Source organism: Chlorocebus sabaeus, chromosome 11, assembly GCF_047675955.1.
Source record: "Chlorocebus sabaeus isolate Y175 chromosome 11, mChlSab1.0.hap1, whole genome shotgun sequence".
In the NCBI taxonomy this organism is placed as follows: Eukaryota; Metazoa; Chordata; class Mammalia; order Primates; family Cercopithecidae; genus Chlorocebus; species Chlorocebus sabaeus.
In genome coordinates, this window is record NC_132914.1 from 92,792,607 (window position 1) to 92,905,920 (window position 113,314).

Here is a 113,314-nt window from a genome sequence, read left to right on the forward strand (position 1 = left end):
GTGTAAGACTGCGGCCTCCTTGGGTTTTTGCACTGTGTGCAATAACTCTATGATTCTCTTGTGGTATTTAATGGGGGTTCCCCCATATATTAGGAGCTCCCTTTCTTTCCATATTGCAGCATGGGCATGTAGGATTAGATAAGCATACTTGATATCTGTATACACATTTATTCTTTTTTCCTTTCCCAGTTCTAAGACTCGGGTAAGTGCACTAGTTCTGCTAACTGGGTGCTGGTCCCTGGGGGAAGAGGCTTACTTTCAAGTACAGTTACATCACTAACTATGGCATAACCTGCCTTTCATATCCCATTCTCCACAAATGAACTTCCATAGGTATATAGGTTAAGGTCAGGATTAGCTAAAGGGACTTCTAAGAGATCCTCTCGGGTGGCATAAGTCTGGGCTACGATTTGTTGGCAGTCATGATCGATTGGTTCCCCATCCTCTGGGAGAAAAGTAGCAGGGTTGAGGGCCACACACGTGCGTATTTGAAGCACTGGTTCCTCAAGGAATAGCACCTGGTATCTAAGCAGGCAGTTGTCTGACAGTCATAAATTTCCTTTGGCACCTAGTATGCCATTTACATTATGAGTAGTCCAGATGGTGAGATCCTTTCCTTGTATTATTTTGATAGCCTCTGATACTAAGCTGGCCACTGCCACAACTACCTGTAAAAAGTGAAGCCAGCCTTTTGCTGCTACATCAGTTTCCTTACTTAGGTAGTCCACTGGTTATGGTGTTGTGCCACGAGTCTGAGTAAGGACTCCGAGAGCCATTCCCGCTCTCTCTGTAACGTATAAAGAGAAGATTTGTCCTGTGGGAAGGCTTAAGGCTGGAGCTTGTACTAGGGCCTGCTTTAAGGTTTTGAAGGCTGTTTCTGCCTCTGGTTCCCATTCTACTAGATGAGTACTTGCCCTCTGAGTCTCCTTAATTAGAGTATAGAGTAGCCTGGCCATCTCACTGTATCCAGCCCATAGTCGGCAAAAGCTGGTGATCCCAAGGAACCCCCACAACTCTTTTAATGTCTTAGGGCAAGGACAAGCCAGTATAGGCTGTATTTGTTCTTTGCTGAGGGCCTTGGTTCCTCTGGCTAAATTTAGGCCTAGATATTTGACTTATTGTAGGCATATCTGGGTCTTCAATTTAGATGCCATGTACTCTTGCTTAGCTAGAAAGTTCAAGAGATCTAGAGTAGCCTGCTAGCATGAGGATTCCAAACTGGTAGCCAAAAGTAAATCATCCACATACTGAAGGACCAGAGTGCCTGGACTTGAGAAGTGGCCTAGATCTTGGGCCAGTGCCTGACCAAACAGATGAGGGCTATCCATAAACCCTTGAGGTAAGACTGTCCACGTAAGTTGGGACGTGTGGTCTATGGGATCCTCAAAGGCAAAAAGAAACTGGGAGTTAGAATGCAGGGAAATGCAGAAGGTAGCATTTCCAGAACAGTGAACCATTCTGCTTCCTCTGGTATTTGAGAGAGCAGGGCATAAGGGCTGGATACAACTGGATATAGAGGAATTACTGCCTCATTGATGAGTCTAAGATCTTGCACTAGTCTCCACTGACCATTCAGTTTTTATACTCCTAGAATTGAGGTGTTGCAGGGACTGCTACATTTTCTCACTAAGTCTTGAACTTTTAAATGTCTAACAATGTCCTGTAATCCTTTATGAGCTTCAGGCCTTAAGGGATATTGCCTTTGATAAGGAAAAGTGATAGGGTCTGTTAGCCTGATTTGGACTGGGCGGACATTTTTTTGCCCTTCCGAATTGTCCTTCCAATGCCCAGACTTCAGGTTGATTCCGTCCTCAAGTAGGGGACAGCAAATGGGTAACTTGTTCCCCCATATTCATATAGATAATAGCTCCAGCTTTGGCAAATATGTCCCTCCCTAATAAGGGTGTGGGACTTTAAGGCATAATAAGAAAGGCATGTGAAAAGAGCAAAGTCTCCCAATTACAACTAAAGAGGTGGGAGAAATACCTGGTTACAGGCTGTCCCAGGATTCCTCGGATAGTAACAGACCTTGGGATCACCGTCTGGGGCAGAAGATTAACACTGAGAAGGTCATGCTAGTGTCCAGGGGGAAGTCAATTTCCTGGCCCTCAGTGGTTAAACTTAGCCAGGGCTCAGTGAGGGTGATGGCATGAGCTGGCGCTTGCCCCAGCTCATCTGGTTGGGGACTTCTGGCCCAGGGAACCTTTGTCCTCTGGGGCAGTGTGCCTTCTAGTGATTGCCTTGGCATAGTGGACATGGGCGAGGGGGCAGCTTGTTTCTCGTTGGACAATCTTTTTTAAAGTCTCCTTGCAAACCACACTAATAACAAGCCCTACCAGGTGATTGGCCTGCTCTGTTTTCTGGCCTCTCTGAACCACCAAAGTTTGTCTGTGGGCCATGACTAAGGCTGCGGCCTTTCTCTGATCTCGCTTTTCCTTTTCAGCCTGTTCCTCTTGGTTCCTATTATAGAACATCGAGGTTGCCAGGTTTAATAATGCCTCCAAATTTTGTTCAGGGCCCAGGGCTAGCTTTTGGAGCTTTCTCCTGATATCTGTGACTGATTGGGTAATAAACTTATCTTTTAGGATCAATTGACCCTCAGGGGAGTTGGGTGACAGGGGAGTGTATTTTCTTAAGGCCTCCTGTAGTCACTCGAAGGCAAAAGGATTTTCTTCCTTTCCCTGAGTTATGGTGGACATCATTGAATAATTCATGGGCTTTTCCCTAATTTTCCTTAGTCCTTCTAGAACACAAGTAAACAGATGTTTATGACTCCAGTCCCCATGATCTGAGTCTAGGTCCCAGTGGGGTTCCATACTGTGGACGGCTTGCTGACCGGTAGGGAATTTGTCCCTTTCTTTAGCTGTCATTCTATAATTTACTTGACTAAGATACCAGGTATCTCCAAACTCTCAGGCTGCAGCCAAAGCCACATTCTTTTCATTAAAGGCCAGGGTTTGATCTAACAATAGCATGACATCTCTCCAAGTGAGGTCGAAGGTTTGCCCTAGACCCTGTAGGACATCTATATACCTATCAGGATCATCTGAAAACTTCCCCAGGTCTACCTTGATCTGCTTTAAATCAGAGAGGGAGAAGAAGACGTGTACCTGGATTGGGCCAAATTCCCCTCCCACTACAGCTTGAAGGGGACATAACCAATAGCCCGAGGGGTTTTGTGGTCCCCTGGAGATTTCTTTGATTGTTTCCTTCTGGGTGGGGGAAATTAGAGGAGGCTTATCATTAATAGGAAGGGGAGCTGTAGGGAGGCTAGGATATGGAGGTAAGCTGAGAGGCCCTCCTGTGGAATATAAATCACAAGCTTTGCATAGTTGTGGATTATCCTTCAGTGAAAAGAAAGCTTGGACATAAGTTATTTCACTCCATTTGCCTTCCTTCTTATAGAAAAGGTCAAGCTGCCGGAAAGCATTGTAATTTATACTTCCCTCAGGTGGCCATTTTTTCCCATCAGAGAGAGAATATTGGGGCCAGACTGTAGTGCAGAAAAAAAGAAGCCCTTCTTTTTCAGGGTTTGCAGGTCAAATTGGTCCCAATGGCTTAGGATGCATTTCAAGGGTGAGCTTGTTGATGCCTGAATGTTTCCCATCTGAAAGAAAAAACCACCCCTGGTTTTGATCTGCTTTTTGTCCCCCCGCCCAAGAACCCACAACGGTCCCTGGACCTTGCTGTTCAGAATGGTTGTGCTCACCGAAGCAACAGTGAAAACACTAGGTTTCCTCCTAGACCACAAAGAGGACCGAGGAAGGTCGGATTTAGTGGCCCTGACCGATGCATTCTCAAAAACCTGTTAGTTAAAGTCCTAAGTATTTTCTCCTGTTGGTATTGACCTTACCCTTGTGCTATAAAGATGGTATGCCTCAAAATGAAGTGGAGGGCCATACCCTGAGGGAGGGAAGGGATCTCCAGGGTTGGAAGAATGACACCTTTTGTCCTCAGTTCTCATCATATGAATAGGAGTACATCCCCACAATTTTGGAGTCTATAATTTCTGAGACTCCTCATATCCTAGCTTCGGGAATAACCTTTGTTAGGCCTGCTAGAATGATAAGAGATCCTAAAATTCCAGATAGTACCCCTCCTTCGGGCAAAAATTATGTCTTTCTGATTGGTGAGCCCAGGTGCCTAAAAAAGGGAGCAGAGTCCCGAAATTTATATTAGAAATCATCCTTATAGGAGAAACTAGAGGAACACCAGGGACAGGGAGTGTTTTTTAGAATCAGGACTAGCCTCGGAAAAGAGAGGCAGGAGGAAGTTTGTCTGACAGGCATTAGGACCCAGGAGGCAAGGGTCAGGATAGATAGGATAGATAGGTGATAGATGGGTGAGTCTCGCTTGGGTGACATAACTTGGAGAGTTCCGCTCATGGCTACAGGATCAACCAACTTTTTGTCCAGACCCCGGAGCTGAATGGCTTTCCTCTCTGTCAACCCTCAGCTCAGCCCAGAAGTGCAGGAAAAGCAGAAGCTGGTTGCAGGCAAACCAATACTCCCGACTCCAAAGAGTCAGGGGTTGTTAGAGAGCCCTTTCCCAGAAAGCCTAACACCCATGTCTTAAGTCCAGCAGCCAAGCTAGTTGCTTTTAACTGGCTGACAGATGCCCAGTGTTTAGTCCCTGATTTCTAAGGAAAAGTAGGACAGAATAGCAAGCGAAAGGGGTCTGATGGTACTCACCGCATGGCAATATCTCCGATGGGCCCACAAGATGTGTCTGGAGTTGGTTCCTGCCAGTGGGTTCGTGGTCTTGCTGACTTCAAGAATGAAGCTGCAGACTTTTGCCCTGAGTGTTACCGCTCTTAAAGACGGCAAGGACCCAAAGAGTGAGCGGTAGCAAGATTTATTGTGAAGAGCAAAAAGACAAAGCTCGCACAGCATGAATGGGGAACTGAGCAGATTGCCACTGCTGGCTGGGGTGGCTGGCTTTTATTCCTTTATTTGTCCCCTCCCATGTTCCGTTTCTGTCCTATTAGAGTGCCCTTTTTTCAATCCTCCTCATAATTGGCCTCTTTTAAACTCCTGCTGATTGGTGCATTTTACAGAGTGCTGATTGGTGCATTTTAGAGAGCACTGATTGGTGCATTTTACAAACCTGTTGTAAGACAGGAAAGTTCCTGATTGGTGCATTTTACAAACCTCTTGTAAGACAGGAAACTTCCCCAAGTCCCCACTTGGCCCAGGAAGTCCAGCTGGCCTCACCTCTCGCCAGGACCTTATTAAAATGATACTAAAGGAATTAAAAAAAAAAAAAAAATCAATCCACAATACATAAGATAGGAGCAGGGCTTCCGGGGACAAGAGTTATAAAAGTTCTGACTGAAATTTGATGAAGGAGAGAAAAGTCATGAAACAGCGTGGAGAAAGCACAGCCAAGAAGTCAGCAGAATAAGATGCTTTGAAAAGGGACCCAATTAGCCCTGCAAAACCTCTTGAGAAATTTAGGACTTGGAAACACTAAGCAAGCAAGAGAGTGGGACCTGGGGCTTAAAAAGGAAGAATTAACTTAAAGTTCGTATCAAGAATTAAGTCAACAAGTCTACTCTTACAAGCATAATGTCTGTAGTTTTGGTGTTTCTCCATCTTCTAGGAAAAAATACAACAACAAAAAACTAAAAAAATAGAGTTATCTTCTAAGAAATTGAACACATGATCTGAAAGCATTATGGAAATTAGAAAGGAAGTTCACATTTAAGCACCAAGTCCTGTGTATTCTGGAGTTTGTATCACTTAGGATGACTTTATTTATAGGTATCAGAAATCTCTAATTCTAAAAATGTGGAGATGTGATACCTTACATGTTTGAATGTGTAGAGTGACTAGGATTTTCTAATTCAATGGCTGAATGACACCATCAAGGGCCCAGCATCATGCCACCTCTCTGTCCTGTGCTCTTCATATCCCCAGGGATTATTCGTAGACTTGAAAACATCTACAGAAGAAAAGAAACTATATTTTCTTTTGTCTTTTTTTTTTTTTTTTTAATTTAAGAACCTTTTTCCAGAAGTTCCCAATGGTTTTACTCCCTGTTTTTGTTTTTGTGTTTTGAGACAGGGCGTCTCGCTTTGTCACCCAGGCTGGAGTGCAGTGGTGCAATCTCAGCTCACTGAAACCTCTACCTCCCGAGTTCAAGTGATCGTCCCATCTCAGCCTCCTGAGTAGCTGGGATTACAGGTTTGTGCCACTACCCAGCTAATGTTTTAAGAATTTTTTGCAGAGCCTGTGTCTCGCTATATTGCCCAGGCTGGTCTCGAATGCCTGAGCTCAAGAGATCCTCCCACCTCAGCCTCCCAAAGCGCTGGGATTACAGGTGTAAGTCACCATACCTGGCCCTCCATGTTTCATTGACCAAAATTGCCACACAAGCTGATGCCTAAACAAACCACTGGCAAGAGGAATTGGAATTCTCGTGTATTAGTTTAGCCAAATCAGGATTTACCCTTGAGTTAAGAACAGGTTCACCTAGCTAGGCAGAAAAGCGGGAACACCTGAACCCAAAGAAGGATTATGTTAGCAAAGGAAAAACTAAAAATGAATTCTGGGTAAGTATCCAACAATGTCTATTTTCCAAAGTATATGGTCTACTTATCATCCATTCACACTAAAGCAAACCTCCTAATTGACAAAGCTCTGCCTACAAATACTGAGTTCCCAGTCAGGTTTCTATTGCATCATTTAAAAATAAAAAACTGGGCTGGGCACAGTGACTCATGCTTGTAATCCCAGCACTTTGGGAGGCTGAAGGGGGGCGGATCACTAAGGTCAGGAGTTCGAGACCAGCCTGGCCAAGATGATGAAACCCTGTCTCTACTAAAAATACAAAAATTAGCCAGGCATGGTGGTGAGCACTGGTAATCCCAGCTACTCAGGAGGCTGAGGTGGGAGAAACACTTGAACCCGGGAGGCAGAGGTTGAAGTGAGCCGAGATCATGCCATTGCACTCCAGCCTGGGTGACAGAGTGAGACTTCATCTCAATAAATAAATAAATACAAATAAAAACTGACAAGCAAAGCTCATCAGATGTTGACAGAAAGCCTGCAATGTGGAAGTACTTCCACTTTCAGCCTTGATGTAGGAAAAGGACTGATACTGGACAAGACTTCCCATTACATGCAGCTGTCAAACTTGGAAAAAGAAATAAGTCCTTTTAGACATCGGTCAATAGGAAGCACAGAACTGTGATACCAGATGACAGGGAAATGATGCAAGATTCACAATCACTTCAGCACTTTGTGTGGAAACACTTTCCTGCATGGTGATATCTCTGAGCTGAGGAGACGTATCAGAGAGAAAGAAACTGCACAGAAAAGAAACTCCAGGCCAGGTGCAGTGGCTCAGACCTGTAATCCCAGCACTTTCTCAGGTCAAGGCAGGCACATTGCTTGAGGTCAGGAGTTTGAGACCAGCCTGACCAACATGGTAAAATCCCATCTCTACTAAAAATAGGAAAATTAGCCAGGTGTGGTAGCGTACACCTCTAATCCCAGCTACTCAGGAGGCTGAGGCAGAGAATTGCTTGAACCTGGGAGGTGGAGGTTGCAGTGAGCCATGGAGGTTGCAGTGTCACTACTGTACTCCAGTCTGGGTGACAGAATGAGACTCTGTCTCAAAAAAAAAAAAAAAAAAAAAAAAATTAGCTGATTGCAGTGGCATGCGCCTATAATCCCAGCTACCCGGGAGGCCGAGGTGGGAGGATTGCTTTAGCCCAGGAGGCTTAGGCTGCAGTGAGCCAAGATTGTGCCATTGCACTACAATGACAGAGTGAGTGATAGAGTGAGATTCTGTCTCAAAAAAAAAAAGAGAGAGAGAGAGAGAAGGAACTCCAGAAATATGCTCAGGGAAAGACTCCATGAGTCTAGGCAAAGTATTTTATCTAGCTCTAAGCTTTCTTTCGTGAACACTTGATATTAAATCCTACATGGCCCTGACCAATAAGCTCTTGAAAATTTGCAGAGGGCTGGGTGTGGTGACTCATGCCTGTAATCCCAGCACTTTGGGAGGCTGAGGCAGGAAGATCGCTTCAGGTCAGCAGTTAGAGACTAGCCTGGCCAACATGGTGAAACCCTGTCTCTACTAAAAAATACTAAAATTAACTGGGTGTGGTGGCATGTGCCTGTAATCCTAGCTGCTTGGGAGGCTGAGGCATGAGGATTGCTTGAAACCAAGAGGTGGAGGCTACAGTGAGCCAAGATTGTGCCACTGTACTTCAGCCTGGGTAACAGAACAAGAGCTTGTCTCAAAAAAAAAAAAAAAAAAAAAGAAAGAAAACTTTCATGTGGGTAATGATACTCCTGACATCTTAGGCATAAGAATATTGCTTTGAACCATATATGTTTTCCCCAAAGCCTAAACCTCAATACATGGACACCATAAAAAGGTTACAGGGAAGGTAAATTTCTACTATTAGGTATCTAACTTTATTCCAACTACAAAAGGAGATAAATTATAAGATTAATAAGTAATGTAGTTCTACTTCTGCCACTTTGAATGGAAAAGAAAAAAATAAGTAATTTAGGATGTTATTGGATACAACTATGATTGAGAAAGAAAGTGTATTTCAAGGAAGTAAAGGGAGACAAGCTTTGTATTTATTATTATTATTTGAGATGGAGTCTTGCTCTGTCGCCCAGGCTAGAAGGCAATGGCACGATCTCAGCTCACTGCAACCTTCACCTTCCAGGTTCCAGCAAATCTCCCGCCTCAGCCTCCTGAGAATCTGGGATTACAGGTGCACACCACCACACTCAGATAGTTTTTGTATTTTTAGTAGAGACGGGGTTTCACCATGTTGGCCTGGCTGGTCTCGAACTCCTAACCTCAGGTGATCCACCCGCCTTGGCCTCTCGAAGTGCTGGGATTATAGGCGTGAGCCACTGTGCCAAGCCTAGGAAGAGAAGTTTTTTAAAGGAAAAATGAGGAGTATCACTGACTAAAAGGATCAATAACGAGGGTGAAGCCAGTCAGAGTTTGGACAAGCAGTTGCTGGACAGGTGTCCCCACAGAAATGTTTTGTTTTGCAAGATTGCTATGGCCTTTGTGCAAGGTTGTCATTTCTGCAGTCTCTTACTGTAATTCTTGTTTCAGACATTTGTGCATGAGAATCCTGCCTTCATGGCTTTCTGAGGCTCTATTTGTCAGGGTTTTGTTGTTTGGCCTTTTTTTTTTTTTTTTTTTGAGACAAAGTCTTACTTTGTCACCAAGGCTGGAGTGCAGTGGCATAATCATAGCTCATTGAGCTTTCACTTCCTAGGCTCAAGCCATTCTCCTCAGCCTCCCAAGTAGCTGGGACTACAGGCATGCGCCACCATGCCGGCTAATTTTTCTGTTTTGTATAGATAGGGTTTTACCATGCTCCCAGGTCTTAAATCCTGGACTCAAACGATATGCCCGCCTTGGCCTCCCAAAGTGCTGGGATTACAGATGTGCACCACTATCCCCGGCCTTGTCAGGGTTTTTAACACGAGTGACTCCATTATGATTCTGACAACTTTCACACTTTGTCCCTTGAGTTGGTGTCCGGGAAAGTGCATCACAATCTCTCCTATGTAGTCTGTTTTGATGCCCCCTAAAAAAATTGCTCCATCTGAAGTCAACAGTCTGTTGTGAGACTTTGTACTACTTGATCTTTCTACAACAGTTGACATAGCTGATCAGACTATCTCATGAAGCATTTTATCTCCTAACCTTCATGTGATTATTCTCTAAAGCATTTTCTCCTTCTTGTCTTACCATTCCTTTGTCATGTCCTTAACAGAAATTCCCACTCTCCCCACAAACAAAAAAAATCCCCAAAACATGAGTGTCCTTGTGGGTTGTGTTTTGTTTTTTGGTCCCTTTCCTGTCTTCCTGAATGACCTCGTTCATAGCCTCTGCCACATGGAGGGCCTAATTACTCCCGGGTCTGTATCTCTAGATGCATATTTCTAACTGACTACCCGATATCTTTGCCTGGGTGCCCTGCAGGCATCTCAAATTTAGAATGCCCAAAGCTTATCTTCCATTCCACTTCTTCCAAAACCTACCCCTCCCCCTTCATTCTCTATCTCAGGCAGTGGTATCCTTCTCCACCCAGGAACCCAAGCCAGAAACCTGGGTCTCATCCTCAACTCCTCTCTCTCTCTGCTCAATGCACTGTTAAGTTCTCTTAATACTACTTTAGAAATGGTTCTATGGAGGCCGGGTGCGGTGGCTCACGCCTGTAATCCCAGCACTTTGGGAGGCCAAGGCAAGTGGATCACTTGAAGTCAGGAATTCCAGACCAGCCTGGCCAACATGGTGAAACCCCATCTCTAGTAAAAATACAAAAATTAGCCAGGCGTGGTGGTGGGTGCCTGTAATCCCAGCTACTCGGGAGGCTGAGGCAGGAGAATCACTTGAACCTGGGAGGCGGAGGTTGTAGTGAGCCGAGATCGCAGCACTGCACTGCACGCTGGCCTGGGCAACAGAGTGAGACTCCATCTCAAAAAAAAAAAAAAAGGTTTCTTGCCTGTAGTTCCAGCTACTCAGGAGGCTGAGGCAGGGGAATTGCTTGAACCCGGGAGGCGGAGGTTGCAGTGAGCTGAGATTGTGCCACTGCACTCGAGCCTGGGTGACAGAGCAAGACTCTGTCTCAAAAAAAAAAAAAAAAAAAAGAAAACAGTTTCTGTGATGCAACCTCTCCTCTTAGACCCCTAACCACAGCTTTTGCATAAGTTCCCATCAATATTGTTATCAGCAATAATTTGGCAGTTCTCTCGTAACACTAGGCTCTCCCATCTCCAATTATTTATTTAGAATAGAGACCATCAGACTTAGGGATGTCACTATTAAGAAAGGTTTAAAAAGTGGTTTTGAGAACTAACACAGTGTTGCCTTTTAAAAAATGTTGTCAAGGCACTGAAAAACGGTGTCTATTCTCCCTGTCGTTTTATAATAATAATGTAAAATGACTGTTTAACTTCAAAAAATAAAAAGTACCATAATCGCAGAAGACAGTTCTTTAAATATATTTGGCTTTTTATTTTCTTTCTTTTATTTTTGAGACAGATTGCCTAGGCTGGAGTGTAATGGCACGATCACAGCTCACTGCAGCCTCTATCTCCCAGGCTCAAGTCATTCTCCTGGTTCAGCCTCCAGAGTAGCTGGGACTACAGGCACTCACCACTATGCCTAGTTAATTTCTTCTTCCCCTTCCCCTTCCCCTTCTCCTCCTCCTCCTCTTCTTTTTTTTTTTTTTTTTAGTAGAGATTAGGTCTCGCTATGTTGCCCAGGCTGGGTTGGAACTCCTGAACTCAAGTGATCCTCCTGCCTCAGCCCCCCCAAAGTTTTGACATTTGTCCTGAGGTTGACCAGCCACATCCTTGCCCTGAGTCTGAAGATCTTTTAGAACCCTTGAGAAATTCCTCAGCTGTCCAGGCACGATGGCTCACATCTGTAATCCCAGCTACTTGCGAGGCTGAGGCATGAGAATTGCTTGAACCTGGGAGGCAGAGGTTGTAGTTGAGTGAGATTGCACCACTGCACTCCAGCCTGGGTGACAGTGTGAGACGCTGTCTCAAAAAAAAAAAAGAAAAAAGAAAAATCCCTCATCTTTGTGATAGACTATTTTAGAATAGAAAAGAATTAATAAATGAGGAAAGTGTTAGCATCTTATTTTATTTATTTACACATCTGTCTCATTGAATTCTAAACTTTCTTGAGGGTACAGACTTCTATCTTATTCAGTTTTGTGTTTTTCACCAAGTGAAATTACTCCCAGTCTGCAATTCTCCTGCTTCAGCCTCCTGAGTATTTGGGACTACAGGCAAAAAATGGTTTTTTTTTTTTGTTTTTTTTGGTTTTTTTTTTTTTTGAGATAGAGTCTCTGTCGCCCAGGCTGGAATGCAGTGGTGTGATGTCGGCTCACTGCAGCCTCAATAAATGTTTACTGAATTGATTTGAAATTTCAACCAGGACAGTATAATTCAAAATCATTAAACTTTTGGTATCTGATAACCTGGTTTTGGATTCTGACTCCACTATTCACTTGCTGTATGACCTGGGGCAAGTTACCTAAACTCTCTCTGTAATTTCCTCAACTCAAAAATGGATTAAACGAGATAATGAATATAATATGCTGGGTGCTTAAGTGCTATTTATATAGTGAGTATTTACTGAGCTCCTACTATGCCTTAGATTTTAGGCAGGTGCTGGTGATAGTGAAGAAAATATGCAGGAGCTGGGTGCAGTGACTTATGCCTGTAATCTCAGTACTTGGAGGCCAAGGTGGGCAGATTGCTTGAGTTCAGGGGTTCAATACCAGCCTGGGCAAAGTGTTGAAACATCATCTCAAATACAGAAAAAAAAAAAAAATTAGCCAGGTGCGGTGTCATGTACCTACAGTCCTAGTACTCAGGAGGCTGAGGTGGAAATCACTTGAGCCTAGGAGGTTGAGGCTGCAGTGAGCTGGATTGTACCACTACGCTGCAGCCTGGATGGCAGAGTGAGACCCCCTGTCTCAAGAAAAAAAAAAAAGAAAGAAAGAAAAGGAAAGGGAAATGTAATATGCAGGGCTCCTGGGGAGACAGCCATAAAACAAATAACCACATAAATAAATTCATTACACATTGTGATAAGTACTGTGAAAAAAAGTTAAGCATTCAATGAAAGGTTGTGAGAGGAGGACCTGATTTAGAAAATTATGGAAGGATTCCCTGAAAAGGGGGCACTTAAGCTGAAACTTAAAGGATGGGGAGGTTCTCTATTTCCCCACTCCCCAACTCATTCCTCAACATCTTTTTTTTTTTTTTTTTTTTTGTGACAGAGTTTTCCTCTGTTGCCTAGGCTAGAGTGCTATGGCACGATCCCCGCTCACTGCAACCTCCGCCTCCTGGGTTCAAGCAAATCTGTGCCTTAGCCTCCCGAAGCTGAGATTACAGGCGCCCACCACCATGCCTGGCTAATTTTTGTATTTTTAGTAGAGGCGGGGTTTCACCATGTTGGCCAGGCTGGTCTTGAACTCCTGACCTTGTGATCCACCTGCCTTGGCCTCCCAAAGTGCTGGGATTACAGGCGTGAGCCACCGTGCCCACCCTCCTCAACACTCTTTAGTCTGGTTTCCATCTCTCTATCTAAATAGCTCTTGCTAAGGTCACCAATGGCATCCAAATTACTATGTACAACAGTCCTCTATGTGACCTCTTAGCTGTGCTTAACACAGTTAATCATGCCCTCCTTCTTGAGAAGGTCTTCCCTTGGCTTCTCTAATAATAAATGCCTCCTGATCTCTTCCTTCCTCTCTGGTTACTTCGTCAGTCGTCTTTGTTTTTTTTTTTTTGTTTTTTTTTTTTTGAGACGGAGTCTCGCTCTGTCGCCCAGGCTGGAGTGCAGAGGCCGGATCTCAGCTCACTGCAAGCTCCGCCTCCTGGGTTCACGCCATTCTCCTGCCTCAGCCTCCCGAGTAGCTGGGACTACAGGTGCCCGCCACCTCGCCTGGCTAGTTTTTTGTATTTTTTTAGTAGAGATGGGGTTTCACCGTGTTAGCCAGGATGGTCTCGATCTCCTGACCTCGTGATCCGCCCGTCTTGGCCTCCCAAAGTGCTGGGATTACAGGCTTGAGCCACCGCGCCCGGCCCCTCAGTCGTCTTTGAAGGTTCATCTGCCCCAACTCATTCATTAAATGTTCCCCAAGGCTTGGTCTCAGGTTCACTTTTTTTCTGTCAATCTAAATAACAGAGAGAGTCTCTGTAAGAGAAAAACATATGTGGTAAATTATGTGCATATCCAGGGAGGTTTGAAGAAAGATAAAGATATTTAAAGGAAAAATGAGAAGGATAATTGTTTTGAGATAATTATCCTTGGCTACAAAGATCAACAACAAAAGTGATGCCAGTCCAAAGTCATACAGGCAGTTGCTGGGTAGATGTCCTTGTAGAAGTATCTTTTGTGTACAGTTGGGAGGACCTTTATGCAAGGTTGTGGTGTTTGCAAAGTCTTTTGTGATAGTTTTCGTTACTAGGCATACAAGTGTGAGAACCCTTTCTATAGCCTTCCTCGGCCTTTTTTGTCTGAGTTTTTTTTTTTTTTTTAACACTAGTGACTCCATTTTGATTTTGACAACTTCCATACTTCTTACTCTCGACTTTGTGAAGGTTGCAGATGCCAAAATGAAATCGCTTTTGTCAGACACAGACAAAATAGGGCCAGGAAGGTTGAAAGGAGAGGAGGCCTATGCTTACATGTCTAAGAATTGTTTCCAAGGAAACAATTTCATTCTGGCCACCCTCAACTCTACTCTGTACACCGCAGTCATGGTGATCTTTTTTTTTTTTTTTTTTTTTTTTGGAGACGGAGTCTCGCTGTCACCCAGGCTGGAGGCAGTGGTGTGATCTCGGCTCACTGCAAGCTCTGCCTCCCGGGTTCACGCCATTCTCCTGCCTCAGCCTCCTGAGTAGCTGGGACTACAGGCGCCCGCAACCATGTCCGGCTAATTTTTTTTATTTTTAGTAGAGACGGGATTTCACCGTGTTAGCCAGGATGGTCTCGATTTCCTAACCTCGTGATCCGCCCACCTCGGCCTCCCAAAGTGCTGGGATTACAGGCATGAGCCGCCGCGCCCGGCCCATCGTGATCTTTTCAAAATCTAATCATGTTAATTGCAAATCTCATCAGATCAGGTTAACTGTCTCCTCACTATCAAAATACTTAAGGGACCTGGACACGGTGGCTCATCCCTGTAATCCCAGCACTTTGGGAGGCTGAGGAGGGTGGATCACCTGAGGCCACGAGTTTGAGACCAGCCTGGCCAACATAATGAAACCCCCTCTCTACTAAAGATACAAAAATGAGCTGGGCCTGGTGGCGCGTGCCTGTAGACCCAACTACTCAGGAGGCTGAGGCGGGAGAATTGCTTGAATCCAGGAGGTGGAAGTTGCGGTGAGCGGAGATTGCACCACTGCACTCCAGCCTGGGTGACAGAGCAAGACTCCATCTCAGAAAATATAAAAATAAAAATAAAATACTTAAGAGAGGTAGGTGGATCACCTGAGGTCAGGAGTTTGAGACCAGCCTGACCAACATGGTGAAACCCTGTCTCTACCAAAAAATACAAAAATTAACTGGGTGTGGTGGCATGTGCCTGTAGTCCCAGCTACTTGGGAGACTGAGGTGGGATAACTGCTTGAACCCAGGAGGTAGAGGTTGCAGTGAGCCGACATCATGCCACTGCATTCCAGCCTGAGCAACAGAATGAGACCCTGTCTCAAAAATAAATAAAAAAGTAAAATAAAATACTTAAGAGATTTATATTGTTCTTAGGACAAAGTATAAAGCCCTTAGTATGATCTAAAAGGCTCTGTCAGCTCTCCTACCCTTTCCTTCCTCCAAGGCTCTTACCTTTCTAATCTCATCTCATCACACTCACTCCCTTCTCCACCTTTTTGCATTCCAGCCATACTAAATGTTTTTAGTTCTTTTTTTTTTTTTTTTTTTTTTGAGACGGAGTCTCGCTCTGTCTCCCAGGCTGAAGTGCAGTGGTCGGATCTCGGCTCACTGCAAGCTCCGCCTCCCGGGTTTACGCCATTCTCCTGCCTCAGACTCCCGAGGAGCTGGGACTACAGGCGCCCGCCACCTCGCCCGGCTAGTTTTTTTGTATTTTTTAGTAGAGACGGGGTTTCACCGTGTTAGCCAGGATGGTCTCGATCTCCTGACCTCGTGATCCGCCCGTCTCGGCCTCCCAAAGTGCTGGGATTACAGGCTTGAGCCACCGCGCCCGGCCTGTTTTTTAGTTCTTTAAATGTGTTATACTCCTTAGTGTTTTACAGACGAGAAAACCAAGGTTCAAAGAGATGTGAGCTGTCAAGAGTCACAAAATTATAGCCAAAGGGCCATTCTAATATTAGAATCCATGTCTCCTCTTTAAATACAATTATTTTTTCTTTACCTTCCCTTTGCCAAGAATACTCTGCCAGGTGCAATGGCTCATGCCTGTAATCCCAACACTTTGGGAGGTTGAGGCAGGTGGATCACCTGAGATCAGGCATTTGAGACCAGCCTGGCCAACATGGTGAAACCCTGTCTCTACAAAAATTAGCTGGGCGTGGTGGTGGGCACCTGTAATCCCAGCTATTCGGGAGGCTGAGGTAGGAGAATCTTGAACCTGGGAGGCGGAGGTTGCAGTGAGCTGAGATCAAGCCACTGTACTCCAGCCTGGCTGATAGAGTGAGACTCCTGTCTCAAAAAAAAAAAAAAAAAAAAAAATTGTCTCTAAACTTTTCCTCCCCCTTTGCCTATTTATCCTTCAGATCTCAGCCTAATTGCTACTTCCTCAGGAAACCCCACCTGGCCATCCTACCTAGGCAAGTCCCTTTGTAATATGCTCTCATAGCAGCAGTTGTAAATTTGCTTTTATTAGCATCATTGCTTGATGTCTATTTTTGTTAACTGGCTTTATGATGACAAGAATCATCTCTGTTTTTCTAAATATTGCCAGATCTAGATTTATAATAGGCATTCAATGAATGGATGGATGAGAGAATGAGTGAATATGTCAGCCAAGCAAAGAGCAGCCCAGACAAAAGTAACAGTGAGTTTGAAATGCTCCAAGGTCAGAAAGAGCTTTGAGAGCTGGAGCTATAATAGTAAGAGAGTGGAGACACTGGATAAGTAGGTATCGCTGGATCTTGCTGGGCATTTTAAAGGATTTTGGACACATGGCAGCTACTTCTATTTTTATTTTTGTGGTATTATGTTTGGTTTACCAACTTTTTATTTTTATTTTATTTTATTATTTTTTTTGAGACGGAGTCTTGCTTTGCTGCCTAGGCTGGAGTGCAGTGGCACAATCTTGGCTCACTGCAACCTCTCCCCGGGTTCAGGCGATTCTCCTGCCTCAGCCTCCCTAGTAGCTGGGACTACAGGCGCTTGCCACCACGCCTGCCTAATTTTTGTATTTTTAGTAGAGACGGGGTTTCACCATATTGGCCAGACTGGTCTCGAACTCCTGACCGCCTCGGCCTACCAAAGTGCTGGGATTACAGGCGTGAGCCACAGCGCCCGGCCGGTTTACCAACTTTTACATTGCTAGCAATCAACTAGGGAAAACAATTTAAAATTTAAATAGGGATAGATTTAGAGAGATAGATAAAGGTATGCACAAGAATAAGAGAAGCAGTTTTTATTAGTATTATTGGATAGGTGCTGCCTGAACCTTTAAGACAGAGAATGTAAATTTATGCAGCTGCGGTCAGAGCCTGTGTGAGGTTTACTGTAAACCCATTGGCAAGAAGGCTCTTAAAGACATTTTTGATGCCCATGAAGCTTGGTGCCTAGTTTAAAACTAATGAAAACACCTAAACTCTCTAGGTGGACAAAGCTATATTCAGGAGAAATTGAGAAGGAGTTGGTGCAGGCAGCCAATCACAGTCCACTTACGCCACAAACTAAATCTCAAACTGCGGTTTGAACATGAGGCTCAAAACAAGAACTAAAGAAATGGGCAAAATTCAATTAGTTTCTGGTGTAAACGTCCTAAATCCAAAAGAAAGGTGACCGGAAACAGAGAAAATGGAGTGTGATCTTTTGCATTAACGAGAGATACCGTGTCCCCGTGTGTCAGAACCTATCATTCTTGCCCTGAATTGGAAAGTGAGCGGAGTGTGACGGGATCCCATCCATCTTGAACCGTCCGGGGTTGAGTAGTACAAGAAACTAACACGGAACTCCAGCTTCCAAAATTCTGTCCAGTGCTTACAGAGCCTCGCGGAGAGCTGTGATTGTGAATGTCAACGCAGATTTGATTAAATCTTAGATTTAAGAGATATGTGGAGTGAAGACAATAGGAAAGTGTACAAGTGAACACATTTCTTAGCTCGTTTCCCCACTGCCTGTGTGATTTATAAAAACGCAAATGTAAAATATTTCCGTTCCAGCAGAGACGCCGCTTGCTCCTGCGGGTTGCCCCCCTCCACAGGCATCTCCAGCTGACTCTAGAGCTCAAGCTCCCCTTTAAACTTCACCCTGCGCAAGCGGATTTGCACCGGGAATGCCCGAGGCACCGGACGAAGCAGTCTGGTCTGGCCCCAGTCGACTCCCGCCAGGAGGGGCTCCAAGCCGAGACTCCGGCACGCCCTGCCCGAAGCTAGCGCGACACCCTCAGCTGAGTCGTCCGCCGTCCCAGCATTCCCTGCGACCTTACCATCGAGAGCCGCTTCCGGCGTGGTTGGTGTAGGCGGGTGGAGAAGGAGCGGGCCCTCGCCGCTCTGTCTCATTTCCTCGCGCTCACTCAGGCAACATGGCGGGTGTGGAGGAGACAGCGGCCTCCGGGAGCCACCTGAATGGCGACCTGGATCCAGACGACAGGGAAGAAGGAGCTGCCTCTACGGCTGAGGAAGCAGCCAAGAAAAAAAGACGAAAGAAGAAGAAGAGCAAAGGGGCTTCTGCAGGTAAAGAGAGTTTTATGTTTTCCCAGTCCCCTCCGGGAATGGCTGAACGGTTTGGCTCAGGCCCGTTGAGGGGGCCTGGACGGGGGCTCCGGAGCCCTAGACTAGACTGATTCTTAGGCCTGACAGGGTGGCAAAGCCGGGCTGTAGATTCCCAGTCTGAGAAGAGGCGTCATCTCCTCCTGTGGGACTAGAGGGCTGGTGGGGGAGAAAAGAGTGCCTGAGGTTGGCGTGTGGTACCTCTGGGGTCGCTGGGCCTGAGCCCCTGTATTACCAGAACTCAGCTCCCACGCATATCGTGGCACGGTCTTGAGATTGTGCACAGAGCACAGCCCTACCATTTTTTGCGCGATTTGGCCGCCGCCTCAAAAATCCAATTCTGACCCGTATTGCCGCGTCTTTGCTGGTTTGCTGGAGCAAGCTAGGACATATTTTCTTTGGGGGTGGGGGTGGGGTGGGCAAATAAAATGGAGAGCACACCTCCCCCCACTATCCCGGTTCACGTTAAGGTTGTTGTTGCAGCCTGCACTTTTGGGGTGTGTGTACATCTGTGTATGCCTGCGCACTCGTGTCATTAATTGCAGAATTTGTGGTGGTGATACGAATTTTCACCTGCCTAATCCCATGGCATCGCCAAGCTTTAGGGCCTTTAGACCTGAATTTAGATGCCACTTGCAGGCAGTGCAGATAGGATATTCTGTGGCTCAGAATGGAACTTCTCAAGTCTTAACCTCTAAATCCACTGGTAAGGCAAGGAGAACTGCTGAGAGTTTACAGTTGGATATTATGAGCTAGGAAGTTAAATGTTTTCAGAAGTCTGTTTTTGCTGCACAAGTTCCTTCACCTTAAGAAAAATTATTTTTACTTGTTTCTAATTAAAATCCCCAGAGAAACAGAAAAATGGAGAAGTCGGAGGCGATTAAGATGGAATTGAGAGAGGTCAAAGAGAGCTAATCTTCATCTTTCTGAAATTTTGATTAGATGGGAATGGAAGGAGAGTTGTAGCGTTGCTGGAACTCTTCCAGAGCAAAATTTATTACTCTGGTGGCTATTCCTGGATTTCGAGTGAAATTCAAACACTGCTGTTCGTCTCGTAAGGTGTTCAGCTGACTGATCCTAATGTATTTTTAACAGTCGTATTTCTTAATATGAATTCTCTCCAATAGCCAGAATGTCACTTCATTTCGTGCTATCTGATGCTATTACTGTTAATACATGTAACATATTGCTCCTGTAGGTAGGTTATAATCACTTCCAGAGCAGGGGCCTGGTCTTGTGCTTAGATATTTGAGCATTTTACTTTTTTAGTAATGGACTATCTTTGCCTATTTATTTTGACTTCACCCAGCCCATCGTGATATCCTTCTTCATGAAACCAGGCTGCTATTACCTATCTGGTATTTAAGTATTTGTTGAGTCTAATAGCTGACCACTATTACAAGTTAAACTACTTGAGGATAGAGATCAGTTCACACTTTTATTTATCTTTTAGCTGCTAGTGTGTTTAATGGATATTTTGTTGAGTAAATTAATGAATGGATAGTACTGTGTACGTATGGAAGATTTTTTGTCATTAAACGAATTCTGTTATGTTCACAATAATGTTTCTGTTTTTGTTTCCTGAGGAAAGGATTTGTAAGTTTTCCAAGATCATTGGAGCATATTCTGGTGGGAAAGTGTCTGTATTAGATTCGATTTCTGCTATTTTATTTTCAGCAGGGGAACAGGAACCTGATAAAGAATCAGGAGCCTCAGTGGATGAAGTAGCAAGACAGTTGGAAAGACAAGCATTGGAAGATAAAGAAAGAGATGAAGATGATGACGGTAAATGGTTAATTTGATCTTTGTGGTTAGAAAAGCTAGAAAATGTAGCTGGACGTGGTGGTTGACATCTATAATCCCAGCACTTTGGGAGGTCGAGGCGGGCGGATTACCTGAGGTCAGTAGTTCAAGACCAGCCTGGCCAACATGGTGAAAACCCCGTCTCTTCTAAAAATACAAAAAAAAATTTAGCCAGGCGTGGTGACACACACCTGTAATCCCAGCTACTTGGGAAGCTGAGGGAGGAGAATTGCTTGAGCCCGGGAGATGGAGGTTGCAGTGAGCTGAGATTGCACCACTGCACTCCAGCCTGGCCAGCAGAGTGAGACTGTCTCAAAAAAAGAAAAGAAAAGAAAAGCTAGAAAATGTGATATTCCTTCATCAAAATTTACCCATATAGTCTTTTCTCTATATCACTTGTTACAGCCTCAATTAATGTCACAGATTAAAAAGGAAAAGGTGTTTATTAATAAGTCTTGAAAAAGTTCAGTGTGTTAATTAGCTATTCAGATAGGACAGATCTCAAGTTTTAAAAATATACTTGGTAGAAGGCAAAGTAGTGAGTATTAGTAAGATTGAGGGATTAATTAACTACTAGTTATTGAAGAATTACTATGTACTAAATACTTTCCTAGGTTATATTCACATACATTCACATTTTAGCCTCACAAAATCAAGCAGAGTAACCTACTTGTGCTTATATATTCATTTTGTTTTTTAGTAATGGACTATCTTTTCCTATTTGTTTTGACTTTACCCAGCCTCTCATGGCTTTACCCAGCCATCTCATTTTACAGATAGGGAAGGGGTAGTTACATGATTTACCCAAAGTGACACAGCTACTATGTGTAGAATAGAGCCAGAATTTCAAACCTAGTACCTGACTGCACGTTTGTTCCTTTTACTCTCTCTCTCTTTTTTTTTTTCTTTTTGAGACCTAGTCTCGCTCTGTCACACAGGCTGGAGCGCAGTGGTGTAATCTCGGATCACTGCAACCTCCCAGGCTCAGCCTGCCTCAGCCTCCCAAGTAGCTGGGATTACAGATGCCTGCCACCATGCCCAGCTAATTTTTTTGTATCTTTAGCAGAAATGGGGTTTTACCATGTTGGCCAGGTTGGTCTCGAACTCCTGACCTCAAGTAATCTGCCCACCTCGGCCTCCCAAAGTGCTGGGATTACAGGCCTAAGCCACGGTGTTCAGCCTGTTCCTTTTACTCTCTATACCAAAATTACCTCTTTTCATTTGCAAAGGATCATATAGGAGTGCACTAAGTTTTATTGTAAATTCCTTGACCCTAACTCCTTGTGGGTGTTTGGGTACAATAAAATTTTTTTTTAAGACAGCAACTGCTAATTGATGTTATCAGTAAAATAGTGGAGGAAGAGACAGGTAAGAAAACTTACTTTTTTCCATCCTCTTTTGGCAGAGAAAAAATGGGACTTTCCCATTCTTTTTATTTGTAGTTGCCTACTGCTGAGAACATCTGCTCCACCTCAAGCACCACCAGCCTGGGATTAGGTCTTTAACCGTTAGTTGGGGCTGTACTTTAATTATTGTGTTAGGGTAATGTAGAGTAGTTTTCCTTTAGAGTGATATGTTCTCTGCCTTCAAGAAGCTTATAGTGAACATTTGGTGGAAAAAAGTGCCAAGATTCAAGGGAATTATTAGTTTTTCCTCTTCCTTAAACCTCCATTCTACATTGGCTTATGCTTTAGATTATGAACTTATTTTGAGCTCTTCACAAGAAAATGTTTTGTAAATTCAAGGCAATATAATAGGTTGCTATAGACACACTATGTATACAATATCATAATGCTTCCTGGGCCTATCAGGCTAGTTAAAAAATACTAGCTGGGTGTGATGGTTTATGCCTGTAATCCAGACAAGCCTGGGCAACATAGTGATACCGCATTTCTTACCACCCCCCACCCCACCCCCCCCCCCCAAAAAAAAATCACAGTGCTAATCTTGAAGTGTATCTTGTTCTGTTACATCTCTACAAAGTTGCCCGTCAAGTTGGAAATCTTCAATGTGTTAAAGAGGATTTTAGGAGTATTTGTAGTTATTTCAGTAATCAGAGTCAGTCTATACTACTTACCTGTTGTTAGGTCTTTGAGAGAATTGAAAGGTAGTGTTTCAAAGTCTTTCTCCTAATGGAAAACAAGACCGAGTGCATTAGCTCTCGCTTGTAATCCCAGCACTTTGGGAGGCCAAGGTGGGTGGGTCACCTGAGGTCAGGAATTCAAGACCAGCCTTACCAACGTGGTGAAACCCTGTCTCTACTAAAAATACAAAAAATTAGCCGGGTGTGGGGGTGGGTGCCTGTAATCCCAGCTAGTTGGGAGGCTGAGGCGGGAGAATCACTTGAACCTGGGAGGTGGAGGTTGCTGCCAGTGGAGATTGCGCCATTGCACTTCAGCCTGGGCAACAAGAATGAAACTGTGTCTCAAAAAATAAGAAAAAAAGAAAACTAAGGATATGGTAGACAGACAAAACCTAGAGGTGAGACGGTATTTGGGTACCTGTAATAAAATTTATTGAAATTTGGTGGTATAATTGTGGGCTGAATGCTGAAGGAAGGCTCATTGGAAGGAATAAAACTTGAGTAAAACCAAATAAAAAACTCTTTTGGGTTGGGGTAATGTTAAGAAAGCATTTGAAGCATTGTGATAATACAAGCTTGCCATATGAGGTGATTGACTGAGGGAGCCCTGGAGGTTTTTTGTTTTGTTTTGTTTTTTGAGACGGAGTCTTGCTCTGTTGCCCAGGCTGGAGGGCAGTGTCGCAGTCTCGGCTCACTGCAAGCTCCGCCTCCCGGGGTCACCCCATTCTCCTGCCTCAGCCTCCCGAGTAGCTGGGACTACAGCCATCCGCCACCACACCCGGCTAATTTTTGTATTTTTAGTAGAGATGGGGTTTCACTGTGTTAGCCAGGATGGATGGTCTCGATCTCCTGACCTCATGATCTGCCCACCTCGGCCTCCCAAAGTGCTGGGATTACAGGCGAGAACCACCGCGCCCGGCCACGTTGGAGGATTTTTAAGAAATATTATGAGCCAAGCACAGTGGCTGGTGCCTATAATCCCAGCTACTGGGAGGTTGGGATGGGAGGATCTTTGAGTATGGGGGCTTCAATGTGCTACGAAAACACCTGTGACTGGCCACTGCACTCCAACCTGGGTAACATAGTGAGACCCTGTCTCTTAACAAAAAAGGAATGTTGTGAAATAATAATTTAGGCTTTATCGATATACAGGGTTGTTTAGGAGAAGGAAGTGTGTAGGAAAGGCAAGGAGGAGATCATTTTGGAGGCCTCTTAGAAATAGCCCAGGCATATGGTAATGAAGATATAAACTGGTAGTCATAAATAGGCATGGAGAGGATGGATCCATTGAACCGTCCTGTGGAAGCAGAATTCAAAAGACTTGGAGACTTGCATTCTGGGAGCAGGAGTAAGGCATTAGTGGACTCTGGGAGTTTGAACTTGGATGGCAGAATGTTGGTGCTATTGGCTGAAATAGTGAAGTTGGGAAAGCGCCAGTTAGACATTGGGGGAGAGATTTGCAGGCAGAGGGTACTAAGTTTAGTTTTAGATGTGCTGAATTGGAAACTGGGGTATTGGTATAAAAAGTTGACCCTGTGGGCATCTGACAATGTGCTGGAGGTAATTCATTCAATACATTTTGAGTCCGGCTCATTAACATATAATTTCCCTAAAATAATAGTCACTTCTTTTTTTTTCTTTTTTTTTTGAGATAGAGTCTCACTCTGTTGTCCAGGCTGCAGTGCAGTAGCACGATCTCAGCTCACAGCAACCTCTGCCTTCTGGGTTCCAGCAATTCTCTTGCCTCAGCCTCCCAAGTAGCTGGGATCACAGGTGCTCGCCACCAGTCCCGGCTAATTTTTGTATTTGTAGTAGAGACAGGGTTTCACCATGTTGGCCAGGCAGGTCTCGAACTCCTGGCCTCAAGTGATCCACCCACCTCAGCCTCCCAAAGTGCTGTGATTACAGCACTTTGTCACCCTTTTTGATTGTATAGTTTGGCGAGTTTTGACAAAGTATGCAGTTGTGTAACTACTACCACAACCTAAAATACAGACCATTTCCGTTTAACATTTCCATCTCCAGAAAAAAGTTGTGTCTCTTGTAGTTGGTTCTCTTGCACTATACCTAACCCTTGGCAATCACTGATACGTTTTCTGATCCTAGTTTTGGCCTTTCCTGGAGTATCCTATAAGTGGAATTATTTGGTATGTAGTTTTTTGTGTTTGGCTTGTTTTACATAGCATAGTACTTTTGACAGTCATTGAGTTGTGCATATATCAATAGCACATTCCTTTTTATTGCTGAGTGATATTCATAATATGTTTACCCTTTTACGTTGAGCAATATTTGGGGTGTTTACAGTTTTGGTCTATTGTGAATGAAGTTACTATGAACATTTGCATATGAGTCTATGTGTAGATATGTTTTCATTTCTCTTGGGTAAATAGGACTGGGTTGCCTGTCATGGTAAGTATGTGTTTAAACTCATAAGAAGCTGTCTGGTTTCCAAAGTGGCTGTGCTGTTTTGCATTCCTCTCAGCAGTGGTTGAGAGTTTCAGGTTGTTTGTATCCTTGTAAGGACTTGGTATGTGTCTGTTTTAAAATTTTAGTCTTTGATAACGGGTATGTAGTGCTTTGTCATTGTGGTTTTAATTTGCACTTCCCTAATGATACTGAGCATCTTTTCATGTTTTTATTTGCTCTTTCCTTTATCTTTGGTAAAGTGTTGGTTCACGTCTTTTGTCCATGTTTTATTGGGTTATTTGTCATCCTATTGAATTGTAATAGTTCATTGTATACTCTGGATGCAAGTTCTTTATCAGATAATATGTTTTACGGATATTTCTATGGGATGGCTGTTCACCTGGTTAATGGTATTGCTTATAGGACAGTTTTAATTTTCTGTTTTTTAAATTTATGGGTAGTGCTTTTTGTGTCCTGTCTAAAAAGTTAAGTCATTGTTGTCTCTAAGGTCACAAAGATGTTCTGCGTTCTCTCCAAGAAGTTTTATATATTTTTAGCTGTTACGTTTAGGTCTATGGTTCATTTAGAGTTAATGTTTCTAGATAGTGCAAGGCAAAGCTTAAAAGCTTGAGACTTTTTTTTTTTTTTTGGTAATACGGATTTCCAGTTGTCATTCAACAGATATGAATTGATTTGGGCATAGTAGTAATACAAATAAACATACACAGCCTCTGCTGGCTGGGCCTGGTGGCCCATGCCTGTAATCTCAGCACTTTGGGAGGCTGAAATGCGATTCGAGACCAGTCTGGGCAACTTAGTGAGACCTCGTCTCTGCAAAAGATTAAAAAACATGAGCCGGGTATAGTGGTGCGTGCCTGTAGTCTCAGCTATTCAGGAGGCTGAGGTGGGAGGATTTCCTGAGTCTGGGAGATTGAGCCTGCATTGGGCTGTGATCCTGCCACTGCACTCCAGCTTGGGCAATAGAGGGAGACCCTGTCACAGAAAAACAAAAAAAAACAACCATCTCTGCCTATGAAGAATATGCTGGGATACTATGAAGAAAAGACATGTAAAAGCACAAATTGCAACATGGTATAATGGTTGGAACTATAAGCATGTACAGATTAATATTCAGATCCTGGCTCTTCTGCCATCCTGGCACAAAGGTCTATAAATGGTGGCTGTTTTTCTGTACCGAATATAGACATTGGACATTAAATAAGGTAATTAGCCTCAAAAGGATGAAAGTATCCAAGAAGGACCTTTTTGTTCCATTTTAAAGATAAAGAAACCAGGGTAGAGAGAGACTAAATAACTTGCCCAAGTCACACAGATGGAAAGATTTTTTTAGTGTATGTTTAATATTGGTTATGTATCCTGAAGTGTTTGTTTTAGGTTGTGCTACATACACTAGTATAGTGCTACATACACTAGTCACAACCTAAAACAAATACTTCAAGATACATAACCAATTTTAGTCTGGAAAAAACTATTGTTTCTCTAAAACAGAAAATATCTTATTTTTCTGTCCCTATTGCCTGGCACTTAAGAATCCAACAAACACTTAATGGAATGAAGAAGGTTACTGTTAACATTATAGTGCATGATATGTGAATTATATTGTTATTATTATTATTATTTTTTTTTTGGTGCTTTTTGTTAGGTTTTTGAATCTAAAAATCCATAATGAGTAAGTCAGCAATGTTTGTGTTTTGGGTTTGTTGTTAGGATACAGGATTTCCCTCCCGTCACCCAGACTGGCATGCAGTGGCTGGATCTCAGCTCACTGCAGCCTTGACTTCCCTGGCTCAGGTGATCCTCCCACATCTCAGCTTTTCAAGTAGCTGGGACTATGGTTGCATACCACCACACCTGGATAATTTTTTTGTACTTTAGTAGAGACAAGGTTTCACCATGTTGTCCAGACTGGTCTCAAACTCCTGGGCTTAAGTGATCCACCTACCTCAGCCTCCCAAAGTGCTAGGATTACAGGTGTGAACCCCTGTACCTAGCCTAATATTTGTATTTCTGCTGTTCTCTTCTGCTTGCTAGGTTTCTGATAATTTCATAAGATTGAACATAAGAAATGGTGATTTTGACGCTGGGTACGGTGACTCATGCCTATAATCCCAGGACTTGGGAGGCCAAGGCTGGCTAATCACTTGAGGTCAGGAGTTCAAGACCAGCCTGGTCAACATGGCAAAACTCCATCTCTACTAAAAAAATACAAAAAATTAGCCAGGCATGGTGGCATGTACCTGTAATCCCAGATACTTGGGAGGCTGAGACACGAGAATCACTCAAACCTGGGAGGCGGAGGTTGCAGTGAGCTGAGATTGTGCCATTGCACTCCAGCCTGGGCAACAGAGCTAGACCCTGTCTCAAAAAAAAAAAAAAAGAAAGAAAGAAAGAAAAGAAAAGAAATGGCAATTTTGTAAGTCCAAAAATGGTCAAGTATTGGCATTTTCATGTGGTTCAACCCGCGTAAGTCCTAGATCACTTTACCTCCCACTTGCTAAACTGTTGCTTCGTGTTTCTAAATTTTTTAGAGATGGAGTCTCACTATGTTGCCCAAGCTGGATTACAACTCCTGGGCTCAAGTGATCCTCCTGTGTGCCACCACACCTGGCAGCTGCTTCCTATGTCTTATTTCAGTGAAAGAATAAATGTAAACAAGATAAAATAAACTAATGTTTATTCATTTGTTGAATAGAACAAATACTTGTCTTCTTGTACTTTCTTTGCCCTTCTGCTTATGAGGTTTAAATGAACACATACTTGAAATGTCTTTTCTTAGATGGAGATGGCGATGGAGATGGAGCAACTGGAAAGAAGAAGAAAAAGAAGAAGAAGAAGAGAGGACGTTAGTGTCTTAAGTTAATGTTAATTGATATATTAGAAGTGGTTATTCGGCCGGGCGCGGTGGCTCACACCTGTAATCCCAGCTACTCGGGAGGCTGAGGCAGGAGAATCGCTGGAACCCAAGAGGCGGAGGTTGCAGTAAGCTGAGATCATGCCACTGCGCTGCAGCCTGAGCAACAGAGTGAGACTCTGTCTCAAAAAAAAAAGAAGTGGTTATTCACTGACAGGTTTGAAGAGTAGGTTTGAAGTTTCTTAAGGTCCTAATATATGTTAGGGAAATAAACTTAGGCTTAATAGAAGCAGAATTTAGTGAAACTAGTAATTATTTAGAAAATAACTGGTTTGACAATCCTGTATTTTCTTTAGCTATTAACTCAGCTAAGGGATATCAATATGAATTGGTTGCATTTTACTGCAAGTTAGGGATGAGTTTCTAAAAGTTTTGATATTTAAAAATTGCATAATTTAAAGAAAAATTCTGTCAAGAATGGCCAAAGTGGTGCCACTGTGGTGGTAGGGTAAATGTTGTTTGTAATTTACCTTCCAGTTTTAAAATTATGAGATTCTTGATGAGTATTTAATGAGGAGCCCCATTATTTAAAATGTGTGCACATGGTGAGACTTTATTATTAATAATTTTTATATTGTACTATCAGATTTGTATAAAATATCCTACTTGTTTTGAGTTTCTGTAAGTGCCACAACCAAACATCATCAGGGGCCTGAAAATACATTAGGGAGACTAAAGGGAGATTTCATAGTGTTGAGGAAGAAAGGTTGGGTTGAGAATGACAACATGTAAGTTTTAATCTTGGATGCCATTTGGGCTGTTGTAGACCACTGAATGTCTGGTTATGCCTTCCTTTAAAATTTTTCAGGCTAAAATTTTATGAGTCAGAATTTTGGGGGCTTGATGGTGATTCGCCTGGTCTCCAGGTGGAGGTGGGATAGCCTTCTTTGCGTTCAGGCATCCATCATTACTAGATCCTTCTACTCTAAGAAGAGGATGTCAACTATTCTTGTAGCCTGTGAGTGCCCATGAGTCTGTATTTGATGAGCACAGGATAATTGCATTCCAGGAATCTTCCAGGGGCTGTAATGTCCGATTCTTTCCATTAAAAAAAAAATATTAAAAGTTTGGCTATGAGAAATAGTATTACTGAGAATGAATTAAGAGATACCTATTTCTTAAATTTAAAAAAAAAAAAGAAAAAAGAGATACCTATTTCTCCAAATACTCTAAAATTGCACCCTTCTGAAGGCAGACCAGCAGGGAGGAGTGTTGTTAGGAGACTGTTTTATATTTGCCCTTGATAGAATTCTTCTGACAGATGTTTAAGTATGATGCCATTAACCTTTGTTGTGCTTCCTCTGAGGATGTTGCTGAATGTACTGTTCGTTATATTTCTTTATGATGTACTCCTTTTTTTTTCTGCTTAGTATCAAGGATAATTGTGTTTTTTTCTGAGTATCACTCTGTTTCATCTCAGAATCACTGTGGCCTGTGCAAATAATATATATATATATTTTAATGTTGGCTATTAAAGGGCTTAGAGCCAAATTTGTGGTTTTTATATTGGCCTCATTTCAGGTACTATTTTATGTTCTTGTTTTGGTTTTTACTAATTTACTTTGAATGTCTCTTATTTGTTTATTTTTTATATCCTGGTAGACTTCTTGAATCATTTCTGGAACAAGCCAAATAGTATAATCATGGGCAGTTCACTGCCCTCATTTTCCTCATCTATAGAGTGGGACAATTATAAATGATAGTTAATGATAACTATAGTACAGATTATTACAGATAATTCATAGTTTTATATAATGACTTGGGTGTAATACATTATAATTTTCAAAGGTTATCCAGGATTTCATCTGATCGTTCATTTTGTAGATGAAGAAACTGAGAATTCGTACTATTTAGCCATTTGTTCAAGTCACAGCTAATAAGTGGTAAAGACTAGACTTTAACTTTGATATTCTGATTACAAATTGTCTATTTTTTCTCTAATGATCTTTTTAAGTCCCTTACCATGTAATTTATGCACAATATAAAAGGCATCTTTATCAGATTTGTAGATGAGATAAAGTTGGAGTGATAAAATACTTGGACAAAAATCAAGATTTCAGAAAACCAGAATTGATTATGTATGCTCTTAACTTTTATACCTCATATAGTCTTGAAATAATAGTTTTTCTTATTTTATTAATATATATTAGGTTTATATTTTCATTTTATTGCTATAGGACTTCTTATTACTTTGGTTTGTACTTGTGAAAGCCAGCCTCTCTATGCTGTTACATCTCTAGTATAGTGAATGAAGATGAAAACATTAGAAGTGTGCGTTTTGCCAAGGCACGTACTGTTTAAATACATAGTGGAGTTCTGAGGAGTTAAAAATTTCTTTTTCCCAAGCAGCAATAAATCAGTGAGGAGGTGGCCAGCGTGAAGTATCTTCTGCTTTTAACTGTGACAGCAAGGAGGAGGTTCCTTAAAATCGGAACATATAAGCACCATTAGGAACTGAGAAAACTCTAATAAGTGCTTAATTTTATTTTTAACTACAGAAGTTAATGCTTTATTTGTATCTCACAGCAAAAGTTCAAACAGACCCTCCCTCAGTTCCAATATGTGACCTGTATCCTAATGGTGTATTTCCCAAAGGACAAGAATGCGAATACCCACCCACACAAGATGGGTAAGGATCATCAAATCACTTCCAGTTTAATTTTTGACAGTTATAGCTTAGCAATAAAACAGATTTGACATTTCTCAGAACTTTGCTCCACTACTTTAATAAATGCTTATAAATTTGTCATAAAGAAGATACAGTAGAAGCCCTCTTATCCAAAATGATTGGGACCAATAGCAGGTTATTGGTCATTTAAAAAGTGTATTAAACTGAGGATCACAAAATAAAAATTCTTGTAGATAAAGTTTAACTTAAATTTGTTTTTCACCTCTCTTGAAATTTGGATGTGGACTAGTACTGCCCCCCCCCATATGTATTCATAATGCGTTATCTACAATTCTCTTTGGGGTTTCTGAGTGACACAAGGGTTGATGTCTACCATATCTTTACTTTTTTTCCCGGAAACCTTTTGATAGTTCTTACCTACACTTAATTTGACAGAAGTATTTTTTGATGACTTACCCTTATTGAGATTTATCAGGGTAGTTTTCATGGAAACGGTTTTTTTAATATTATTATTATTATTATTATTTTTGAGACGGAGTTTCACTGTTGTTGCCCAGGCTGGAGTGCAGTGCTGGGATCTTGGCTCACTGCAACGTCTGCCTCTTGGGTTCAAGCGATTCTCCTGCTCCAGCCTCCCAGTAGCTGGGATTACAGGCATGCACCACCCGCCTGGCTAATGTTATATTTTTAGTAGAGACGGGGTTCCTCCATGTTGGTCAGGCTGGCCTTGAACTCCCAACCTCAGGTGATCCGCCTGCCTTGGCCTCCCTTAAGTGCTGGGATTACAGGGGTGAGCCACCGCGCCCAGTCAATATAACATTATTGAATCACATCATTACCATAACAAGTACAGATGACTTAAACAGTCTTGGGAACAAATTCACCTGATTCTTCAAGGTGTTCTGTAAGGATACATTTCACATGGTTAGCAGAAGTGGCATTATGCAGACATATTGAGAGCATGGAAGCTGGGACCAAACTATCTGCATTTGAATCCCAGTTCTAATGTTTATTAGCTTTGTGACTTGGGCAAGTAATTATCACATCTGTGCTTTTATTTCCTCATCCATAAAATGGGTACTCTGCGGGGTCATTGTGAGGAATGATATATATGCATAGCACTTGGAAGAGTAGATGCGTAGTAAACATAAAGCAAGCTAGTTCCTGTTATTTAGAGTAATAACCTGTCACCCACAGTATTTATAATACCGTGGACATTGATCAGTATGTTTTACAGAGGGAATTAAGAGTATTGTTTAATCCAGTGGTTGCAGTCGTTGGTTAAGAAAGCTTCTACTGTAGCTCTTGTTTTCTTGGCCTATAAAGACACCATTATTTTTTTTAAACGTAAAAAAGAAAAGAAGAAAGAACATACTGTTGTTACATTACCACCTGCTCCCTCATTTCCAGTTATGAATGTTCTTAGGGAATAAGTCTGTGAAATTCTGGAATTATATGGCATGGTCTTCTTTTCTTTGAATTTGAAATCATCAGTTGTCCCTATCTTAAAAGCACCTATTTTTAAAATGCCACAGATAACAGATAATTTTACATTAATAAATTCTTATAGTACACATGATATGATCACATTTATTTTTAAATACAATCTCTTAATTTTTTTTTTTTTTTTTTGCTTGTTCCCTCTTCTTTTCCTTCCTTCCAGACCCATGTTAACCACCTAGCAGGTAGCCTTCCATATTTTTTTCTATGCTCATATATGTATACATCTGTCTGTTTATGTAAGGGAATGTTTGATCATTGTTTGTTTTACAGAAATGGAATCATAGGCACACTTTCCTCCATCTTTTCTCATTCAGGGCTAAACCTTGGAAGTTCCTCCAAGTCAGTTAGAATAGTTATAGTATTATCTTGAATGGCTTCATAATATTCCATGGTGTGAGTGTACCGCACTTTATTCCACCATTCTCTAGCTGATGGCCATTGCTTTTGTCTGCAATAATATTGCCACTATAAACCATTCTGCAGTAAACTTCCTTAGGTAAATAGGTAGCTGGATATGTAGTGTATTTTTTTCTCTCTCTCTCTCATGTACTGGTAGTTATATTCTGAAATAATTTTAGGAGTGAGATTGATTAATCAAAGAATATATTAATAATTTCCAGTTCTTACACTACTAGTGATTTCGTGCATCTTTTGATCGTAGGCTTTGTTTATGATATCTTTTGCTCTTCCAGAAGTTTTAAATGTTTAAGTGCATTATATGTCCATGTTTAATACTTCCAAATTCCCAGTAGTCTCTCAGATTTTCTTGAACACCTATTTTGTGTTTTATGACATCTTTAATCTGGAATTTTTTGTGTAAGGTTGGGAGCACTAATTTTATTTTTCTTTCCAGTGCAGAGTCAGTTTATTGTTTATTAAATAATCCCTCCTACTGAATTGAATGACTACCTTTGTCACATGCTGTATTCTCATGTATGTAATGGAATCAGTTTCTGGATTATTTACTCTGCTCCACCAATCTGTTTCTTATGCTAACACCATTTTAATTTGATATCCCAAACAATTCTTTTTAATACTTAGCTACCCTCAGTCATGTAGTCTTACACACACACACGCACACACACACACACACACACACACACACACACACAAATGTCCTTGTTAGAATTCTCATCAGAATTGCATTTATATTTATGTATTAGTTTCTGAAAATTGACAGTTTTATCACCTTGTCTTATCCAATGTCATGGAATGTTTTTGATACTTTTTTTCACTTAATTCAATTTTTTTTTCCAGGTAGGTTCTAGCCCTTTTTAGTTAAATTTATTCTTAAGTGTTTTATGGTTTTTGTTAGTGATGTGAATTAAATATTTTAATCCCATTTCTGTTTCTCTAGAGTGGAGGAAAGCCATTGATTTCTTATACTTGTTAACAGATTGTTAATACATTTAACAATGTGAATATTGTGGAACATTTGAAGTGGTATTTAATACATGAAAAAAATGAGATTTTTGTAAACCTCAAAAACTTCCTTACTGTCAGCTTCTATTGAAATTAAATAAGAATAACTTCTGTTTTTGAAATAATAAGGGAAGATATTAATTACATGTTACAATACTTTTCAAAGTAATTGTCTTAAATATTGCAGTATTGTATGTTATCCTGGAGAAATACAGAATAAGTGTAAGATAGTATGGTGTGTTTGCTTGTTAACAAAACTCAATACTTCTTACATTCATATAACCAGTTTTGACTATTTGCAAATAGATCAGATTCAGTATTCTTACAGATTTGATATAGTTTGTGTCTTTCCTTCATTGTTTTATTAATAAACTTTTATTGGAAAGTGAATGAATTATCACAAATAACTCACCTTTGAAACTACTCTAGGTTAAGTGTATTTTTAAAAACTTCTTATTTTGTACAAAATTAATTGGGCGTGGTGGTGCATGCCTGTAATCCCAGCTAATTGGAAGGCTGAGGCAGGAGAATCTGTTGAACCTGGGAGGAGGAGGAGGTTGCTGTGTGCTGAGATCACACCATTGTACTCCAGCCTGGGCAACAAGAGTGAAACTCTCTCTCAGAAAAAACTCAAAAAACTTCTTATTTTGAAATAATTTTATACTTCCAGAAAAGCTACAAGCATAGTACCAAGAATTCCCACATACCTTTCACCTAGATTTCCTTTGTTTTGCCACATTGTTTTATTCTTCTCTATCTCAGTGAAATATAACAAGTATGCATATTGTCATATACAAATAACATTCCATTTTCTCCTTGGAAGACAGATATAAGGCAAATGTGAAAAATGTTAAATTGGTGAGTCTGTATATATATAGTTTTTTTTCTTTTTTTGTTTTGTTTTGAGACAAGGTCTCACTCTGTCAGCCAGACTGGAATACAGTGGTGTGATCATAGCCCACTGTAGCCTGGAACTTCTGGGCTCAAGCAATCCTCCTGCATTGGCCTTCCAAAGTGTTGGGATTACAGGCGTGTGCCACCACACCCGGCATAGTATTTTTTTTTCTGGGCCATTTGAGATCAGACTGCATTTTTGGCTGTAATACTAGGTAATGTATATACAGTATCCTTTTCAGGGTGTTATATCTAGAGACATACAATGTCAATTTGTTCCTTATTGGTGATGTTTGATTTTTACCGTTTGTTTAAAGTATTAGCCAGTTTCTCAAGTGTATTGTTACTAATTTTTTCCTCTTGTAATTATTAACTTGTGGGTAGTTGTTTTGAGTATATCCACACGACTGTTGTGAACGCTTCTCACACATAGCTTGAAACCTTTTTTTTTTTTTTTTTTTTTTGAGATGGAGTGTTGCTGTATTGTCCAAGCTGGTTTACAATTTCTAGGCTCAAGTTATCCTCCCATCTTACCCTCCCAAGTAGTTTTGAAACAAATTTTTAATAGTTATAGTAATGTTTGTTTACTTTCTAAAACCAGGATCCACTTGAGGTTCTCATTGCATATGGTTAGAGGCCTCACCTTTTTCTCTTTTCTCTTCAGTGTCCCATCTCTTTGAAGCAATCAGGCAGTTGTAGAACGTCTCATGTTGTGGGATTTCTCCGATTGTTTCCTTGTGGGATGTTGAACTTTTTTCTCTATTTCTGTGTTTTCTGTAAACCGGAATTAGGTGTTAATGGGCTTAGATTAGATTTAGGTTAAACATTTTTGACAGAGGTATAAAATAAGTGATTATGACCTTCACATTGTACCATATTCTGCTATATTAGATGTAATGTAAGGCTATCCTACTGTTTTATTGTGTTTTACCTCTTGATTAATGTGACCGCCAACTCTTTTTTTTTTTCCCCCTTTAAAGGTACTTTTTGCCTTTTGCAGTTTCCAAGTAATCTGTGGGGCTACTTTGGTATCATTTGGAGTATCTATCTTCCTTCCTTTTCTTCCTATTTAGTTTATGCAAACTTGAGAAGAAAGGAATATCCTTTTCTTAACAACTTTTCACTTAATTCTTTTAATATCCATTGATGATCCTTGCTTTTATGGGTTATTTCATTGGTAACGGCAAAATGGTGGATTTTTAATTCTTTCATTCCTTCTACATTTATTAGGTGATATTATTCTGTAAGAATTTTCTCTATCAACTGGGAATCAACTATAGTTCCTTCTTGTAGTCAGAGTTAAAATGTGCTTTATTTCTTACCCTTTAAGTACCAGTTTTTAAAGGAAGGACTTTATGTGATATACGCATACATTTTAATTGTTATTATTAATTTTTTGAGACAGGGCCTCATTCTGTCGCTCAGGCCGGAGTGCAGTGGTGCAGTCTTGGCTCACTGCAACCTCTGCCTCCCAGGCTCAAACAGTTCTTGTGCCTGAGCCTCCCGAGTGGCTGGGACTACAGGCGTGCACTGTCAATGCCTGGGTAACTTTTTGTATTTTTAGTAGAAACAGGGTTTTGCTTTGTTGCCCAGACTGGTTTGAACTCCTGAGCTCATGCAGTCTGCCCCCCTTGGCCCCCCAAAGTGCTAGGATACAGGTGTGAATGACCACACCCGGCCATTACTATTTTTTGAGATAGTGTCTCATTCTGTCACCCAGGCTGGAGTGCAGTGGTAAGATCATAGCTCAGTTCAGCCTTGACCTCTGGGGCTCAAGTGATCCTCCCACCCCATCTCCCCAGTAACTGGAATTACAGGCATGTACCACCTTGCCTGGCTAAAATTGTTTTTTCTTTTTGTAGAAATGGAGTTTTGCTATGTTGCCCAGGCTGGCCTTGAATTTCTGGGCTCAAACAGTCCTCCTGCCTCAGCCTACCAAATGGCTGGGATTTTAGGCATGAGCCACTGCACCTGGCCTATTGTGTGTGTGTGTATATGCACATATACACATAAACACACACATGCATATATGTGTATATATATGTGTGTATGTATATATTTTGGTAGAGACAGGGTCTCACTGTGTCACCCTCGATTGTCTCGAACTGTTGTCCTCAAGTAATCCTCCCACTTTGGCCTCCCAAACTGTTGGTATTATAGGAGTAAGTCACTGTGCCTGGCTTTAATTGCTATACTTTTGTTTAATTGACTGAACAAAATAAGATCAAATGTAGGAAAATAATATTCTTAGTAAAGGTGTGAGGCAGATTTAAAAAAATTTTTTAGTCCACTTATAAGGAATTTTTGGGGAGTCTGGAATTACAGACCCTGACACTAGGTTTCTTGTATTGTTAATAACTTTCAATTTGAACTCGAGACTTTGAGCAAAAGAATTTCTTTATTTCCATTTCTTTTTTCTTTATTATTTATTTTTATTATTTATTTTATGTTTTTAAAGACAGGATCTTGGTCTGTTGTCCAGGCTGGGTGCAATCATAGCTCACTGTGTCCTTGAACTTCTGGGCTCAAGTGATCCTCCTGCCTCAGACTCCTGAGTAGCTGGGATTACAGGGTTAAGCCCAATGCCCAGCTAATTTTTTTTTGGTAGAGACAGAGTCAGGTTGGTCTTGAACTACTAGCCTCAAGTGATCCTCCCACCTTGACCAGGGTCTGTAGTTTAGGAGTTGAGTGAACTTTTTCTTAGAAAGGCATGTAGTAAATATTTTAGGCCTTGAGTGTTACTTAGCTTTGCCATTATAGCATGAAAATAGCTGTAGACAGTACATAAATGAGTGGGCACATGTTGCAATAAAATTTTATTTACAAAACAGCAGAGGAGGCAAATAGCAATACCTTGAAGTTATCACTTTTACACTTGCATAATTTATACTTGGTGATTACTGAGTTGCAAACTGTATATTCAGTATTTAAGAAAGTGTGAAAGTTGTTTAGATTTTTAAAAAATATATCGTTTTAAAGCAGTTGATGTTTTTCCTACTTACAGGGAGTCATGGATCTCATTCCCAGATACTGAATAAAAAATTCTATCAGATGGGGTGACTCACGCCTGTAATCCGAGCCACTCAGGAGGCTGAGGCAGGGGGATCACTTCAGGGCAGAAGTTCGAGATCAGCCTGGACAAAATAGCAACCCCATTTCTTTAAAAAAAAGTTTTTTAAAATTAGCTGGGTGTGGTGGTATGCACCTATATACTCCCAGCTGCTTGGGAAGCTGAGGCAGGAAGAACCTAGGAGTTTGAGGATGTAGTGAGCTATGATCACATCACTGCATCTGCGTGGGTGACAGAGTTAAGACCCTGTCTCTTAAAAAAGAAGTTTGTCAGCACTGGCAGTTTTAAAATGTGAGCCATGTCTTTCAAGGAAGAATACCTCTTATATTTATATATACAATTAGAAAAACCCAGCACACGCATGTAATACGTGTTTTGAGGAAGTATATGCAGATTTCCAAGTCAGTTTCTTCGGTTATTAGTTACCCTGTTGGCAAAATTAAATGCAAATTGTTGTGCTCCTTTGAAGTCTCTAAAGTATATAAGACCTCAAGTGGAAGGATGACTCCTACCTACTCTGGTTCTAGGACTCTTCAGACTTTTCTGATTCTTTTGTTACCTTTTTGTGTTGTCGGGGTGTTAGTTCCTCTGACTGAATGAAATCTCACAGGAGGATTTTTTTCCTCCCTTAGAGTCTTAAAATGGTTTTAGTTTCATTTGGGTTGGTTGCAATACTCCTTTTTGTATTTCAGAAACTTTGTTGACATAAACTGAATATGTAATGTATTTTTATTTGAACTGTCTTATTACTTAGTATAGTTGTATCTCCCTCAGCTTTTATGCTTGTTCTGCTGTTTTATGACTAATAGTATGCTATGCCCACTCAAGGCGAACAGCTGCTTGGAGAACTACAAGTGAAGAAAAGAAAGCATTAGATCAGGCAAGTGAAGAGATTTGGAATGATTTTCGAGAAGCCGCAGAAGCACATCGACAAGTTAGAAAATATGTAATGAGCTGGATCAAGCCTGGGATGACAATGATAGAAATCTGGTAAAAGGAATATTTTTTTGTAAGAACATGATAAAAACATGTTTATAAGTACTAACTCTCCAATTATAATGTTTGGCTTTCATTACCACTTTGCTAAATCTTTAAGTAAAGGTTATAGAAATGTCTTCTAGATTATTTTAGTGTCCCTATGAGAAAACCATGAAGAGGAGTACACATTGGCACCTCAGCCACCCTATTTTGTGTGCAGTCATTACTGATTATTTTCTGTCTGGAAATGTTATTTTGCTATCTAATAATTCATACTAAGAAATAAAAAAGTATTGGAGCAATTGCCCAAACACAGAACATGATGATAATACAGTAACAAAACCAAGTAATTATTTCTCTAGTTTTTCCTTTTGGTAAATGATTAGTATAACATGTAATTCTCTGATTCCTACAATTTAAAAAATATACAACATGAACAAATAAGATCAGCATTTAAATTGGTCTAAGTTATACTCTTATTTTCTAGTAAATTTAGTTAAAAGTGGAGTGTGTTTTCTCTGTTTCTAACAGAATCAAATTCCTTGTCTTCTAAAAATAAGCTATTTTCATAGCATCAGAGAACTGTTATTTGTTTATATTCAGAAAGTGCTCAGATCATTCTCAGAAAGTAAGGTTTTTGGTAAACTTTCTGGACTTGATGAACTATATGGTATTAATATATAAAAGTAAGAATGTAAAAGTAAACAAGTTCCTTTTGCTTTTTTGTTTTAGTGAAAAGTTGGAAGACTGTTCACGCAAGTTAATAAAAGAGAATGGATTAAATGCAGGCTTGGCATTTCCTACTGGATGTTCTCTCAATAATTGTGCTGCCCATTATACTCCCAATGCCGGTGACACAACAGTATTACAGTATGATGACATCTGTAAAATAGACTTTGGAACACATATAAGTGGTAAATTCTTGCAGAAAATTCCTACCCCAGCCTGCTCCTGAAAAGCTAGTTTTTGTCTCTGTTAAATGGAGTGATAAATACTGAACTCCCAAATTTTGTTTTTGCTTCCTCCCTTCATTAGTAAAGGTGTGTTGAGACAGATTAAAAAAAAATTTAGTGCACTTAACAAGGAGAGAGAGGCAGTTGTGAGATTTACTTGAAAGCATACTACTAAGTGGAATAAAATGAAAACTGTTGGGTAGTTAAGGTTTATTACCTTTTGTATCAAGGCATGAAAGACATTATCCTATCTTCAGGTCATTGTTTCATACCTCTTTTATTCAAATAATAACATTTATTCAGAATATTTAAGTTTATCAGCCTTTATATACATGTTTGCTTTTTTGAATTCTCTCCAAAACCCGATTGGGTAAGCACCTTGTTATCTTTCTTACAAGTGAGAAAGCAAGCTTAGAATAAATACTTACTTAAGGTTTCATCACCTTGGAAAAGTAATACTATATTCAGAGCCCCGTATGCTTTCTCTGCCCTGCGTTGCTATTTCTCATTTCCCTAGTCTTTTCTTGTATTTGTTTTGTTTCTGTTTATATGTTTGTATAACTGCCAGGGTGAGCACTGAACTGGTGCTGTCTTGGAGTAATATATACTAACCCTGTAATTCTTTCTATTCTGAATCCTTTATATACTTCTACATTTTGTCTCTTTGATTATGAATGATCTGTGGGTATTTGGAGTGCAGCCTTCATTTGAGCCTTCATTCTATTTTTATGTTAAACTAGAAAGATTAATAGATTAAATGCTGTAAAGTAGATAAATTGACTAGCTGATAAGTAAAATTAAAAGGAATTTTCTCTTTCAGGTAGGATTATTGACTGTGCTTTTACTGTCACTTTTAATCCCAAATATGATACATTATTAAAAGCTGTAAAAGATGCTACTAACACTGGAATAAAGGTATGTGAACTTTCATTACAGCACCATTTCATTCCAAGTATTTTGAGCACTTTAAGGTCTTTTAAACACTTAACAGCATTTAAGCACTTTTAAGACCTGTTTAAGGTCTTTGGGTAATTAAGACAAATAAAACTGATCCATTGCCCTTATGGTTTTAAGCGGGTAATTGTATGATTGTGTACCAAAGGTTGTTCTTTGTTTTTTTGTTTGTTACCCTTGAACTTTGCTAAAATTTATTAAAACAGAGTTTGGATCTATTTTTGCCTGTTAGTTGGCAATGGTTTTTTTGTGGTTCTTTTTTAGAGTAATTTTAGGTTCATAGCAAAATTGAGCAGAAAGTACAGAGATTTCCCACCCCTCCCCAACTTCCTCCATTGTCAGCATCCCCACCACATAGGTGTATTTGTTAAAATCATTTGAACCAACATTGACCACATCACAATTATTCAAAGTTCATAGTTTACATTAGGGTTCATTCTTAGTAATATACATTCTAAGGAGTTTGACAAATATAAATGCATCTACCATTATAGTATCATACAGAGTATTTTTTTTTTCTTTTTTTTTTGAGACGGAGTGTCTCTCTGTCGCCCAGGCTGGAGTGCAGTGGCACGATCTCAGATCACTGCAAGCTCCGCCTCCCAAGTTGAAGCGATTCTCGTGCCTCAGCCTCCTGAGTAGGTGGGACTGCAGGCACCCGCTACCACGCCCGGCTAATTTTTTGTATTTTTAGTGGAGACGGGGTTTCACTGTGTTAGCCAGGATGGTCTCGATCTCCTGACCTCATGATTTGCCTGCCTCGACCTCCCAAAGTGCTGGGATTACAGGTGTGAGCCACTGCGCCCGGCCCATACAGAGTGTTTCATAGCCACCAAAATCCTCTGTGCTCAACTGATTCATCCCTCTCTGTCCACCAAGCTCTGGTACAGCCCAGGTTTTCCCCACCCACCCAATTTTTTTTTTTTTTTAATTGGAGGAAAGTGCAGTTAAAATAGACATTACAGAAAATTTACCATATTAACTTTTTTTTTTTTTTTTGAGATGGGTCTTACTCTGTTGCCAGGCTAGAGTGCAGTGGCACAGTCTCGGCCCACTGCAACTTCTGACTTCCGGGCTCAAGTGATACTCCTGCCTCAGTCTCCCAAGTAGCTGGGATTACAGGCATGCACCACCACGCATGACTAATTTTTGTATTTCTAGTAGAGATGGGGTTTCACCACGTTGGCAAGGCTGGTCTCGAACTCCTGACCTCAAGTGATCTGCCCGCCTTCGCCTCCCAAAGTGCTGGGATTACAGGCATGAGCCACTGCGCCCAACCATATTTAAGTATATTGTTCATTAGTATTAAGTACATTCATAATACTGTGCAGCCATCATCACCATTCATCTCTGTTTACTCTTCATGTTGTAAAACTGAAACTCTATACTCATTAAACAGTAACTCCCAATTTCCTCTTCTCCCCCTACGCTGGCAACCACCATTCTACTATATATGATTTTGACTAGCAAGTACTTCATATAGTATTTGTTATTTTGTGACTGGTTTATTTCACTTAGCACAATATACTCAAGGTTCACCTATGTTGTAGCATATGTCAGAATTTACTTAAGGCTAAATAATCTATTGTGTGTATATACCGCATTTTTCTTCATCCATTCATCCAGTGATGGACACTTGGATTGCTCCCATGTTTTAGCTATTGTGAATATTGCTGCTATGAATATGGGTGTACAGATACCTCTTCAAGGTCTGTTTTCAGTTCTTGGGTATATAGCCAGAAGTGGATTTGGGAATCATCTGGTAATTATATCTTTTTAAACTTTCTGAGTATCTTCTCTACTGCTTTCCACAGTGGCTGTACCATTTTCATTCCCACCAACAGTACACAAGGAAGGGTTCCAATTTTTCCATTTCCTCGCCAACACTTATTATTTTCTGGGTAGTTTTTTTGTTTGTTTTTTAAATATCTTTGGAGAAATGTCTATTCAAGTTTTTTGCCCATTTTTATTTATTTATTTTTTAATTTTTAAAAAAAAGCCCGGTGCGGTGGCTCACGCCTGTAATCCCAGCACTTTGGGAGGCCGAGGCGGGTGGATCATGAGGTCAGGAAATCGAGACCATCCTGGCTAACACAGTGAAACCCCATCTCTACTAAAAATACAAAAAAAAAAAAAATAGCCGGGTGTGGTGGTGGGCGCCTGTAGTCCCAGCTACTCGGGAGGCCAAGGCAGGAGAATGGTGTGAACCCAGGAGGTGGAACTTGCAATGAGCCGAGATCGCGCCACTGCACCCCAGCCTGGGCGACAGAGCGAGACTCCATCTCAAAAAAAAAGGTTCAGATTGGGGGTCTTGCTGTGTTGCACAGGCACATCTTGAATTCCTGGGCTCAAGCTATCCCCTCACCTCGGCCTCCCAAAGTGCTGGGATTGCAGGCATGAGCCACCATGCCCAGCTCTTTGCCAAAATTTTTTAATTGATTCGTTTGTTGTTGAGTTTTAGGAATTCTGTATAGATTCTGGATGTTAATCCTGTATCAGATATAGTATTTGAAAATATTTTTTCTCATTTTGTAGGTTACCTTTTTACTACAGATACTGTGTTTTGAAGCATAAAATGTTTTCATGAAGCCCAGTTTGTCTATTTTTTCTTTTGTTGCTTGTGCCTTAGGTGTCATATCCAGTAAATCATTGCTAAATCTAATGTCATGAAGCGTTTACTCTATTTCCTTTTAAGGTATTTATAGTTTCAGGTCTTCAACTTAGGTCTTTGATCCATTTTGAGTTAATTTTTTATATGGTGTTAAGAGTCCACATTCATTCTTTTGCATATGAATGTCCAGTTTTCCCAGCACCATTGGTTAAGACTGTTCTCTTGCTTTTGAATGGTCTTGACACGCTTGTCAAAGCTCATCTGGGCCAGGCACAGTGCATCATGCCTATAATCTCAGCCCTTTTGAAGGCTGAGGTGGGAGGATCGTTTGATTTTGGTAGTTGAAGTCCAGCCTGGGCAAGATAACAAGACCCCATCTCTACCAAAAATTAAACAAATTAGTCAGGTGTGATGGTGCACCCTTGTGGTCCCAGCTACTCAGGAGGCTCTGGTGGGAGGATCACGTGAGCCCCGGGAGGTTGAGGCCTCAGTGAGACAAGATTATGCCACTACATTCCAGCCTGGGTGACAAAGCAAGACCTTGTCCAAAAAAAAAAAAATCATTTGTCTTTGTAAGTGATGGTTTATTTCTGGACTCTTCATTTTATTTTATTGGTTTATATGTCTGTCTTTATGCCAGTACCACACTGGGTTTTTTTGGTTTGGTTTGGTTTTGGTTTTGAGACAGGGTCTTGCTCTGTCACCCAAGCTGGAGCACAGTGGCGTGATGTTGGCTTGCTGCAACCTGTACCTCCTGGGTTTAAGCAGTTCTCCTACTTCATCCTCGTAAGTATTTGGGACTACAGGCTCGTGCCACCATACCCATCAATTTTATTTGTTTTTTATAGAGACAGGCTCAGGTTGGTCTTGAACTCCTGGTCTCAAGCAGTCCTCCTGCCTCAGCCTCCCAGAGTGCTGGGATTACAGGCATGAACCATTGGCGCCTGATGTCCGCACTGTTTTGATTACTGTAGCTTTGTTGTAAGTCTTGAAATTGAGAAGTGTAAATTCTCCATCTTTGTTCTTTTTCAAAATTGTTTGGCTATCTAGGATGTCTTGGGATTCCATATAAATTTAGGATTTTTTTTTTCTGCAAAAACCACCAAATGGATTTTGATAGGGATTGTGTTGAATGTGTAGATGGCTTCAGATGGTTTTGACATTTTAACGATATTAAGTCTTCTAATTCATAGACATGAGATGTTATGTTAATCCATTTTCACACTGCTATAAAGAAATACCTGAGACTGGGTAATTCATAAAGGAAAGAAGTTTAATTATCCACAGTTCCACATGACTGAGGAGGCCTCAGGAAACTTAGAATCATGGCAGAAGGCAAAGGGAAAGCAAGGACCTTCTTCACATGGCAGCAGGAGAGAGAACTGCAAGCAGGGGAAATGCCAGACGCTTATAAAACTATCAGGTCTCATGAGAACCTCCTATCATGAGAACAACATGGGGGAACCACCTCCATGATCCTGTCACCTCCCTCTCTCAGCATGTGGGGATTACAATTTGGGATGAGATTTGGTTGGGGACACAGAGTCAAACCTTATCAAATGTGTTTCCATTTCAGCAACGTTTTATAGTTTTCATTGTACGTGTGTTTCAGTGTGTTTCACCTTCTTGGGGTTAATTCCTAAGTTGTTTTTTTTTTTTTTTTTTTTTTTTGAGCTATTGTTAATGCACTTATTTTTGTAATTTCCTTTTCAGATTGTTCATTGTTAGTATGTAGAAATGCAAATGATTTTTATGTTTTGACTTTGTATCCTGTACTTGGTTGAATTAATTTATTCTGATACTTCTTTTGTGTGGAATCTTTAGGGTTTTCCACAGGTAAGATCATATAATCTGTGAACAGAGATAGTTTTACTTCCATCCCAATTTAGATGCCTTTTAATTTTTCTTGCCTGATTGTTCTGACCTATGTTAAGTAAAAACGGCAAAAGTGGATAGCCTTCCTTGCCTTGTTTGTGATCTTAGAGGAAAGCTTTCCATCTTTGACCAGTGAGTATGATGTTAGCTGTAGGTTTTTCATAGATGGCTTTTATTATGTTGAGGTGGTTTACTTCTGTTCTTAATTTGTTGAGCCTTGCATCGTGAAAGGGTGTTGAATTTTGTCATGCTTTTTCTGCATCAATTCAGGCAGTCATATGGTTATTCTTCTTCACTCTGTTAATGTGTGTATTAGATCTGTTTTTCTTATGTTGAACCATCTTTGAATTTCAGGAATAAATCCCACTAAGTCATGGTGTGTGTTCCTTTTAATAGGCAATTGAGTTTGGTTTGCTAATATTTTATTAAGGATTTTGCATCAGCGTTCATAAGAATATTGGCCTGTAGTTTTCTTATAGTGTCTTTGCTTGGCTTTGGTATCAGAGTAATGCTGGTTTCATGTAATGACTTAGAAAGTATTCTCTTCAGGTTTTTAGAAAAGTTTGAGGAGTGGTATTAATTCTTTAAATGATAGAATTAACCAGTGGAAGCCATCAGGTTCAAGGTTTTCCTTTGTCAGGAGATTTTTTTTTTTTTTTTTGAGACAGGTCTCCCTTGTTACCCAGGCTGGAGTACAGTGGTATGAACACAGTTCACTGCAGCCTTGGCCTTCTGGGCTCAAGTAGACCTCCTGCCTCTGCTCCCAAGTAGCCAGGACCACAGGCATGTACCACTACACCCAGCTGATTGTAAAAATAAAATAACATTTAGAATTTTTTTAGATACAGGGTGTTGCTATATTGCCCAGGCTGGTCTGGAACTCCTGGTCACAAGCCATCCTGCCAGCTTGTCTTCCCAAAGTGTTGAGATTACAGGCATGAGCCACTGTGTCCGGCCTAATAATTCTTCTAAATGAATTAGGCTCTTGAGTTATATAGAAAATAGAATATGGAATTGTAAACCAAAGTTATAATAATACTAGCTTTTAGAATAAAAATAATTTTGGCTGGGCATGGTGGCTCATGCCTGTAATCCCAGAACTTTGGGAGGCTGAGGCAGGCGGATCACAAGGTCAAGAGATGGAGACCATTCTGGCCAACATGGTGAAACCCTGTCTCTACTGAAAGTACAAAAATTAGCTGGGCATGGTGGCGTGCCTGTAGTCCCAGCTACTCAGGAGGCTGAGGCAGGAGAATGACTTGAACCCAGGAGACAGGTTGCAGTGAGCCAAGATTGCGCCACTGCACTCTAGCTTGGCAACAGAGCGAGACTCTGTCTCAAAAAAAATAAATTTTTTAAAAAAATGTATTAGTTCCTTAAGTCATGCAGAAAACAGTGTTTGCAGACTTGTTAGAATAATACTAGTTGTTACAATTGACTATTTATTTTACTTCATTGAGACTTTAAAAATTAATATGGCTTCAAGTTACTATGTAGTATCCTTTGCAGGGCATTTCTTGAGCACTTCTTGCAGGCCCAGTCTAGTAGTAATTAACTCCATCAGCTTTTATCTGGGAATCATAATTTCCCCCTCACTTTTTTTTGTTAATATATTTTTTTTTTCAAATTGAAATAGGGTCTTGCTCTGTTGCCCAGGCTAGAGCGCAGTGGTATGATCATGGCTCACTGCAGCCTCGACCTCCTGGGCTCAGGAAATCCTTCCACCTCCGTTCCCCAAGTAGCTGGCATGTGCCACAATACCTTGCTAATTTTTAAAACTTTTTTGTAGAGATGGGGTCTCACTTTGTTGGCCAGGCTGGTCTTGAACTCCTGGGTTCAAGTGATCCTCCTGCCTTGGCCTTCCGATGTGCTGGGATTACAAACATCAGCCACCACGCCTAGCCTGATTTCTTTCTCACTTTTGAAGGACAGTTTTCCCAGATAGGATTCATGGGTGACAGCTTTTTTCTTTTAGTTAGCACTTTGAATATGTTGCACTGCTGCCTTCTAGCCTCCAAAGTTTCTAGTGTGAAATGTGCTTGAAGTCTAAGTGAGCATTCCTCCTATGTAGTGAATCACTTCTTTCTTGTTGCTTTCAGGTTTCCCTCTGTCCTTTAGCAAGTTTGATTATCATGTTTTTGTGTGTGTGTGTGGGTTTCTTTGAGTTCATCTTTTTTGGAGTTCTTTGAACGTCTTGGATGTTATATTCTTGCATTTCATCAAATTTGGGGAGTTTCCAGCCATTACTTTTTCAAATATTGTTTGCCTTTCTCCTTCTTCTGAAAATTTCCATAATGCATATATTGGTCTACTTGATATACAGGTCCCTGAGGTTCTGTTCACTTTAATCTTTTTTATTCTTAGACTTGGTGATTTCCCTTGTCCTTGTCTTCAGGTTTACTGGTTCTTTTTTTTTTTTTTTTTGCCTGCTCAAATACTTTTGAATTCTTGTGAATTTTTCATTTCAGTTACTGTACTTTTCAGCTCTAGAATTTTTTTTTTTCTTTTAGGTTTTTTATTCTTTTTTGATATTTTCATTTTGTTCATACATTTTTTTTTTTTTTTTTGGCTCTCTCAATGTCTTCCTTTAATTTTTTAAGCATCTTTAGAAGAGTTGTTTTGAAGGCTTTGTCTAGTAGTAGATCTGCCATCAGGTTTTTTTTTTTTTCAAGGATAGTTTCTGTCAATTTATTATTTTCCTTTGATGGGTGTTCTTATTTCCTTATATGCCTTGTGACTTTATGTTGAACACTGCATATTTCAGTGTAATGTGGTAATTCTGAAAATCAGATATTCCCCCTTCCCCAGCATTTCTTTTAGATTTTGTGTGTTGGTTTTTTTGTTTTTGATTCTTGTAGCCAGTCTCTGCCAAGCATCCACCTGAGGTGTAAACTTCAGGTTTTCTCAGGTCTTTCCCTGGGCATGTGCGCTCACTTTTACAATTTTCTCGTACATGCAGTTGTTTTTGAATGACCTAGTCTTTAATATCTGGGCCCTGAAGGGGGAGAAAAAGAAAAATGAGTGTGGGTTGGAGGCCATGCTGAGTGTGAGGGAGTGGAGGGGGAAGGGGTACTCACCATTTAAATCTGCTGAAAGTCACTTCAGTCACAGGGGTGTGTAAGGGCAAGGTTTGCAACTATGAAGGGAGATGCAACAACAATGGCCACTTCTATATCTGGGCCTATGTGACCAGAAGCAGCAACTAGGTATCAAAGCACAGATCCCTGATGTTTAGGACATAGACTATTTTGCCCACTCACATACCCCCAAGCTGTGTGCATGTTGCTCCAGGAACATGAGCCAACCACGAGCTTATGGAACGGTGTGTAGTAGTGCTGCTACTGTGCTGAGAGCTGAAATGGATGGAAGTTAACCACATTTGACCATCCCATTATTCCCCTGGAAGTTGCAAGGCTTCAGTAGACTCCAAAGTTCCTAAGTAGTTACATTAGACAGATTTTGTCAGTGTAGTTGTTATCTATTCAGGGAAGCAGATTCCTGGTGCTTAATACTTCACTATCCTCCCATAATCTTCTGCAAAGTATTTTAAACAGGAAATTACTATGTACAAAGCAGTTTTTGATTGTCCCTTATTTTTAAATGTTACAAAATTAAGTTGCTATGAAAATTTTGCACTTTGAATAATAAAGCATATGTTACTCTTTTTTAAGTGTGCTGGAATTGATGTTCGTCTGTGTGATGTTGGTGAGGCCATCCAAGAAGTTATGGAGTCCTATGAAGTTGAAATAGATGGGAAGACATATCAAGGTATATTCTTTTAATATATCTTATTTTGAAATTGATTTTACAAACTATTGTCGAGTACTTTCTTTGAGTCAGCTGCTTCATGTTTCTGTCTTGGGAATTCAGGGAAAGAAGATAGGGGAAATGACCTGCTTAGAGCATGGTAGGAGTACTGTTGTAACTAACTGGAAACTATTGCCAAGCCACACTGTTAAGAAAACACTGATAAGAAAACACCTAAGGAAATATCCTAGGGCAACCAAAAAGCGCAGCCAGTTTTCTGTGACTAGTCAAATCAAGGCTGAGAGAAGCCAGGTCTCTTGCCATTGAGGATGACTCATTGTGATTTTTTTGTTGTTTTTTTTTGTTTTGTTTGTTTTTTAAAGACAGGGTTTTGCTCTGTCATCAAGGCTGGAGCGCAGTGGTACAACCAAGGCTCACTGTAGTTTCAACCTCCCAGGCTTAAGCGATCCTCCCAGCTTAGCGCTCCCGGGTAGGGCCACCGTGCCTGGCTGATTTTTAATTTTTTTGTAGAGACGAAGTCTAACTGTGTTGCTCAGTCTGATTTTGAACTGCTGAGCTCAAGCGATCCTCCCGCCTCAGCCTCCCGAACTGCAGGGATAACAGGTGTGAGCCACTGCTCCTAGCCTGTAGTTTTTTGGAATCACATTCAGAATTTGGAGGCCAGTTCCTTGTGTATCACTTTAATTCCCAAGTCCCTTTGCTTTCTAGTCTTTACCAGTGACTACCTCAGGTATATACTCCCAGAGTCCCCTGTGCTTTTTGGTGCTGTACGTAAATCTCTGTCAGTCCAGTCCTCCTCCAGCTCCCAGGTCTGTCTGATCATCCCCCAGCCACCATCCTCCTCCCTCATCTGTGGTCATTTTTCTCTGTGACCCTGTTCTAATAACTTCTTTATAGAATATTTTCCATATTTCCTTTAACAGAATTCTGTCTCTCTTTGTAGACTATGAGTGGAGACTACAATGGCAATGAGCCACCGTGCCCAACCCTTCTTGAGAGAGTCTGCCAGACCTTGTGGTTCATGCCTGTAATCCCAGCACTTTGGGAGGCCAAGGTGGGTGGGTCACCTCAGGTCAGGAGTTCGAGACCAGCCTGGCCAACATGGTAAAACCCTGTCTCTACTTAAAAAAAAAAAAAAAAAAAAAAAGGCGTGATGGCACACACCTGTAATCTCAGCTACTCGGGAGGCTGAGGGAGGAGAATTGCTTGAACCCAGGAGGCGGAGGTTGCAATGAGTCAAGATTGCACCGTTGCACTCCAGTCTGGGTGACAGAGTGAGACTTCGTCTGGGAAAAAAATTTAAAAAAGAGTCTTCCTCTGTTGTCCAGGCTGGAGTGCAGTGGCACGGTTGCAGCTCAATCCCCTTGCTCAAGCACTCCACCTCTGAGCTTCCTGAGTAGCTGGGACTACAGATGTACGCTATCACACCTGGCTAATTTTTGTATTTTTTTAAAAATAGAGATGAGTTTCACCATGTTGCCCAGGCTGGTCTTGACTTGAACTCCAGGTTCAAGTGATGATCCGCCTGCCTTGACCTCCCAAAATGCCAGGATTACAGGCATAAACCACTGCTCCCAGCCCAGTCTTAGAGTCTTAAACAATAGCTAGTTTTTTTTTCTAGCTCTTTCATTTCCTTACTTTTTTATTTATTCTATTTCTGTATTTCTTTTTGTTTTTAATATATATGATTTTTTTTTTTTTTTTTTGAGACGGAATCTCACTCTGTCACCCAGTTTAGAGTGCAGTCGTGTGATCTCAGCTCACTGTAACCTCCACTTCCTAGGTTCGAGCAATTCTTATGCCTCAGCCTCTCAGGTAGCTGGGATTACAGGCATGCACCACTACACCCAGCTAATTTGTTTTTGTATTTTTAGTAGAGACGGGGTTTCACTGTATTGGCCAGGATGGTCTCGATCTCTTGACCTCATGATCCGCCCGCCTCAGCTTCCCACAGTGCTGGGATTACAGGCATGAGTCACTGTGCCCAGCCTATATATGTTTTTTGATATCAAGATATTCTTCCATTTCATTGTTCTTCATGGTTTCATTTATCTTCCTCCTGCCTAGACCCTGTGTCAGCAGCTTTAATTCCTTTCATCTATATCTTTAACTTCTTTATTATTTGATTTTCAGATACTCTCTTTAAGATCTCTAATGCTGTGAACACAAGTGCAAAGCAGAATACTTATTTACTTATTTATTTGTTTATTTATTTATTGAGACAGTGTCTTACTTGTTCTGTCACCCAGGCTGGAGAGCAGTGGCGCAGTCTTGGATCACTCAGCCTCCCGAGTAGTTGGGATTATAGGCGTGTGTCACCATCCTGGCTAATTTCTGGATTTTTTTTTTTTAGTGGAGAAAGGGCTTCATCATGTTGGCCAGGCTGGTCTCGACCTTCTGACCTCAGGTGATCTGCCCACCTTGGCCTCCTAAAGTGTTGGGATTACAGGTGTGAGCTACCGTGCCTGGCCCAGAATACTCTTGATGTTACTCACACTTAGGTAGGAGGTGTGGGTTAATGAAGAAAACACACTTTGGGGTTCAGGCAGTTTTTAGTTGGAGTCTTAGATAAATCTATAACCTGAATACCCAAGTTTCTTGACTGTAATAGTGTTAATGGTATCTAGTTTATTTTGAGAATGTAAATTATGTGATAGTGCCTGGAATTTATTAAGTATGCAACAGATATTTGTCATTCTGTCCCCTTCTCACCCCAGTTCTGGGATGAGTGCCACAAATACAGTGCTTATTCAGGCTCTTCCAAATTGCTCTTCGCATCTCAGGAAATTACCTGATAAGAAAAATAGCCAAACAAGCCTAACACTCTAATATTGCATAAAGAACGTGGCCAAATGCCGGGATTGGCAAATGCCAGGATTTGCCCACCTTCTCCCTATTCTTACGTTTTTATCTCTGTTCTTTAAGGAAGAAATATTCTTTTTTCTATACAATATTTTCTTTTTAAAAATTTTTAAAAATTGTTAGCTCAAACACTGCTTTAAGGATCTTCTTTTCAGTGTTAATCCTCCCGCCTCCTTTGAGATACCACCTTATTACTCCTTTTCTGTACATACTCAGCCTTTCCCTAGTGGCTCCTCTCAGTGTGAAAGCACATTGGAGGAGAATAAAAATCATAGCATTAGATATCCTTCCATGATTCTCATACTTTTTTTTTTTTTTTTTTGAGAGGGAGTTTTCCTCTTGTTGCCCAGGCTGGAGTGCAATGGCGAATGATCGCACCTCACCGCAACCTCCGCCTCCCGGGTTCAAGCAATTCTCCTGCCTCAGCCTCCCGAGTAGCTGGAATTACAGGCATGCACCACCACGCCCAGCTATTTTTTTTGTTTTGTTTTGTATTTTTAGTAGATACAGTGTTTCTCCATGTTGGTCAGGCTGGTCTTGAACTCCCAACCTTAGGTGATCCGCCTCCCTTGGCCTCCCAAAGTCTGGGACTACAGGCATGAGGCACTGCACCCAGCCGATTCACATATTCTACTTTTGGCCTTTACTTACTGTTATGTGAAATTTTTACAGTTTATTTTTACATTAAGACATGGTTTAAATTTACTATGTTCCTTAGTAAGGGTAAACATACTTTTCTTGGTATCCTAGCCAAAGCCATAAGGAGAGCAAAAGATTTTTAAAGGCTAGAATTTAGAATATCTCATTTCCAGTGTGCTTTTCTTTGGGAAATGTTTTGTCCAGTTCTTTAAATAGCTTAGAACCAGTTTTAGGATTTGCTGCTTCTATTAACACTTTATGAGCTCCCCAGAAGCAAGATTCTTACCCCAAAGGAAGCTGAGATTAAGAGCGTAAATGCCGAGTTAAATGAGGAATTTATGGGACTAGAACATGGGCCTTCTGATTTCTAGTTTCACTGCTACAAATGAACAGAATCTATTATTTCCAAATTCGTGACTCTTAGGTCAACTTGGAATACAAACTGTAGCAGTCTGCTTGGGGGACTACCTCTAGAATTAGTTATTTCTCTTTTTTGAGAATTTGCTGAAACTTTTGTAAATTCCAACACCAGCCAACATATACCAGTGTCCTCTCTTTTTCCTTTCATTTTCTCCTAATTCTACAACTTGTTTGGTATGTGGTCTGCCTTTCAAGGTATGGTAGGTGACAGTTTGACTTAATGTTTAGTCACTGCATAATAATTCCAGCCTGCAACATTGGGATTTTTAATATCTACCCTTTTACCTCTTCCACTAAGCTAGTGCAGCATTTTAGGTTTCATTATTTCAGTACCCCTCTTTTGATCCCTGTTATTGTACTGATCAGGGTTCTTAGTTTAAGGCAACAATCCATTTTTAATAGTTTAAGTAGAGAGGATGTGGAAAAATCCTGATACTGGGGAGATGAAGAAATGGACTCCAGGTTGAACTTTCTGGAACAAATAAAAAAAACCACATAGTACAACTGGGCCATCAAAGGAGTACCTTAATCTCCTTTGATCAGGAAGCGATAGAATTAAAAAGTGATTGTTAACAAATTAGTGTTCCCAGAGTTAGCCTGTGCTGTTACAACCTGCATAAGTAAATGAATTCCCCTGTACCCTCATTCTTCTGTGCAACTAACATATTAGGTTGGTATGGCTAAGAAACTTTCTTAAAAAATTTTATTGGCGCCGGGCGCGGTGGCTCAAGCCTATAATCCCAGCACTTTGGGAGGCCGAGACGGATCACGAGGCAGATCACGAGGTCAGGAGATCGAGACTATCCTGGCTAACACGGTGAAACCCCGTCTCTACTAAAAAATATAAAAAACTAGCCGGGCGAGGTGGCGGGCGCCTGTAGTCCCAGCTACTCAGGAGGCTTAGGCAGGAGAATGGTGTAAACCCGGGAGGCGGAGCTTGCAGTGAGCTGAGATCCGGCTACTGCACTCCAGCCTGGGCGACAGAGCGAGACTCTGTCATAAAATAAAATAAAATAAAATAAAAAAATAAAATAAAATAAAATAGTAAAATAAAATAAAGTAAAATAGAATAGAATAAAATAAAATAAAATAAATTTTCTTAAAAAAAATTGATTGGCTTGTAAGGGTCAGTTTGCAAAGTTTGAATTTTAAAATAAGCTTGTTACTTGTCAACGTGAATAACAAACAGAGGCTCCCTAAAAGAAAATGATGTTTGGGAATAGAGCATTGCAGTGGGAATGCCATAGTAAACTTGTGCATATTCAGGGAGTTAAGGAAGACAGAGGTTTTTAAAGATGAAAATGAGGATGACATAATTGTTTTGAAATAATTATCCTTGGCTCCAAAGATTAATAAGAAGAGTGACGCCAGTTGGAGGTTGGGCAGGCAGCTGTTGGGCAGATGTCCTTGCAGAAGTATTTTTTTGTGTAAGGTTGCAGTGGGCTTTGTGCAAGGTTATGGTTTTCAGTCGTTTTCATTATCAGGCGTATAAGCATGAGAACCATCTCTTCGTGGCTTTCCCTAGCTCTGTTTGAGTCTGACAACTTTGACATATTTATATAAGAAGGTTGTTGTGAAGAGCGAATTGATTTTTCTTGCTACCCCACTGAGTTTGTAGCATACTTGTTCATTGCTTCAGACTACTTAATTCTGCTCTAGAAGAAAGGTAGCTCATAGTGAGGATTCTAGCGCTATAGACCTACATTTTTTTAAGGCCCCCCCCACCTTTTTTCTTTTTTCTTTCTTTTTTTTTTTTTGAGACTCTGTTGCCCAGACTGGAGTATAGTGGTGTGATCTCATTTCACTGCAGCCTCTGCTTCCTGGGTTCAGGTGACTCTCCTGCCTCAGCCTCCCAAATAGCTGGGACTACAAATGTGTGTCACTATGCCCAGCTAAGTTTTATATTTGTAGTAGAGATGGGGTTTCACTATGTTGGCCAGACTGGTCTTGAACTCCTGACCTCAAGTGATCGTCCTGCCTTGGCCTCCCAAAGTGTTGGGATTACAGGCGTGAGCCACTGCACCTGGCTGTTTTTAGCCCTTTTATAAAATTTGAAATATTAACACAAAATGCACAAAGCATAAATACTCAACTTCTCAATTGCAGAAGCTACATAACCTCACTCCTCAAGAAATTGAATATTGCCAGTATTCCAGAAGACACTCAGTCTCATTGTCATAGTCCGTTTTGTGCTGCTACAGCAGAATACCTGAGCCTAGGTAATTTATAAAGAACAGAAATTGATTTCTTACAGTGTTGGAGGCTGGGAAGATTAAGGGACTGGCATCTGGTGAGGGTCTTCTTGCTGCATCATCCCATGGCATTAGGCAGAAGGGCAATAAGAAGCTTGAGAGAGAGAGCAAGAAGTGGTCAAACTCATCCTTTACAAGGAACCCACTCCTGAGATAATGGCGTGAATTCATCGATGAGAGTGGTGCCTCCATGGCCCAAACTTCTCGCATTATGTCCCACCTCCCAACACCATCACATTGGGGATGAAGTTCCCAATACATGAATTTTGGGGGACACATTCAAACCGTAGAACCAATACACTGCTTTCCAATTACAGCAGCCTGCCTCTAGTGAGCCACCATCTTGGCTTGTGGGGTCAGTTCGTCAGGTCTTAGAGAAATAGTAATGATGTCTGAATTTTAAAATATATTTAGCTTATCAGCACTGTAAGTACGAAAGGATTTGCACTTTGCTTTTCTTTGTCTTTACTACCTAATTATGCATCCCTAAACTAGTTTTACTGCCTAATTTTCAACTATTATATATATGTGGAATTGTACAGTATGTATGTAATTGTGCCTTTTTCTGCTTATTTTGTCAGTTGTTTTAAAACAACTAGAATAAAAAAGCTAGAAGTTTTATTCCAGTTGTTAAATGTATTCCTAGCTTTTTGTTTTTATTGTTGAATGTTATTCCCTCATGTGAATATGCCACAATTTGTCTATTCTGTCATTGCCCTCAGGACAGTGGGATGTTTAGATTTTCTTTCTTCTTTCTTATTTCTATTTCTTAATTATTGTGTCTCAGACACATAGATTTTCTTTTTGAATGTTTGAAATGTTGATGTAAAGTTCTGTAATACTGTCATCTTAACAGTATCTTTCACATTATCTTTTGGTCCATAACAATACAAATATGTATTTTTTATGCTTCTAATAAGTTGTGTACTTGGCATTTTCTTTGTTGTTAACAGTACCTCCTTAGATGACCTTCCTTATGCCCTTAATCCTGTAATTCTTTCTTCCATCCTCCCTTCTGGCTTTTTTTTTTTTTTTTTTGAGACAGAGTCGCTGTCACCCAGGCTGCAGTGCAGTGGCATGATCTTGGCTCACTGCAGCCTCCGCTTCCTGGGTTCAAGTGATTCTCCTGCCTCAGCCTCCTGAGTAGCTGGAATTACGGGCCCCCACCACCACACCCAGCTGATTTTTGTATTTGTAGTAGAGGCAGGGTTTCACCGTGTTGGCCAGGCTGGTCTCGAACTCCTGACCTCAGGTGATCCGCTTGCCTCGGCCACCCAAAGTGCTGGGATTACAGGCATGAGCCACTGCACCCGGCCTACTTCTAGTATTAATAACACTGCAACTAACTACTTTTTATATTCTACTAGATTCCAGTTGATATTTAACTACCTTAATGTAAGGTTATTTAGTAAAGCCATATCTGGTTTTTGAATAAATGCTTGAACTCTGTAACAAAATGTAAAAGATCTGTTTTGTCTTCTTGAGATCCTGAATAACTTTTATTTCCCTATTTTTTATAACAGTGAAACCAATCCGTAATCTAAATGGACATTCAATTGGGCAATATAGAATACATGCTGGAAAAACAGTGCCGATTGTGAAAGGAGGGGAGGCAACAAGAATGGAGGTATGTGTGTCACTAACATTTTACTTCCATGGAAGACATTTTTTTTTCCAAGCAGAAGGTCGTGATAGTTAAGTATATAATTATACTGACCAGAATTAGCTTATCATCCATATTCACACTGTCAGGAATTGGGCCATTTGAATTTGCAAATTGTGTGTAGTTAGCACTAAATCAGTTGTGGAAATTGGGGCTGTGAAAGGATTGTTTGTTCAACATTTGATGAATATTTATGGAGCATTCCTAGGTGTCAGTCTCTTTATAGTAGGCTCTAGGGGTGGAGCTGTGAACAAAATTTGCAGGGGGAAGCAGAAGGACCAAAAAGTGCAAAGGAGCTAAAGCAAGGCAAGGTTAGATAAGGACTGCCAGGGGCTACTTCATGTTGCTGCTTAATCAGGTAGAGACTTCAAGAGATGATAATTGTAGGCTGGGCTCGGTGCCTCAGGCCTGTTAATCCCAACACTTTGAGAGACCAACGCAGGCAGATCACCTGAGGTCAGGAGGTTGAAACCAATCTGGCCAACATAGTGAAACGTTGTCTCTACTAAAAATACAAAAATTAGCCAGGCATGGTGGCACGTGCCTGTAGTCCCACCTACTCGGGAGGCTGAGGCAGGAGAAACGCTTGAACCTGGGAAGCGGAGGTTGCAGTGAGCCAAGATCACACCACTGCACTCTAGCCTGGCAACAGAGAGAGACTCTGTCTCAAAAAGAGAGAGCGAGATGGTAATTGTGATTCGTTCTGAATTTTTCTTCTTTCTCTCCCCTTGACCCTTATTTTTCAGGAAGGAGAAGTATATGCAATTGAAACCTTTGGCAGTACAGGAAAAGGTGTTGTTCATGATGATATGGAATGTTCACATTACATGAAAAATTTTGATGTTGGACATGTGCCAATAAGGTGAGAGACGAGCCAATGGAATTTATGTGGCTAATGAGCATCTCTTCTGAGTTAACAGCATTTTTTAAAAAAGTGGCATGCATACAAAATAGTATATTCATTAAATGTAGAGTTCTGTAGCCCAGTAGTAAGAAAAAAAATAGCCTTTTAAACATTTTAACTGAGATAAAAATTACACACACACACACACACACACACGCCGTCTTCAAGTCTGGTTTCTGATAATCATAAATGTCAGAGATTATTTTCCTAGCATTCCTAGGTTTTTGGTTTAATATTTTCCCATTGGTAAACTTCCATTTACAATGTCTTTCAATTTACATTGAATTTTTTTAACATTTGAAGATGATTGAAGTCTGGATTTACATCTTTTATATGCAGGTCTTTGAGCTTGCTACACACAAAAGGAAATTCCCGTAATACCCTGTAGTTAGGTCTGTACTGGGGAATATAACACACAGACACGTAAACACAATAAGATGGCTTCCAGCTGGTGTCCTATTCAGCTGCCATCTATAATTAGGTATGGGCTATTATACATTCTGGCTTTTGATTGTTGAAAGAGCAACTTTAAATAAAAGTTTTTGGACTTCAACTAAGACACAGCTAAGGTCTGGGCTTTTCTTAATGAGGGAAATCAGTTCGTAACTCTTTTGCCAACAATTAATTTGGGATTTTCTCCTCTTAGGCTTCCAAGAACAAAACACTTACTAAATGTCATCAATGAAAACTTTGGCACCCTTGCCTTCTGCCGCAGATGGCTGGATCGCTTGGGAGAAAGTAAATACTTGATGGCTCTGAAGAATCTGTGTGACTTGGGCATTGTAGATCCATATCCACCATTATGTGACATTAAAGGATCATATACAGCACAATTTGAACATACCATCCTGTTGCGTCCAACATGTAAAGAAGTTGTCAGCAGAGGAGATGACTATTAAACTTAGTCCAAAGCCACCTCAACACCTTTATTTTCTAAGCTTTGTTGGGAAACATTATACCAGAATTAATTTGCAACATGTTGTCTGTTTTAACAGTGGACCCATGTAATACTTTTATCCATGTTTAAAAAAGAAGGAATTTGATCAAAGGCAAACCATCTAATGTAATTAACCAACGAAAAAGCTTTCAGGACTTTTAAATGCTAACTGTTTTTCCCCTTCCTGTCTAGGAAAATGCTATAAAGCTCAAATTAGTTAGGAATGACTTATACGTTTTGTTTTGAATACCTAAGAGATACTTTTTGGATATTTATATTGCCATATTCTTACTTGAATGCTTTGAATGACTACATCCAGTTCTGCACCTATACCCTCTGGTGTTGCTTTTTAACCTTCCTGGAATCCATTTTCTAAAAAATAAAGACATTTTCAGATCTGAGAGCTACATCTCAATGTTTGTGGTTATAATTCTGGACAGGATAAATAGCTAAACTTAATGTAGGCAAATGCAGAGACTGTATCTGAAATGTAGACCTCTACACTGAGACTTTCGTGGCATAGTGGCTAAAACAAGATCTACACATGCATAAAGAGGGACAAACACCTTTTCTTCATAAATACACAGCTTTAGGAATATTTCACCATTCTTTATAGGACATAGTAGTCCTTGTGTTTTTTTCCCCTGACATTGGAAAGATGTGCTAATTGAAACTTGACTTAGGAACATTGTGCCAACTCGAAACCTTGATTTGGTGAAAATCTCAACGTTTAGATCCTTTTTATCAGGGAGTGTATTCAGCTTGCTCAGAAAACCAAAAGGGCATTAAAGCCACAAAAGGAAAGAAGAAAAAAAAAACTTCCATGTTTGGATCTTGTTCTAGTTAGAAAAATTAAGTTGAAATTATTGGACTTTTTCATTCATGAGGCAAATGCTGTAATATGTCACCCTTTGACAGGTTTGGATTTTTAACATTACTGGTGGTATTTCAGGAAGTGAGGTGACAGTTACTTTCCTTATAGCGGCTAAGTGTATTAAGTTGAATGTAACGATCATAATATTAATTTGTTTGAACTGAGGCCCTCTACTGATTCTTTAACAAATTGCTTGAATTCTTATATGTAAATAATTTTATGGGAATGTTCCATCATAATTTCTAAATCGTTTATATACCAAGGTAGCCTTAATTTGTGTATGTTTCAGTCCAATGAGATTTTATTGCCTCTGGGATGCTGTTTAGTTTGTATTTTGTTAAACATTTTTATCTTAGGAAGAGAAACCTACGACTTCTGTACCTAGATCATGTTACATTAAAAAGCTGTTCTTTCAGCATTAGAGCTATAAATGAATGTTATCTTGTGGGGAAACAATCTAGGTTTTAGCTGTATGAGCTATATTTATTATGGTGCTAATGTTCAATAGCCACATTTGACTAATTTCTCCATTTTCTGTGATGCTGTGGCTGGTGGCAGAGCTCGCCAGTTCATGCCTGGACATACTGTCAGGGCTGGGCCCTCCAGCTCTCTCCTTTGGGGTTGAGTCCATATCTTTTGATGTGGAAGTATAAAGCAAGAATCTTGATTTCTAAACCCAGGAATTTTAGAATTGACCTTTATGAGTGAAGACTTTTGGAGCTTTTAAAGATCTTGGCAGTCATGATCTCAAACCTATTAGGAGCTCCAAGCTCCCTTCCCAGGTAACTGTTGGGAACAAAGGCATCACTGTATGCCCTTGTAATGGCTGGAAGGGACACGATCTTGTAAATAGGAAAGCCGTCACTTAAACTGTATTGTTTGCTTATTAGCCATGTATCTCTTAAAATTTTGTTATGTTTACAACAATGTACCTTATTGGCAACAAATTATTAGTTTGATGTTTAACAATAGTGCCTTTAGTAAATTATTTTACAACTAAAACATGTTGTTTTTTGTTAGATCAACTTAGCAGAATGTAGACGTCCATACTGAGATTTAAGATAGTAAGAAATCTAAGTTTCTGTTTATTTAGGTTTTAATTTTATTGTTGGTATTTTGAGACATTTTTCACACTAAAATTTAGTGGAAAGTATTAACAGATTTCCCATATCCCCCAATAATATCCCCTTTCTCCAAGCCTCCCCCCATAGGTGTTAGTTTTAAGGGATTAAAAAGTAAAGGGTTAAGTCACTTTCTTTTTTTTTTTAGACAGAATCTCGCTCTGTCACCCAGGCTGGAATGCAGTGGCGTGATCTCAGCTCAGTGCAACTGGGTTCAACCTATTCTCCTGCCTCAGCCTCCTGAGTAGCTGGACTACAGATGCGTGCTACTACACCTGGCTAATGTTTTCTGTTTGTATTTTTAGTAGAGATGGGGTTTCACTGTGTTAGCCAGGATGGTCTCGATCTCCTGACCTTGTGATCCCCCGCCTTGGCCTCCCAAACTGCTGGGATTACATTACAGGCATGAGCCATGGCGCCCGGCCTCTTGTATATTTTTATATTGAAATAAGTACAAGCAATGATACCATTACAAATAGTTCAGGAGTTTTTACAATAATTCCATTAAAATGACATGCTAAAATGTATAACATGTTAAAAATAGTCCTTGAAACTAGGAAAGAGTAGATGCTGGTATCTTGACCACGTAAATTTTTAATGAGGTATTAAGTGTGTAACAGTTGAGGTAACGACTTGCATAGGTATTATGAACAATTTTAAACACAGCCATTTAATATTCCAGATGTGTTTTTGGCACAAATGATTTGTCTGTTCAGTGATAAAAGTCTCATTGCACTTCAGCTAACCCAGATGACTTGTTATTTACTGGTAGAGATCTCTTTCAAGTTTGTACTTACAGATGATCACTACTGGTGAACAGCATTCTACAGGATATTATCTTTCACTAAGACTTCAACCTGCAAATAAACCCACTTATAAAAAAAGGATACATGATCTTCCTGTGGTTAACAGAGCTTAGATACATAGCTGGTCTGCAGATTAGTTGATTCTGCCCTCTCCAAACAAGATAAAGTTAGCAGCAACAGGACTTTAAAGAAATCCAGTGAGATTATCAGAGAAGAACAAAAAGAGTGACTCACGGCTTTTTTTTGTTGTTGTTGCAAGTTTAGATAGCTTTTAATTTTTTTAATGCTCAGGGCCAGTGTTTTAAGAGGCTCCTACCTAGTAGTCACATAATCCTAGCAAGAGTAAATCAAACTTTAGTTATTCAGGAGAATGAGATGCTAGACATAATAGTCCAGTTGCCAATTTTGAACACTTTTTTGCCCTGTAATTTTTTCTCTTCAAGACTCTTTATTCCTTTGAACTAAAAAATACATATAAAGTTTTAAGAGATCTAATGTCATCAGACATTATAAAATGAACTCATACCCAAGGTAAACTATTTGAATAACATCATACACTGGTTTGCTAAATTCAGACTTTTTATGACTGCTTAATTATTAGACTTCTGGACAAACCTGTTTGCTGCCAGACAAAAATCATAAATCCCAGCCATCATTTTTTCATGTCTATAGTTCCAAAGGTCACTTAAATATACTATTTGTAAAGCTGCCATTTTCATTTATAGTTTGACTATGCCAAATAAAGAGCAATTACTAAAACAATTTTGGGGTTACATTAACCAAAATAATGTCTATTACAAGGCCTGTTAACACACAAAGCCTCAGAAATACCAGTGAGTATGACTGAAGAATATTTAGGTGATAACTTGACATGTCACTTCAATAACTCCAACGGGCAATGTAACTTCAATATACAAATGAAAGAAAGATTATTAGTGACCAAGCAAAGTCTAATTTTCCATCTATTAAGAATTTGTATAGAAAATACCTGAAAAAGATAACACATGTATATAAAATGATGCCACTTGAACTTTGTTGGTAGAAGATTGCACAAATTCATGATCCGAGCCAATTAAGACATAAAAATATAAAAGAGGTAACATCAGTCTGAGGTAAACACCAAAAGTTTAAAACTCCAAATATTTGAAAACAGTAGTTACCTTCAGTTGATATACACATTTATACTTTGTAAAAAAAAAAAAAATTGTAGTTAGATATAAAATGTATAAATGTAGTATATACACTGATTCATAAGAAAAAAACAAGTTTAAAATGGTACATCAGTCTTTTTAAAAGTATATATATAAATCACAGGAAGAAAACCCCATTGTCTTTGGATCAGCTAAGGATTTCATTAGACGAGGTATCAGCGTCTTCATTGGGATGTTGGCTCCCGAACAGGAGCTCTGGAGGCAAAAGTTTAGAATGTCCATTCTCAGTAACTCGTTGGGTATAAAACAAGATATAAGCTTGAGCCTTGCATACTTCATCCATAGTGCACATGCTTAGCTTGGAATCATTGCAGTGTACCCAGAACCCTAGAGTGAAGCACAGAAATACACTTATGAAGGGACTTTAGAAAATTCTAGTATGAAAGGCATTGAGTGAGAAGCTTTTTCTGAAGGGAAAATTTTCTAGCCAATTCATTTTTCTTTAACAAGAAATATAGATTGGGTAGTGTTACCTTGGAATTATCTACCTTTAATCTAGAAGTAGCTTAAGTTTACACAGCATGTGACTGATTAGAGTACCTGACACTATTTATTCCTTGTGTAAATCTACCAGTTAATGCTTTTGCCACTAATCATACAGGATGATCATCCCTAATTCCAAAATCTGGCCGGGCGCAGTGGCTCACGCCTGTAATCCCAGTACTTTGGGAGGCTGAGGCAGGTGGATCACCTGAGGCCAGGAGTTAGAGACCAGTCTGGCCAACATGGCGAAACCCTGTCTCTACTAAAAATACAAAAATTAGCTGGGCGTGGTGGTGCGTGCCTGTACTCCCAGCTACTCAGGAGGCTGAAGCAAGAGAATAGAATGGCTTGAACCTGGGAGGTGGAGGTTGCAGTGAGCAAGGATTGTGCAGCTGCCCTCCAGCCTGGGTGATAGAGAGACTGTCTTAAAAAAAAAAAATCCAAAACCAAAACTTTTTGTGCCAACATGATGTCATAAGTAACCCTGAACACATTTTTTTCCACCGTATTAATGTCTTTTTTTTTACTGTGAAACTTACGTGCACATAAGTGTAATGCACTTATGTACATTACATGCACATAAGTATGCTAATGACTGCTTATCATTAGCATATAAATCAGCCAGGAATTATGCTGATGCCAAACCACCAGACTGTATGAGTGGCTGAGACAGTGACACCTTTGTTTGCTGATTGCTCAATGTACACAAACTTATGAAACTTGCATTATTTAAAGTGTTGTAGAAAATTATCTTTAGGTGGCCGGGCGCGGTGGCTCAAGCCTGTAATCCCAGCACTCTGGGAGGCCGAGGCGGGCGGATCACGAGGTCAGGAGATCGAGACCATCCTGGCTAACACGGTGAAACCCCGTCTCTACTAAAAAAATACAAAAAACTAGCCGGGCGAGGTGGCGGGCGCCTGTAGTCCCAGCTATTCGGGAGGCTGAGGCAGGAGAATGGCGTAAGCCCGGGAGGCGGAGCTTGCAGTGAGCTGAGATCCGGCCACTGCACTCTAGCCCGGGCGACAGAGCGAGACTGTCTCAAAAAAAAAAAAAAAAAAAGAAAATTATCTTTAGGCAATGTGTACAAGGTGTATATGGGTCCCATCCCTACAATACCTCATAATGTCTATGCAAAAAAATCCAAAATTCAAAACACATATGGTCCCAAGCATTTTAGACAAGGTATACTCAATCTGTATTAAAAAGCAAATTGGGTCGGGCATGGTGGCTCATGCCTGTAATCCCAGCATTTTGGGAGACCAAGGCTGTCAGATCACTTATGGCCAGGAGTTCAAGACCAGCCTGTCCAACATGGTGAAACCCCGTCTCTACTAAAAATATAAAAATTAGCCAGGCGTGGTGGTGCTCACCTGCAATCCCAGCTACTCGGGAGGCTGAGGTTGCAGTGAGCCAAGATCACGCTGCTGCACTCTAGCCGGGGGGGAAAGAGTGAGACTCCGTCTCAAAAACAAACAAACAAAAAAAGCCAATCGTGTACAACTAACTTGGTAGTTTTTGGTAGTTCAGTGTGGAGTTACCTTGGTGGATTATCGGGCTTCTTGTCCTCACCTTTTTCTGTTTGGGGTGTGTTGGGTGGGGGTGGGGAGTTGGAAGTTCATTCTTTGTTCAACAGTAAGTATCAAAAGGGAAAGTAAGGCTGGGTGTGGTGGCTCCTCTGTAATCCCAGCATTTTGGGAGGCAGAGGCAGACGGATCACAAGGTCAGGAGTTCAAGACTATCCTGGTTAACACGGTGAAACCCCGTCTCTACTGAAAATACAAAAAATTATCCGGGTGTGGCTGGGTGCGGTGGCTCAAGCCTGTAATCCCAGCACTTTGGGAGGCCGAGACAGGCGGATCACGAGGTCAGGAGATCGAGACCATCCTGGCTAACACGGTGAAACCCCGTCTCTACTAAAATACAAAAAAAATTAGCCAGGCGAGGTGGCGGCGCCTGTACTCCCAGCTACTCGGGAGGCTGAGGCAGGAGAATGGCGTGAACCCGGGAGGCGGGGCTTGCAGTGAACTGAGATCCGGCCACTGCACTCCAGCCTGGGCAACACAGCCAGACTCCATCTCAAAAAAAAAAAAAAAAAAAAAAAAATTAACCGGGTGTGGTGGCACATGCCTGTAGTCCCAGCTACTAGGGAGGCTGAGGCAGGAGAACTGCTTGAACCTGGGAGGCAGAGGTCGCAGTGAGCCAAGATCACGCCACCGCACTCCAGCCTGGGTGACAGAGCGAGACTTCATCTCAAAAAAAAAAAAAGGTGGGGGAGGGGGGAGTAAAAAATGAAATCTCAATCCAATCACTTTTGCTAGAACTAGACTACCCTAGAAGATGGAAAATAAAAGTGAGTTTTGTATGTTAAACTTGAACAGTGCTTGTTCCAGATATCTGTGATCCCCCAGTTCATTAGGTGCCCTATTTCTTTAACAAAATTAACTGAAGTAAACCAGTAAACATATGATCTGCTTTTTGAAGTGTATCTTTAAGAAAAGTTAACATTCTGACTTTTAGTTGGCAACAAGACTATCCTCATTATTATATTCCTCCAGCCCTTAGTCAAAAGTACCGCAAAACCTACAGAAAATATTTCATGCATCAACTCTCATGTTTTAGTATCTGCAGAGGTATTCTCCCTAAGAAAGTAAGTGGTCAAGTAGTTTTGTTTATGATTTAGTAGTCAATTTAGAAATCGGTTAAAGCCTGAACTCCAGCCTCCAAGTCCAACCCAAGATAAAATACTTTTTCTTATCTATACCTCCTTCAGAATTATAGCAGTAGGCAGTGTAGTGCCCTGAGCCAAATCCTTTCCCATGGTGCATCACCACCGCAGACAGGTCATAGATAAAGCATTCTGGTCTGAGGGATTTCAGGGCCTCCCTGCAGCAATAGGGCTCCATGTTTAAGATTTCCTCAAAGCCAACGTGAACACCAATCTTCTCTCGGTTATTACGTCCTGACCACCTGTGAACAAACCAGTGTGAAATTATCAACACAATTAAGGGAAAATAACCATGTACTAGGTCTAGACACTTGTAACAGATGACCCCAGGCAGTATGGAATACAAAGTATCATATGTAATATAAAATTATTTCAATGCTAAAGTTGGCTATGAACGGAGAAATTTTGGCTTATTTTGCCTTCTTGTAGTTAGATGATAATGTAGGGGAAAAAAATTAACTTTTGGGAAAATATTGCCTTATGGGGGCATTTACCCCCTAACAGGTAAAAGTGAAGGCCACGAAAGGGTTGGGGTTTTTTTGTTTTTCGTTGTTTTAGAGATGGAGTCTCGCTCTGTTACACAAGCTGGAGTGCAGTGGCGCTATCTTGGCTTACTGAAGCCTCTGCCTCTCAGGTTCAAGCCATTCTCCCGCTGGGACTGCAGGTGTGCGCCATCACGCCTGGCTAATTTTTGTATTTTTAGTAGAGACAGGACTTCACCATGTTGGCCAGGCTGGTCTTGAACTCCTGACCGCAAGTGATTCGCCTGCCTTGGATTCCAAAGCGCTGGGATTACAGGTGTGAGCCACTGTGCCCAGCCCCACCAAAGGGTTTTTAATTCCTTATTGTCTTGCCAGGATATGAAGAGGGTATCCCAGATGGGAGCTACAATCTGGATCTTTCTTGGCCAGGTATGGAGGAAAACAAAACAGGGCACCTCTAATTCCTCAGAATACTTCAGAGATTTTCAGACTAAAACAACAGGAACTGTGTCCCCTTGCTGTGTGTAAGTCAGCACAACCGCCCACTGGTGACAGAACTGAAAGAACGCCCTTATCCTGTCATTTTCTCAGTCTGTTGCTCATACTTCCCCTTACTGGATCTCAGCATGGCAAGCAATGTGTTTATCAATACGCATAATGAGTTGGTCCTACGAGGGGAAAATAATGTTACGTGGTAGTTCAAGAGATTATAATCCAGTTTGTGGTAGTATGGTACAGAGACAAGGCAGACATAGATAAAAATATAGTAGTAAAGTACTAAAACATGAACTTCAGACAAATAACAGCAGGTAGAGAACGGAGAGACAGGAACACAGTTTTATGATGGAAAAAAAAATGTGAAAATGCTTAGTCCAGTGTAAAATGGCATGGAACTAAAGATGAACCATGCAAATTATGTTATCTGCTGGACCATAAGTCATATTCCAAACTCTCTGTGTGGTTGTGAAAAATATATTTGGTTTTCCTTCCAGTTTCCTAAGATACATCTCCTAAAATTCTTGGAATCTCTGGAGTGTCTTGGCTGGGTGCGGTGACTCATGCTTGTAATCCCAGCACTTTGGGAGGCTGAGGTGGATGGATCACCTGAGGTCAGGAGTTCAAGACTAGCCTGGCCAACATGGTGAAACCCCGTCTCTACTAAAAATACAAAAATTAGCCAGGCGTGGTGGCGCATGCCCATAATCCCAGCTACTGGGGAGGCTGAGGCAGGATAATCACTTGAACCCAGGAGGCGGAGGTTGCAGTGAGCTGAGATTGTGCCATTGCACTCCAGCCTGGGCAACAAGAGCTAAACTCTGGCTCAAAAAAAAAAAAAAAAAAAAAAAAAAAAAAAAAAAAAAGTGTGTCTTTTGTATGCTAATGAGACAACTAGTGGCTGGCAACCCCTAGATAGCTTCAGCATGTGGGCAAGTCACAGGAAAGACCCGGGAATGACTAGAAGATTGGGACTTTCAGCTTCCTTCCAAATACCGTCCCCAACCCCCAAAGGGAATGGGGCTGAATGATGTAATCAGTCATGCCTATGTACTGAAGCCTCCATAAAAACCCAAAAGGATGGGCTTCTGGAGCTTCCAGATAGCTATCCATGCTGAGGTCCCTGGAGGGCGGCACCCCCAGGGAGGGTGTGGAACCTATACGCCCCTTCCCACAAGTCATGCCCTACACATGACTTCCGTCTGGCTGTTCATATGGATCCTTAAAACTCTCCTTTGTAATAAAAGGGTAAACACGAATTTCCCTGAGTTCTGTGGGGCGCTCTAGCAAATTGATCAAACGAGGGGAGCGTGGCTTGTGAGAATCCCATTAAATGTATAGCCAACAGGTTGGTCAGAATTTCCACAAACCTGGAGTTATGACTGGTGTCAGAAGTGGGGGTCAGTCTGGTGGGACTGAGCTCTCAATCTGTGGGGTCTGATGCTACCTCCAGGTAGACAGGGTTGGAACTGAGCTGAATAAGAGGATACCCAGCTTGCGCTCACTGCAGAGCTGATGACCTGCTTGGTGGGGAGAAATCTCCTACACATTTGGTAAGCAGAGGTCACATTTGTATTCTCTGTTGTAAGAGTATGGTAGGAAAAACTGAGTTCGGTTTTTCCAATATCTCTCAGCTAGGTGCGGTGGCCCACGCCTGTAATCCCAGCACATTGGGAAGCTGAGGCAGGCAGACTGCCTGAGCTCAGGAGTTCCCAGATTAGCCTGGGCAACATGGCAAAACCCTGTCTCTACCAAAAAAAAAAAAAAAAAAAAAAAGAAAGAAATACAATAAACTGATGAAGAACAATAAGATAATATTATACCTAAAATTCCTAACGGTTTGCTTCTGCAGAGGGGAAAGGAACAAGACTGACAGGCATGCACCGGGGACATCTACAGTATTAGAAATATTCTGCCAGGTGCGGTGGCTCACGCCTGTAATTTCAACATTTTTCTTCTTCCTTTTTTTTTTTTTTTTTTTTGAGACAGAGTCTTGCTCTGTCGCTCAGGCTAGAGTGCAACGGCATGATGTTGGCTCACTGCGACCTCTGCCTCCACGGTTCAAGCGATTCTCCTGCCTCAGCCTCCCAAGTAACTGGAATTACAGGCATGCGTCGCCATGCCTGGCTAATTTTTGTATTTGTATTTTTATGTTTATGGATGCATGTATGTACGTATGTATGTTTGAAACGGAGTCACACTTTGTTCCCCAGGCTGGAGTGCAACGGCACGATATCGGCTCACTGCAACCTCCGTCTCCTAGGTTCAAGAGATTCTCGTGACTCAGCCTCCTAAGCAGCTAGGATTATAGGCATGCGCCACCATGCCCAGCTACATTTTTGTATTTTTAGCAGAGATGCGGTTTCACCATGTTGGCCAGGCTGGTCTTGAACTCCCGACCTCAGGTGATCCACCTGCCTCGGCCTCCCAAAGTGCTGGGATTATAGGCACGAGCCACCTTGCCCAGCCAGCACTTTGGGAGGCCAAGGTGAGTGAATTGCTTGAGTCCAGGAGTTTGAGACCAGCCTGGGCAACATGGTAAAACCCCATCTCCAGCCTGGGTGACAGAGTGAGACTCGGTCTCAAAATAAATAAATAAATAAATAAATAAATAAATAAATAAATAAGCAAATGTAAGTCATTTACTACCCAAGTATATGGTATTAAAAGTTAATTCATTTGTCAGAAAGGCGATTAAAGGGGAAAAAATTATTACATGCATTCTTTAAGTTTTGAAGCATCATAAGCACAAGGAATGATCACTTTGCAACTGGTCCTGCTACAGACCTGAATCGTTTGAGGTGCAGTCTGAGAACCTGAGGTAGGTGGCATATCATAAGTTGTTTCTGGGCTTCTGTGAGTACAACTGGTTTGGAGGAAAACCTTCTACGCTTTGCTGTAACATCAAAGAAAGAATAAAAATCAAATTTAATGTAAAGATGCAGGGAAAAGCTGAGTGAACCTTCTTTTAATTAAGTCAGAAATGAAAAGTATCTACTGTGTTCTAGGCATTGTGCTGTGCTAGAGATACAGACATGGGTTTTGCCTTCGAGAAACTCATGATCCACAATTAAACAAAAAACTTATGAGCTAGTCAAGTTAGATCTGCAATCAAGCACATGATTTAATAATAATCTTGCATATAATGTAATAGAACAAAGTATACTGCCATAATATTTTTATTTACTTATTTATTTAGAGACGGAGTCTCACTCTGTTGCCCAGGCTGGAGTGCACTGGCGTGATCTCAGCTCACCACAACCTCCACTTCCTGGATTCAAGCAATTCTCCTGCCTCAGCCTCCTGAGTAACTGGGACTATAGATGCATGCCACCACGCCCGTCTAATTTTTATATTTTCAGTAGAGATGGGGTTTCACTATGTTGGCCAGGCTGGTCTCGAACTCCTGACCTCGTGAGCCACCTGCCTCGGCCTCCCAAAGTGCTGGGATTACAGACATGAGCCACTGCACCCGGCCATAATAGTATTTTTAAATGGAACAGGCCATACCAATTAACAGGAAAAGTTACAACATTCTGTAAACATTTTAATACACATATCCCAAACTTCTTTTTTTTTTTTTTGAGATGGAGTTTTCGCTCTTGTCGCCCAGGCTGGAGTGCAATGGCGTGATCTCGGCTCACCACAACCTCCGCCTCCCGGGTTCAAGCGATTCTACTGCTTCAGCCTCCCGAGTAACCAGGATTACAGGCATGCACCTCCACTCCCAGCTAATTTTGTATTTTTAGTAGAGACGGGGTTTCTTCATGTTACCCAGGATGGTCTCGATCTCCTGACCTCGTGATCCGCCCGCCTCGGCCTCCCAAAGTGCTAGGATTACAGGCGTGAGCCACTGCGCCTGGCCCCAAATTCTTAATTTAAAAGTCTGTGGTCAAAAGATTTAAAAAAGAAATAAGAAAAAAAAAAGTGTGTGGTCAGTTCATATACTAAGGCTAGTCAGAAACCCAGAGGAAGGTCCTGATTACCCAGAACATCCCTCCACTTTTCCTGGGGACCACCCCAGCCCTGGCCAATGGCTTAGGAAAGCAGGACTTTACCAGCTCTGAGGCCTCCCTCACTCAAGCGTTTTGCTTTTGCTCTTTTAGCACCAGATCTTAGACAGTTGGAACTCAGGATTCTTCTTGTCCCTTCTGCTTCCCTAGAGGTCCACCTACGGACTGTCCTGCAGCGGGGCCATCGGCTACAGTTTGTTCCTGATGCCCAGGAGCTGTCCTTCAACTTGCACACGAGCTCCGACTCCAGCCATGGCCGCAGCTGCTTCTCATGTGGGAAGCAGGCTCAGTCCACCATGAAGCTGAGCTCTGAGCCATCTTCACTGGTCTTTCTTCCAGGCGTCTAACCCTGCGATCCAGGTATCTGGCTGCTGCTGAATGTCCTGGACCTACCTCTGGATTGTCTCCTAGCACATCCGGTCCAAGGGTAGCCAGATAGGGGATGTCAACTCCTCAGCGTATAATTGTAAACATTTTCATTGCTGTGTTAAAGTAGCTCTTTTAGGCCTGTATTTGGTAGCGTTAGTAAACACATAGAAATTTGCTATAAAACCATATTCTGCATTCATAACATCACCCCCCAAATTTGGTGACGAAAGCATGTGGGACTCATCACATTTATGTCCAAGAAAAAATAATACTTCATCATAACAACTTTGACAAAGTTTTATTTTTTTTAAAAAAAACCTTATAAATTTAAGGCTACTTTATGTGTTTACATTAGACAGCACTCAGAAAAAAGTGTTAAAGTCATTCCAGGAAACCATCAATTGATAAAACATTTCTTCAATGTGGGAATATCCTATTTTTTGTTTACCTTAAAAGTTTAGTATCTAAAGCCTTAGAATCTATTTGCAAGATAGGGAAATTAGGCAGAAGACCTGAAAAAGTATATATAGTATAGTATAAACTAGTATAAACCATAGTATAGTTTACTATATAGTATACTATACTACACCATATGTTTATATTATATATATAAATAGTAAGATACTATGTAAGTATATTTTATTCTTTTTTTGAATTTCAATAGGTTTGTGGTGAACAGGTGGTATTTGGTTACATAAATAAGTTACTTAGAGGTGATTTCTGAGAATTTGGTGTGCCCAATGTGTAGTGTTTTATCCCTTACTCCCTCCCACCCTTTCCCCTGAATCTGTAAAGTCCACTGGATCATTATTATTATTATCATCATTATTATTATTATTATTATTATTATTTGAGACGGCGTCTTGCTCTGTCGCCCAGGCTGGAGTGGAATGGCATGATCTCGGCTCACTGCAACCTCCATCTCCTGGGTTCAAGTGATTCTCCTGCCTCGGCCGCTTGAGTACCTGGGATGACAGGCGCCCGCCACCGTGCCTGGCTAATTTTTGTATTTTTAGTAGAGACGGGGTTTCACCATGTTGGCCAGGCTGGTCTCGAACTCCTGACCTCAGGTCCGCCTGCCTCAGCCTCTCAAACTGCTGGGATTACAGGTGTAAGCCACCATGCCCAGCCCACACTGGACCATTCTTATGCCTTTGTATCCTCATAGCTTAACTCCCACTATATATATATATATATATATATATATATATATATATATACACATTGACAGAGGAGGTAAGACACAGCAGATCCTTTTGTGTGTGTGTGTGTGTGTGTTTTTCTTTTTTTTGAGACAGCGTCTTGTTCTGTTACCCAGGTTGGAGTGCAGTGGCACGATCTCGGCTCACTGCAATCTCTGCTTTCTGGGTTCAAGAGATTCTCCTGCCTCAGCCTCCCAAGTAGCTGGGATTATGGACGCGCTCCACCACATCCGGCTAATTTCTGTATTTTTAGTAGAGATGGGGTTTCGCCATGTTGCCCAGGCTGGTCTTGACCTCAAGCGATCCACCTGCCTTGGCCTCCCAAAGTGTTAGGATTACAGGTGTAAGCCACCGCACCTGGCCAACACAGCAGATCTGATGTGGTTTTACACACCGTTTCCTTGGAGGAAGATGCTTCTTTTCTGTTTTGTTTTGTTTGAGACAGAGTTTCACTCTTGCTCAGGCTGGAGTGAGGTGGCGCAATCTCAGCTCACTGCAACCTCTGCCTCCTGGGTTCAAGCAATTCTCCTGTCTCAGCCTCCCAAGTAGCTGGGATTACAAGTGTGTGCCACCATGCCCAGCTAATTTTTGTATTTTTAGTACAGACGGGGTTTCACCACATTGGCCAGGGTGGTCTTGAACTCCTGACCTCAGGTGATCTGCCCGCCTCGGCCTCCCAACGTGCTAGGATTACGTGAGCCACTGCACCCGGCCGAGGACGCTTCTCTTGAACTGAAGTGGCTGTTTCACCCCCAGTGTCAGGTTCCCATGCGCTCCTCTATTAGAGCACTTATCACAGTGGATCCTGTCTATCCGCCTCCTCCATTAGGAATGTAAGCACCTTGACAGCATCTCACCTGTACCTACAGACACTGGGAATAACTAACACAGAACAGACAGGGCATGGTTTTGAATAAATCTTTGTTTTGACGAAGCCAATCTCCACAGCAGGAGTCCTGCATATGGTATTTCCTATTTTATGTGTATAGACACACACACATACATTTATCTACATATCATTTTGATATGTAGCAAGAAAAAGCTCATAAAACAAGTGTTTCATTCACACTACATGCCATGCTTTCCTTTCATTATTCCTCTTTGCTATTTTATTCTGCTCCACATATCATATTTAAACTTGTCATGAATCTCCTCTCCCCAAAATTGTCTACAGGATCAGAAACAATTTAAATTCCATCAGTATGGCCAAACAAATGCATAGTTCATAAATGCCAATTATACGTGAAAATGTCTGTTTCTTTTGACAAACTGAAAAAAAGTTCATTTTCATAACTGCTAAAGATTTCTTTCAGCTTCCTCTCATCTGCGTTTCTCTTTATCATTCCTAGGAAAGCACCGAGAACACACCATCTTTACTCACAGTTACACTGGTCACATACGTAGATTCTTCCTTCTAAAGCTTCAGTTTCTGTAAATTTGGCCAACATTTCAGTAACCAGACATGGCTGAGACGCAGTATCTTTTCCACTGCATTGATATCTTTCTGGAAACTCCAATGACAAGTCCCAGAAAGGTTCTATGGTATTGGATTTGTTGTCACATGCAAGACATGTAACCTGCAAATGAGAATGAGTTCCTAAGATTATAATCTTTCCATCAAAACATTAACTCTTTTCACTAGAGATCATTGCCAGTAAATAAGCTTTTCTCATGAAAATGCACCATTAGAATTCTGAATAATCTGCCTTATATTCTTGTCAGGAAATCTTTCCTTATGATTTTTCCTTCCAAAAGACTGTTATCAGAGCCATCATGAATTGGTTGCTTTAACTACTGGGCATTCAAAAAGCTCTAAAGGCATTAAATTTAGGCAAAAATCCAAACTGTGGACACACTGAATAGAAACACAGTATGTATATGTATACATAGAAACATACATATGATGTATATTCACATGCATTAAATTTAATGTATTTATGTCATTAGGCTTGAGGTTCCTCACTGTTTCTCCTTCATCTTTTTTTTTTGAGATGGAGTCTCGCTCTGTCCCCAGTGCTAGGGTGCAATGGCGCAATCTCGGCTCACTGCAACCTCCGGCTCTCAAGTTCAAGCGATTCTCCTGCCTCAGCCTCCTGAGTAGCTGGACTACAGCCGCAGCTATCACAAACCCAGCAAATTTTTCTGTTTTTAGAAAAGACGGGCTTTCGCCATGTTGGCCAGGATGGTCTTGAACTCCTGACTTTAGGTGATCCGCTCACCTCAGCCTGCCAAAGTGCTAGGATTACAGGCATGAGTCACCATGCCCGGCCTCTCCATCTTTTGCTGATTTTTCTTCCTAAACCCAAATACTACAACCTCTTAACCCAATCCAATCTTAACCATATTACAAGTAAAATACTATCTTTTCATTAGGCAGATTTTGAGACCCTGACAACTGATAATTTCCAAAGACAAGACATACGACATAAATAATGATGTCATACTCCTATTTAAAGCAAACATCACATTAAAATCTCCATCCAAACACAGAAAACACAAAAAACATGGAGCTGTTTTAACAACTTACACAGGTAACGTAGCAACCGGAAAGGAAATGAGTAGTAACTTCAGTGAAACATTCAGCAGGATTTAATACCAACAAACACTGCACATAACTGAAGACAGACTCCACGAACTAACAATTCACATATGATATGAAATATTATAAAGAACCTCTTTCATACAAGCTATTGCTCTGGCACAGGCAACGAAATAAAGAAGCCAGTTCTAATATAGATTTTAGATTTCACAAATTGACACAAAGAACTCTCCTGGTGTTTATAATCTAAGGACTCAGTAGTGCCAGGGCCAGACATTTTGAGGATATTCTCAAATTAAACAAAAACAAAAACAAAAGCAAAAACACACAAAAAGCTATCCCAGTCTGAGTGTAGTGGCTTATGCCTGTAATCCCAGCACTTTGAGAGGCCAAAGCGGGAGGACCACTTGAGCCCAGGAGTTTGAGACCAGCCTGGGCAACACAGTGAGACCTTGTCTCTATAAAAAATAAATAAATAAAAAGGAAAAGCCATTACAGCAACCAATTGTGTTAAATCTCCTGAGAACCAGTTCCATAAGAGTGTATTAAAGAAAGAGAAGCAAAAAGCTGGTACTATAATTTTTATTAATTTCAAAATTCATTTATAATGGAAAAAACAAGCACAGAGCCACTCTCATACTACTGGATATATATATATAGAAAAGAAAATCACTTTCTGGAAAGAACTTTGTCACCAAGTATCCAGAAGTCTTACTCTGACAAAGTCAACTTCCAGGACTCTGTCATAAAGAAATCAAAAAGTTAATTGATGACATTATAATAACAAAAAAAAATTAACAATAGTCAACAATAAGGGAATGGTTAACTAAGTTATGGTATAAACATACAATGTGGCCAGGCACGATGGCTCATGCCTGTAAGCCCAGCACTTTGGGAGGCTGAGGTGGGCGGATCACAAGGTCAGGAGATCGAAACCATCCTGGCTAACACAGTGAAACCCCATCTCTACTAAAAATACAAAAAAATTAGCCAGGCATGGTGGCGGACGCCTGTAGTCCCAGCTACTCGGGAGGCTGAGGCAGGAGAATGGTGTGAACCCAGGAGGCGGAGCTTGCAGTGAGCCAAGATTGTACCACTGCACTCCAGCCTGGGCAACAGAGTGAGACTCTGTCTCAAAAAAAAAAATTATGTTAAACAGCAGAAATATACAAAAAAACCCACAAAAAATTATGAACATTGAAATGTTTTGAAAAGAATGATGAAATATTTTTAATTACTGGAAAATCATTACAATATTAAATGGGAAAAGCAGGTAAATGCAAAATGATCAATTATGGGAAAAAATATGTATATCTGTGCAGGAGAAAAAAAGACTAGAAGAAAATATACCAAAATATTGATAGTTTTACCTATGGATTGTGGGGTTATAGGATTAGAGAATGATTTTTCTTTTCCTCTATATAGATTTCCTATATTATATAGGTTTCCTGCAACTACATGTTGCATTCTGTAATAGTGTATTTTAAAACTTTTGCATAAAAAGGAAACGACAGAGAAAGATGGAGAAGTAAAATTGCATGTTAACACAAGTACAATTCTTATTTGCTAATTAACTCAAAGTCTTTGCATTTCTGAAACACTGAAAAATAAACTTCATAGATATTCCTTAAGAAGAATTACATCTGAAATATTTAAACAACATTCTAGGAAAGTATGCTATAAAAACAAAAGACGGACTTATTACAATGAAAGTTGAACTGAAGAACAGAGGCAGGTGTGCAGGGGGAAGGAAATGACCTAAAAGCCTAATAGCTTCAGTTATAAAAAAAAATTTGTTTAAATCTGTGTGTTATGGGAAAGTAGAGAGCCTTATGTGTATTAATATTTCACCAATAAGTCCACTCAGCATAGAGAACCTTTACTTAGAAGATTTTGGTTTTGTAGCCTACCTTATCATGCCAAAGGAAACTTTTGAGCAGTAATTAAAATAAAAGAAAATCATTTAAAATTATTCTAGATGAAATCACTTTTGTTTACCTTAAAATTTCCCTACCTATTGTTAAAGCTTTCAGACCATGACCCTTTGGTTTTATAGGAAGTCCTCCAGGACTACTCCTTGGTCCCTGAAATTGCTCAAGTATGCACCATTTTCTTTCTTTCTTTCCTTTATTTCTTTATTTTTTTTTCTGAGACAGAGTCTCGCTCTGTCACCCAGGCTGGAGTGCCATGGCACAGTCTCAGCTCATTGCAACCTCCACCTCCTGGGTTCAAGTGATTCTCCTGACTCAGCCTCCCAAGTAGCTGAGATTACAGGCGTCTGCCACCATACTCAGCAAACTTTTATATTTTTAGTAGAGACGGGGTTTCACCATGTTAGTCAGGCTGGTCTTGAACTCCTGACCTCAGGTGATTCACCTGCCTTGGCCTTCCAAAGTGCTGGGATTACAGGCGTGAGCCCCCGCGCCAGGCCATGTGCACCCCATTCCCAGTATAGCAGCATCTTTAAATCTGTTCCCTCTGGGATTAAACCCTCCTCTTCTCAATCCCTCAAATAATGAATGTAATACTGGTAACCTAGAGAGCTCCGTCTCTTGATTTCTCCCTCCCTCCAAAAGCTTTTGATACCATGGATGTAAAACTACTTCCAATGATTCATGAAAGAAGGAATTGTAAATGAGTGAGCTGATTTCTCTACACATATTTATAAAAACAATCTATTTTGACCTGAAAATCGTACTAGCTTAACACACTAGATGTACATAGAATATGCCTTTTTATAGGCTACACTTTATGGACTCCCAATGATGAAAATAAGATTTTAAAAAATCCATACCTGACTAAGAAGTTGTCCATGAAAAATGTTATTTACAACATTCAGAACTTGTTTGATGAGTTTCCTTTGAGAAGTGGGGATAAGAGCTGGTAAACTGGTACCAGTTGTCTCTAATTCATGTTGTATTTTATCTAAAAGTTCACAAAGAAATTCCTGAGCATCTTGTTGGGCGTAACCACGAAAGGCAGGAATGAGTCTCCACACTGAGTGTAGCATAGCAAATGGTGAGACCAACGCCCACTTTCCAGACCACATGACTTGGAACAAAGTATGCAATTCATGACAAAGAGAAAGGTACTGTGAAGTTGGCTCCCTTGGCTGAATAAGTTCCATCTTTCTACTTTTTGATGCTCCACCACTTAGTCCTGATGACAGACTTGATTGTCTGGAGCGAACAAAACCTGTATCTTTTTCTTGACATTCATTCATTTGATATACTACTGTATCTGTGACTGGTGGATGCTTACAGAAAGATCTTTTCTTCTCACTAGCAGTCACAGCCAGCCATTGGTTCAGATCAAGCTTTAAAAAACATTGTCGAAAAATAAGTAAATGACTCAACACCTGAAGAACAGAATTCATATAGCAAGTATTCCCCAAATTTCTCAATCCTGTTACACCAGGGGTTACTATTGACTTTCGTTTAACTGAGGAGTCATTGATTTTTTGAGATCTTTCATCTTCTGAGGTAGAGAGTACTTTATCTTTTGCTGTTGATGCTGGCATTTGTGCTGGCACCTGAACAGGAACTATTTCTATTATGGTCGACTGAGCGAGCCCTTGTAAACGTAAACTCTTTCTTGGAGGCATACTTTCCAATTCTGCTTTAACTTGATACTCTAATTCTTGCCGTCTTCGCTTTACTTCTCTTTTTACTACTAATTTTTCCTGAAATTGTTCTTCTTGCTTTTTTCTTCCAATGGGTGATTGTTCAAACCATGTTCGAAAGATTTTACCCATTAATATCCTTCTCCTGTGCCAAAGAGCAGTATACATTTGATCTTCATTTTGAAGCAGAGATTGGGCACCATCATATAAGAAATAAGAATCATCACTTGTACCCATGGACCGTAAAACCATCCCACTACGAGTCGTGCAGTGATAATTTTGACTCTTGATTGCACTTAATGTACTCCGTAGTAACTTCAGGTCTCCAGCTGCATTATCATTCAGAACATAATCGTCACAAAGGTAACAAAAAACATACATCTCATTCACCTCCAATGCAACAGGATGACTGCTGTCTTGAAAGTGCTTGAGTGCATGCTCTTCAATATATCTTCCACAGGCAACATGGGAGCAGCTAAGGCAAGCCCAAATGGACTCGGTCGTGTTGCACTCCACACAGTGCCATTTCTGAGGGTTGAGGCTGGAATGGTCTTGAGCAAGCCGCAGCTGCCCAACATGTTTGCACTTATCCATTGTTAGCATTTATTTAGTCTAGCTGAGAAACGCATAATCCAAACAAGTCTCTGTTCACAACACTTGAAGCATCTGAAAACTAAACAGAACAATGTCGAGTATTAATAAAAACAAGACGCCAATATTTTTCATATTTTTCCCAAGCATAATAAAGATTTGTGTCCTTTGCTCCCAATTTCCAGGCTGTTAAAATACCATTAGCAGTTCTCACATTTCCCTTGCTCTAGACTTCCTAATCTCACATCCACCTTGCTCTGAAAGCACAGACACTTCACTTTCTCTAATGAGTCACCTTTAACTTTTGTTTTTAACTTTCTGCCACCATCTAGTGGTGAAAAATGGGTAGTAATCACTTTCCACTGAAATAGCTTAAGATCTATCCTTTTTACCCAGTAGTCTGAGGGCAGTTTCCAAAACTACATTTCTTTTTCGTTTTGTTTTGTTTTGAGACAGTCTTGCTCTGTGGCCCAGGATAGAGTGCAGTGGTGCAATCTCAGCTCACTGCAACCTCTGCCTCCTGGGCTCCCATGATTATTGTGTCTTGGCCTCCAAGTAGCTGGGATTATAGGCATGCACCACCACATACAGCTAATCTGTTTTTCATATTTTTACTAGAGACAGGGTTTCATCATGTTGCCCAGGCTGGTCTTGAACTCCTGAGCTCAGGTCATCTATCCACCCTGGCCTCCCAAAGTACTGGGAGTGCAGGCATGAACCACTGTGCCTGCAATCTTAAAGACTGGGGTTGGCAAGACCCAAATATATCTCACTAATATTTATAAACATTCTGAGCCCTACGCAGAGTTAATAAAGCATAATCAAATAAGAAAGGCTGAGTTTTAAGGCAGAAAAACGTAGGTTTGAATTGTACCTTTGCCACACACTGTTAAATGTATGATTTTGAGCAAATGTTTTAACTTCTCTAAAACCATACCAACTTCAATTGAATTGCTGAAGAACTGAGAGATAATATTTATCCGACACACGGTAAATGCTCAGTAAATGGTAGTTTTAATTGTAGCTACAGCGAACAAATTACCCTATTTAAATAAATAATATTAGATATTCTATTTAATTACCATTAAACTTATTTTTTTCCATTGGGTAAATCAATAATTGCCTTTAATTCATAGCTCTATAACATACTCTGAGGCTGAACAGACTTGACAGGTGGCTTTAGGGAAGGAGAAAGACAGAAGAGGAGAAAGTGCTTCTGTATTTGAATATTCTCAGGAACATACAAGGAAATAAAGAGGACAAAAAGAAGAATATGAAGAGGGTAGCAATAAGCTTTTATCACATTCTAGCAGGCCTAAGCCTATCTGAAATTATAAGCTTATTTTTTTTTTAAAAAAAAAAAAGCTTATGTGATTTTTGACACAGAACTTGTTCCTTTATCAGTTAAAGTCAGGAACACTTCTGCTCTAAGTTATTTACATGTAATGAACAGAAATCTTATTTAAAAAGTCGTGATCACAAAACACCTTTTTCATTGATTTAATACAAATCAAAGACAAATTTCAGGGTTTGGGTGGAGACCTAGTTACGGAACACTAAAAACACCCTATGTATCATGACCAAGGCATTAAATTTTTAGGGCAGTTGAAACTGTGAATTTCAATGGTACCTGCAAGTGCCACCTCCAGGCCTCAGGAAAACTGCAAAAGCAGTTGATATTTGGTTCCTTCCCACCTGTTTTTGTAAAATCTCATAATCGTTCCTTAATTTTTAGGTATCACGTACTGACCAGTCCCACCTCTCACATGTTCACGTTTCTTTCTTTTTTTTTTTCTTTTTCTTTTCTTTTCTTTTTTTTTTTTTTCTTTTTTTTTTTTTGAGACAGGGTTTTGCTATGTCACCTAGGCTGGACTGCAGTGGTGCAGTCTCAGCTCACTGCAACCTCCACTTCCTAGGTTCAAGCGATTCTCCCACCTCAGCATCGCCGGTAGCTGACACCACAGGCATGTGCCATTACGCCTGGCTAATTTTTGTATTTTTGGTAGAGACATAGTTTCACCATGTTGCCCAGGCTGGAACTCCTGGCCTCAATTGATCCACCCTCCTCAGCCTCCCAAAGTGCTAGGATAACAGACATGAGCCACCATGCCCGGCCCCCATGTTCACACACGTTTTAAGTGCACATTTTAAATTTATTTCGCTCTCTCAAAATTTCCAGAGGTTTAAAATCTGGTCAAATATGCTATTTTATTAGAACACCTAGGATTTGACAATAGTTGCTAATGGTAAAATTGAGACATCAGTGATTAATATATCCCACTATCCCATACCTTTCTGTACTGAGGCCAGAAACCGTGGAGTCATCCTTGACTCTCTCTCTCTCTAAATCTATCCTTCAGGAAAAATGGTTGACTCTACCTTCAAAATATACTGAGAATCTGACTTACTTAGTGCCTCTACTGCCACCAACCTGATCCAATCTACAATCAAGTCCTACCTGGATTACTGCAGTAAGGCTCCCAGATGTTCTCTCCACTTCTGTCCTTACTGCCACCAATGGTCTACTCTCAACACACAGTAGCACGGTCTGCATCTAGACCGAAACAACCACTTTAGGGGTTCCTTGCTGTAGTCCTCCTCCATTAATGTGTAGTCAGCAAGGCCAAGGACATGTGGCCACCTGAAGTCTGCACACACCAGCAACTCCCCTTCTAGAGCCACTTGCTGGTACCTAGGACTCAGAGAATTACTTGCCCTAATCATCCCCAAGCTTGCTTCTAGGGCCTATGAGCAACATAGAGCCACTGAAGAAATCTGTAGAGGAGAATGATACGATCAGATCTGTGGGTTACAGAGGGATCTGAATTACAAAGAGCTCTGGAGAAGGGATGAGTGATTAAGAGAGACTAACAGTCCAGAAATTATAAGGAAATTAAAGCTGCAGGAGTATAGCAGTTTTGAAGAAGGGGCAGAGGTAGAATTAGTGCTTAATAAACATTGGTTGAGAGAACTTACTCAATTTGGAGGTAAAGGGAAGAATCTAGGGCTCTATATTACCTTTGATTCAAAATGGATAAAATAAAGAACGCAGACAAAATTTAGTTAAACATGTTTCTGGTAAATCATAGAAAATAATTTTTATTTTATTTTTTGAGACGAAGTCTCACTCTGTTGCCCAGGCTGGAATGCAGTGGTGCTATCTTGGCTCACTGCAATCTCCACCCCTCGGGTTCAAGCGATTCTCCTGCCTCAGCCTCCCGAGTAGCTGAGATTACAGGCACACATCACCACGCCCAGCTAAATTTTGTATTTTTAGTAGAGATGGGGTTTCACCATGTTGGTCAGGCTGGTCTTGAGCTCCTGACCTCATGATCCGCCTGCCTTGGCCTCCCAAAGTGCTGGGATTACAGGCGTGAGCCACTATGCCAGGCCAAAAATAATTATTAGTTCAACACCCTTGCAGAGATGAAGAAGGAAATGCCAGCATTTACTCTCAAAAAAGATCATTTCATTCCAAAATTTTAAAGACGTAGAATGAGTTAACACCTTCAGAAAAGGCTCAAGAGAAAAAAGTCTGGTGATAATACATACATTTATTCTGAGGTTATCTCTGGGTAATGGGACTGCAAATTCTGTACTTTCTTTATTAATCTATACTTTCAAAATTGTAAAAATAACATGTTTTAAAGAAAAACAACTCAGATAGTGTTATGTATGTGTTAAATTGTACACTAGCCTCTTTACTCCGTTTTCTACTCTGCAAATAAATTCCCTTGAATACAAAAAAAGTGCTTGTTTCATTGAAGCTGTTGCTAAAAAATCTATTTAGATAATAAAGTACTTGACCTTCAAAAGAAGTGGCATCTATAATTAAACACATTATTCTATTTATACAAAACTGTGAAAAGGGTGAAATCTTGATTAGATGTCATCTGAGAGACATCACGGTAGAAGAGAGGTATTACAGTAAAACGGTTAGTGAGCACACCCTGGAATCTATATACCCGAGTTTAACACTTGACAGGATTTACTATGTGACCATAAACTATGTGCTAGATACCTCAGTTTTCTTATCTGTAAAGTAACAGTGGTAATAATACCAATAAGGTTGTTGAGGGAATTAACTTAGAACAACTCCTGGCACTTAATAATATGGCCCTCAGTACATCTTAGCTGCCAATAGTAATAAAATAATAATAAATTATTATTATAAATGCTAGTTTCCTTCTAGTTGATCACTTTTAGCCAGGAATTCCTTCTTCTCAGCCAAATGTGTACTAAGACCAACCAAGGTGCGAAGAGATAATCAAGATGTTAGCTAAGAACTAAGGTCTGACCTCTCCCAGGGGTATTTGCATTTTAAAAGGGGGTCTCTCAAAGATAAGACCTTTTTAAAAATAGAAAGACGTGAAACCAGCATAGTGGAATGACAGATCACGAGATTAATATTTTAGGGTAGGGGCCCACTTACCCTGTCTACTTACGAAAGAAATCAGTAGGGGGTGGACAACAGAGGCAACAGCACAGAGGAAAGCAGGAGCTGCAGAGCCAGGCTGCTGTCCCCAGAGATCTACAGTTTGCACTCCTGCCTGGAGCTGAAGCTCAGACAGTTACTAGGGTATCCCCAAAGGGGCCTCACCACACAAAGATCTAAGAGCTTGGATGAAAGAAAGGAGGATGGTAGTATTTTCTTGACACTTTCTATTTTCCTCTACTGGGTTCAGAGCACCTCTTTTCATTTGCTAATCCACCGCTGTGAACTATGCATTAGCTCTGGCATCAGCAGATTGGATGCATGATTTTTGGCAGCATATTCATTTTAAAGAGGTATTCATTTCAAAGAGGTATTACCTGACAAAACATTTTTCTATCCCTCATGCAGATTCTGACAAAATATTACCTGTACCAATATAATAGCACCGTACAAATAGCATGCTTGGAATGGAATCTATAAGGATTAAAACTATCTGTGCTATCATTCTCATGCATTTAAAAACCGTTTCACACTTGAAATTCAAATTAGTAGCTATCAAATGGCTTCTTTTTCTGCTTTTTATTTTTCCACCAGTGTGACTTGTCAATGAAATGGCTTTTTAAACACCAAGTATGCTATTTTCATTTTTAAAGACAGATGTATTTACAAATATTCTAAAAGCTTATCATTCTTCAGTGCAAAAAGACAATAAAAAATTTAATTTGTTCAAAGAAAGCCATTCAAGCTCTTCATACTTTTCATACCTATGACTGAGCATGCATTTAAAAAATTCCCTTCAGCAAATCTCTAAAGTTAAATAACTATATTTGACTTATTGAAAACTAATTTTATGTAGAATTATTATATCATTGAAGCATTTATTAAACAAAAAGCTAAAATGATTAGGAGAGAAACAGATGATCTTCTAAACGGTTTTTAATCAATGGTTTCTATCAAACTCCAAAATCAAATAAGACCATAGGTCATATATTTAACTTGTTACAGTTCGACAGCATAAAACTGCTTACACTCACCACAGTGAGGACTCTCTGAAATTAATTTCTATTTACTCAAATTATAGCCATTTGTAACCTACAACCCAGAGTTTAGCATGTAGTATAATATCTTCCTGTTGTATTTTTGTAACTCTTCAAACCTCTTCTGATAACGAACTCATCCTACAGAGGTTCCAACAGAGGTCTGATCATCAGTTCTGGATAGTTGACTACCCAGACTTTATCCTTAGCCCTGACCTTTCTGAACCAGTCTCAGGCAAAACCCAAAGTCAGCTTACCTATGTATCTTACCTTCCCAAATTAGCTTTTTATCTGGTATTTTTCTCTAACAGATACTATACTATATCATTCTAGGACCTAGGCTAGAAATCTTAAGGATTTTCTTTACTCTTCCCTTCCATCTTTTTTTTTTTTTGACTGAAGTTTCACTCTTTTTGCCAAGGCTGGAGTGTAATGGCATGATCTTGGCTCACTGCAACCTCTGCCTCCCGGGGTCAAGTGATTCTCCTGCCTCGGCCTCCCAAGTAGCTGGGATTATAGGCACACGCCACCACGCAAGGCGAATTTTGTATTTTTAGTACAGATGGGGTTTCACTATGTTGGCCAGGCTGGTCTCGAACTCCTGATCCAGGTGATCTACCCACCCTCGGCCTCCCAAAGTGCTGGGATTACAGGCATGAGCCACCAAACCCTGCTCTCCCTCCCATCTTTTCTACTCCTATATACTTAGGGTTATTGTTCCCTAAGTCTCTATTACTTTTCATTTCCACAGCTATCACTCTCATGGATTTTATTATATTGTTCCTGGAGCGCAATATTTTGGTAGCCTCCAAACTGGTCTCTCATCACCTGGGCTCTCTCCTCCATACTATCCCACCAAATTAACCCTCAAGTTTGCTCGGAGCCTTGAACTCTTTTTTGGTGAAAAAATTATAATTTTAATTTCCTCATTATGAAAGCAAAATATATTCATTACAGAAAAATTGGGGAAGAGAAGAAAACAAATTCCCCCTGATCTCACCATACAGAAGTAGGAATTTAACAAATGTTTTATCTTTTTAAAATTCTAGTAAAATACACATAACAAAATGTATCTTCACCACTTTTAACTGTACAGTATAGTAGTGTTACATACATTTACTTTGTTGCACAACCATCCATTCCATAACTCTTTGCATCTTGCAAAACTTAAACTCTGTGCCTAATAGGCACAATAATAACCCATTCTTTGCTCCCTCAGCTTGTGTGAACCTTTACCTCTTGTACTTAAAATCCTCCAATGGTTCCCTGTAGCTCAATAATGCAGAGGCTTTTGAACTTTGAGACTCAAAAATTTTACCTCACACCCCAGTAAATAGGTGTACACACATAACACACACACTCTGGAACAAATGCTTTACAAACAATCCTTAAAAGAACAACGTGCCGGGTGCGGTGGCTCATGCCTGTAATCCCAGCACTTTGGGAGGCTGAGGTAGGCAGATCACGAGGTCAGGAGGTCGAGACCATCCTTGGTAACATGGTGAAATCCTATCTCTACTAAAAATACAAAAAATTAGCCGAGTGTGGTGGTGGGCGCCTGTAGTCCCAGCTACTCGGGAGGCTGAGGCAGGAGAATGGCGTGACCCCGGGAGGTGGAGCTGGCAATGAGCCGAGATCATGCCACTGAACTTTAGCCTGGGCAACAGAGCAAGACTCTGTCTCAAAACAAACAAACAAACAAACAAAAAGAATAATGTATTCTGGGCCAGGCGTGGTGGCTCACGCCTGTAATCTCAGCACTTTGGGAGGCCAAGGTGGGTAGACCATCTGAGGTCAGGAGTTCAAGACCAGCCTGGCCAACATGGTGAAACCCGCCTCTACTAAAAATACAAAAAATTAACCGAACATGGTGGCAGGCACCTATAATCCCAGCTGCTGCTCAGGAGGCTGAGGCAAAATTGCTTGAACTTGGGAGGCAGAAGTTGCAGTGCACCGAGATCACGAGACCACGCCACTGCACTCCAGCCTGGGCAACAGAACGAAACTCTGTTTCAAAAAAAAAAGAATAATGAATTCTGGCTGGGCACAGTTGCTCATGCTCAGAATACAAAGTCCTAGCAATTTGGGAGGACGAGGTGGGCAGATTGCTTGAGCTCAGGAGTTCGAGACCAGCCTGGACAACATAGTGAAACAAAATATGCAAAAATTACCTGGCACAGTTGCGTGTGCCTATAAGCCCAGCTACTCTGGAGGCTGAGGTGGGAGGATCACCTGAGCCTGGAGAAGTCAAGGCTGCAGCGAGCCACGATGGTGCCACTGCACTGCAGCCTCAGCAAAAAAGCAAGACCCTGTCTCAAAAAATAAAAATAAAAAAATAAAAAAAAGTATGCTATTTCCTGCTTCATTTAAAAACTACTGATTGCAACTAATTTCATAACAGTTTGACAAATATTTCAATAAAAACATATACATCTGTCAGTCTTCCTTTCAAAATCCTCCACAATCAGATTCTAACCTATCTTCACCTTATTACCCTTCTACCTGTCATGTGCACGCCAGCCAAAAAGTCAGCCCCAGCTAATTTCCAGAACTCGTCTTCATCCTCCAAGGTCCAACTCCTTCATAAACTCTTTGGTTAAAAACAGTATCTTCTCTATTTTTTTTTTTTTTTTTTTTTTTGAGACAGGGTCTCACTCTGTTGCCCAGGCTGGACTGCAATGGTATGATCTCAGCTCACTGCAACCTCTGTTGTTGCAGGCTCAAGTGATCCTCCCACTTCAGCCTCCCAAGTAGCTGGGATTACAGGCGTGTGCCACAATGCCTGGCTAACGTATATATTTTTTGTAGAGATGGGGTTTCATCATTTTGCCCAGGCTGGTCTCAAACTTCTGGTCTCAAGTGATCCTCCTGCCTTGGCCTTCCAAAATGCTGGGGTTATAGGCATGAGACACCACGCCCAGGCTTCTCTAATTTCTTTTAAAGAATTTTGGATTGTGCTAACATTATGTCACTTGCCAAATGTGAATCCTTGTGTTACTCTGCCACCTATTGGGTAGGCTCCTTATGGTCAGGAAAAGACTATATCCCAAACATCATCTTTTTTTTTTTTTTTTTTTGAGACGGAGTCTTGCTCTGTTGCCCAGGCTGGAGTGCAGTGGTGCGATCTCGGCTCACTGCAAGCTCCGCCTCCCGGGTTCACCCCATTCTCCTGCCTCAGCCTCTCGAGTAGCTGGGACTACAGGCGCCCGCCACCACACCCAGCTAATTTTTTGTATTTTTTAGTAGAGACGGGGTTTCACCATGTTAGCCAGGATGGTCTCGATCTCCTGACCTCGTGATCTACCCGCCTCGGCCTCCCAAAGTGCTGGGATTATAGGCGTGAGCCACCGTGCCCAGCCTCAAACATCCTCTTTTAACCTAAAAATTCTCTCAGGGCTTTATGAAGATTGTATAGATGTATAGCTATATTTTTTCAGGCTACCATATTTTTGGAGCAACCAACTAGTATTAACTGCAGGTCATCTTCTTTATAATATTTGAATCAGAGGTTGAAAAGAGGCCAGGCATGGTGGCTCACACCTGTAATCCCAGCACTTTGGGAAGCCAAGGTGGGCAGATCACCTGAGGAGTTCGAGACCATCCTGGCCAACATGGTGAAAACCCTGTCTCTACTAAAAATACAAAAATTAGCCAGTTTTGGTGGTGGGAACCCATAATCCCAGCTACTCGGGAGGCTGAAGCAGGAGAATCGCTTGAACCCTGGAGGCGGAGGTTGCAGTGAGCCACTGCACTCCAGCCTGGGTGACAGAGCAAGACTCCATCTCAAAAAAACAAACAAAAAAAACAGGTTGAAAATAGTAAGTCATCGGCTAGGCATGGTGGCTCACACCTGTAATCCCAGCACTTTGGGAGGCCGAGGAGGGTGAATCATGAGGTCAGGAGATTGAGACCATCCTGGCTAACACGGTGAAACCCCGTCTTTACTAAAAAATATAAAAAATTAGCCGGGTGTGGCGGCAGGCGCCTGTAGTCCTAGCTACTCAGGAGGCAGAGGCAGGAGAATGGTGTGAACCCGGGAGGCAGAGCTTGCAGTGAGCCAAGATCGGGCCACTGCACTCCAGCCTGGGCAACAGAGCGAGACTCCGTCTCAAAAAAAAAAAGAAAAAGAAAATAGTTAAGTCCTGCCTGGCGCTGTGGCTCATGGCTGTAATTCCAGCACTTTGGGAGGCTGAGGCAGGTGGATCACTTGAGGTCAGGAGTTCGAGACCAGCCTGACCAACATGGTGAAATCCTGTCTCTACCAAAAATACAAAAATTAGCCGGGTGTGATGGCACGCAACTGTAGTCCCAGTTACTTAGGAGGCTGAGTCAGGAGAATCACTTGAACCCGGGAGGTGGTGGTGGTTGCAGTGATCCGAGATTGCGCCACTGCAGGAGTCCAGCCTGGGTGACAGAGTAAGGCTCCATCTCAAAAAAAGAAAAGAAAAGAAAAGAAAAGAAAATAGTAAGTCCCAAACTGCGCAACATAGCAAGACCCTGTCTCTACAAAAAAAGAAGAAAGAGACAAGAGAGATGTTTTTGCAGCAATATAGTGAGATCTCATCTCTATTCAAATAATTTTAAAAATCCACACGTGGCAGTGCGTGACTATAGTCCCCAGCTACTTGAAAGCTACTGAAAGAATTACTGAAAAATCAGAGGGGTAGCTAAATTTTTTTTTACCACAAAAACGAATATTTCGGGCCAGGCACAGTGGCTCATGCCTGTAATCCCAGCACTTTGGGGGGCCAAGGCGGGCGGATCACAAGGTCAGGAGATCGAGACCATCCTGGCTAACACAATGAAATCCTGTCTCTACTAAAAATACAAAAAAAATTAGCCAGGTGTGGTGGCGAGTGCCTGTAGTCCCAGCTACTGGGGAGGCTGAGGCAGGAGAATGGCGTGAACCCAGGAGGTGCAGCTTGCAGTGAGCCGAGATTGCGCCACTGCACTTCAGCCTGGGAGACAGAGGGAGACTTCGTCTCAAAAACAAACAAACAAAAAAAACAAAAACCAAAACAAAACAAAAACAAATGACATTCCACTGTAAATTTTAGTTATCTTTGACATAATAAACTTTTCAGCCGGCCACTCCCTTTCGACCTCAGTTTATGAAGATACTTGGAAAGAAAGCATGGAAAGAAAGCCCTGGAGGTTCTTACAACGGGATATCAGGTACCAAAGGTCAATGGTATGAATAATGTAATATAGATCTAATTGGTGTAATTAGTAGCTCAATTTTCGGATCCCTTCTTTAAAAAATATTTTAATGAAAGTCAGGAAACTACCATGAAGAATCAACACACACAAAAAAAGCCAAATTAAATTACTATTTAATAAAGTGACAGAATGAGGGAAATGGCTGAAATACATTCCTAAAAAGAATTATTCTATACATCTGTATAGTGTGGAAAAACAAAGAAAAAAATAATCTATATGTCAAAATCTGAATAGACACTGAGATAACATTTTCATTCACTATTAAGAAGCTTCCTCCCGCCATAGCTCATACTTAGTCAAATAATCATCATACGACATTTACATTTTATATGTCTTAGTGTCTTATAACCACAATTTTTTAAAAATTAAAGTATTTCTAAAATAGCCACGATTTTATAAATATTAAGATTGTTTAAAGTCTTGAAAGACCACAAGTTAAATCTAAACTTCTTAACATGGCACATAAAAGCCTTTAAACTTTGTAACAGTAAATACTTCTTTTTTTTTTTGAGACGGAGTCTCGCTCTGTCGCCCAGGCTGGAGGGCAGTGGTGCGATCTCCGGCTCACTGCAAGCTCCGCCTCCCGGGTTCACGCCATTCTCCTGCCCCAGCCTCCTGAGTAGCTGGGACTACAGGCGCCGCCACCACGCCCAGCTAAGTTTTTTGTATTCTTAGCAGAGACTGGATTTCACTGTGCTAGCTAGGATAGTCTGGATCTCCTGACCTCGTGATCCCCCCACCTCGGCCTCCCAAAGTGCTGGGATTACAGGCGTGAGCCACCGCGCCCAGCCACGATAAATACTTTTCTACTCTCATATATGACTAACCACTTCCCAAACATCTTTTGTTAAGATGTTTTTGGCCAGGCACGGTGGCTCAGGCCTGTAATCCCAGCACTCTGGGAGGCCGAGACGGGTGGATCACAAGGTAAGGAGATCGAGACAATCCTGGCTAACACGGTGAAACCCCCTCTCTACTAAAAATAGAAAAAATCAGCCGGGCGTGGTGGCCGGCGCCTGTAGTCCCAGCTACTCGGGAGGCTGAGGCAAGAGAATGGCTGCGCCACTGCTCCAGCCTGGGCAACAGAGTGAGACTGTCTCCAAAAAAAAAAAAAAAAAAGATGTTTTCAACAAATCTTACTATGAATGTTTAATTTTTAAAACTTCATAATTGGGATATAAACTATTTTCATAAGAAATGGGCATTCATATTTTACACGAACACATATACATTCTAACTCTATTAAAGAGAAATATAAGTACCACTGGGCATAAAATAGAATACATTTAAAAATAAAAGTGTCACAGTAACCATCTCATTAAAAAAAAAAATTTGAAATCTCCCAGAGGGAGAATATGTTGACTATTTTAATGAAGATAATTTTTGTAACAAAACATTTTTCTTTAAACAGTAACAAACTAAACAGATCTTCTACAGGCTATTAAAAGTTGTATGATTTGTTATTTTCCATAATAAAAGATAGAAGGAAATGGTAATTTCGGTAGGAAGTAGGTCTTAGGAATTACTAACCACCACAATACATTTGGATAAGAATGAAAACAACTTTATCCACAGTTTGTAGTAATTAGGGTAAATCTTACCCACTCGTATAAGCAGTTTTCCATTTTCCATTTACTTCACGGAACCACCATAGTATTCTGTCCTCTTAAGAAAAGTTTGTAAAACGCCAAGGGTCAAGCACAGTGCTTGGTACACAGAAAGGGGTTCAATATTTTTGAATGAACAAATTACTGAGCGAATGAACACAATGGGCTCTCAAACCCTCCCTACTCCCTCTTAGGTATGCTATTATGTCCATTGTGTGCTTTGGCACCTCTCCATGTCAATCATGATGTATTTCCTTTCCTTTATCCCTAGAAAGGCCCTGGTTATTCTTTCTTCCTTTAGAGATCTAGAATCTATAATTACCCTGATCTCGCTTGAAACTCCTCATTAAACAATAAAGGACACCCTTTTCCCTTGGGCCTTCCTCACGTCTCTAACATACCTCTCCTGAAGCAAACATTGAATCTAGTTGAATACGTTGTAAGATAAAGCTACTGAAAGCAGTTTCTGTCTCCAGGTTATTTGAATTTCTCACTCACATCCCTACTTAACAAGTAATTTTGTTCCAAAACATTTATCATCGTGTCACATCAACATATTTACACGTCAATCTACTGCAGCTAACTTTGTAACAATGAGAGAAACATTCAGAGTAATACTGAGCATCCTACCATGGGTCTGAAAAATTGAATTCAAATACTCTGTGCGTAAAATGCCTAGACTATGTCATTCTAGCACATCTATGAGCTGACCCAGCAAGTATATCGTTAGACTACAAATTACCTTTTTCCTATGACGTGTAAAACTCCATCAAAAATGAATTCTTCCTAATAAAGTTTTTTATGGTGTCTAAAATTGCTGTGAATATCAGTTACAACTTTTACAATGATCTCTTAGCCATAAGGCCATTATTTGTAGAATCCTTCTGTATTTCAGTTATTTGTCACCTATTTAGGCCGGGCCTAATAGCAAAACTGTCCCCCGTTACTGAATTCAGAGAATTATTCGGGCACACGATTTATTGCCTATCTTGATTAGACTCCTGAGCCCCTGCCCCAGCCTCTCGCTAATCTCCCTGGACCAGACAACTCCATTAGAATCTGGCACCCTCGTTTGTTCTGCCTAACACTGCAGGAAGGACAGAGACTTCGAAGCACGTGTTTTGTTTTCTTGTTTTTTTGGCTACCAAGAAGCCAAATTTCTGTATCCTCTACCATTCAAAACCCCAATTCAGCAAATTTACACAGGGGTTTTTCCTCCACGTTAAGCAGTTAGTCGGCTACTAAAGATACATATATAAAACACAGACTCTGCCCTCAACCCAATGAGCAGAAAAATTCTCTATGCACAACCAAAACGCTGTAATAGTAAGATTCAAGTCTGTAGAGGAGAAGTTTGGTAGAGTGTATATGACACTTTCTTTTTTTGTAGTACAGAAAAGATAAATTTGTAGAAAAGGGAGAAAGACAACTGGGTAGAAAATTTATTTCAAATATCTAACCCAAATCTTCAACAGATTTTCCATTTTAAATATTCCAAAAGGTGTACCATTGTATAGTATACTAAATGCGGGTTCATTTATCACTTAAAATTTTTTAAGGTAAAAAAATCTCAAACAATTAACATTTGGGAAGAAAAATACGAAATAGTCAAAATATTTCAACTTTCTAAACTGTATGCACTGGACTAACTATTCAATATTAGAATATCTCTACATTTGAATTTGGATAGTCTACAGTGATAACTACTGGACTGAAAAATCTGACATGGAACATATGCAAAACTAATGGCTAGGGTGAAAAAAGCTAGAATGGGGAGAGAAAACTTGAATGTGCCAAAACATTTAAACGCTCTTTAAAATATCCCAAGATGCTAAATTAAGGACAAAATGATTAGAGTTCCAAGAATACAAACTTTCATCTCTTTCAAGGCAACTGAATATTGAATTTCACTGAGATTATGAAATATTCTATAAGCATGTGCTTAACTCCTATTTGGCTTTCTGAATTTCACCACAGTGAACAGCCCATTCTTTTTCCTTGTTTACACCAAATGCTCGTTGTGAACACAACTCAAAATGGAATCCCAGGCCCCAAAAGTCACCAGCCCTACTTCACCCCCACAGGCAGCTACTTAACAGATAATAAAGAATTCAAGTGCAGGACCTGAAGGTCTTATTTTCATGCAAATTTCACAATCCCCGTTACTTGCCCAGATACAACAATTGAGGCTTAAAAGGTGGCGGGAGTGGGGCACTTGGGGACTGGTCTGAGGAGAAAGTGAACCTCCCAAGGTTCCTAAATGGTTTGCTTCCAGTATAAAAACTGCGAGAAATTATCCAGCTATCAGTAGAATTTAACAACAGCTCAAACTTGCATTTGAAACAATTACTATATTTCACTTTCTTTTTTCATGGGGGCGGGGGATAGTGTCTTACCTACTCTTAAATTCGAACGTATTAACAGGTTCCCCTCCGCCCACATTGACATATTTCTTATCTCCCATAATGAATTCAGCCATATGGCATTCTTTCCCATCGAAGGCCATTGGGAATGGCCTTAGGAAGCTGACTTTCAAGCACTGGGATCTTTAAGCGGCAGCAGGTGCCGGCAGCGCGGGGACCGATCGATGGAGAGGAGACGGGCAAGACGCTGGTAAACCGAGAGCCACAACCGCCCTCCCGAAGCGCCCCGGGGCTTCGAGCATCCCCTCGCGGTAATCTGGGCAGCGGGAAGGATGCGGCTGCACCCGGGCGGTGCGTGCTGCACACAGCACCCAGCCCGCACCAGCCTCTCCACGACGCTCGTGCCGGGGTCAGCGCGAAGCCCCTCCGCGTCCCCGAAGCCCTGGCCCGCGCCGGTTCTCCCCCAGCTCGCCCGCTCCAGCCCGCTGCCCCTGGCCGCCGCATCTCCGGGCACTCGTGAGGCGGCCGCCGGGACGAGGCCAAGCACCGCAGAACCCACCGAAACTTCCCAGGGGGCCACTTCAAAATTCGCCGGACCCGTCGCCGCCGCGCGCCCCTCGGCTCGCTCCCCTCCGTGCGCCCGCAGCCCCCGTCTCTCCCTCCCTCAGGACGCCCAGCGCCTTGCGCGGCGGGAATACTCCCCAGGTGCCTCCCGGCCCGGGGGCTGCCGTCGCACGTCCGCCCCCGCAGGGATCCTCACTCCGCCAGTCGCCGCGGCCCCGGGCCCTCGCTCACACTCACCAGCCCGAGCCGGGGCAGCCATCTTAGCGCTCACCCCGGCCCCCCGCCCCCGGTTCCGCGGCCGCGGCGACCCGGTCCGGCGGCTACGACAGCAGTGACGCGCGGCAGGCCCCGCCCCTCCCACAGCCCCGCCCCTGCGCCGGCTCTGCGCGGGTACCGAGAACCTGCCGGCGGCCGCCTCCGGCGCCTCGTTGGGGGGTCGGGACCACAGACGGTCCCCAGCGCCGCACGTGGGTCTGCGCCGACAACAAGCACTGCCTCCCCGGGCGGGCTTCGCACCTGTCGTGCCGTCGGAACCCGGGAGGGTAAACCCTGAGTGTCCTGTGTGCCTATGAGCCGCAGAATCATCCACGGACGTCGTTAGTCCTTCCCGGAATTTCTGCGATTTACACAACGTCGAATTGTTTGGCAGAAACGCGTGGCAAATTCCGTTATCTTTAAAACCTTCCCCAATTTACTGGCATAGAAATTCTTACAGAAAACGTTTCCCTCTTGAAGCGATCCCTGGGTGTAACTTCAGTGGGGATGACGGCTGTGAATTGGGTTTCCTCGCACAGCAGAAGGGCGAGAGAGGTTCCAGAAGTGGATACAGGAGGGGCACCGCTATCCAGAACTGCCTAAGCCGAAATTGCCCATTTAAATAATGAAGTAGATATCAAAAAGGAAAAGGAGGGGACATCTGGAAAACAGGGACTAGTCAAGGCTAAGGTACCTGAAAATTAACCCATTTATATTTATTGGATTATTTGTGTTCAACTCTGAGCCAGATTTTTGTTTTTAACTGAACCTATACTCAATGACAAGCCAGTTCTACTTTGGCCACCCTGTGGAGTATACTGAAAATTTAAAAACTCTTCAAGGAGAGCTTAAAAAGAAGACAAACACGCAGAGTTAACAATACATCAGTGCAGTGTAAAATCTTGCAATATGTAAGACAAGCTATAAAATTGTTCCTATCTTTTCATCATCAATTTTATTCTGGGGAGTATGTTTCAGTGGTATGACCTGAATAAAGAAATGAGTGCACAAAGGTATTTACAGCATATTATCCAAACACTGGAAAAGGCGAGAAGGAGCGGGGCAGGATTCTAACAGGAAATGACTAATTAAGATCCTACAATAGAGGCCAGGCGCAGTGGCTAACGCCTGTAATCCCAGCACTTTGGGAGGCTGAGGCGGGTGGATCACCTGAGGTCTGGAGTTCAAGACCAGCCTGGCCAACATAGTGAAACCCTGTCTCTACTAAAACTACAAAAATTATCTGGGCGTGGTGGAGGGCACATGTAATCCCAGCTACTCGGTAGGCTGAGGCAGGAGAATCGCTTGAACCCAGGAGGCGGAGTTTGTGGTAAGTCGAGATCCGCCATTGCACTCAAGCCTGGGCAACAAGAGTGAAACTCTGTCTCAAAAAAACAAACAAACAAACAAACAAAAAAACCATCTGATATAGTAACACAGGAAGTTCTTATGTTAACAATATAGATAACAAAAATAGCAACAATGTCTAATCAATTCGTGTTTGAAAAATACCAAATATGTACATGAAGGTTACAACTGCATAAAATGTAGTCATGCAAATAAAGATTAAAGGGATGAATTTGCGTAGTTTAATACTCATTTCGTTCTTTTTTCTATATATTTAAGTGCATAATAATTCTGATTCAATAATGACCCCAGTGCACTTCTCCCACTCAAAACATCTAACCTCTATCTTGTACTTTTGCCCACTACCTGAATTTCTCAAATGCATTAAAAGCATTACATAAGGGCATCTCTTAAGATGAAATATTTAAAATTTAAGTATTTCTGGCATGCAATATGGTTTTTCCTGTAATTCCTTGAAAGCAAAATATTAATAATAGAAAAATCAAAACTCTTTCGTTCCTATTATAATGCCATAAAACCATTCTGGAAGGTTGTTTGGGAGATGTGAAGAGTCTTAGTTGCCTCCCTCTGGTCTAGTAATTGGGCGGGATCTTTTAAGGACTAAAATGATGTGAATAAATGAAGAGAAAGAGTGGAATGGGAAGAAAAGCAGAAGCAAGCTGTGTAAAGCATAGGTGGAGAGTGCTGAATAGTATCTTCAATAAAATGCCTTAATACAATGATGTAAGCTAGGAAGAGGTGAGGAGTGGGAAGGGAAGAGGCTGGAGACAAGAAATTCTCATTACTAGTGTTAGTAATTAAAGAGCAGATGTTTGTAGTTTAGCTTTTTCTTCATACTTATTACTACTTTTTCAACTTTGAAATTTCCTCAGCTACCATTTTATTCATGATCTTCACTACCTAGGCCTAAGTTATACCATGCTCTAGCTCCTTTCCTGAGCTCCAGATCCTCTCTATTGCAATTTCATTTTTACATAGCAATCATAATCATTCTTCTCCTTACATTTTCCTATTTGTTTTTTACCCAGGTCATCGAATCTAAGCTTTTTACTGTAACATTAAAAAAAAGAAAAAAGAAAAAAATCCTCCTTCCCTGCCCACCTTCATCAGTGATGTCCCCAAACTTACCTGTTAAAACCTCAAAATCAGTCTTTCTCCAAGTCAGCCTTTGGACAACTCAGCGGTCAGTCCCTGTAGGATTGCCCACTTTCCATCAGGGCAGATGCTGATCTCCTAAGTGAAGAGTCCTGGCCGCTGCCTCCAGTGGCCCCCTGCAAATCATTACAAATCAACTTCTTTCAGGTCTGGCTTAAACTCTCACCTCCTGGAAACTGCTTTCCTGAAGTCACAGCTGGGCGTGCAGATCCCCATCCCCCACCCCCAGCAGTGCATTATTATGCAGTCACTGCTTTTGTTCCGAGTTCTGAGCCTGCTTCTATTTGCATCGTAACCTCTCTGGGGGCCGGGACTGTGCACTTGCTCCCTTTCTATACCTCTCCACAGTTCCTAGTACCGGCCAAAAACACTGCTGAAATGCCTAATGAATCAACTAGAAGTTCCTTAGCATAATATAGGGGTGTGGAAGTGATGTTTAAGGGGATTTCCTTTGTTTCCCTGATGCCCAGATGGAGAGAAATGGCAATTTGCCCTTCCAAGGTAAGCAGTATCCTAAATAAGATAAAATTTTAATGATTCTGAAACCTAATGAGTGTGTTTAACTACTCAATTCTGAGGTACCACACAGACTAGTTTTGCCCTTTGTATCCTGAGAGAAAAGTATGAATGAATTAAAAGAAGACAAAACATTATAAATTTCTTTAACCTCAGAGTGGCTTTTTATACTTTATGTCGATTTTTAGAATTTCCTAGTCCAGTCTTTCATGAATCAAATAATATTTCAGGAATCCTAATTGCAGACTGAAGAATTTATGAGCTTATTAAATTTTAGGAATCTGCTTTTAAGACTTTTCAGAGTTTTACAGACAATGCTCTTACCTAATAACTAAGATTCATTTAACATTTTTTTGAACACCTACATGCCTGGCACCATGCTAAGAGATTGAGATAATTCATAGCATTCATTTCAATGGTTATGAGGAGATGAAGGATTGAACAGAGGAAGTGGGTAAAGAAACACTAAAGAACTCAGCCATAAACTTTTGATTAAGGTGTAGCAACACACTTCAATTGAACTTTTTAAATGAGAGGAACCCAAACGACCTTAAACTTCTGGCAAATATGAAAGAAAGGAGTTGAGAGAGTAGTATGGAAAAAAGAACAGCAGATGTAAGCTACGGTCTTAGTGGAGGAAAGTGAGTAGCAGGGGCTTTAGAATTCGCCTTTTTTCTTTAAGAATGAGGGTGGTAGCAGGTAAGGAAGGTAAATGCCAGCTGAGTAGATGGTACCAAAGTTGATTTGTTTTTAAAAGACCATTGTTTATTTGGTGGTCTGTCAGGGAAACTTGTACCTTGGAGGTGAATTTCCAATGTAGGCCTACTGGAAACTGAAACCCTGAGCCCCAGGGTTTAGGTATTAATGGAAGCAAAATTGTGAAGTGAATCCATTTCTCCCCCTTTTAAACGTTCACTCCACCTCCACCCTATACTCAGGTTTTCTTTTTTCTTTTCTTTTCTTTTTCTTTTTTTTTTTTTTTTTTTGAGACAGAGTTTCACTCTGTCACCCAGGCTGGAGTGCCGTGGCACGATCTCAGCTCACTGCAACCTCCACCTACTGGGTTCAAGCAATTCCCCTGCCTCAGCCTCCTGAGTACCTGGGATTACAGGTATGCACCAAGGCGCCAGGCTAATTTTTGTATTTTTAGTAGAGATGGGGTTTCACCATGTTGGTTAGGCTGGTTTCCCACTCCTGACCTTGTGATCCGCCCACCTCGGCCTCCCCAAGTGCTGGGATTACAGGCATGAGCCACCATGCCTGGCCTACTCTAGGCTCACTTTTACAGGGATCCTCAGGCTGCTGTGTCCAGCGCTTTACTGCAGTCTGTCTCTCTTCCTTCCCATTAAAACTTTTCCCGTTTTGTTCAGGACAGGTACCCCATCCTTCCATTATTTCTCTCTTTTTATTTATTTTTAAAATAGAGACAGGGTTTAAAATAGAGACTAGGCTGGAGTGCAGTAGCGTGATCATGGCTCACTGCAGCCTTGACCTCTCAGGCTCAAGCAATCCTCCCACTTCAGCTTCCTGTGTAACTGGGACCACAGGCATGCGACACAACTTCTGGCTAATTGATTTTTTGTAGAGATGTGGGGGTTGGGGGAGCGGTTCTCCCTATGTTACCCAGGCTGGTCTCATACTCCTGGCCTCAAGCAATCCTAGTGCCTCGGCCCCCCAAAGTGCTGGGGTTACAAGCATGAGCCACCATGCCTGGCCCCAACCTGTCATTATCTAAGGAGCTCAGTTATGAAGTTATCTACTTTGTATTATTAGTGTTTAGTATTTTTGTTTTCATTTCTCTCTAAGACTATTCTAATGGAACCTCCTGTAGACATCCAGAGTATAGAATTTCTAAAATGACATTTTAAACATTGGGACAGATCAGTGGGATAGATATTTTCCTAAGCCAAGGTACTTTCTTTCCAAGGATAAGCTATGGGAGGTGATGAGAGCAGAATACACATGCACACACACTATACACACACGCACACACATATATATACACATACGCACACACATATATACACATACGCACATATATAATTACAATTCATTTCACTATAATAATTTGTCTAGTTATTTGCAATCCTTTCAGGATTTTAAAAATTTCTATCTCATTTGTAGAGTTTGGAAAATAGTATCCATTCTATCTTCTTCACAATAATGTTTTAAGGATCAAATGAGGTTTTGCCCATGGAAACTGCCTAAACTGTAAGGAGAAAAGTCAGTGTGTTTATCATTATTTCTCTCTTAGGGTTACTATTACCCTGTAAAGTTTTTTGAAGTCAGGAACAGACTTTTGTTCATATTTATAACCCCTATAGCAATTAATACAGAACCTCACTCAGAACAGATAAGCGGTATTCCCTTAAATCAAGTTTTACTTCTGTACTAAAGTAATAGTCAATTCAAGGACAAGTGCTATAAAGGCTAAAATTCATTCTATTACTCTGAGAAACATGGCAAAAATATTTTAGCCTCCCTGTCTCATAGTAGGGAGGGAAAGGATCTGGAAAGGCAGAGGGAGAAAAGGAATGGCACTAGAGGTAGAAATTTCAACTCTTAAAGTTTTAGTAAACCATGCCAAAAAGATACTAGTAACTTTTCATGGGGGAGAGATTATTGGGGTACTGAAGTTTTATTTTTATATTCTATACGTGTTTTTAACCCCATTTCTTTTTTTAAAAAAAATAGTAGAATGAGGAAAGTGTAGATGGATAACTGTAGTTGTTTGTATAATTATTTACATCTTGCCAAACCATTTGGAAATTGAAATCCTGCAGTGTCGCTCCTGGGTTGTAAAAGATAAGAAAAGTAAATAGAAAACCACCTCAATGCAGTGTGATATTGCATCATTTAAAGGAAACCACAAACTGTCTATTCAGGATGTATGCGTACAATGAAAAGAGCTAACAATTCTTTTTTTTTTTTTTTTTTTTTTTTTTTTTTTTGAGACGGAGTCTTGCTCTGTAGCCCGGGCTGGACTGCAGTGGCCGGATCTCAGCTCACTGCAAGCTCCGCCTCCCGGGTTTACGCCATTCTCCTGGCTCAGCCTCCAGAGTAGCTGGGACTACAGGCGCCCGCCACCTCGCCCGGCTAGTTTTTTGTATTTTTAGTAGAGACGGGGTTTCACCGTGTTAGCCAGGATGGTCTCGATCTCCTGACCTCGTGATCCGCCCGTCTCGGCCTCCCAAAGTGCTGGGATTACAGGCTTGAGCCACCGCGCCCGGCCTAAGAGCTAACAATTCTTCATGTGTAAGAGCTAGGATGATCAACCTGTTTTTCTCTGCCATCTTAAGGTTGCTTCTTTTTATGCCAAAGTACCTCGTGGTAGCAATCATTGACTTAGTAATCTGTAAATAGTGTCTATAAGCCCCTTTTCCTTAGTTAACCAGTGATTAACTCCTAGAAAAACCACGTGTTTTTTTTTTTTTGTTTTTTTTTTTTTTCTGCCACTCAAGAGTGCAGTGGCGTGATCTCGGCTCACTGCAGCCTTGACCTCCCAGGCTCAAGCAATCCTCACACCTGTGCCTCCCAAGTAGCTGGGACTACAGGTACATGCCACTACACCCAGCTAATTTTTGTATTTTTTGTACAGGTGGGGTTTCACTGTGTTGCCCAGGCTGGTCTTGGACTCTTGAGCTCAAATGATCCACCCATGTGGGCTTTCCAAAGTGCTGGGATTATAGGCGTGAGCCACTGCACCCAGCCTTGAAAGCCACATTTCTGAGGGAAACTCTCTGGGGGAAGGGAGGTTGTGTGTAAGGTAGATAGTCCCTATCTATTTCATTTTATTTTTGGTTTTGAAATTAGTGTTTAAAGAATTAAGCATAATGAATACTTGATATGAATTTCTTGGATGTTTTTTGAGACGGAGTCTCACTCTTGTTGCCCAGGCTGGAGTGCAATGACACGATCTCGGCTCACTGCAACCTCCACCTCCCAGGTTCAAGTGATTCTCCTGCCTCAGCCTCCTGAGTAGCTGAGATTACAGGCACCTGCCACCACACCCAGCTAATTTTTTCATTTTTAGTAGAGACGGGGTTTCACCATGTTGGCCAGGCTGGTCTCAAACTCCTGACCTCAGGTGATTCACCCATCTTGGCCTCCCAAAGTGCTGGAATTACAGGCGTGAGCCACTCTGTCTGGTCCTTGGATTTTTTAAATATCCTAAATATGTGGCTCCTAATCTTTAGAAAAATAATGAAGGATGAATCAAGCATTATAGGGGAAAAAAAAAGCTTGAAATATGACATGTAATGGGATGTTTTTCACAAGTATAAAGTTTTATTTTGTCTATTTGGATGAAAACTTCAAAATGCCATAGGAATGATCATAGAAGGAAATTTCTATAAATTCACCATTAAATGCCTATGAAATAATCTTTTCTTAAAAATCAATAGTAGTAATAAGGGATGACTTAAACATTTATTTGCTTATGCCCATAACATCATATTAAATTTAAGATAAGGGCCGGGTGCGGTGGCTCATGCCTGTAATCCTAGCACTTTGGGAGGCCGGGGTGGGTGAATTGCTTGAGTTCAGGAGTTCGAGACCAGCCTGGGCAACACGGTGAAACCCCATCTCTACTAAAATACAAAAAATTAGCTGGGCGTGATAGCACACGCCTGTAATCCCAGCTACTAGGGAGGCTGAGACAGGAGAATCACTTGAACCTGGGAGGCAGATGTTGCAGTGAGCCGAGATTGTGCCATTGCACTCCAGCCTGGGTGACAGAGTGAGACTCTGTCTCAAAATTAATTAATTAATTAATTAATTTAAGATAAAAGGGCCAGGTGCGGTGGCTCACACCTGTAATCCCAGCACTTTGGGAGGCTGATGTGGGTGGATCACCTGAGGTCAGGAGTTTGAGACAAACCTGGCCAACATGGCGAAACCCCGTCTCTACTAAAAATACAAAAATTTGCCGGGCATGGTGGTGGGTGCTTGTAATCCCAGTTACTCGGAAGGCTGAGGCAGGAAAATCACTTGAACCCAGGAGCAGAGGTTACAGTGAGCCGAGATTGTGCCACTGCACTCCAGCCTGGGTGACAAGAGCAAAATTCCGTCTCAAAAAAAAAAAAAAAAAAAATTAAGACATAAATGTGGTGGTGTCATTAGTCACAAAATTAAACAGTGCAAGACAATTATAATTCTGCCTAGCCTCATAGTGAATAATTTTCCCGTTATTGTTTTGTTAAATATCAGTCTACATGTAATTAAGATTAGACTTATTCCTGCAAGAGAACCTACACAGTAGCCCTTTGTTGTGTTGGTTTGATGGGATGCCGGGAGAGACCAAATGTCCTTGGTCCGGTTTTGGGGGTCAAAAATGCCCATATTACTAAACAACTTAAGGTCTCAGGGTAAAATGAAAATCTAGGAGGAGATAATTTAGTAAGCTCTTATTAGTGCTAATACCTGAGTACAAATTAATGAGTTACGTAAGTTTATCATGTCCTGAAGAAAGTTGGAAGCGTGTTGTTAAATTGTGATTGGGAGGGAAAAGGAAGGGTGAGAAAGGTGTATGGGTAGTAGGCTGCCTGTGGGAGGCCAGATCAAGGGTGGGGCACTCACTGTGTCTTTGGAGAAATAGAAAGAGGGATCTGAGTGAGATGCAAAACTTTTAATCTAGGACTACCTATGCTCAAGAAGTTAAACATAGGCCGGGCGCGGTGGCTCAAGCCTGTAATCCCAGCACTTTGGGAGGCCGAGACGGGTGGATCACGAGGTCAGGAGATCGAGACCATCCTGGCTAACACGGTGAAACCCCGTCTCTACTAAAAAATACAAAAAACTAGCCGGGTGAGGTGGCGTGCACCTGTAGTCCCAGCTACTTGGGAGGCTGAGGCAGGAGAATGGCATAAACCCGGGAGGGGGAGCTTGCAGTGAGCTGAGATCCGGCCACTGCACTCCAGCCCGGGCGACAGAGCGAGACTGCGTCTCAAAAAAAAAAAAAAAAAAGAAGTTAAACATTTTATTTTATTTTTATTTTGAGACAGTCTCACTCTGTCGCCCAGGCTGGAGTGCAATGGTGTGATCTTGGCTCACTGCAACCTCCACCTCCTGGGTTCAAGCGATTCTTCTGCCTCAGCTTCCTGAGTAGCTGGGACTACAGGTGCACCCCACCACGTCCAGCTAATTTTTGTATTTTGTTTGTTTGTTTTGAGACAGAGTCTTGCTCTGTCACCTAAGCTGGAGTGCAGTGGCGCGACCTCGGCTCACTGCAACCTGCACCTCCCAGGTTCAAGCGATTCTTGTGCCTCAGCCTCCTGAGTACCTGGGACTACAGGTTCCCGCCACCACACCCAGCTAATTTTTTTATTTTTAGTAGAGATGGAGTTCTACCATGTTGGCCAGGCTGATCTGGAACTCCTGACCTCAGGTGATCCAATCACCTTAGCCTCCCAAAGTGCTGAGATTACAGTAATTTTTGCATTTTTAGTAGAGATGAGGTTTTGCCACGTTGGCCAGGCTGCTCTCAAACTCCTGGCCTCAACTGATCCACCCATCTCGAAGTTAAACATTTTAAATATCTACTGAAAACCTAACAACCTAACAGGTCTCTGAGAGAAATGACTCTGTGATCAATTCTGTGCTTAGAGAAAAGAGCAGCCTCCTGTGAAAGTTATCTGAGGTGGAGTTTTATGCATTTACACATGTCAAAATATATGTTCCTTCATAGAGCCCACCCTAGGAAAATTTATACGAACCTGTCAATCATCCTGTTCTCCAGACTTTTTTTTTTTTTTTTAACCCCCTCTCTTTGGCAAAACCAACCATTTGAATTTTCGTTCAGTGCCAAGCAGATGATTGATTTTATTTTTTTAGAGACAGGGTCTTACTCTGTCACCCAGGCTAGAGTGCTGTGGCACGATCATAGCTCACTGCAGCCTTGAACTCCCAGGCTCAAGTGATCCTCCCTCCTCAGCCTCCTGAGCAGCTGGGACTACAGGCATGTGACACCACACTCGGCTACAGGCAGGTGATTTAAATGAGTGAATCAGTCTGGGTGTGACTGTGTATACATTGTGTAAGTATTAATGCCCTGAAAAAGCTCATGTAAATGAATTCATTGATATCAAACTTACTATTTTTCAAATATTTGCTTAATTTTTCCCCCCATCACTCTACATGTCAAACAAAACACAACTGTGGGGTGGATTTTGTGCATTCATCCCTGGCTTGTGAACTGTGGATTAAGGGACCAAAGAGCCACAGCTTCTGCTTTGGGAACAGTGGGAAAGGCACAATAATTTTAGCACAGTGTGGAAAATGTTATGAGAGTGATATGTGTGTTTAAATTCTATGATCCATTATTACAATGACTCTCACACATACATCAACTCCCTTGTGCCTTTCTCTTGACAAACATGTATCCTCTTTAAATTCAACTCTCCCACCTGCTCTACAGCTCCATCCAAGCAGGCTGATGAAGCTAGAGAAAAACGACCATGATGTGATGACTGACCCCACTTTAAGTGAACCCATCGTGCTGCCTGGAAATCTTCCTGTATACCTCTAGTTTATGTATTCTTCTGTTTTCTTAGATGACTATTTCATACTTTCAAGTCGTTCACCAACATTTTCACAGTTCTTCTCTCAGCCTCACGCTCAGGTGATAGGCTATCTTCATTTTGAAAATTGAAGCAAGAGGGCATCTATCCCCACATATATTCGCTACTTGCTTCTCTGGTCTTCTACTCAGCCTTCCATCCTGTTGTTACTATGCATTAACTGTCCATGCTTCTTTTTTTCTTGGTTTGAGACATCCAGGCTGGAGTACAGTGGTGCAATCTCAGCTCACTGCAACCTCCATCTCCAGGGCTCAAGTGATCCTCCCATCTCAGCACCCCAAGTAGCTGGGATCACAGGCACATGCCACCATACCTGGCTAATTATTTTTATTTTTATTTTTTTGAGACAGAGTCTTGCTCTGTCGCCCAGGCCGGAGTGCAGTGGCTCAATCTTATCTTACTGGAACCTCTACCTCCCAGTTCCGGCAATTCTCCTGCCTCAGCCTCCCGAGTAGCTGGGATTACAGGTGCCCACCAGCATGCCCAGCTAATTTTTGTAGTTTTAGTAGAGACAGAGTTTTACCATGTTGACCAGGCTGGTCTTGAACTCTTGACCTCAGATGATCTGCCCACCTCAGCCTCCCAAATTGCTAGGATTATAGGCCACCACTTCCAGTTATGCTTCTTTTTAAGGCCAGTTCTCCCATTTTGTGCTCTATCCCACATTTTTTACTTATTCAAAGATGTTATTTGAGCAATTTCCTTTTTTCTTCTGTATTATCAAATATTCCCTCTCTACTGACTCATTACCAACAGCAAACAGATGTTTAAACACACACACACACCCTCACTATCCCTTCCAATTAATTAATTAATTAATAATAATAATTATTTTTTTGAGATGTAGTCTCACTCTGTTGCCCACACTGGAGTGCAGTTGTGCAATCTCAGCTCACTGCAACCTCTGTCTCCTGGGTTCAAGCAATTCTTCTGCCTCAGCCTACCAAGTAGCTGGGATTACAGGTGTGTTCAACCATGCCCAGCTAATTTTTGTATTTTTTAATAGAGACGGGGTTTTACCATATTGGACAGGCTGGTCTCGAACTCCTGACCTCATGATCTGCCCTCCTCGGCCTCCCAAAGTGCTATGTTTACAGGTGTGAGCCACCGTGCCCGGCCCCCTTTCAATTAATTTCTACATTCTCTGCTTCCCTCTCCTCCTATTCTCTCTTGAACCCTCTCTCATCATCAAAATGCTATGAAAACTACTTTGTGGAGGTCAGTAATGAACTCCACATTCTAAATCCACAATGTGACAAATGTTTTGACACATAATTACCCCCTCTTGGAAATACTTTCTTCCCTTGGTTTCCAGCATACCACACTCCTCTGATTTTCCTCCTCCCTCTTCTTCTGGGGTATCCTTGGCTAGGTTCCTCAAATACTAGCCACTGCAAAATTGCTCCTGGTTGTAAGAAGGCCTAAATGTCATAACAAAGTTTGCTGTCTATTAGATGTTATGACATTTAGACATTCTTACAGTATTTAGTTATTAAATGTTTTTCTCTTCACTATCTCCGCTCACAGTGATCAATGAGATCACTGATGACCTCTTCCAGTCTTAGGGTCTTAAATACCATCTATACAGCCATCACTTGAACACTATTTTCAGCCTAGACATCTCCCAGGAACTCCAGATTCATCAATCAAAAGCTTACTCTACAATTCCATTTGGATATCTTAACGAGTACCTCAGAATGATTCACATAACCCACTTAATATTATGAGCTTTTTGAATTTGAATTTTTTTTAATATTATGAGCTTTATGAATTTTGTCCCTCACAATTCATACGTAAAGCCCAAACTCCCAGTACTTCAGGATGCGAGATTTAGAAATATTTGGAGACAGGGTCTTTTAAAAAGATGAGTAAGTTAAAATGAGGCCCTTAGGGTGGACCCTAATCCAGCCTGACTGGTGGCCTTCTAAGAGGAGGAAGTTTGGACACACAAAAAGGAGATACAAGGGGCTTGTGAGCACAGAGGAAGAAAGGCCACGTGAGGACACAGTGAAATGGTGGCCGTCTGAGAGCCAAGGAGAGAGGCTCCAGAAGAAACCAAACTTGTTGATACCTCCTTGGACTTCTAGCCTCCAGAGCTATGAGAAAATAAATTTATTTTTATTTTTTATTTTATTTTATTTTATTTTTTTGAGACAGAGTCTCGCTCTGTCATCCAGGCTGGAGTGCAGTGGCCGGATCTCAACTCACTGCAAGCTCCGCCTCCCGGGTTCACGCCATTCTCCTGCCTCAGCCTCCCGAGTAGCTGGGACTACAGGTGCCCGCCACCACGCCTGGCTAATTTTTTGTATTTTTAGTACAGACGGGGTTTCACCATGTTAGCCGGGATGGTCTCGATCTCCTGACCTCATGATCTGCCGCCCTTGGCCTCCCAAGGTGCTGGAATTACAGGCGTGAGCCACTGTGCCTGGCCAATTTCTATTGTTTATGCCACCCAATCTGTGGGACTTTGTTATGGTAGCTCACTAAACTCTTACATGTATTTAACACAAAGATATTGGCATTTCCACCCAAATTTGTTCCTCCTAGAGTCTTCTCCATCTCAGTAAATGGCAACTCCATCCTCAGGCCAAAATCCCAGCTTTTCCTTTTCACACACTTTATATTCAACTGGTCAGCAAATCCTGTTAGCTTTACTTTCAGAATACACCCAAAACTCAATTACTTCTCATCACTTCCATCTTGGTCCAAGGCATCATACCTCTTACCTGGATTACTGTGATAACTTAAGAAGTTACAGTAGCAGCAGCAGCGGCAGCGGCAGCACCTCAGCCTCCCAAATAGCTGAGACCATAGGTGCATACCACTGTGCCTGTCTAATTTTTTTTTTTTTGGTAGGAAGTTATCACAGTAATCCAAATAAGAGGTATGGTGATGTCCCATGATCATCAGAGGTACTGTGATATTCTCCCTCTCTTGGCCTTGGACACCATCTATCAACATTCTGTTTTCAACACAGTAGGCATTTTCATGTCACTCCTCCCCCTAAAATCCTCCAAAGCCTTTTTTGTTTTTCTTTTGAGATGGAGTCTCGCTCTGTCACCCAGCCTGGAGTGCAGTGGCGTGATCTCGGCTCACTGCAACCTCTGCCTCCCGGATTCAAGCAATTCTCCTGCCTCAGCCTCCCGTGTAGCTGGCATTACAGGCATGTGCCACCACACCCGGCTAATTATTTTGTATTTTTAGTGGAGATGGAGTTTCACCATATTGGCCAGGCTGGTCTCGAACTCCTGACCTTGTGATCTACCCACCTCGACCTCTCAAAGTACTGGGATTACAGGCATGAGCTACCGCACCCGACCAAAGGCTTTTTATCTCAAAGCCTTTATAGTGGCCTACAAGGGCCTACATGACTTGGCATTGCTGTATTTCCTATTTCATTTTTTCCCTTTTTTTTTTTAAGAGACAGGATCTTACTCTGTCACCTAGGCTGGAGTGCAGTGACATGATCATAGCTCACTGTTGCCTTGAGCTCCTGGGCTCAAATGATCCTTCTGCCTCAGCCTTCTAAGTAGCTGGGAATACAAGCATGCACCACCATACTCAGCTAAATGTTAAATTTTTTGTAGAGTTGGGATCTCCCAAAGTTGTTCAAGCTGATCTGAAACTCCTAGCCTCAAGCGATCCTCCCACTTCAGCCTCCTGAAGTGCTGAGATCACAGGCATGAGCCATTGTGCCCAGCCACAAGTATTTGTTGAGTACATTCTATTTGCCTAGTCTTTTTTTTTTTTTTTTTTTTTTTTTTTTTTTTTTTTTTTGAGATGGAGTCTTACTCTTGTTGCCCAGATTGGAGTGCAATGGCACGATCTCCGCTCACCACAACTTCTGCCTCCTGGGTTCAAGCGATTCTCCTGCCTCAGCCTCCCGAGTAGCTAGGATTACAGGCATGCACCACCACGCCTGCCTAATTTTGTATTTTTACTATAGACGGGGTTTCCCCATGTTGGTCAGGCTAGTCTCAAACTCCCGATTCCCGACCTCAAAAATTCTTTGTAGAGATAGGTTCTTGGTCTCACTGTGTTGCCCAGGCAGGTCTCAAACTCCTGGCCTCAAATAGTCCTTTCCCTCAGCCTCCCAAAGGACTAGGATTACAGGAATGAGCCACTGTGCCCCACCTTGCCTGGTAATTTACCAGACACTGTAGAAAGAGGATTAAGACTCTGTCTTTAGGTTGCTTACAGTCTAGTACACTCAGAATCTCTGCTTCTCAATAGATCTGCCCTGAACATGTCAGTGACCATTTATTTAGGCAGGTAATTTTTTTTTAAAGTCTGAATTATATATTTTCCAAACATTTCTACAGAGGCTCTCTTGTCTTCCTATGAACCTGAAAGATAGGAAAAAAGTAATGTATGCATATTTGAATCTCAATTACTAATTTATCTTACTTTTTTCTTCCAATTCCAATTACTTTTCCCACATACCTGAATATATCTTGGTGAAAGATACTTGAATTCATTTATACATACAGATTTGCTTTAGGGGTATCTCCCCCAAATCCATAGTTGGCAAGCCCTACAATAGTGGTAGCATGATAGCTGCAAATCTGTTTCCTCTTTTCTTTTCTTTTTCTTTTTCTTTTTCTTTTTTTTTTTTTTTTGAGACAGGATCTCTGTTGCCTGGGCCGGAGTGCAGTGGTGTGATTACAGCTCACTGTAGCTTCGATCTCCCAGGCTCAAGCAATCCTCCCACCTCAGCCTCCCAAGTAGCTGGGACCACAGGTTTATGTCACTGTGCTTGGCTAATTTTTCTTTTTTATGTATTTTTTGTAGAGACTAGGTCTCACTATGTTGCCCAGGCTGGTCTTTTTTTTTTTTTTTTTTTTTTTTTTTTTTTTTTTTTTGAGACGGAGTCTGGCTCTGTCACCCAGGCTGGAGTGCAGTGGCCGGATCTCTGCTCACCGCAAGCTCCTCCTCCCGGGTTTACACCATTCTCCTGCCTCAGCCTCCGGAGTAGCTGGGACTACAGGCGCCCGCCACCTCGCCCGGCTAGTTTTTTGTACTTTTTAGTAGAGACGGGGTTTCACCGTGTTAGCCAGGATGGTCTTGATCTCCTGACCTCGTGATCCGCCCGTCTCGGCCTCCCAAAGTGCTGGGATTACAGGCTTGAGCCACCGCGCCCGGCCACCAGGCTGGTCTTGAACTTGGGCTCAAGTGATCCGCCCACGTTGGCTTGCCGAAGTGCTGGAATTAAAGGTATGAGCCATTGCGCCCAGTCCTATTTTCTTTTTCAAGCTCAAATTTACCCCAAAAATGTACTAAAATAATAGAATCCCAAAAAACAAGCTGTATCTTCTTACAACAGGGTCATTCTTGGCTCTGAAGCAAACAGTCATTCTTGTAAGGTGCTTTGGGTGGGGGCAGAATGGTTCAGTGGAAAGTTTTGAGGTAATCTCAAATTCTGTTATTAGGTAAAGCAAGTTTTAATAGACCAAGTTATTTAACTTCTCTGAGGCTCAGTTTTCTCACATATGGCTTGAGTTGTGTATCTGTTTAGCCAGGAGTATGGTAAAAAATTTGATGAGACAGTATGTGTACGGTACCTAGCGAATAGTGACGTAAGTGTTAATAAAGGGGAAGGAATTTGTTCACCAACCTGTCTTTTGGGAGAACTTTGATGCTTAAGTCATAACTCTGATTTGTGCATCCTTGAATACATTTATGCTTCTCCATAGCTTGCTATCAATAAGTAAGCAACTGACAAGTCAGAGTAAGATTGCCTACTTACTCCTCAAAGCCATATTCATGATTTAATTTATAGTCAAACATTTTATGGGTAAAACTACCCCCCGACTTAATTATGTCATCTAACTGCTTTTTAAGTTTCAACAGATGCATTTAGGATTACAATCCTCTATAAATTATCATTTATGTGAAAATTCGCTTATTAAACATGTTACAGAGCCATGGTTAAATTTAAATATGTGTATTTTTCTTTCTTCAAATTATTTTTATCCTAAGTGAATTAATTCAGGAACAAAATCAAATACTGCATATTCTCACTTATAAGTGGGAGCTAAACGTCAGGTACTCATTCACATAAAGATGGCAACAGTAAGGCTGGGTGCGGTGGCTCACATCTGTAAGCCCAGCACTTTGGGAGGCCGAGGCAGGCGGATCACCTGAGGTCAGGAGTTCAAGACCAGCCTGACCAATATGGTGAAACCCTGTCTCTACTAAAAATACAAAAATTAGCCAGGCATGGTGGCGGGCACCTGTCATCCCAGATACTCAAGCGACTGAGGCAGGAGAATTGGTTGGTCCCAGTTACTTGGGAGGCTGGTGTGGGAGAATTGCTTGAACCCGGATGTGGAGTACTACTGCACTCCAGCCTGGGAGACTCAACTCACTCTGCAGATTCACAAAGTTGTGAGGATTCTGTGAAAGGTTTTGCAAACTATGAAAGCCCCATGAATTTGAGGTATATTTTTAAGTCCAAAAGGTGAATAAATGATGTTACTACTTAATTTACGACTTATACTGACACCAGTAAAAATCAAATTGCCTAGTCTTTTTTTTTTACATATGTTCTGATGATAAAACAGACTTTTAAAAAATGTGAATTACCTTTTAAGCACTACCTGTTACTACGTATAAGACAGATATTTGACACCGTTTTAATATGGCAATGGTACTGAATACACGGAGTTACTACTGTTACTGAATAAAGACTTATGCTGTCTTAATACATGAGATACTTTGTTGCTAAGCTTTCCTCCTTCCTCTTCTCCCCCCGCCCTACCCGCAGACATCACCTCAAGTAGATCCCCTTCCTTTTCTCTGTGTTCTCTTCCTGTTCGCTGGACCCTTACCTTCGGCTTTCAAGCATGCATATTTATCCATACCTTGAAAGAAATTGTTTGGCTGATCGCTTCCTGTCTCAACCACATTATTTCTCTTCTTCCTTACCTCATCAGTGAGAAAACTGTATCAGCAGATTTCAGTGGTATAGCAGTAATGTAGTGGGCATACCGTGTTTCATCAGTCGCTACAAATGCATTCTCTTTCAATCTCCAATCTACTTAGAGATATGGCTTGCCTCCCCCTGCCCACTTCACTTACCAGTTTGTATTAATTATCAATGGGCTCTGTAGAAATCATGATAGTAAAATATATCCTCAATAGTTTTATATATATAGTCAACCACTAATGGAACATTTTTCTTGTTTATGACTTACAGCCATGGCAATAAGACTGTCTCAGTCGTGTTTTTCTCAATCCTGTAACTTTCAGTAAACGAGAACTTTAATAAAAAGCCTAGAAACATACATTTATTTTTCTCTCTCTTTTTTTTTGTTTTTTATTTTTTTTGAGACGGAATCTCACTCTGTCACCGAGGCTAGAGTGCAGTGGTGCAATCTCAGCCCACCGCAGCCTCCATCTCCCAGGTTCAACTGATCCTCCTGCCTCAGCTTCCCAAGTAGCTGGGACTGCAGCAGTGCGCCACCACGTCTGGCTCATTTTTTGTATTTTTAGTAGAGACAGGGTTTCATCATGTTGGCCAGGCTGGTCTCCAACTCCTGACCTCAAGTGACCTGCCCGCCTCGGCTTCCCAAAGTGCTGGGATTACAGGCGTGAGCCACTGCACCCAGCCTTTCTCTGATATTTTAAAATCATGACTCTATAATAGTTATTGGTGAATACAAAATGTTGAAAACCTCCGGTTTATACCTGCTGCCTCCATTTTCTTTACGTTTGTTTCTTTCTTAGCTACCTACATTGAGGCTTCCCCTCTTACTGTTTTGGAAATGTTCTCTTGAAACAATGCTACCAACAATTCCTTTCTTGTCAAATTCAAAAGCCACTGATTTTACTTCAGTATTTGCCAACGTTGATTACGCTTTTCTTTTTGAAACATTCTCTTCATTTTCACCGTCAGACCATACATCATCCTCGATGCATCAGGACAGGATGAGAACTGTGGCTGCTGCTCCTACTGTAATGATTACTGCTTTTACTTAGCAGTCAGCTTTCCTTCACTGCTTACTGGAATTTCCACAGCAACCCTAAGGAGATCGGTATTATTATCCCATTTTACAGTTGAGGAAACATGCTCAAAATTTAATCAGCTAGTTCAAATTCACACACCAGAACGGAATCTGCTCTGGGAAATGTTAGATTTTGCAACGGAAAAGAAGAAAAAGCTTTTTTGTCATTGGATCACAGCATGCTATGTTGTTTATGTTTAGATTAAGTAGAGTTTGTTTTATTCCATTTATCTGTAGTTTCGGGAAGTACTGTACATTTGGAAAGTCATTTCAAGTAATTTTTCTACCCAGGCTGTCCATTTACAATTATCTGGTCACCTTTGAATCACTTTCACCAAAATCAGAGAAGGTGGCTAGATAGCAAGTTGTGATATGCCACTAATTTTTTTTTTTCCTTTTCAAGTTATCAGACTCCTGTAAGATTGGCAATGCAACCTTGGATTTATTCAGAGAATGCTCTAACTACATACACTACATCAAGAAGTATAGTCATCAGAATTTGACAGATGACAATATAGATTTCAAATTAAGCTATATATTATAAATTGTTCAATTTTTGGCAGAGTGGATCTTATTGAAGCCATGGTAATGATAAGGTAGGATTTAGTTACATACTTTAGTTACATACATACTTTGTTTTCTCAAGCAAATGTGTAACAATGGTGTGATCTAGC

At 41.3% G+C, this 113,314-nt stretch overlaps 2 protein-coding genes across 4 annotated transcripts; one reads left to right on the forward strand and one right to left on the reverse strand.

The window, feature by feature from the left end:
* Positions 1-18,149: 18,149 nt before the first annotated feature.
* On the forward strand, positions 18,150-58,405 carry METAP2 (methionyl aminopeptidase 2). Its single transcript, XM_008004290.3, has 11 exons — positions 18,150-18,410; positions 20,124-20,231; positions 27,536-27,601; positions 30,197-30,299; positions 38,017-38,178; positions 38,899-39,080; positions 39,940-40,034; positions 48,231-48,327; positions 56,024-56,127; positions 56,910-57,025; positions 57,714-58,405. The coding sequence occupies exons 1-11, from the start codon at positions 18,260-18,262 to the stop codon at positions 57,964-57,966; spliced, it is 1,437 nt and encodes a 478-aa protein (XP_008002481.1). The 5' UTR covers positions 18,150-18,259; the 3' UTR covers positions 57,967-58,405.
* Positions 58,406-60,577: 2,172 nt separating this feature from the next.
* Positions 60,578-94,080, reverse strand: USP44 (ubiquitin specific peptidase 44). Of its 3 annotated transcripts, none has more exons than XM_008004291.3 (6): positions 94,001-94,080; positions 77,119-78,619; positions 73,167-73,362; positions 68,989-69,097; positions 65,261-65,466; positions 60,578-62,343 (listed from the first exon to the last, which is right to left on the reverse strand). In XM_008004291.3, exons 2-6 carry the CDS (start codon positions 78,547-78,549, stop codon positions 62,144-62,146), a joined length of 2,142 nt encoding a protein of 713 aa, XP_008002482.3. In that variant the 5' UTR covers positions 78,550-78,619; positions 94,001-94,080; the 3' UTR covers positions 60,578-62,143. The 3 variants fall into 3 exon arrangements, with proteins under 3 accessions (XP_008002482.3, XP_008002483.3, XP_008002486.3); XM_008004292.3 differs by having other exon boundaries at positions 93,759-94,044; XM_008004295.3 differs by lacking the exon at positions 94,001-94,080 and adding an exon at positions 80,996-81,088.
* Positions 94,081-113,314: the final 19,234 nt, after the last annotated feature.

Excerpts from the sequence above, each read along its gene's own strand:
- USP44 (XM_008004291.3), bottom strand. The coding sequence starts at position 78,549 with ATGCTAACAATGGATAAGTGCAAACATGTTGGGCAGCTGCGGCTTGCT. Across the intron at positions 69,098-73,166 it reads CGTATGTGACCAGTGTAACT|CAAAGCGTAGAAGGTTTTCC; the intron begins GTGAGTAAAGAT and ends TTGATGTTACAG. Across the intron at positions 62,344-65,260 it reads CTGCTATAATTCTGAAGGAG|GGTTCTGGGTACACTGCAAT; the intron begins GTATAGATAAGA and ends GCTTCACTCTAG.
- METAP2 (XM_008004290.3), top strand. The coding sequence starts at position 18,260 with ATGGCGGGTGTGGAGGAGACAGCGGCCTCCGGGAGCCACCTGAATGGC. Across the intron at positions 56,128-56,909 it reads GGGAGGCAACAAGAATGGAG|GAAGGAGAAGTATATGCAAT; the intron begins GTATGTGTGTCA and ends CTTATTTTTCAG. Across the intron at positions 57,026-57,713 it reads GTTGGACATGTGCCAATAAG|GCTTCCAAGAACAAAACACT; the intron begins GTGAGAGACGAG and ends TTCTCCTCTTAG.